The sequence below is a fragment of the Phocoena sinus genome, chromosome 2 (assembly GCF_008692025.1).
Source record: "Phocoena sinus isolate mPhoSin1 chromosome 2, mPhoSin1.pri, whole genome shotgun sequence".
Classification (NCBI taxonomy): Eukaryota; Metazoa; Chordata; class Mammalia; order Artiodactyla; family Phocoenidae; genus Phocoena; species Phocoena sinus.
This window is the reverse complement of record NC_045764.1, coordinates 102994608-103096257: the sequence shown is the minus strand read 5'-3', so window position 1 is coordinate 103096257 and position 101650 is coordinate 102994608. Positions and strand designations below refer to the sequence as shown.

General features: G+C 46.1%; 2 protein-coding genes and 1 non-coding gene across 4 annotated transcripts; 2 read left to right on the top strand and 1 right to left on the bottom strand.

Annotated features, from left to right (window-relative positions):
- The first annotated feature begins 31912 nt into the window (after nucleotides 1-31912).
- SLC7A8 (solute carrier family 7 member 8) lies at nucleotides 31913-87792 on the top strand. Of its 2 annotated transcripts, XM_032624256.1 has the most exons (11): nucleotides 31913-32811; nucleotides 51517-51721; nucleotides 52776-52927; nucleotides 73083-73208; nucleotides 74687-74840; nucleotides 75460-75583; nucleotides 77928-78031; nucleotides 81596-81692; nucleotides 83402-83551; nucleotides 85057-85234; nucleotides 85740-87792. In XM_032624256.1, the coding sequence occupies exons 1-11, from the start codon at nucleotides 32661-32663 to the stop codon at nucleotides 85883-85885; spliced, it is 1587 nt and encodes a 528-aa protein (XP_032480147.1). In that variant the 5' UTR covers nucleotides 31913-32660; the 3' UTR covers nucleotides 85886-87792. The 2 variants fall into 2 exon arrangements, with proteins under 2 accessions (XP_032480147.1, XP_032480148.1); XM_032624257.1 differs by lacking the exons at nucleotides 31913-32811; nucleotides 51517-51721; nucleotides 52776-52927; nucleotides 74687-74840 and having other exon boundaries at nucleotides 73093-73208; nucleotides 85740-86029.
- LOC116750304 lies at nucleotides 68224-68330 on the bottom strand. The gene has a single exon (XR_004349000.1). It is a non-coding gene; the product is annotated as a U6 spliceosomal RNA (small nuclear RNA).
- Nucleotides 87793-92750: 4958 nt separating the features above from the next.
- On the top strand, nucleotides 92751-94524 carry CEBPE (CCAAT enhancer binding protein epsilon). Its single transcript, XM_032623073.1, has 2 exons — nucleotides 92751-93462; nucleotides 94053-94524. Exons 1-2 carry the CDS (start codon nucleotides 92953-92955, stop codon nucleotides 94386-94388), a joined length of 846 nt encoding a protein of 281 aa, XP_032478964.1. The 5' UTR covers nucleotides 92751-92952; the 3' UTR covers nucleotides 94389-94524.
- Nucleotides 94525-101650: the final 7126 nt, after the last annotated feature.

The following is a 101650-nucleotide window of genomic DNA, read 5'->3' as shown; positions in this document are numbered from 1 at the left end:
AAGGAAAAGGAAATTCGACTGGCATCAGACTTCTTTACAGCATCATTTTATGCTAGAAACAATGAAATTGCATTTTCAAGATTCTCAAAAAGAAAATATGATCCAAGAATTTTATATCCCCTTATCCTGTGTTCAGGTGTAAAGGCTGCTGACAAAAAAATCTGAACATGAGCTTTTCCTGAGGAAGCTGCTAAGTAATGGTTCTCAAGCGTCTTGGTCTCAGAACTCCTTTATCTTTTAAAAAGTATTGAAGTATTGAATTCCCTGGCGGTCCAGCGGTTAGGACTGTGTGCTTCCATGGCCGGCACACAGGTTCCATCCCTGGTCAGGGAAATAAGATCCCCTATCCCTGGATGCTGTGTGACACAGCCAAAAAAAAAAAGTATTGAAGACATCCTTCCCTACAGAGCTTTGGTTTCTGTGGATTGTATTATATCTATCAATGTTCACCATATTAGCAATTAAGATTGAAAATTTTTTTAATATTTTTTATTCATTTGAAAACAACAATAAAAATAAACCCATTAAATGTTAACATAACCTATGGGAAATAACTATATTTTCCCAAATAAATACAATTTAGTGAGAAGAGGGGTATTGTTTTTGTTTTACAGTTTTATAATTTCTTACTATCTGACCTAATAGAAAGCAGCTGGATTCACACATCTGCAATCACTCTGTTACAGTGTACTGTTTTGGTTGAAGTGTGTGAAGATCTGGACTCACTCAAATACGTAGCTGGAAAAGGTAGTAGTATTTTAATAACCTATTTAGATACTTGTGAACATTTTTCTTTGATACTAAACCAAAATTCAAGTGGGAGTTTGTTAAAAGCTAGCTGCAACGTGGGATCTGACACCATATCAATGAATGTGTAACATTTTGCATTTAGACCAAATTGGTCATTTGGAAAATATTGGTTCACTGAGTTAAACACATTGACACATTTCATGATATAATATTAAATACTGACACACTTCATTATACAATATTTTAAAATCACTTTTATTTGTATCAACACCTATCTCACCAGAAAAGTCTTTGAGTATTGGGAACTTGTCAGGTTCCCAGTTGCAGATACAAGTTTCCCAAAATTCTAATTTTCATCTGAAAATTTGAGTTTTATCATTGTCAATAAATACTAAGTCACTTGTTTTCCTTGAAGTGACAAGCTCATTTTGTGTATTTTTGAGAAAATGTCTACCAAATACCCAAATCTGAATAAGTATAGTTTTTGTTACTTGTTCTTTCAGGTTAAAAAGGTGTCCCATTAAAAAGTGATTAGTTCAGCCCACAACTCAAACCATTACATAGTTTTCCTAAATATAATCTTAATTCTACTTAAGCATTCTGGGTCATAGAAAAAGAAGAAAACTTACAAAAACATTTATGAGATGAGCTTAGCAAAAAAAAAATGATAAAGATTGCACACATACACACAAGAAAACTACAGAACAATCTCACTTGTGAATATTGGTGCAAAAATCTTAAAAAAGATAGAAAATAGAATAGAATCCCACAACATATTTTTAAAAGTATACATTATGATTAAGTGATGTTCACTACGAAAGGATTGGGCTTCCCTGGTGGTGCAGTGGTTGAGAGTCTGCCTGCGGACGCAGGGGACACAGGTTCGTGCCCAGGTCCGGGAAGATCCCACATGCCACGGAGCGGCTAGGCCCGTGAGCCATGGCCACTGAGCCTGCGCGTCCAGAGCCTGTGCTCCACAACGGGAGAGGCCACAACAGTGAGAGGCCCGCGTACCGCAAAAAAAAAAAAAAAAAAAAAAAAAACGAAAGGATTGTTCAATATTAGGAAATCTATTAATGTAACTTATTACATTAAATAATATTTCTAAGAAGAAATATCATATGCTAATCTCCACAGTTGCCAATAAAGCATTTGTCATAATTTATATCCATTTTTGATTTAAAATTTCAATGAAGTAGGAATCAATGGATATTCCCTTAATATGATTAAAAGATGTCTGTGTATGCAAAATCCAGCATGTTTTTTATTTTTATTTACTTATTATTTATTTATTTTGGCTTTGCCAGGTCTTAGTTGTGGCACGCAGGATCTTTGTTGCATCATGTGGGATCTTTTAGTTGCGGCATGCGGACTCCTTAGTTGCAGCATGTGGACTCTTAGTTGTGGCATGCATGCAGGATCTAGTCCCCTGACTAGGGATCGAACCCGGGCCCCCTGCATTGGGAGCACAAAGTCTTACCCACTGGACCACCAGGGAAGTCCCCTGCATGTTTTTTACATGAGGGAACTTTAGAGTCATTCTTGCTAGTCAAGAATGAGACAAGACTACCACTACCACTTAACATGGTATGGGAACACTAATTTAAAAGGATAAGATAAAAACACTTCTTTTAGTAGATTATATCATTGTATGTTGAAAATCGGAGAGAATCAATCGAGAAACTACTGTAAATAATAAGAAAATCTAGTAAAGTAACAAGTTATAAACTTAAGAGAAAGAAATACAGTAACCTTTCCATATTCAAGTAATAATCAGGTAGAAGATGTAAGAGGACAGAAGACTATTTAAAATAAAAATAAAGATAAAATACTTAGGCAATAACTTAACGAAATATATATGAAGAAAACTTTAAACCATTATTGAAAGAGACAAAAGTCAACATAAATAAAATAACAAGTCAACATCATAATGTTGGATAGGAAGAGTCAACATCCCAATGATGTCAATTCTTCCTAAGTTAATTTATAAATTTAACTTGATCCAAAACAAACGAAAAACACAGGTTGCCTTTCTAGAATTAAACAAATTGATTATAAATTTCATATGGAAAATATCCAAACAAACAAGAGTATCCAGGAAAACCCTGAAAATCTTTTAGTGTCATGTGGGGTGGGAAGCTAGCCACACCCAATATTAAAACATATTATAAAGTCTCTATAATTTAAAAAGTGTGCTATTGGTGCATGGGTAAACATACAGACCAGTAAAATAGAATAGAAAGTCCAGAAATAGAAACATGTACAGTTGAAATTATTAATTTGTGATAGAGGTGAGGAATTCAGTGGGGGCGGGGTGGGATTGAGGTTTTTTTGTTTTTTGTTTTCGTTTTGGCCTCACTGCAAAGCCAGTGGGATGCGGGCTAACCAGGGATGGAACCTGAGCCCCTGGCGGTAGAAGCGCGGAGTCCTAAACACTGGACTGCCAGGGAATTCCCAGGATTGAGTTTTTTAATAAAGAGTTGAGAAAACTGGATAGCCATTTGGAAAGATATAACATTGGGTCTGTATCTCACACTGTTCACCAAGATAAATTTCAAGTGGATCGGAAATCTAAATGTAAAATGAAACATACAAGTACTGGAAGAAAACATGGATGAACACCTTTACAACTGAGGATTAGGGGAACTCTTCCTATGATCCAAAAGTCTAGAAGCAATAAAAGAAAAGACTGATAAACTTGACTACATAGAAATAAAAGAAGATCTTTTAGATGTCCAAACTCTCTCTCTCTCTCTCTCTCTCTCTCTCTCTCTCACACACACACACACACACAGAGAGAGAGAGAGAGAGAGAGAGAGAGAGAGAGAGAGAGAGAGAGAAAAGCCCACTACAGATGAAATAAAAAAACAGTGATAAATTGGGGAATAACATCCTCAACTTAAATCACAAAGGGCTAATAGCTTTACTATACAAAGAACTTCTAAAAAGAGAAAGCCAATGACAATAGAAATTTGAGCAAAAGACATAAACAGTTCACAGAAAAAAAAATTTTAATGGCCCTTGAACATATTAAAAGATATTCAACCTCACTTTTAGTGGGATAAGCAAACAGAAACTCCATCAAAGTACTACTTTCCATCTCTCAGACTGGCAGATCCAAGTATTTCATAACATATTGTGTTGGCAAGTTTAGGGAGCCACAAACACTCATATATTGCTGGTGAGAATGCCAGATAGTGTAACCACTCTGTAGTGAACATGGCCCTGTCTAGGAAAGTTACATATGTATTTATCTTTAACCCAGCAATCCCACTTCGAGGAATCTGTCTCAAAGATGCACTGGCAAAAATATGAGATCACTTATGAACAAGGTTATTCTTCGCAGTAGTATTTATAATAGCAAATGATTGATAACTGTTTATCAGTGACAAATCACAGTTGAGTATTATGCACACATAAAAAGAAATGAGAAAGACCTTCATACACTAATATGAGGCAAATTTATTGTTAAATGAAAATAAAAGGTGTAGAAGGTTACATAATGTGCAATTCTTTGTTTGAGAAAGGGGAAATATAGGGACTTCCCTGGCGGTCCAGTGGTTAAGAACCCGCGTTTCCACTGCAGGGGGCACAGGGTTGATCCCTGGTTGGGGAACTAAGATGGCGCATGCTGTGGCCAAAAAAAGGGGGGAGGGATATATTAATAAATGCATATCAAAAAGAAACACTAGAAGATAAAACAGAAATTACAAAAAAAATTTACCTATGAAGATAGGAAGGGAACATTATAGAAGTAAAAATATGAAAGGAAGACTTCCCTGAATTTAACTTGTTATATAATTTTGTCTATAGAAATATAATTATTTTACATATTCAAAAATAGAATTGAAAAGCAACTCCTAAAAATTGAGGACTGAAACAAATGAAATTAACTGTACATCAGATTAGTAGCTTTTTAAACAATTTTATTGAGATAGAATTGGCATACAATCCACTGTATATATTTAAAATGCAAATTTGGTAAGTTTTGACATATGTATAAAGCCTTGAAGCCATCACTACAATAAAGATAGTGAAGGGCTTCCCTGGTGGCGCAGTGGTTGACAGTCCGCCTGCCGATGCAGGGGACACGGGTTCGTGCCCCAGTCCGGGAAGATCCCACATGCCGCGGAGCAGCTGGGCCCGTGAGCCATGGCCGCTGAGCCTGCACGTCCGGAGCCTGTGCTCCGCAACAGGAGAGGCCACAACAATGAGAGGCCCGCATACCAAAAAAAAAGATAGTGAAGATATCCATCATCCCCAAAAGTTTCTGCATGCTCCTTTGTAAACCATCCCTCCCAACCCTCCCCACACTTCTCTCGCCCGGTAACACAGGTACTTTCTATCACTAGAGATTAGTTTGCATTTTCTGGAGTTTTATATACAAGAATCACATAGACTTTTTTTGTCGGGCTTATTTCATTCAACATAATGATTTTGAGATCCATCCATGTTCTTGCATGTATCAATAATTCCTTCATTTTTGTTGCTGAGTGGTATTTTATCATATGTATATACCACAATTTGTCCATTCATTTGTTGATGGACGTTTGAGTTGTTTCCAGTTTGGAGCTATAACAAATAAAGCTGCTATAAATGTTCCTGTACAAGTCTTTGTTTGGACATATGCCTTCTTTTCCCTTGGGGAAATACCTAGAAGCTGAATGGCTAGATCAAATAGTAGCTATGTGGGGTATATGTTTAACTTTTGAAGAAGCTGCCAAACTTTTCCAAAGTAATTGTACCGTTTTCCATTCCCACAAGCAATGTATGAGATTTCCAGGTTCTCCACATTATTGTCAGCACAGAATGTTTAGTCTTTTTATTTTGATTAATTCTAATAGGTGTGTAGTGGTTCTCGTTGTGGTTTGTTGTTGTTGTTGTTTTAATTTATTTATTTTTGGCTGTGTTGGGTCTTTGTTTCTACAAGCAGGCTTTCTCTAGTTGTGCTGAGTGGGGGCTACTCTTCATTACGGTGCGTGGGCTTCTCATTGCGGTGGCTTCTCTTGTTGAGGAGCACGGACTCTAGGCGTGTGGGTTTCAGTAGTTGTGGAGCATGGGCTCTAGTAGTTGTGGCTCTCGGGCTCTAGAGTGCAGGCTCAATAGTTGTGGCACGTGGGCTTTTTTGCTCCACAGCATATGGGATCTTCCGGGACCAGGGCTCGAACCTGTGTCCCCTGCATTGGCAGGTGGATTCTTAACCACTGTGCCACCAGGGAAGCCCCTTTCATTGTGGTTTAATTTGTATTTCCCTAATGACTAATGATGATGAACACATATTCGTGTGCTTATATATAAGCAAATGAATGTGCGTGAAGTGTCAAAATCGTTGGCCCATTTTTAACTAGGTTGGGTTTGGTTTTTTTTCTCCATATTTTGAATTTTGAGAGTTCTTCATATATTCTGAAGAAACTTCTCTATCAAATATATTCCCAGTCTTTGGCTTGTCTTTTCAGTCTTTTAATAGTGGTTATTGAAGAGCAGAGGTGTTTCTTTGTTCTGTTTTGTTTCTTTTCTTTTTTTTTTTTTGGCCGCACTGTGTATCCCTGGCAGTGAAAGCACCAAATCCTAACCACTAGACCACCAGGGAATTCCCCTTTAAGAGCAGGTTTTTAGTTTTGTTGAAGTCCCATTTATCAATTTGTCCTTTTTTTTTTTTTTTTGCATCTTTATTGGAGTATAATTGCTTTACAATGGTGTGTTAGTTTCTGCTTTATAACAAAGTGAATCAGCTATACATATACATATATCCCCATATCTCCTCCCTCTTGCGTCTCCCTCCCTCCCACCCTCCCTATGCCACCCCTCTAGGTGGTCACAAAGCACAGAGCTGATCTCCCTGTGCTATGCAGCTGCTTCCCACTAGCTATCTACCTTACGTTTGGTAGTGTATATATGTCCATGCCACTCTCTTGCTTTGCCACACCTTACCCTTCCCCCTCCCCATATCCTCAAGTTCATTCTCTAGTAGGTCTGTGTCTTTATTCCCGTCTTACCCCTAGGTTCTTCATGACATTTTTTTCCCTTAAATTCCATATATATGTGTTAGCATACGGTATTTGTCTTTCTCTTTCTGACTTACTTCAGTCTGTATGACAGACTCTAGGTCTATCCACCTCATTACAAATAGCTCAATTTCGTTTCTTTTTATGGCTGAGTAATATTCCATTGTATATATGTGCCACATCTTCTTTATCCATTCATCCGATGATGGACACTTAGGTTGTTTCCATCTCCTGGCTATTGTAAATAGAGCTGCAATGAACATTTTGGTACATGAGTCTTTTTTTTTTTTTTTTTTTGACTCTTTTTGAATTATGGTTTTCTCTGGGTATATGCCCAGTAGTGGGATTGCTGGGTCATATGGTAGTACTATTTGTAGTTTTTTAAGGAACCTCCACACTGTTCTCCACAGTGGCTGTATCAATTTACATTCCCACCAGCAGTGCAAGAGGGTTCCCTTTTCTCCACACCCTCTCCAGCATTTATTGTTTCTAGATTTTTTGATGATGGCCATTCTGACTGGTGTGAGATGATATCTCATTGTAGTTTTGAGTTGCATTTCTCTAATGATTAATTATGTTGAGCATTCTTTCATGTGTTTGTTGGCAGTCTGTATATCTCCTTTGCAGAAATGTCTAGGTCTTCTGCCCATTTTTGAATTGGGTTGTTTGGTTTTTTCTTATTGAGCTGCATGAGCTGCTTATATATTGTGGAGATTAATCCTTTGTCAGTTGCTTCATTTGCAAATATTTTCTCCCATTCTGAGGGTTGTCTTTTGGTCTTGTTTATGGTTTCCTTTGCTGTGCAAAAGCATTGACGTTTCATTAGGTCCCATTTGTTTATTTTTTTTTTATTTCCATTTCTCTAGGAGGTGGGTCAAAAAGGATCTTGCTGTGATTTATGTCATAGAGTGTTCTGCCTATGTTTTCCTCTAAGAGTTTGATAGTTTCTGGCCTTACATTTAGGTCTTTAATCCATTTTGAGCATATTTTTGTGTATGGTGTTAGGGAGTGATCTAATCTCATACTTTTACATGTAGCTGTCCAGTTTTCCCAGCACCACTTATTGAAGAGGCTGCCTTTTCTCCACTGTACATTCCTGCCTCCTTTATCAAAGATAAGATGACCATATTTGCATGGGTTTATCTCTGGGCTTTCTATCCTGTTCCATTGATCTTTCTGTTTTTGTGCCAGTACCATACTGTCTTGATTACTGTAGCTTTGTAGTATAGTCTGAAGTCAGGGAGCATGATTTCTCCAGCTCCGTTTTTCGTTCTCAAGATTGCTTTGGCTATTCGGGGTCTTTTGTGGTTCCATACAAATTGTGAAAGTTTTTGTTCTAGTTCTGTGAAAAATGCCAGTGGTAGTTTGATAGGGATTGCATTGAATCTGTAGATTGCTTTGGGTAGTAGAGTCATTTTCACAATGTTGATTCTTCCAATCCAAGAACATGGTATATCTCTCCATTTATTTGTATCATCTTTAATTTCTTTCATCAGTGTCTTATAATTTTCTGCATACAGGTCTTTTGTCTCCTTAGGTAGGTTTATTCCTAGATATTTTATTCTTTTTGTTGCAATGGTAAATGGGAGTGTTTTCTTGAGTTCACTTTCAGATTTTTCATCATTAGTGTATAGGAATGCCAGAGATTTCTGTGCATTAATTTTGTATCCTGCTACTTTACCAAATTCATTGGTTAGCTCTAGGAGTTTTCTGGTAGCATCTTTAGGATTCTCTATGTATAGTATCATGTCATCTGCAAACAGTGACAGCTTTACTTCTTGTTTTCCGATTTGGATTTCTTTTATTTCCTTTTCTTCTCTGATTGCTGTGACTAAAACTTCCAAAACTATGTTGAATAAGAGTGGTGAGAGTGGGCAACCTTGTCTTGTTCCTGATCTTAGTGGAAATGCTTTCAGTTTTTCACCATTGAGGACGATGTTGGCTGTGGGTTTGTCATATATGGCCTTTATTATGTTGAGGAAAGTTCCCTCTATGCCTACTTTCTGCAGGGTTTTTATCATAAATTGCTGTTGAATTTTGTCGAAAGCTTTCTCTGCATCTATTGAGATGATCATATGGTTTTTCTCCTTCAATTTGTAAATATGGTGTATCACGTTGATTGATTTACATATAATGAAGAATCCTTGCATTCCTGGAATAAACCCCACTTTATCATGGTGTATGATCCGTTTAATGTGCTGTTGGATTCTGTTTGCTAGTATTTTGTTGAGGATTTTTGCATCTATGTTCATCAGTGATATTGGCCTGCAGTTTTCTTTCTTTGTGACATCCTTGTCTGGTTTGGTATCAGGGTGATGGTGGCCTCGTAGAATGAGTTTGGGAGTGTTCCTCCCTCTGCTATATTTTGGAAGAGTTTGAGAAGGATAGGTGTTAGCTCTTCTGTAAATGTTTGATAGAATTCGCCTGTGAAGCCATCTGGTCCTGGGCTTTTGATTGTTGGAAGATTTTTAATCACAGTTTCAATTTCAGTGCTTGTGATTGGTCTGTTCATATTTTCTATTTCTTCCTGATTCAGTCTTGGCAAGTTGTGCATTTCTAAGAATTTGTCCATTTCTTCCAGGTTGTCCATTTTATTGGCATAGAGTTGCTTGTAGTAATCTCTCATGATCTTTTGTATATCTGCAGGGTCAGTTGTTACTTTTCCTTTTTCATTTCTAATTCTATTGATTTGAGTCTTCTCCCTCTTTTTCTTGATGAGTCTGGCTAATGGTTTATCAATTTTGTTTATCTTCTCAAAGAACCAGCTTTTAGTTTTATTGATCTTTGCTATCATTTCCTTCATTTCTTTTTCATTTGTTTCTGATCTGATTTTTATGATTTCTTTCCTTCTGCTAACTTTGGGGGGTTTTTTGTTCTTCTTTCTCTAATTGCTTTATGTGCAAGGTTAGGTTGTTTATTTGAGATGTTTACTGTTTTGTAAGGTAGGATTGTATTGCTATAAACTTCCCTCTTAGAACTGCTTTTGCTGCATCCCATAAATTTGCATCGTCGTGTCTCCATTGTCATTTGTTTCTAGGTATTTTTTTATTTCCTCTTTGATTTCTTCAGTGATCACTTCGTTATTAAGTAGTGTATTGTTTAGCCTCCATGTGTTTGTATTTTTTACAGAACTTTTCCTGTAATTGATATCTAGTCTCATAGTATTGTGGTCGGAAGAGATACTTGATACAATTTCAATTTTTTAAAATTTACCAAGGCTTGATTTGTGACCCAAGATATGATCTATCCTGGAGAATGTTCCATGAGCACTTGAGAAAAATGTGTATTCTGTTGTTTTTGGATGGAATGTCCTATAAATATCAATTAAGTCCATCTTCTTTAGTGTATCATTTAAAGCTTGTGTTTCCTTATTTATTTTCATTTTGGGTGATCTGTCCATTGGTGAAAGTGGGGTGTTAAAGTCCCCTACTATGAATGTGTTACTGTTGATTTCCCCTTTTATGGCTGTTAGTATTTGCCTTATGTATTGAGGTGCTCCTATGTTGGGTGAATATTTACAATTGTTATATCTTCTTCTTGGATCGACCCCTTGATCATTATGTAGTGTCCTTCTTTGTCTCTTCTAATAGTCTTTATTTTAAAGTCTATTTTGTCTGATATGAGAATTGCTACTCCAGCTTTCTTTTGGTTTCCATTTGCATGAAATATCTTTTTCCATCCCCTCAGTTTCAGTCTGTATGTGTCTCTAGGTCTGAAATGGGTCTCCTGTAGACAGCAAATATATGGGTCTTGTTTTTGTATCCGTTCAGCCAATCTGTGTCTTTTGGTGGGAGCATTTAGTCCATTTATATTTAAGGTAATAATCGATATGTATGTTCCTATTCTCATTTTCTTAATTGTTTTGGGTTCGTTATTGTATGTCTTTTCCTTCTCTTGTGTTTCTTGCCTAGAGTAGTTCCTTTAGCAGCTGTCGTAAAGCTGGTTTGGTGGTGCTGAACTCTCAGCTTTTGCTTGTCTGTAAAGCTTTTAATTTCTCCATCAAATCTGAATGAGATCCTTGCTGGGTAAAGTAATCTTGGTTGCAGGTTTTTCTCCTTCAACACTTTAAATATATCCTGCCAGTCCCTTCTGGCTTGCAGAGTTTCTGCTGAACGATCAGCTGTTAACCTTATGGGGATTCCCTTGTGTGTTATTTGTTGTTTTTCCCTTGCTGCTTTTAATATGTTTTCTTTGTGTTTAATCTTTGACAGTTTGATTAATATGTGTCTTGGCATATTTCTCCTTGGATTTATCCTGTATGGGACTCTCTGTGCTTCCTGGACTTGATTAACTATTTCCTATCCCATATTAGGGAAGTTTTCAGCTATAATCCCTTCAAATATTTTCTCAGTCCCTTTCTTTTTCTCTTCTTCTTCTGGAACCCCTATAATTCGAATGTTGGTGCATTTGATGTTGTCCCACAGGTCTCTGAGGCTCTCCTCAGTTCTTTTCATTCTTTTTTCTTTATTCTGCTCTGCAGTAGTTATTTCCACTACTTTATCTTCCAGGTCACTTATCCGTTCTTCTGCCTCAGTTATTCTGCTATTGATCCCATCTAGAGTATTTTTAATTTCATTTATTGTGCTGTTCATCATTGTTTGTTTCATCTTTAGTTCTTCTAGGTCCCTGTTAAATGTTTCTTGCATTTTGTCTATTTCCAAGATTTTGGATCATCTTTACTATCATTATTATGAATTCTTTTTCAGGTAGACTGCCTATTTCCTCTTCATTTGCTAGGTCTGGTGGGTTATCTTGCTCCTTCATCTGCTGTGTGTTTTTATGTCTTCTCATTTTGCTTATCTTACTGTGTTTGGGGTCTCATTTTTGCAGGCTGCAGGTTTGTAGTTCCCGTTGTTTTTGGTGCCTGTCCCCAGTGGCTAAGGTTGGTTCAGTGGGTTGTGTAGGCTTCCTGGTGGAGGGGACTAGTGCCTATGTTCTGGTGGATGAGGCTGGATCTTGACTTTCTGGTGGGCAGGTCCACGTCTGGTGGTGTGTTTTGGGGTGTCTGTGGACTTATTATGATTTTAGGCAGCCTCTCTGCTAATGGGTGGGGTTGTGTTCCTGTCTTGCTAGTTGTTTGGCATAGGATGTCCAGCACTGTAGCTTGCTGGTCGTTGAGTGAAGCTGGGTGCTGGTGTTGAGATGGAGATCTCTGGGAGATTTTCGCCATTTGATATTATGTGGAGCTGGGAGGTCTCTTGAGGACCAGTGTCCTGAAGTTGGCTCTCCCTCCTCAGAGGCACAGCACTGACTCCTGGCTGCTGCACCAAGAGTCTTTCATCCACATGGCTCAGAATAAAAGAGAGAAAAAGTAGAAAGAAAGAATTAGTAGAAGTAGAAAGAGAGAAAGAAAGAAAGAAAGAAAGAAGGGAGGGAGGGAGGGAGGGAGGAAGGAAGGAAGGAGGGAAGGAAGGAAAAAAAGAAAGGAGATAAAGTAAAATAAAATTAAGATAAAATATAATAAAGTATTAAAATAAAAAATAATTATTAAGAGAAAAAGAAAAGAAAAAAAATTTTTTAAACGGACGGATAGAACCCTAGGACAAATGGTGGAAGCAAAGCTATACAGACAAAATCGCACACAGAAGCATACACATACACACTCACAAAAAGAGGAAAAGGGGAAAAAAATCATAAATCTTGCTCTCAAAGTCCATCTCCTTAATTTGGGATGATTCGTTGTCTATTCATGTATTCCACAGATGCAGGGTACATCAAGTTGATTGTGGAGCTTTAATCCGCTGCTTCTGAGGCTGCTGGGAGAGATTTCCCTTTCTCTTCTTTGTTCTCACAGCTCCCAGGGGCTCAGCTTTGGATTTGGCCCCGCCTCTGCGTGTGGGTCGCTGGAGGGCGTCTGTTCTTCGCTCAGACAGGACGGGGTTAAAGGAGCCGCTGATTCGGGGGCTCCGGCTCACTCAGGCCGGGGGGAAGGGAGGGGCGCGGAGTGCGGGGCGAGCCTGCGGCTGCAGAGGCCGGCATGATGGTGTGACGTTGCACCAGCCTGAGGTGCGCCGTGCGTTCTCCCGGAGGAGTTGACCCTGGATCCCGGGACCCTGGCAGTGGCGGGCTGCACAGGCTCCCCGGAAGGGGTGTGTGGAGAGTGACCTGTGCTCGCACACAGGCGTCTTGGTGGTGGCAGCAGCAGCCTTAGCATCTCATGCCCATCTCTGGGGTCCGCGCTTTTAGCTGCGGCTCGCGTCCGTCTCTGGGGCTCCATTAAGCAGCGCTCTTAATCCCCTCTCCTCGCGCACCAGGAAACAAAGAGGTAAGAAAAAGTCTCTCGCCTGTTCGGCAGCTCCAGACCTTTTCCCGGACTCCTTCCCGGCTAGCCGTGGCGCACTAACCCCCTGCAGGCTGTGTTCTCGCCACCAGCCCCAGTCCTCTCCCGGCGCTCTGACCGAAGCCCGAGCCTCAACTCCCAGCCCCGCCCGCGCCGGCGGGTGAGCAGACAAGCCTCTCGGCCTGGTGAGTGCTGGTCGGCCCTGATCCTCTGTGCGGGAATCTCTCCACTTTCCCTTCCGAACCCCTGTGGCTGCGCTCTCCTCCGCGGCTTCGAAGCCTTCCCCCTCCGCCACCCGCAGTCTCAGCCCGCGAAGGGGCTCCCTAGTGTGTGGAGGCCTTTCCTCCTTCACAGCTCCCTCCCATTGGTGCAGGTCCCGTCCCTATCCTTTGTCTCTGTTTATTCTTTTTTCTTTTGCTGTACCCAGGTACGTGGGGGGTTTCTTGCCTTTTGGGAGGTCTGAGGTCTTCTGCCAGCGTTCAGTAGGTGTTCTGTAGGAGTTGTTCCACGTGTAGATGTATTTCTGGTGTGTCTGTGGGGAGGAAGGTGATCTCCGCGTCTTACTCTTCCGCCATCTTCCTTATCAATTTGTCCTTTAATGAAGCATGCTTTTGGTGTCATATCTAAGAAATCTTTGCCAAACTCAAGGTCACACGGATTTCCTCCCACATTTTCTTCTAAAATGCTAGAAATCTAGACCTACAGTTTTGTATTCACATTAGGAATATGATTCATTTTGAGTTAATTTTTCTATATGATTTGAGGTATGGATTAAAGTCCTTGTGTGTGTGTGTCTTTTGTTTTTGCTTTCTGCATATAGATATCCAATTGTTCAAGGACCATTAGTTGAAAAGATTTTTTTTCAACTAAATTGCCTGTGTCAAAAGTCAGTCGTCTATGAGAAAACAATTCCATTTACAAAAGCATCAAAAAAGAATAAAATACTTAGAAATAAATTTAACCAAGGAGATGCAGGACTTGTGCATAGAAAACTACTTAATATTGTTGATAATATTACCCAAAGTGATATACAGATTCAATGCAATCACTATCAAAATCCCAATGGTGTTTTTTGCAGAAATTGAAAAACTCATCCTAAAATTTATATGGAATTTCAAGGGATCCAGAATAGCCAAAACAATCTTGAAAAAGAAGAATAAAGTTGGAGGACTCACAATTCCCAAATTTAAAACTTACTATACAAAGTTACCATTATCAAAACAGTGCAGTGCTGGCATAAGGGTAGACATATAGCCCAATGGAGTAGAATTAAGAATCCAGAAATAAACTCTCACATCTATGGTCAATTGATATTCAACAAGGATGCCAAGACCCTTCAATGGGGGGAAGAATAATCTCTTCAACAAACTGTGCAGGGAAAACTGGATATCCACGTGAAAAAGAATAAGGTTGGAACCTTACCTTACACTATATACAAAAATTAACTAAAAATGGATGAAATATCTAAATGTAACAGCAAGAAACATAAAATTCTTAGAAGAAAATTTAGGGGCAAGTCTTAATGACCTTGAATTTGGCCATGGTTCCTAACTATGACAAAAGCACAGACAATAAAAGAAAAAGTGGACAAATAGGACTTCATTCATATTAAAAACTTTTGTGTATCAAAAGACACTATCAAGAGAGCAAAATGACAGCACACAGAATTAGAGAAAATATTTGCAAGTCATGTATCTCCTACAACTTAACAACAAAGACACAAACAACTCAGTTAAAAAATGGGCAAAGGACTTGATTAGACATTTCTTGATTAGACAGATGGCCAATAGACACATGAAAGGATGCTCAATATCATTACTCATGAAGGAAATGCAAATCAAAACCACAGTGAGTTACCATTTCACACCTATAAGGATGGCTATACTTTTTTTTAAAGAAAGCCACAGTGTTGGGGAGGATGCAGAGAAATTGGAACCCTTGTATATTGCTGGTGGGAATGTACAATGGTGCCTTTGCTGTGGAAGACAGTTTGGTGGTTCCTCAAAAAGTTAAACATAGAACTACCCTACCATATGACCTAGCAATTCCATGCCTAGGTATATACCCCAAAGTATTGAGAACATGGATTTAAACAGGCACTTGTACATCAACGTTCACAATATTGATGCAGCATTATTCATGATAGCCAAAAGAAGGAAACAACCCAATTGTCCAACAATAGATAAATGGATAAACAATGTGGTATATACATACAATGGGATATTTTTCAGCAATAAAAAAGAATGAAGTTCTGATATACACCACACCATTAATGAACCTTGGAAACAATGATAAATGAAATAAGCCAGACACAAAAGGACAAATATTGTATGATTCCATTTATGTGAAATATCTGGAATAGTCAAATTCATAGAGACAGAAAATAGATTAGAGGTTAACAGAGGCTGAGAGAAGGAGAGAATGGGAGTTGTTGCTTAATAGGTACAGAATTTCTGTTTGAGGTGATGAAAAATTATGGAACTAGAGGTGATGGTTGTACAACGTTGTGATAACATAATTTAAAAATGAATACTACTTGGTTAAGGTAGTGTTTCCCAGGTTTCCCCACCTTAATGTTTTCCTTTTCTATATTCTTTGGAAGCAAGACTGCAAGTCCTGCGCAGCCTCAAAACTAGAAAGAAGTGTTTAAGTACCACCTCTTATAAGGAAGAGTATCTCCATACATTACTTGGAATTCTTCTGTAAAGGTTTGCTTCTACTCCACCAGTTAGTTATGTATTCAGTCATTTATGTGTCTCAGTATGGACTCATGTACATTTATTTTATACTTTGGATTATAATCTAATACTACATTATTTATTTTGTTGCTCAAATTATTCCATTTGGCCATTGGGAAAATCTTTAAGGTGGACTCCTACATCCTTTTAAAATTTTAACACTTCCTTTTTGGTACTACAAGATGCTCCAGAATTATTTTGTATTTTCCTTGCCCCAGATCTAAAATTAGACATTTCTCCAAGGATCTTTGGTTGCCTTTATTGGAGAATGGTATTTTGAAACCAAAATTTGGACATAAGGTGTTCTCATCGCTATGGAGACGTCATTGTTTCTAGGCCCTCTCAGTGGACAGAGCTAGGTAATATATGTACGTATACTAACTTGTGGATACACACTTTCTCTCATTGTTTCTGTCTCTTTATCTCTACATATATTAACCTAAACATGAGTTCATGCTGATGTCTCCAAATCTATTTCCAGTACCACAGGGTTCATTCCAGTCTTCCCTTCTTGCTTCTTCCCCGTCTTCTCTTTCTGACAGTGAGAACCCTATCTCCCAACACCCATTATACATTTACTTATTTGATCAACCCCAGTATACATGTATAGCAGTTTTTAAAAAAAATTGATATCAAAGAATTATCCTTAATTTTTAGGTGTGATAATGACCTTGTAGTTATGTAAGAAAATGTCTGTATTTTTAAGAGATGCTTGTTGAGATATGTTGGATAGAATGTCTGGAATTTTCTTTAAAATATGCTGCAAGGGAATTGCCTGGCGGTCCAGTGGCTAGGATGGGCTTTCACTGCCTGAGTTCCACCCCTAGTCAGGGAACTAAGATCCTTCAAGCCACGAGCGCAGCCAAAAATAAAAAAGTGATAGGGCTTCCCTGGTAGCACAGTGGTTGAGAGTCCGCCTGCCGATGCAGGGGACACGGGTTCGTGCCCCGGTCTGGGAAGATCCCACATGCGGCGGAGCGGCTGGGCCCGTGAGCCATGGCCTCTGAGTCTGCGCGTCCGGAGCCTGTGCTCCGCAACGGGAGAGGCCACAACAGTGAGAGGCCCGCGTACTGCAAAAAATAAATAAATAAATAAGAATCCACCTGCCAACGCCGGGGACATGGGTCCCATCCCTGGTCAGGGAAGATCCCACATGCCGCGGAGCAAGTGCACCACAACTACTAAAGCCAGCACACCTAGAGCCGTGCTCCACAACAAGAGAAGCCAGTGCAATGAGAAGCCCGCACACCGCAAAGAAGAGTAGCCCCCACTCGTCGCAACCAGAGAAAGCCCGCGTGCAGCCAAAAATTAAATATATACATATATATAATTTCAGACTTACAAAAAAGTGAAAATATAGAAGAATCCCTGTTTACTTTAATCCAGATTCCCCAAATGTTAACATTTTACCACATCTATTATTTTTTCTGTTCCGTTTGAGAATCCGTTGCAGACATAAGGCCCAATTACTCCTAAATATTTCACTGTGAATTTCCCATAAACAAGGACATTGTCTCCCATAAAGTCAGTACCATTATCAAAATCAAAGAATTAACATTGATATGGTACTATTATCTAATCTAGAAACCTTATTCAAATTTCACCAATTCTTCCACAAATGTCCTTTATAGAAAGAGAAGAAATGTTTTTTTCTATCCAGGCTCACATGTTGCATTTAGTTTTGAAAAAAATGAAAACACAAGTTTATAAATTGGAAAATGAAAACCCATCACCCCTGACCCTATTCCCCAAAGAAAAACATGGTTGACAGTCTTTATGTAAATCCTTCCAGAATTTCTTTCAATGCATATACCACCACACAATACACATATGTTATACACATTTAAGCAAAAATGTGATATTATACACACAAGATCAATTTACAGTTTGTTTTCAGTTAATATTTTTATTTTTATACATCATTCTTTTTATTGTTTTTATTGGAGTATAAGTGCTTTACAATGTTGTGTTAGTTTCTTCTGTACAATGAAGTGAATCAGCTATATGTATACCTATATCGCCTCCCTCTTGGACTCTCCTCCCACCCCCATCCCACTCGTCTAGGTCATCACAGAACATGGAGCTGAGCTTCCTGTGCTTTACAGCATGTTCCCGATAGCTATCTATTTTACGCATGGTAGTATATATATGTCAATCCTAATCTCCATTTCATCCCACCCTCCCCCTCCTCCCATGTCCACACATCCATTCTCTACATCTGTGTCTCTAGTCCTACCCTGCAAATAGGTTCATCTGTACCATTTTTCTAGATTCCACATATATGCATTAATATACAATATTTGTTTTTTCTCTTTCTGGCTTACTTCACTTTGTATGACAGACTCTAGGTCCAGCCACATCTCTACAAATGACCCAGTTTCTACATCATTCTTTTTAAAGTTTGCATGCTTTGATTAGTAATAATTTAATTAATCTCATATTGATGGACATACAGTGTTTCCAATTTTTAATTATTGCTAAAACATGATGTAATAAACATCTTTATATTCATTTATCTTTAAGCACCCATGCAATTATTTCTGTAAGTAATTTTCTAGACATACAAGTGTTCATTGGGTATATATTTTATAAATATACCTTGAATCCATCATCTTTCTATTTTCATCACTCTTGCTTTGTTTCTCTTTATTCCTTATTTTGATTACTCTAATCACCTCTTAACTGTTCTCTGCCTATAGATTTGCCCAATCCATTCCATCCTACCAAGCTGCCAGATCCAATCACTGTTCTGCTTAAAACTGCCCAACACTTTCAAGACAATTTACTGAGTATGGCACTAAAGCTCTTCATGATCTGCATTTTTTTTTTTTTTTGCATCTCTCAATGTTTGATCAAGAGCACGGTGCACTTCAGTCACAATGAATTTATTTATTTATTTTATTTATTTTAATTAATTTATTTATTTATATTTTTGGCTGCGTTGGGTCTTCGTTGCCGCACGCGGGCTTTCTCTAGTTGCGGTGAGCGGGGGCTACTCTTCGTTGAGGTGTGCCGGCTTCTCATTGAGGTGGCTTCTCTTGTTGAGGAGCACGCGCTCTAGGCGCACGGGCTTCAGTAGTTGTGGCATGGTGGGCTCAGTAGTTGTGGCTCGCGGGCTGTAGAGCACAGGCTCAGTAGTTGTGGCACACAGGCTTAGTTGCTCCGTGGCATGTGGGATCTTCCCAGACCAGGGCTTGAACCCGTGTCCCCTGCATTGGTAGGTGGATTCTTAACCACTGCACCACCAGGGAAGTCCTAGTCACACTGCATTTAAATCACACTCTCCTACTGGTGTGCCTTTAGGGCAAGCTGTTTCCTTTGTTTGGCATATTCTCCAGGTTAACTTCTATTCGTCCTTCCAGACTCAGCTCAGAGATCACTTTCTCCAGATGCCTATTCTGGCCTGCCCACTGAGGGGTGTTCCCAGAGCAGCCTTTGCATGTCACTATCATGACCCTTTTCCCATTGTGTTCACTTCCGTCTTTAACCAGACTGGGTCTATATTTTTACTTTGGGCTTACCAGTCCTTCCACAGTGTCTGATATGTGGTAGATGCTCAGTAAATATTTGATAAACAATGGAATAGGAAAGGAAATTATCAGGGAGAATTTTACCTTGCTTCAAGACACACTTTAGCACACTCAAACAGGAATACATCTCAATGGGAGAAGAGAAATTTAGGAATAAAATGAAGATTAGTTGTTAGTACCACCAGGAACTATGGGAGAAGGATCTATCTGGTAATTATAATCATTCAGCCAACAAATATTTACTAAGCAAATGCCAGGGACCAAGGACTATTCTAGCCCCTGGGGATATGGCAAGGGAGAAGACAAAGTCATGGCTCTCTTGGAATCTGCATTCTCCTGGGATATTCATAGGGCAATTTTATCTAAGTTTCCACTCTATCCCAGGCACAGATCTAGGTGGGGATAGGGGTGTGGTACAAAGACATAAGAAATTTTATCTGTCTCTTCAAAAAGCCTATGGCTGAATAAGGAATCCAAATATATACAGATATAATTACACACACTACAAAACAGAATATATGATCATTTCAAAACCATTAATTAACCCAGTCAACAAATGTTATTGAGCATCTATATTATGTACCCTCTGTACATGGTAACAGATATGGCTCTTGCCTCCAAGTCACTTCCAGTATAGTAGGAGAGGAAGACATTTTCTTTAATCTCAATAATAGGTATATAACTATTAAGTACTTTAAGTACTGTCATATAAGACAAAGCACCAGTAACTATGGGAGCATACAGTCTGGGAAGGCTTCCCTGAGGAAGTAGGGAATGCTATGAGAACACAGAAAAAAAGAGAGATAAGGTCAATTTGGGCAGGTTTCCTAGAGGAACAGGCATTTGAATGAGCCTTAAAAAATGGGAAAGTTTTATCCTGCAGGTGGAGAGGAGGGGCATTCCAATCAGGGGAAAAGCATCAGTAAACACATTAGTATGGGAAAGTACAGTCTGGTCCAGTGTGGCTAAAGGGAAGAGTGAATGGGACACCAAAAGGATGATGAGGATAAGAAGTATTATGGGGAAGAAGCTAGAGAGATGGATTGATGCCTCCATCCAAGAGTTTAGACTTTATTTGTTAAGCTAGTGGTTCCCCCAACCATTAGGCAGATCCATCTTAATTAGAATCTCAGAGGGAATTTTATGGGTAAAATGAAAGTCAGCCATTGCATGGAGTTGCCACCAGAGGGTACCATAGGAGAAGGTCTACCTGAGCACTTCCCTGTGGCCAGTATATTTTTTAATTTTAAAAGCTCCTTGGGTGATTTTGATGCTCACTAAGCCAGCCTTAGGGACCACTGCTTTATACAATAGAGAACCATCAGAGGCTTTTAAGCAGGATAGAAACATGATCAACCCCGTGTTTTATGAAACATAACTCTGGGGACAGAATGAAGGGATGGAAGGTCACAGACGGGGGATTAAGTGGTAGGCTATTGCAATGGGACTGGATGAATAGTTCTGGAGTAGGGCAGCAGCTATGGGATAGTAAGACAGCTGTGAGACAATTTCAGAGGCAGAACCAACAGGACTTGGTGACCAATTGGATATGGGGTTAAAAAGGGAGAGGGAGGGAAAAAGATGAAGGCCTCAGGCCTGGGTGATTGAGATCATGATGCTATGATAACGTGATACTATGGCCATGACAAAATGAGGAACACAGGAGTTTGGTTTTGTCTGGGGAACTGAGAAGAGTTTGATTTTGAACCCAGTAACTGGCATGACCTAATGGGGCTATTACCTGGCCTCAGAACTGGGTCCTATCTTCTCACTCTAATTCCCCTTTCTAAGTATAGTAATTGTAATTTTTGGGAAGTTTTCTTCTGCTTTTTTTTTTTTTTTTAAGGAATTCCTTTATTTTTATTTATTTATTTATTTATTTATTTATTTATTTATGGCTGTGTTGGGTCTTCGCCTCTGTGTGTGGGCTTTCTCCAGCTGCAGCAAGTAGGGGCCCCTCTTCATCGCAGTGCACGGGACTCTCACTATCACGGCCTCTCCCGCTGCGGAGCACAGGCTCCAGACGCTCAGGCTCAGTAGTTGTGGCTCACGGGCCTAGTTACTCCGCGGCATGTGGGATCCTCCCAGACCAGGGCTCAAACCCGTGTCCCCTGCATTGGCAGGCAGACTCTCAACCACTGCGCCACCAGGGAAGCCCTTCTTCTGCTTCTTGCATCACCTATGTTTGTTATTGTCATGCTGGAGCTTTCCTCAAATGTCCAGTGATCCTTTGTTGGGGAGTCAAGATGATGCAGGAAAATAGGGCATGAGAGGCTGGTCAGGTCCCAGGTCTCAGGTGAGTCCCTGGAATGGGCCACCAAGTGAGGGTCCTGGCTTTGCAGAGCAAAAATTCAAGAGTGAGCCACAGTAAAGTGAAAGCAGGTTTATTTAGAGAGGAATACACTATTCCATAGGCAGAATGCTGTCCGCCTCAGAAGGCGAGAGTGGCCCTGGGCTGCAGGGGTGGTTAGTTTTTATGGGCTGGGTAATTGCCTATGCTAAGTGGGAGGAATATTCTAACTGTTTTGGAGAAGGGGAAGCAGTTTTCAGGAATTTTTGGCCTTTTGGCCACTTTTTGGCCTAAAATGGTCAGCCTCCGAACTGTCGTCATGGCACCAGTGGGTGGCTGTCATTTAGCATGCTAATATATTACAATGAGCATACAATGAGGCTCAAGGTCTATTGGAAGTTGAATTTTCCGCCATCTTGGGCCTAGTAGGTTCTAACCAGTTTTCGTCATATCCTCAAGGGCTATGTCATTCTTTTAAAGGTTGTGTCCTGCCCTCTTCCCTCCTGTCTCATAGGAAACTAAGCTGCACCTGGACTTTAGGAGGAAAGAGAAAGATCTAAAGTGTTGGCATCTAAGGTCCTTGTATTAGTCAGGGTTCCCCAAAGAAACAGAATCAGTAGGAGATATATGTGTATATATATATGGGGGTAGGGAGAGAGAGAGATTTATTTATAACAAATTGGTTTACTCAATATGGAAGCTGGGAAGTCCCATGATCTTCTGTCTGCAGGTCAGAGGCTCAGGAAAGATGCTGGTGTAAGTCAGTCTGTGTCCAAAGGCCAGAGAATCAGGGGAGTCAATGGTTTAAATCCCAATCTGAGGGGTAGAGAAGGTGAGATGAGATGTCCCAACTCCAGCAGGCAGATAGGAAGCAAAAAGGGGTGAATTCCTCTGTCCTTTGCTTTTTCTCCTATTTAGGCCCTCAACAGATTTGATGATGCTCACTCACGTGAGGAAGGGCAATTTACTTTAACGGACCCGTCAATTCAAATGCTAATCTCATCCAGAAACACTCTTACAGACACACCCAGAAATAATGCGCACTCTGGGTACCCTGTGGCTAGTCAAGTTGACACCTAGAATCAATCATCACAGTCCTTGAGGTTCTTGAAGGCAGATGGTGTTTGTCCGCCATTATATTCCCTGTATCTATAGCACAGTAAACAGTTGATCAGTATTGGCTGAATATGCAAGTGAAATTAATTGAGCACATCCCTGTATATGTAATAAAATTTCTATTAGAATTTATTTCTCTATTAATCTGATTAATTGTGTAGTATTGAAGATTTCCTAAAAGACCACATTCTCTTACTATAGATTGTACGTTCTACATCAGTGATCTCCACACTATAGCCTTTTATTTTTTTATTTTTTCTTTTGGCTGCGTTGGGTCTTCATTGCTGCACGCGGGCTTTTCTCTAGCTGTGGTGAGCGGGGGCTACTCTTTGTTGTGGTGCGCGGGTTTCTCATTGAGGTGGCTTCTCTTGTTGCGGAGCACGGACTCTAGGAGAGCAGGCTTCAGTAGTTGTGCTTCACGGGCTCTAGTTGCTCCGCAGCATGTGGGATCTTCCTGGAACAGGGCTTGCACCCGTGTCCCCTGCATTGGCAGGCAGATTCTTAACCACTGTACCGCCAGGGAAGTCCACTATAGCCTTTTAGATTTTTGTATTTTCTTCCCAACTTTGCTTCACAATTTTAGTAGTATAGGAGATGATGGTTAATTATCATGATTTGGTGAGAAAGAGGTGAGAAATTAAGCCATATATATATAGTAAAGATCTTTACTGGAGTATAATTGCTTTACAATGGTGTGTTATTTTCTGCTTTATAACAAAGTGAATTAGTTATACATACACATATGACCCCATATCTTCTCCCCTCTTGCGTCTCCCTCCCTCCCACTCTCCCTATCCCACCCCTCCAGGCGGTCACAAAGCACCGAGCTGATCTCCCAGTTAAGCTATATTTTTAAAACTTGCTCTTAAGTTTAGTTTTTGGCATTCCCACAATTAAGACATTCTTGGATGTGAAGCCTGGAAGGGAATACTCTTTATAAAATCTCCTTTGGAACTTAGAATTTAGATTTCAACGATTGGCAGTAAATGATTAACTTTTATCTTGAAAATATACCTTTACTCTCCTAACTGATTCAAAGTGCAATAACTATTAAATAAATATGTATTAATTGAATTCCTTCTATATGTCAAGTACTGCTCTGGACATTAGGGAGATGATAAAGAAATGAGCAAAGATTGTGTTGTTTTTATAGGAAAATGTAAACATATACAAAGCTAGAGAAGACAGTATAATGGACTCCTACCTACCCATCACCCAGCTTAAACAATATCAACTCACAGCCTTCTTTAATTGATAAACTACCACTCTATCACTTCCCCTTATATTATTATTATTTTATTTATTTATTTATTTATTTTTGCGGTACGCAGGCCTCTTACTGTTGTGGCCTCTCCCGTTGCGGAGCACAGGCTCCGGACGCGCAGGCCCAGCGGCCATGGCTCACAGGCCCAGCCGCTCCGCGGCACGTGGGATTTTCCCGGACCGGGGCACGAACCCGTGTCCCCTGCATCGGCAGGTGGAGTCTGAACCACTGCGCCACCAGGGAAGTCCCCCCTTATATTATTTTGAAGCAAATCCAAGCCATCAAATTATTTCATCCATAAATATATTGGCATATATATCTAAAAGGTAGGGACTTCCCTGGTGGCGCAGTGGTTAGGAATCCTCCTGCTAACGCAGGGGACACAGGTTCCATCCCTGGTCTGGGAGGATCCCACATGTCACGGAGCAACTAAGCCTGTGCTCCACAACTATCGAGCCTGCGCTCTACAGCCTGTGAGCCACAACTACTGAGCCCTCATGCCACAACTACTGGAGCCCACATGCCTAGAGCCCGTGCTCCACAACAAGACAAGCCACCTCAATGAGAAGACTGCAACGAAGAGTAGCCCCTGCTCGCCACAACTAGAGAAAGCCCATGTGCAGCAACGAAGACCCAATGCATCCAAAAATAAATAAATAAATAAATAAATAAAAGAAGACACCCTAAAAAAAAAAAAAAGATAAAGATTCTTTACTTGTAACTATAATATCATTTCCCTACTTACATTTTAACAGAGGAAACAAGGAACAAACAAGCAAACGAATAATGTTAGGTAATAATGACAAAAAAGAGGTCCAGGTGATGGAATAAAGACTGATTTTCTATTGGGTGATCAGAGAAATCCTCTGCAAGGTGACATTTGATGAGAGATAAGCCTCACACGAGGGAGCAGAGCATGTGACTGTCTAGAGGAAGAGTGTTCCTCACAGAAGCTCCAGCTAGTGTAAAGGCCTGAAGCAGAGCTCGGTGTTCACAAGAATAGGAAGGAGGCCTAGGAGTCTGGAAGGACTAAGTGGAAGGAAGATTATACAGATATGATTTTGGAGTGGTCACCAGAGGCCATGAGAAAGACGACTTCAGATTTGATTCTAATTAGGTGTGATGAGTAGCCGCTGGAGGATTTTGAGCAATGGAGAGATATGACCTGATTTACAATTTTTTAAAAATATTTATTTGGTTTCACTGGGTCTTAGCTGTGGCTCGCTGGCTCCTTAGTTGTGGCAGGTGGGCTCCTTAGTTATGGCATGCATGTGGGATCTAGTTCCCTGACCAGGGATCGAACCCAGGCCCTCTGCAATGGGAGCTCGGAGTCTCATTCACTGCGCCACCGGGGAAGTCCTTGACTTATGATTTTAAAGGATTATTCTGGTTGCTCTGTTGAGAATGATGTATAGGACGTTTTAGGACAACAGGTGTCGAAACAGGGAGCCCAGTGGAGTAGTCCAGGTGAGAGCTGGTGAGGAGGTGGTAATGAACCAGGGTAGTAGCAGTGAAGATGGTAAGAAGTGAGTCATTTCTAAATAAGTTTAAATTAACAGTTAACAGGATTGGCTGATAAACCAAATGCTGAATAAAAGATAAGAGAAAAAGGTAAGTCAAGGTTAACTCCAAGATATTTGGCCTGACCAAGGAGTGCCATTTACTAAAGTGGGGGATACTGGAGGAAGAGCAGGTTTGAAGGGGCACGCAGGCACTGGGCTTTTTAAGTTTCAGATACCTATTAAAAATCCAACAGAGACATCATGTAGACAGATAGCTAATTCTAGAATTTCTGGGAGAGATGAGGGCTGGATTTATAAATTTGGGAAATATCAGTGTGTAGATGCCACTGAAAGTCATAGGGCTGGATGAGATCACCCAGGTAGTGAGGGAGGATAGAGGAGAGGTTGGGAAGAGAAAAGGATCCAGCTGAGGAGCCTAAGAGGCCAGTGAGGTAGGGGAAAGCCAGAAGAGTGGATCCCAGGAGCCAAGGCTGCTGTGAGATCAGTAAGCCGAAGACTGAGAAACACTTGCTAGATTGGGCCCTGCGGTGGCTACTGGTGACCTTGAGGAATGACTTCATCATGGGGATAGGGACAAAAGCTTAAGACTAGTGGATTCAAGCATGAATGGAGGTGAAGAAGTGAAAACAGGGGAGCAGAGAAGTTGGGTGGCAGCTGAATAGGGAAGTAAAGTCAAGGGAGGTTCTGTTAGTTTTGTTTTTTTAAACAGAAGCTGTTACAGCATATTTGCATGTTGATAGGAATAATCCAGGAGATAATAAAAAACTGATAATGCAGGAAAGAAAGGAGTAATTGCAGGAGCAAAGTTCATGAGTAGGTAAGAAAGGACAGGGAATCTAGTGCACAAGTCAGGGAGATAGATACACAGGAGCATGGACACCACATCTGTTTCTATGGGAGGGGAGGTCGAGTATGTGGGGAAAGATGTACAGATTTAGTGGTAGGAGGATGTGGATGTTTTCTTCCGCTTAGTTCTATTTTCTCACCATGAAACAATAGGCAAGGATGTCAACTGAAATTGAGGATTTGGGGGATGGTGTTGCTTTGCAGAGAGGAGGAGATAAGTGGAAGAGGCAATGACTACAGGACTGTGGTAGGATCGCTGTGCAGGGTTGAGGGCCTGCTTGAGATCTGTGCTCTATAAGAAATGATCTTTAAGTCAAACCCTGGATGGTGTTTTTCCCCTCTTTCCACAATCCAGTCCCTCTCCAGGCACTGAGGACTACATCTTGCTACAATTAGTCGGCACATCAGTTATTATGTAATTTATGCATTTATTATGCATTAATGCACATCACCATTCATTCATTCAATTATATATATTTTTAAATTTATTTTATTTTTGGTTGCATTGGGTCTTTGTTGCTGTGCGCAGGCTCTTCTCTGGTTGCGAGGAGCGGGGGCTACTCTTCATTGTGGATCACGGGATCTAGGCACGCGGCCTTCAGTAGTTGTGGCACACAGGCTCGGTAGTTGTGGCTCGCGGGCTCGAGAGCACAGGCTCAGTAGTTGGGGGACACGGGCTTAACTGCTCCACGGCATGTGGAATCTTCCCGGACCAGGGCTTGAACCTGTGTCTCCTGCACTGGCAGGTGGATTCTTAACCACTATGCCACCAGGGAAGCCCCATTCAATTATATTGATTGAGTGCCAGGCACCACTTTAGGTACTGGGGTTACAGCAATGAACAAAACAAATCTCTGACCTCAGAGAACTTCTCTTCCACATCTTAAAAGACAGGACTTCCCCGGTGGCGCAGTGGTTAAGAATCCGCCTGCCGATGCATGGGACACAGGTTCGAGCCCTGGTCCGGGAAGATCCCACATGCCGTGGAGCAACTAAGCCCATGTGCCACAACTACTGAGCCTGTGCTCTAGAGCCCGCAAGCCACAACTACTGAGCCCGTGTGCCACAACTACTAAGCCCACGTGCCACAACTACTGAAGCCCACCCACCTAGAGCCCGTGCTCTGCAACAAGAGAAGCCACCGCAATAAGAAGCCCACACAATGCAACGAAGAGTAGCCCCTGCTCCCCGCAACTAGAGAAAGCCTGCGCGCAGCAATGAAGATCCAACGCAGCTATAAATAGATAAATAAATTTATTTAAAAAAAAAAAAGACAGGGGCTCTCATCTTTGGTAAACACAAATCTTCAGTGAAAACCAATGAGGAGATGGAAGTTTCCATATTTAAGTACTCAGAACTGAAGTCACCTAAATCCTTAAAAAGAATACCAAGTCGCCATGACAGATGGGCCCAGTGAAGGAGTGAAGGACATGCAGCCTGCCTCAGGGAATGCATCTTTACTTCCTTCCCACTGGTGCTGGGCTGGCTCCATGGAATCTGGCCAAGTGCAGCAGACATAACAGTAATCTTCTGGAATTTTTGTCTCTAGTATCAGAGCAAGAATTCATCATTATCTCCAGAAGAGCATGAACTAATGGACCATCATAACAGAACAGGGTGTGCTCCATCCAAATTCTCAGGACTACATAAACCCTACAAGATACAACTCCCTTTGAATTTAGGAATATGTCCGAAAGGCAAACAGAGCATACCCTAAAAAGGGCTTATTAACTGAGGGCATCTCCTCATTTCATCTTCCTTTTTTTCTTACCTGTTTTGGCCTTTTCTTTCTTACTTCCTTCTTCTTTGCTCACTAATTTTCATCTGCTTTCCTTTTTTTTTTTGCAGTACGCGGGCCTCTCACTGTTGTGGCCTCTCCCGTTGCGGAGCACAGGCTCCAGACGCGCAGGCTCAGCGGCCATGGCTCACAGGCCCAGCCGCTCCACGGCATGTGGGATCTTCCCGGACCGGGGCACGAACCCGTGTCCCCTGCATTGGCAGGTGGACTTTCAACCACTGCGCCACCAGGGAAGCCCTGCTTTCCATTTTTAATTAAATAAAGTCTCTTAGAACCACTAGCTCAGGAAGCCACTGTTTGACTATAGGCAGTGGTCGCCGGAATTCTAAGAAGAAAGCTGGCTTTAATTGAAATCAGGGTTTCCTTCTGACTCTGGGCAGGTAGGTGCGAGAAGAAGAGTAGAGTGGGAGCATGGACTGTGAGTTCCCTCCCGGAAGAGATTTGGGAATTCTCTTAGTGACCTCAGACCTTATAGCTCTGCTACAAAGAACAAGAATAAAGTGCTTGTCTATTGGGTCCAGAAAAAAAAACATCAAGGGAATTCCCTGGCGGTCCGGTGGTTAGGACTCAGCGCGTTCATTGCAGGGGCCTGGGTTCGAACCCTGGCTGGGGAACTAAGATCCTGCAAGCCGTGCGGCATGGCAGGAAAAAAAAAAGTCAGGAATGGAGTGAATGTGCTTTGTGCATTAACTCTACCCCTTTGCATTAACAGATACTTCTTACCTGTTGTTTCAAAAAGGGAATATTGAAACATGACAGCGTTTTTGTTCAGCTACCATACAAGCAGCATGCCCCCATGCCATATCCCTCTTTGTGCAGTAGATGTCAGCCTCACACAGCCTTTCTCTTCCTAAGTACAGATTCCTAAGAAAACGACCCTCTTACCCACCCTTTCCCTGGGTAAAATGATCAATTTCTTCCCATCTTCAGCATGAAAAACAACAGTAAACAGTGACTCAGATATTGGAAACAGAGTTGTACTAAAGTACTTGGAAACTGACCAAACCGAGGACTATGGGAAGGGGTGACAAATGGAGGGGTGGGGGGCAGATTAAGACCTGTGGATCTCACTGAAAGGGTGTTAGGTGTGGCATCAAGGCGGGTCTCTAAAAGCACAGTTATGACACCAATTCAAGAAGCGTGGACATGGCCCTGATCAAAGGTCTTCTGTTTCCCTCAGAAGAAGCTGAGGCATCAGCAAGTAGCTGTAGTGTCCTGGGAAGATCTCAGTGTAAACCATTGATATCCCACTTGTCCAAAGGTGTCTTATCTTTGTCCTCAGGTAAGACATTCTCTGAGCTTCAGCTTCCTAATCTTTAAAATAGGGAAAAATTACAGCCTGTCTCCCCAAAGTATTTAATGAGGGGAAAAAAAAATCAAGATATTGTGCAGAAAACAGTTTGTAGATAATGTACTATTTAAATGTAGACAACAGACTTAAAATTATAAAGGCAAATGTAGAATCGAGTTATGAATAAAAAAGAATTCAGTGCTAAAAATTTAATAACCTACAGTTAATTATTTCTATAGATTTTTCTCAACATATCTCGCGAAGACTTTTCTTTCTCTCCTGCGTTCAATGTCAACCATGTGGAATTTTGACACACTTAGGATTTATTCCACAAAAAGATCCAAACCTGAAGGAAGCCTTGTAATATGAATAAATGGTCCTGTTTATTTAGGGGGTGGGGTGGGGAGATTCCTTTTCCACCCTTTACATTGTACCATTAATAGACAATCATAAGCCACTTATAAACTAAGTGCTAAAGAAATAGAAATATTAAATTTCAAAAACACTTTCTTTCCAATTGGGTGTGCTTAATACCATTGCATCCCAAAGTTGTATTTGATCCCACTCTCCCTTTAGCTTCTTAGTTCATAGGTTGAGATGGCTAAAGCTTACCATATTGTGATCAGTTAGCACCAGTTTTGTCAAGAGACCTCAAATTCATCACATTCATGTTTTATCTCGCATTATATCTACACCATTTGAATTGAAACATTACTGAAGGAATTCATGTTTGAGAGCAGAAAGATTATTTGTTTTATAACTTGACATTGAAATTTGAGCAGAAGTCTTCAAACCAGATGGTTGATGCTTTCTGATATCATCAGGAAAGGCCAAAAGCAATTCAAATTTTTTTCATTTCCCATGACTCATCCCCTCCCATGGAGTTCTGTGCTATATATTCCCTGCTTTGTCTGTTCTTTTTGTTAAAAATCCTTTTTACATCACCACCCCCACTTTTTTTTTGCTGAGGCTTTCAATTTGCTGTATCTTGAACTGCAGAAGGAGAAGCTGTTGAAACCTCTTAATACTTGCTGAGTGGTCAAGGGGCAAAGTGGAAAAGATTGCTGATTGGACTTTACCCCATGTGGAAAAGCCCTTCTTACAATAGCTCAACAATTCCCATTTTAAGGAATTATTTACTTCCCTTAAAATCCAACATCTTTTGGAACATTCTGCAAAAAGTGAGGCCAATTTCTGTACTTAGTGGTCAGGTTGGGGAACTTTATTTTTTAGACCCACTTTAAAATCAAGTGCTTTTGGGCTTCCCTGGTGGCGCAGTGGTTGAGAGTCCGCCTGCCGATGCAGGGGACGTGGTTTCGTGCCCCGGTCCGGGAGGGTCCCACATGACGCGGGGTGGCTGGGCCCGTGAGCCATGGCCGCTGAGCCTGTGCGTCCGGAGCCTGTGCTCCGCAACAGGAGAGGCCACAGCAGTGCGAGGCCCCCGTACCGCAAAAAAAAAAAAAAAAAAAAATCAAGTGCTTTTGCATAATGTATGTAATACAGATTAAAATAATTTCATTTTAGACTTACAGTGTTGTCTGCTATATTGCTTCTTGCTGTTTTTTTCAGAGTACTTTGCAATTATAAATAGATGTCATTGCTCTCACATAAGGCAGTAGTTTCTGGGTAAAATTCTTCACAGAAGCCAAGATACAGTATCAGTATGGAAATAAGTCATCTCTTAACATAAACAATCTGCTTCATGATCAGAGAGGTGCTTATAGCTCCCCACCCCCTCTCCAGTCTGCCTTTCTAATAATTTATAGATGCAAAAATATTAGAAGCTGTGAAAGGCCTTATTCCACCAGATTTTGTGTCATTCTTTCCTGGGACCAGAGTGGGGGTCTTCCCCCCCACCCCCGTTTCAGATAACACTAAATAAGAGCTGCGAACGCTGAGGCTGCCACGTCTTCCGGGTAATTTTGTTTCCACGCTACTCTTCACAGCTGCTCACAATTATACTAAATGAACCTCTTTTCCATTATTCTTCATTCTTTCCATTCCCCTCTCCCACCCTGAATTTCCTCCTATTTTCAGATACTTGAAGATAATGTCCCTACAGCCTTCTCTCCTGTATCCTCAAATCTTCCAGACATAAATATTTTAATACATTCGCCAGTGTATTTCTGATGGTACTAAAGTGTCTGCACAACCGGTGCCTTATTTATAAAGCCCACATCTGCTGAAAGACCTGTAATGCTATACCAGCTCATGAAACTCTCCCGGAACGGTCGACATGGGAGGATTTTTAATACTTCCACTATCTACAAAGAGAAAGATGGAGAAAAGAGAGCCTATCGATTACAAAAGGAAATCTGTTAATCCATCTTCTCGGTGATCTTTGGCGGCTGTGTGCTGCTATTTACATTGAACAGAAAGGAGGAGACAGAGGATGGATAGGAACGGAGGAGGTGGGGGCGGAGCTAGCTCAGCACATAAAACCCCTCGCTGAAAGGGGAACACGTTCGTTTGTGCCAGAGCCACTCTCCTGTAACCACGGGAGATGGGGCAGTCTGTGCCGTGAGGACGGAGATCGGAAGAAGGAAAACAGGGACAAGAAAACAAGCGAGACCGAAGAGGACATCTGGAGAAAGCGGAAGGCAGGAGACGGGGAGGGGAAAGCAACCCACGCCAGGTGGAAACAGGACCTAGGGCAAACCGGTCGGGTCCACGTTGTTTCTGGGAGAGAAGAGAGTACCGGAGGATTGCCTTTTTTCCTGTCAGTTAATGAAAACTACTTTTATCCTCATCATAAAAGAAAAGGGTAAGGGGAGGTAAAGACAATCTATTTTCTTAGGGGAAGAGCTGAGGGAAATCCGGACTACCTCTTTGAAGCATCTGAAATAAGCCACTGCCTGGTACACATAGCTGAAAGGTCCTGGTTTCTGAAGAGCTACATCCTTTTTCAGGAGAATTCCAGCCGGAGTAGCTGGCACAGTTCTATTTTTATATTTAAATATCTATGCCTCCCCCTTGCCACCCCCAACAACACTTTCCTTGTTTGTAAGCACGAGTGACAAGAAAGTGTCGAGGCAGAGTAGGAATATTTTCATTTTTCTCTTTTATCTGCCTGGGTCTTTTTTTTTTTTTTTTAAGAGGGTAGGAGCGGTCCTTATCACATCACGGAAAAGGACGTCTCCATTTGAAAGGCTTTCTCTCTAAATATATTTACATCCATATGCATTAGAAAGAGAGATACCTTTCGGAGGTTGAAATCCTACTGAGAAACATGGAAAAAGGAGCCAGGCACCGAAACAACACTGGAAAGAACCACCCAGGTGGGAGCGAGTCGGAGGCCAGCCCCGAGACTGGTTCTGGAGGGGGCGGAGTGGCCCTGAAGAAAGAGATTGGATTGGTCAGTGCTTGTGGTATCATTGTAGGTGAGTCCAATTCCTTTCCCCACCGACCACTCCTCCCCGTCTGGAGGTCCTCTTGTAGAACCTTAACCCCTCATTCCCCCAACCCCCGTAAAGCACTATTTCTACTTCCTGCTCCCTTAGAAAAGAGTTGTCATTCACCTGTGCTGTAACCTATTCCCACTGGTCAAGTTTGAGAGGTATAGGAAGTGCTGTATGTCATACATCTCTTCCTCCAAACCCGGCTGAGAAGTTCTGTCCAGTGTTCACGGAATGGAGCAAATAGGGGCACACATCTAGCTGATGGTCATTGTTGCCTGGGAGCTTGTTGAAAATATAGGTCTCCGGGCTCCACACTTGAGGGTTCTGTTTCAGTTGACTTAAGGTAGGGCTGGGGAACCTAGATTTTTAACAGGCTTTCCTGCAGCCATCTCCTTAGCAGGCTGTGGACTGGCTTTTGAGACATACTTAGTCGCTGTTTCATTGTTTACATTATATGAGACTATGGGCCTAGGGGGTGTGTCATAATAAAAATAGCTACAAACAGCAGTATAAGAATGCTTTGCCTTTCTATAGCTTTTACACCTTATACAGCACTTTCTCTTGGCAAAGCACATGTGATAGGGCTGTTATTCCCATTTCACAGATGAGGAAATAAATTATGGAAGAAAAGAAGAGACAGATTTTGCTTTTCTGTAAATGTGTAGTTGGCAGTTTCTCTCGTTGCTTAATGGAGTCCATGTAACATCCACGTCTCTTAACATCCACGGAAGACCCTGTGAGGTTCTCAAAGGGAGATGCGAATAACTGGAATGGGGAGTCCGGCTGGGAGGCTTTGAAACTGGGGGAGCCTGAGTGTCCCCGAGAGTGCCAGTGCAGGCCACTCCAACCCCGTAACTGTACTCTACCGGGCAGGGGGTCCCAAATATGGCTCCATCTCGAGGCAACACATATTCCTCTTTCCAGAGAGGCCCTAGAGATCGATGGGCAATGGGTCATTACTGTCCTCACTCCAGAGGGTGAGAGTTTCTTCTGTTGTCTTTGGTAGAGGGCTTTACCTTTTTCCCAGAGAAAGGGGCATGGGACAGTCAGGACAGATAGGTTTCTGTGCAGACTTCCTTTTGAAGGCATGTAGTGTCCTGGTGCCCACAGCACTTGGATAACCCCATGGTCCTCATGGTAGCACAGAGGCATTTCGGCACCTGAGCAATGGTGGCACTGGAGAACACCCTTGAAATCAAATCAAATCAGTACAATATTCAGATAGTCCTCTTCACCTCTACAGCCAGCCTTCATACATCATGTTATCTCCACTCTGCTTTCAAAGTGGAATCCCACTTTATCTAATTCTCTGACTCTGGGAGGTTTTCCAGGCATCTACAGTTTTAAGAAAGGTAATGTTATTTTAAACAATTATAGTCATGATTTGAATCTCTCATTACCTTTTCTGTCTCTCCCTTATTTCAATTGCTCTAAAAAATGAGATCAGCAAAGTACTCAATATGTATAGCACATGCCAATTTAAGGTCTGTAAATAGCCCAGAGCCTGTTACCTCTTTCACCCATTTGACTGAGAGGATTAAGAATTTTCCCCCCTTTGGGAAGGTTCTGTTTTATCCACAGAGTGCACACCCACAAACACACAAGCACAGTCAGACCTCCTTCCTGCCTCAGCCTTGTTCACCCACCCCTACATATGTGCAGGTATTCAAGGGTAGAGAATACTCTCCTATATACTGAGCTTGTTTTTGTCTCTTTCTTTATCGTTTGTCTAAGACTATGAAGAAATGGGAGTGTCCAGGTATAAGAGATACAGTTTTAGTTGGGTGAATGCTACTGCTGATTTGTCCACAGCCTCATGGATAGCACTTCACAGTAAGAATAGTCCCAATGCTCCCATTGGTATTATAGCAACCAGAATAATAACTCTGGTAGTCTATGGTGAAAAGAGATCCCAAATATGTGATTTCAGAGAAATCAGGATATTTTTCCAAAGTGCAAGAGTCCTTGTACAGTTAATAGCCACGATTGTATCTCCATTTAAGCTGAGACACACATTTCCCCTTTAGGGTGATGTGGAGATGAAATCCTTTCCATTTCCCCTCCTGCGTGGCTGTTGATTTACAAATGTGCTGAGTAGCTGCCCTGTCCTCTAGAGGGGTTTCCGAGTGGATGACAGTGATTCCAATTTTTTCAAGACCAAATGCAAAAATAGAAATGGCATTTTTCACATGGAATTCAGTGATCTGGTGTGCACCGTCAACACTGTGGAAGGAAGAGAATTTGAAGGCAAAAAGAGAAAGGAAATTTCCTAAGGTCATGAGGTATGGGAAAGTAGCAACTGCCCCAAATCTATCTCATATCCAATTGACTTAGAGGGATAAGTTAAACTATGTTTCATAAAACCTCATAAAATTTCACTCACAATCATCATTGATGATTTAAAGTAGGAATAACAAAATGGCAGGTGTTACAAGAATATAAAATGAACTAATAGAAGACTCATGCCCTAGAATTATTTATAATCTGACTGGGGAGATGAGATCTATATACATTAGACAGAGAACATTGAAAATTTATGGTACGGTTGAGCTGTGTAAGGAGGACAAAGTTAGGTGAATGGTGAGAAACTCAGAGAGAAGTTCTCACCCAGAACTAGATTAAGAAGCATCTTGAAGGACATGGAGAAAGATGGAGTAGAGATGATAATTCTGGAAGATTTGGTAGGTAGATGGAAAATGACTAAACTGTGATTTCCTTGAGCAAAAAAATGTGTCGTATACGTCTCTGAATCTTTAGTGCTCAGCAGAGTCCCTGACATGAAACAGTTACTCAAATGATTGTTGAATTTAATTGAGCCTTGTACAAAACTCTGAAGACTGTAGTAATAAAAAGTATTTATCTGAAGGGCTCTTGGGAACCTGGCTTGAAAATCTTTAAGCCAGGAATAATTTCATCAACTTAGAAATGAGGTTGACCTGTTTTTAATTTTTTAACATCACCTCTGCCCTAATCTAACCAGGCTATTGCTCTCTACATACTTGGCCAAGGAAACCTGTTGGCAACAGGTGAACTTAGATTTCTCCATGAATGTGGAGTCTCCCCCAAATTAAGGAGAGTATGAAGGAGCAGCAAAATTAATTAATTGATGCTATCAAAGCTACTGTTAATAGCTGTCATTATTAAACACTTATTATGTGCCAGACACTGTCCAGTTACCAAACATACATTGTCTTATTTATCCCTCACAATAATTCCGTGTGGTAAGCACTTCCTCGCCCTTCATCCAGATAAGAAAATAGAGGCTCAGAGGGACAAGCAGCTTGTTGAAGGTCACACAGCTGAAAAGTATTGAAGACTCAAACCTAGAGCTTGTCTGAATCCTGAATCAAGCTTGTAAGCATTGTTCTCTACTCTTTTAATTTTCATGTCCTAAAAGAGGTGTTTTCATTTAGATCCTGGGCAAAGGTCCTTATTTGTTTTTATAGATGGAGCAGTTAGTGCATTCCAGGTGAGGAAGTGTCCCAGTATAAATGAGAACTGAGCAATCGGCTGGGAGTGGAAGAAGGTACCGTTCTGGTACAGCTGCAGGAACACTTGTGGGGGAGCCTGAGGTGCGCTGCTTCAGCTACTGCAGGATGTGATCAGCACAGACCACGCTCCCATTAACTCTCCCACATGCACACCTTTCCTCTCTGGACCAGCGTTCTTTGCAGCCATGGTAGAGGTGCCCACAGAGTTCCTGGCTGTTTAGGTCACTTTATGTCAGTTATGTATTTAGGTATGCACCCAGAATCTAGGTCTGGCACTAGTTCAGCTACAGAGCCTACGGAAAAGATTCATGATTTGTTAGACCTTTTTGTTTTTAGCACAATGTATGTTTATGGGGTACCTTGGTATATTTGCTGCAGAGCAATATTGGATGCAGGTCTAGCTATTAGACTGTTCTCTTTCAGCTAACAAGATGTTTAAAAAATAGTATTTATTGAGCTCTTACTAAATGCCAGTTCCTGTGCTATAAACTCTTTACATATATTACCTTATTTAATCCTGACTACAGTCCTATGGAAATACGTATTATAACTCTATTTTATTTTTTTAATTAATTAATTAATTTATTTATTTTTGGCTGCATTGAGTCTTCGTTGCTGCACGCGGGCTTTCTGTAGTTGCGGCAAGAGGGGGCTTACTCTTCGTTGCGGTGTGTGGGCTTCTCATTGCGGTGGCTTCTCTTGTTGCGGAGCACAGGCTCTAGGCGCGCAGGCTCCAGAGTGCAGGCTCAGTAGTTGTGGCGCACGGGCTTAGTTGCTCCGCAGCACGTGGGATCCTCCCGGACCAGGGCTTGAACCCGTGTCCCCTGCATTGGCAGGTGGATTCTTAACCACAGTGCCACCAGGAGAGTCTCTATAACTCTATTTTAAACATGGGGAAATTGAGTCACAGAGCTGGGAAGTAAGTTGTCTGGGATCACACAACTGACTACTGAGATGGTCTGACTCCACAACCAAAGGTCTTAGCCATTCCCCGTTTCTAATTGGTAACCAAGAGAGGCAGGAGGGAGGCTGGTGTGTATTGTGTGGTGTGGCAGTGGGACATGCAGGACCATAACCCTGACACTGGAGTCTGGAAAGACCGTGGATGTCTGATGCTGGAAAAGTTGGGGGGAAACTTCTTTTTTTTTTTTTTTACATCTTTATTGGAGTATAATTGCTTTACAATGGTGTGTTAGTTTCTGCTTTATAACAAAGTGAATCAGTTATACTTTTTTTTTTTATTTTAAGGGGGAAACTTCTTTTAAAGGCTATTTGTCAACAAAGAAGTGTGGCTATAGGTATAACCATACTGAAATGGCACTGGACTGATTTGGAAATATTTCAGGTCCAAAAGATTTTCAGACCCGTGTGTTTTTACACCACTTTAGAAAATTTTACATTTTAGTCTCTAATTTGATGTATTAGCTTTCTAATCCCCAAAATGTCAATTGGATGTTAACCAGAGGCTGGAGTGTGAAAATTGCTTCTCGAGTTTGTACTTCAATTTTTTTTTTTAAACATGGAAGGATTAGCATTTGGTTCATTCATGATGAAAACATGTTTAAAACTGTCATTGTTCTCAAAAAAAACTCTGAGACAGAAGCCAACTTGGACACTTTTCAAAACAAACACATCTTAGCGAATAGAGAAACGCTATACCCAGTGGTGTAATAATAATAATATAAGTAGCTACCATTTCCTGAGCACTACTATGCACCCAATTCGTAGTAGCTGATCAGTGCTTTATGGATATTCTCATCTAATCCCATGAAATAAGTACTGTGATAGAAAGGATGGCATTGAATGAATAAGTAACTGAACAGTGGCAGAGCCAGGATTCCCATCCAGGTCATTGAACTCTGAAGCCACTGGGCTTAATCAAAATGCTCCACAGCATGGAGCTCCCTGGAACCAGGGATCTTGTTGCTTCGTGCCAGGAACCAAGGGGCTCAAGGAGCAAGCTGGTTGAGCCTGCTACTGTCAGGGCTGCAATATGTTCTCTCAAAGAGCAGAGTTATGCAGAATAAGTGAGTAGCAGGAGACACTTAGGTTAGGGAAAGAAAATAGAAACCCAGCAGGTAAAAAAATATGTTCCAAGAAACAGAAACAAACAGCCCATTCTGTTTAGAAAAACAGCAACAACAAAAACACCCTGTACCCAGATCAGATGACCTTCTCAGAGAGGCCAGCACCATATATATCACTTTTTCTGAATGAAATCGGCTTACTGAAGTGGCATGGAGGTATGGAGCATACTGGGTGAGGCTTTCAAGTTGCCCAGCTACCAAGGTTTTCTGCTTTCCTCTGAGGGTTAATCCAGCAGCACAGCTGCCTGCAAAGAAACGCTTCAGGAATGTCTGTTGTTGCTCTTGTTGTTTGGTTGTTATTTTTTGGGGGGGGGGGGGGTGAGGGGTTATCAAAAAAGCAGGCATGAGCAAATAATCCCAAGAATATATTCTGAACCACCCCAAACAACAGAAAGTTAGGAGTCCATCCCTTCTAATTTTTAACTCCCAGCTGAGCGTACAGAGCAAGAAGGATCATGCCTTGTTCCCCTCCCAGAACTTGCCTGCAAAAGAGCCCTCCCCACCCTCACCCCCCCACCAGCTCTTCTCCCTGGACATCTGGAATGGCAAAGTGCAGACAGCTCCCTGGCTCAGGGGTAGGGACTGCTGGTCACAGGATCCGGTCGGCCCATATTTTAACATTTCGCACTCATTCAGTGTTATGTGCTAGGCCCTGTGCTAAGCACCAGTAAATTTTACTTCTAAGAAGCCAAATTATCTCTCAAGTCTATTTTAAGCTGTTTCATTTATAGAATGAATGAAGTCTGAGCTGAAAAGCTTTATCGATTGCATCTCATCCCTCATCCTTCCACACGGTCATGAGTCTTCCCATTGGTTTGCTCCCTGCTCTAAATATCTTCAGCATTACCAGTGATGTCGCTCCTGGGGAGAGGATTTCACATTATGCCTTAAGATGTTCTGGGCAACCTCACATTGTGAAGGCCGATTACCCAGAGGGTGTTCCGTTGCTGCAGAATTGTTAGTGTACTTTTCTCAGTATCTATAGATTTTCAAGGTGTCTGCTCGTACATCTGTGAGATGCGAAAATTCTTTAGCTGCCTCTTTAGAGTACAATTCTGCATAGGGTGTTGACTCAGCAGCTGGGACAGCCAGGTCAGGTTGCTTTAGGGATAAGGAGGCATTTGTTAAGTGGGCCCTGATGCTGGAAGTAGGAAGCATAGAATGAATTTTTCCATGATTTGTATTAGCATGTTGTGGAAAGGGAGGAACCATTGATGATATCACAGAACAGGAAGAGCTTTGGAGATAGTCCTGGATTTTTAAACTACTTCCCTATTTACAAGCTTGGTAACCTGGAACCAGTTAATTATCAGTAAAATAGAAATTTCTTGTGGAGTATTAAAATAAGGCTGGTAGGGCTTCCCTGCTGGGGCAGTGGTTGAGAGTCCGCCTGCCGATGCAGGGGACACGGGTTCGTGCCCCGGTCCGGGAAGATCCCACATGCCGTGGCGCAGCTGGGCCCGTGAGCCATGGCCGCTGAGCCTGCATGTCCAGAGCCTGTGCTTCGCAGTGGGAGAGGCCACAACAGTGAGAGGCCCACATACCGCAAAATAAATAAAATAAAATAAGGCTGGTATCCTATGGTATATGTTCAGTAAATATTAGTTTCGTTCTCTCCTTTAAGCTCATCGTCCACCACCCCCTCTTCCCCCAATCCCCACTCTCACCCCACCTCCACACTCATTAATTCTTGTTTAGAAACGTAGATTAGATTAGGTTGATTGGGTGATGGGAAGAACTGACCAATTCAGCCCAAGTCTGATCTGTTTATCAAGCAGCCAGTGCTTTTCCTTTTCTCTCTGTTGACTTGAGTCTACTTACTCAATCAGCTTCTTGTGCTTCCCCTGTTCCAGGAAGCTTTTTTTGAATAGCCTCCATCGGTGGCCTTTTCCATCCCTAACATCTTGTCATGAGTCACAATTGCGCTCATGCAACTTCTGCTCTCCCTGGTGGTGTCAATTCTGTGTCCACATGCATCATGTTCACTTCTCTGCACGATTCCCTAAGGGCAGGGACTGAGTCTTTCTCATTTTCACATCCCCATGTATTTATTCAGCCTAGCACAGGGTAAGTGCTTAGAAAGTATTTGTTGAAAAATAGCAGTCAGTCTAAGCCAGATCATACATTAGACACCTGTCTGCCAGCAATGTGAATATGCTTTATTATTTTGGCTGCATTTGGGATCTTAATTCCCTGACCAGGGATCAAACGTGCGCCCTCTACAGTGGAAGCGTGGACTCTTAAACAATGGACAGCCAGGGAAGTCCCTGAATATGCTTAGCAATACCGTACACTTAAAAATGGTTAAGGTGGTAAATTTAATGTTGTGTGTTGAAAAAAAATTTTTTTAGCTTAAAAATGAGTTATTCCCATAAACAATAAATTTTTGCACTTAGCAAAAAACAAACAAAACACCAAGCACCCAAATCTCATTTAAGTTCAGATTTGAAAAGGACTTTAGGAATTAACCAGATGACAACAGGCTTATCTCAACCTTGGCACTATTACCTTTTGGGCCAGATACTTTGTTGTTTTGCGGGGCTGCCCCGTGCAGCATCCCTGGCCTCTACCCACTAGATGCCAGTAGCACCGCCTCCCCAGTTGTGACAGCCAGAAATGTCTCCAAACACTACCAATTGTCCCCTGAGGGTGGGGAGATGGTGCAGAATTGCCACTGGATGAGAACCACTGATGTAGACAAAGCCTCTCACTGCTGGTGCCTGGTTTCCCAACCAGACAGGGAGATGCTGGAAGCCCGATGTGAATCCTTAATGTTCATTTTTGAGGGCTCAGCACTCTTAGCCCCTCAGGCCAGGATGCCTGTCTTTCAATGGCTAGTGGATGGTGGTTGGCTCCATCTATGTTAAAAGTCCATGTGTGAACAAGTGCTTCCCAATTACCTTTCGAAGCAAGCATGTACAGAGTGGGTGCTCAATAAATACTTCTTGAGATGTAATTACCTGTTGGCCACCTACCTGTGGCATCTAAAAACTGTACCCAGACAATGCTTCATGGTCCTGGCTCTGCAGTGCTATTTCAGAGCCAAACTTCCAAAGCAAGACCATTATTGGTGTCTTCTAGAGATTATTTCTATCCCTACTGCTATAAATCCTAGTAGCTTCCTATATTTGCTGGCATTAAACAGATTATAAAATGTTTCCACGCATGTGTGATCGCATTTCATCCCCACAACAGCCCTGTGAGGTAGGCAAGGCGGGAGCAAGTATTCCCATTTAACAGATGAAGTAGGGGCTCTCAGAAAAATTCAGGTCACACAGCTTATGAGTGGCAAAGCAAGAACTCAATGGATCCTCCGACTCTAAGTCTAGCACCCATTTCACTCTTTAGCATGGAATCCGAACCAGCAGAGTCCTAGAGCGCCTTCCACATCTCTGTTCGGCAGGAGATGGCAACACCACAGGGTGTGTGTCAGAGTCTTGACCAGCCGTCACCCTGAGGTAGCTGTTTGTACAGTCTTGATGGGAAATGGACACAGGGTGAGAGGCATGGTGAGATTCCAGGCCTACCATGAGGATCAAAGCCTGGCCTCGATATGCTGACCCTACTTCCATGCTGTTCCCCTAGTCCTGAAAATCCTGAGACCCTCCCAGCCACTTTGTGGGAGAAGCACAAAGAAGGTTCACCTTGGCTTTCTCTGGACATCATAGAAAAAGACAGAACCTCCAAGGGCCAGGAGAAGCTCTGACTAGATTCCAAGAGGAGCATGAGTCAGTAGGAAAGGCCAAAGCATTTTGGATTTGAGAGTCTCTTGGGCATTAGAAGTCTGTAATTCCATGCCCTAGGAAATTCTTTGATGGCTACAGCATTCTAGCATGGACAGGCCTGGAAGTGATTAAGGCCTTAATATGAATCACATGGGTATTTGCCCACAGGTGAAGTCAGCAGTTATTCATGGCAAATGTGGATTTTCTCAATTCCAGCAGTTTTTCTAGTGACAACTTGCCCACTGATACAACTTGGCCCCCCCCCCTTTTTTTTGTTGGGGGTAGGAGTTTATTAATTAATTTATTTTTGCTGTGTTGGGTCTTCGTTTCTGTGTGAGGGCTTTCTCTAGTTGTGGCAAGCGGGGGCCACTCTTCATCGCGGTGCGCGGGCCTCTCACTATTCGCGGCCTCTCGTTGCGGAGCACGGACTCCAGACGCACAGGCCCAGTAGTTGTGGCTCACGAGCCTAGTTGCTCCGCGGCATGTGGGAATCTTCCCAGACCAGGGCTCGAACCCGTGTCCCCTGCATTAGCAGGCAGATTCTCAACCACTGCGCCACCAGGGAAGCCCCCAAATGACCCAATTTTTTTCCTTTCTATGGCTAATATTCCATTGTATATATATACCACATCTTCTTTATCCATTCGTCTGTCAATGGGCATTCAGGTTGCTTCCATGACCTGGCTATGGTAAATAGTGCTGCAATGAACATTGGGGTGCATGTGTCTTTTTTTTTTTTGCATTTGCCTGCAATTTGGTCAAATAATATATATATTTTTAACATCTTTATTGGAGTATAATTGCTTTACAATGGTGTGTTAGTTTCTGCTTTATAAGAAAGTGAATCAGTTATACATATACATATACATATGTTCCCATATCTCTTCCCTCTTGTGTCTCCCTCCCTCTCACCCTCCCTATCCCACCCCTCTAGGTGGTCATAAACCACCGAGCTGATCTCCCTGTGCTATGCAGCTGCTTCCCACTAGCTATCTATTTTACGTTTGACAGTGCATATATGTCCATGCCTCTCTCTCACTTTGTCACAGCTTACCCTTCCCCCTCCCCATATCCTCAAATCCATTCTCTAATAGGTCTGTGTCTTTATTCCCATCTTACCCCTATGTTCTTCATGACACATGTGTCTTTTTGAAATATGGTTTTCTCTGGGTATATGCCCAGTAGTGGGATTGCTGGGTTATGGTAATTCTAATTTTAGTTTTTTAATGAACCTCCATACTGTTCTCCATAGTGGCTGTATCAATTTACATTCCCACCAACAGTGCAAGAGGGTTCCCTTTTCTCCACACCCTCATCAGCATTTGTTGTTTGTAGATTTTCTGATGATGCCCATTCTAACTGGTGTGAGGTGATACCTCATTGTAGTTTTGATTTGCATTTCTCTAATCATTAGTGATGTTGAGCAGCTTTTCATGTGCTTCTTGGCCATCTGTACGTCTTCTTTGGAGAAATGTCTATTTAGGCCTTCTGCCCATTTTTGGATTGGGTTGTTTGTTTTTTTGATATTGAGCTGCATGAGCTGTTTATATATTTTGGAGATTAATCCTTTGTCCATTGATTCGTTTGCAAATATTTTCTCCCATTCTGAGGGTTGTCTTTTTGTCTTGTTTGTAGTTTCTTTTGCTTTGCAAAAGCTTTTAAGTTTCGTTAGGTCCCATTTGTTTATTTTTGTTTTTATTTCCATTACTCTAGGAGGTGGATCAAAAAAGATCTTGCTGTGATTTATGTCAAAGAGTGTTCTTCCTATGTTTTCCTCTAAGAGTTTTGTAGTGTCTGGTCTTACATTTAGGTCTCTAATCCATTTTGAGTTTATTTTTGTGTATGGTGTTAGGGAGTGTTCTAATTTCATTCTTTTACATGTAGCTGTCCAGTTTTCCCGGCACCACTTATTGAAGAGACTGTCTTTTCTCCATTATATATCCTTGCCTCCTTTCTCATAGATTAGTTGACTGTAGGTGCGTGGGTCTATCTCTGGGCTTTCTATCCTGTTCCACTGATCTATATTTCTGTTTTTGTGCCAGTACCATATTGTCTTGATTACTGTAGCTTTGTAGTATAGTCTGAAGTCAGGGAGTCTGGTTCCTCCAGCTCTGTTTTTTTTCTCTCAAGACTGCTTTGGCTATTCGGGGTCTTTTGTGTCTCCATACAAATTTTAAGATTTTTTGTTCTAGTTCTGTAAAAAATGGGCCACTGGTAATTTGATAGGGATTGCATTGAATCTGTAGATTGCTTTGGGTAGTAAAGTCATTTTCACAATATTGATTCTTCCAATCCAAGGACATGGTATATCTCTCCATCTGTTTCTGTCATCTTTGATTTCTTTCATCAGTGTCTTATAGTTTTCTGAGTACAGGTCTTTTACCTCCTTAGGTAGGTTTATTCCTAGGTATTTTATTCTTTTTGTTGCAGTGGTGAATGGGATTGTTTCATTAATTTCTCTTTCTGATCTTTTGTTGTTAGTGTGTAGGAATGCAAGAGATTTCTGTGCATTAATTTTGTATCCTGGAACTTTACCAAATTCATTGATTAGCTCTGGTAGTTTTCTGGTGGCATCTTTAGGATTCTCTATGTATAGTATCATGTCATCTGCAAACAGTGACAGTTTTACTTCTTCTTTTCCAATTTGTATTCCTCTTTTTCTTCTCTGATTGCCATGGCTAGGACTTCCAAAACTGTGTTGAATAATACTGGCGAGAGTGGACATCCTTGTCGTGTTCCTGATGTTAGAGGAAATGCTTTCAGTTTTTCACCATTGAGAACAATGTTTGCTGTGGGTTTGTCGTATGTGGCCTTTATTATGTTGAGGTAGGTTCCCTCTATGCCCACTTTCTGGAGAGTTTTTTTCATAAATGGGTGTTGAATTTTGTCAAACATTTTTTCTGCATCTATTGAGATGATCATATGGTTTTTATCCTTCAATTTATTAATATGGTGTATCACATTGACTGATTTGCGTATATTAAAGAATCCTTGCATCCCTGGGATAAATCCCACTTGATCATGGTGTATGATCCTTTAATTTGTTGTTGGATTCTGTTTGCTAGTATTTTGTTGAGGATTTTTGCATCTATGTTCATCAGTGATATGGGTCTGTAATTTTCTTTTTTTGTACTATCTTTGTCTGGTTTTGGTATGAGGGTGATGGTGGCCTCATAGAATGAGTTTGGGAGTGTTCCTTCCTCTGCAATTTTTTTTTGTTTTTTAATTTGGCTACATTGGGTCTTCATTGCTGCGTGCACGCTTTCTCTAGTTGCGGTGAGCAGGGGCTATTCTTCGTTGTGGTGAGTGGGCTTTTTGTTGCGGTGGCTTCTCTTGTTGCAGTGCATGGGCTCTAGGCACACGGGCTTCAGTACTTGTGGCTCGCGGGCTGTAGAGCACAGGCTCAGCGGTTGTGGCACACGGGTTTAGTTGCTCCATGGCATGTGGGATCTTCCCGGACCAAGGCTCGAACCCATGTCCCCTGCATTGGCAGGCAGATTTTTAACCACTGTGCCACCAGGGAAGTCTCCTCTGCAATTTTTTGGAAGAATTTGAGAAGGATGGGTGTTAGCTCTTCTCTAAATGTTTGAGAGAATTCCCCTGTGAAGCCATCTGTTCCTGGACTTTTGTTTGCTGGAAGATTTTTAATCACAGTTTCAATTTCATTACTTGTGATTAGTCTGTTCATATTTTCTATTTCTTCCTGGTCCAGTCTTGGAAGGTTATACCTTTCTAAGAATTTGTCCATTTCTTCCAGGTTGTCCATTTTATTGGCATAGCGTTGCTTGTAGTAGTCTCTTAGGATGCTTTGTATTCCTGAAATGTCTGTTGTAACTTCTCCTTTTTCATTTCTAATTTTATTGATTTGAGTCCTCTCGCTCTTTTTCTTGATGAGTCTGGCTAAAGGTTTAGCAATTTTATTTATCTTCTCAAAGAACCAGCTTTTAGTTTTATTGATCTTTGCTATTGTTTTCTTTGTTTCATTTATTTCTTCTCTGATCTGTATGATTTCTTTCCTTCTACTAACTTTGGGCTTTGTTTGTTCTTCTATCTCTACTTCTTTTAGGTGTAAGTTTAGATTGTTTATCTGAGATTTTTCTTGTTTCTTGAGGTAGGCTTGTATTGCTATAAACTTCCCTCTTAGAACTGCTTTTGCTGCATCCCATAGGTTTTGGATCATCGTATTTTCTTGTCATTTGTCTCTAGGTATTTTTTGATTTCCTCTTTGATTTCTTCAGTGATCTCTTGGTTATTTAGTAATGTATTATTTAGCCTCCATGTGTTTGTGTTTTTTTCCCTGTAATTGATTTCTAATCTCATAGCGTTGTGGTCAGGAAAGATGCTTGATATGATTTCAGTTTTCTTAAATTTACCAAGGCTTGATTTGTGACCCAAGATGTGATCTATCCTGGAGAATGCTCCATGTGCACTTGAGAAGAAAGTATAATCTGCTGTTTTTGGATGGAATGTCCTATAAATATCAATTAAATCTATCTGGTCTATTGTGTCATTTAAAGCTTGTGTTTCCTTATTAATTTTCTGTCTGGATGATCTGTCCATTGGTGTAAGTGAGGTGTTAAAGTCCCCCACTATTGTTGTGTTACTGTCGATTTCCTCTTTTATAGCTGTTAGCATTTGCCTTATGTATTGAGGTGCTCCTATGTTGGGTACGTATATATTTATAATTGTTATATCTTCTTCTTGGATTGATCCCTTGATCATTATGTAGTGTCCTTCCTTGTCTCTTGTAGCATTCTTTATTTTAAAGTCTATTTTATCTGATATGAGTATTGCTACTCCAGCTTTCTTTTGACTTCCATTTGCATGGAATATCTTTTTCCATCCCCTCACTTTCAGTCTGTATGTGTCCCTAGGTCTGAAGTGGGTCTCTTGTACACAGCATATATATGGGTCTTATTTCTGTATCCATTTAGCAAGCCTGTGTCTTTTGGTTGGAGCATTTAATCCATTCACGTTTTAGGTAATTATCGATATGTATGTTCCAATTACCATTTTCTTAATTGTATGGGTTTGTTTCTGTAGGTCCTTTTCTTCTCTTGTGTTTCCCACTTAGAGAAGTTCCTTTAGCATTTGTTATAGAGCTGGTCTGGCAGTGCTGAATTCTCTGGCTTTTGCTTGTCTGTAAAGCTTTTGATTTCTCCATCGAATCTGAAAGAGATCCTTGCTGGGTAGAGTAATCTTGGTTGTAGGTTCTTCCCTTTCATCACTTTAAATATATTGTGCCACTCCCTTCTTTCTTATAGAGTTTCTGCTGAGAAATCAGCTGTTAACCTTATGGGAGTTCCCTTGTATGTTATTTGTCATTTTTCCCTTGTTGCTTTCAGTACTTTTTCTTTGTCTTTAATCTTTGTCAGTTTGATTACTATGTGTCTCGGCGTGTTTCTCCTTGGGTTTATCCTGCCTGGGATTCTCTGCACTTCCTGGACTTGGGTGGCTATTTCCCTTCCCATGTTAGGGAAGTTTTCGACTATAATCTCTTCAAATATTTCCTTGGGTCCTTTCTCTCTCTCTTCTCCTTCTGGGACCCCTATAATGCGAATGTTGTTGTGTTTAATATTGTCCCAGAGGTCTCTTAGGCTGTCTTCATTTCTTTTCACTCCTTTTTCTTTATTCTGTTCCACGGCAGTGAATTCCACCATTCTGTCTTCCAGGTCACTTATCCATTCTTCTGCCTCAGTTATTCTGCTATTGATTCCTTCTAGTGTATTTTTCATTTCAGTTATTGTATTGTTCATCTCTGTTTGTATGTTCTTTAATTCTTCTAGGTCTTTGTGAAACATTTCTTGCATCTTCTCTATCTTTGCCTCCATTGTTTTTCCGAGGTCCTGGATCATCTTCACTATCATTATTCTGAATTCTTTTTCTGGAAGGTTGCCTATCTCCACTTCATTTAGTTGTTTTTCTGGGGTTTTATCTTGTTCCTTCATCTGGTACAAAGTCCTCTGCCTTTTCATTTTGTCTGTCTTTCTGTGAATGTGGTTTTCCTTCCACAGGCTGCAGAATTGTAGTCTAATTTATTTATTTGTTTGTTTGTTTATTTATTTTTGGCTGTGTTGGCTCTTTGTTGCTGCACACGGGCTTTCTCTAGTTGAGGTGAGCAGGGGCTACTCTTTGTTGTGGTGCATGGGCTTCTCACTGCAGTAGCTTCTCTTATTGCGGAGCATGGGCTCTAGGTGCATGGGCTTCAGTAGTTGTGGCATGGGGGCTCAGTAGTTGTGGTACATGAGCTTAGTTGCTCCACAGCATGTGGGATCTTCCCAGACCAGGGCTCGATCCCGTGTCCCCTGCATTGGCAGGAGGGTTCTTAACCACTGCGCCACCAGGGAAGTCCCAGCATCACTTTTAAGTAAATGTAAAGTGAATATTCTTTGGGCTCCAGTACATAGCTGTGCTCTGAGTGATATTCCTCCCCCTGTAGAAATTCTAGAGGCTGCTAAGGGGGAGGAGACATCTGATTCTGGTTTTCTACGTAGTGGCTTCCTAGAATCAGGGCAAGGCATTCCTCTCCTTCCCATCCCGTAGTGCTCAGTTTTGGTTAGCATAATTCAATTTTTTTTTCCACTTTTATCTTTGTCATTTTAATTGGTCAAAATGAAGATTGTTGATGGGGAGAGCTCAAGTTTTATAAAACGAGAACTCTTGTCCCAGTGCCAGCCCTCACCATCTACTACGGCAGCTCCATGGAAGGACACGTTATCCAAGAATCAGTGGAGACAGGAAGTAGTCAGACCCTCCAAAAGGGCTGTTGGTCTTGCACCTCCCACCCTCCACCTGGGGTGATGGGGAGGGGCACACACTGTGGAAATGTCAGAACGAAAGCAGGAGAACCCGAAGTGCTCACTCATCTCCACTGCGGTGTTTTCTAAGAACCTTAGTGGAACTTTGACACTCCTCATTCCTGAGAAGATGGAATCTTTTCAGTACATCCACCGCCCTTTTCCCTGTGGCAGCAGCCATTCCTCGTTCTGAGAACTGCCTAGCTATCTCCCCACCACCCTTTCGGCACCTTAAAGACCAAAGCCAAAACCTTGTTTTTCTCCCATATTGATTGTTTTTCTAGCCCCTCGAGCTAGTTTTATAAGCTTCTATTGCTCTCTTCTTGTCTGGCTTTAAAATGCCCTACAGATGACTCTTCTGATAAATTCCTGCCAGGCAAGGAGTTTACTATTACCTTTCAGCACCATCAGCAATCCCATCTCACATTTAGTGTGGCAGGTGAAGGGTCCGTTGACAGGGTGACTGTGTCCTGAGTCCTGGGATGCTACCAGGAGGCCCTTTTAGTCCTCACTGACCCAACATCCATGCACAGCACACATGGGGACAGGTTGAGGACAGAGGAGGGCTGAAAGGTGTCCTCTCATTCCAAGCCTAGGACTTTAAATAAAAATACCAAAAAAAGGAAAAGCCTTTAAGAACTGGTGGCACCTGGGATCTCATTTTTCTCTCTCTCTTTGCCTGATGTTTAGATCACAAACTTGAACATGAGGGATTGTTTCTTTTAGCTTCACTTCTATGTGTAGCCCTGTTCTGTTGGGATAGAGTTAGCACTAGGGGAAAGAAGGCCTGTTGGAGACATAAATGTGCCTCCTCCCCATCGGAATCTAGCTGTAGCCCCAGGCCCTCCGATTTCAGTCTCACCGCTTGGCTGTTCTTAATGATCCTCCTGGGCCCTTCCCTCTCTCGTTACTCATCTCACGCAGCAATTTTTTAGTTTGAAAAGGGGCAGCATATTCTACGTCCCGAAAGAATGAAATATTACTGCTTTTAGGATGTGAATATTCTCTTCTCTTCCCCTTTGACTGAATTTTGGTTTAGAAGTGAAAGTTTCAGGACTGGATTGAGGTTGAGTTGTAGTTGAGATCCGAAAGTCAGTTTTTGAAATTCGAGCATAAAATCGTATACTCTGCATCTTACTCAGCCCAGAACTTGTTCCAAACCACTGGAGAGAGGGCATTCTTTTTTTTTGGCCGCGCCGTGCAGCATGCAGGATCTTAGTTCCCTGACCAGGGATCGAACCCGAGCCCCCTGCAGTAGAAGCTCAGAGTCCTAACCACCGGACTGCCAGGGAGGTCCCCAAACCACTAAAGAGAGATGGTGGGAGTTTGAGGTGTTCTCAGAACACTGTCAAATCCAGCTGGCCTCAGCTGGCCCCAAGCTCTGTATTTCGACCTGGATCTATTTAGTCTCTGCTTCTTCCCCCAGGCCCTCATTAGTTTGGCAGGGTGGGGCACGAAGAGGGAGCTTTCAAAACAACTATCCCTGGACTCATAAGAAGTGAACAAAGGAAAGCTTAGGAAGGAACATGTCAGGAGCTGCCTCCACACTTCTGCTCCTCCCCCGCCCGGCACACACATCCTAGTAGCCAACATTCAGTCCCTGGGGCCAGCGTCACCTCTCAGGAGCAGACCATCCCCTTGCACACAGAACAGAAGTGGATTAGTGGAAAGAGCCCTTGGATTAAGCAACAGGAGACCGACTTCTAGATCCAGTTTTACCTACCAGTAGCTGTGGAATTTGGAGAAAGCCACTTAACCCCTCTGTGTCTTAGTCGCTGTGTTTGTAAAATAGAGAGAAACGCCTGTACTTCCTCCTCCTCCTGATTCCATGAGGTGGTTGTGAGGGGCACATGGGACAATGGAGGGGAGAGACCTTTGGAAGAATATGGTGCTGAGGCTTTGCACATATTGCACCCCGACAAACCACTTCCAAACTACCAGGGCTGTTCTGATAGGGCTATTTCACGCTCCGCACCAAGGGTGGGGCCACGTGTCTGGGGTAGAGGCCAGCCTCCAGGAGTGCTGTTCATACTCGTGGGTCTTGAAGACCCCAGACACATGGTGTGACCACAATCCGTCCAAAGGCATTACCCTTCAGCTCATTTTTAAAGTTTTCTTCCTGGCAGCCGGTCTCAGAACAGCCCATTTTTTCCATCCCTTCCATTTCCAGCCAGCCTTAAGTAAGGCCTTTGTCACCACCTTGGCTGGACTACGTTCAGCCCAGTCGGTTCAATCTGCACCACCACTTAATACTGTGTGGACTTCGGCGACGCACTTGGTATCTCTGAGACTCAGTTTCCTCCTCTGTAAAATGGGAGAAATGGTATCTGACTCTATAGGCTTGTCCTGAGGATTAAATGATGCATGTAAAGTACCCGACCAAGTTCCTGATCTCTACGTGTCCAGTGTCTACTCCTCTTTCCCCTACTTCTAAGAAGAATTATTGCTAGACATACCTGCCTGGAGGGGATTAGCGCATCCCCAAGGCACTGCATCAGATCAAAGGTGAGAGCACCCCTGCAGGTGCTGGTCCTGCCAACTGTACTGACTGTACCGTCTCCCCTGGTACCCTTGGTGCCTCTTGCAGGGAACATCATTGGCTCCGGAATCTTCGTCTCACCCAAAGGTGTGCTGGAGAATGCCGGCTCTGTGGGCCTCGCTCTCATTGTGTGGATCATGACAGGCCTCATCACAGCTGTGGGAGCCCTGTGCTATGCTGAGCTCGGGGTCACCATCCCCAAATCTGGAGGTGACTACTCCTACGTCAAGGACATCTTCGGAGGACTGGCTGGGTAAGAGGATGTGCAGGGGACCGAGCGGTCCCAGAAGCCAAGGCCAGGGCTTTCCAGCATGCCGAAGAGCGCTAGAGCTTGGGATTCCTCTTTTGCCTCTAAGTCATGGTTGCCAGTTCAGCCTGTGTCCCCTTGATGCCCCTGAGAGTGGCAGAGGAACCAGGCTGTAGTTTTAATCTCTGTTTAGGGTTTTTTGTTTTCTGTTTTTCTTTTTTTTGCTGCGCCATGAAGCTTGTGGGATCTTAGTTCCCAGACCAGGGATCGAACCTGGGCCCTTGGCAGTGAAAGCATGGGGTCCTAACCACTGGACCGCCAGGGAATTCCCTTAATCTCTGTTGACCTTAGTGGGCAAGATGCTATGAGTGAGAACAAGTAGAACTAAATGACAACTCTGACTGGAGATGCGAGGGGAAAGCACATCACAAAAACAAAGCCCTTTTATCCTGACAAATGAGAGTGACCACTAAGGTACGGGGTACTTTTCACGTTACCAAGGATAACGGTATCCCTGATTCCAGACCCTGATCTTGATATCCTCAGCCCCTGCAGCCCTGTTACTGAGGAGCTCAAACCTCACCAAGGGGCCCAAGGGCGTGGAGGACAAACCCCCAGCCGATGCCTCCCCTTGGCACTTGCTTAAGTGGCCACACCTTTAGCATGCCCGGACTGTGAAGATTCCGGGGTTGCAAATTTTCTTTTCCACCAGTGGATGCTGGGGGCCAGAGTGGTAGAGAAGAGATGATGAAATGATGAAAGGAGCAGGGAGGGAGAAAGAACACCAAGACGTGTCAGTACTAGTTGAAACAGCTCATCGTTAAACCAATTTACCGTCATTGCAGAGGGCTAGGTGTCTCCTTTGAGCAGTGGCTGGGTTCCTTAGCATCCCTGAAAACAAAAAGGAACCGCACCCCTTTAGCCCACCTGCCTCTCCTAACACTGCCCAGTGACTTGCCCGGGCTTCCCTGATGGCTTCTGAATCCCTGCCCTGCCAGGCGATGGGAGCGGGGGTCTTTTTTGGTGTCTTGGCTCAAGTGCTGTCCCATTCCCCCACCAGGTTCCTGAGGCTATGGATTGCTGTGCTGGTGATCTACCCCACCAACCAGGCTGTCATCGCCCTCACCTTCTCCAACTACGTGCTGCAGCCGCTCTTCCCCACCTGCTTCCCCCCAGAGTCTGGCCTTCGCCTCCTGGCTGCCATCTGCTTATGTAAGTGCCATCTGGGCCTTGCTCTCAGGATGGCGTCTTCTAGCCTTCCTCGTGGTCTACACATCTCTGGTTCTCCTTCCTCTCCCTCTTTCTTTCCTCCCCTCCTTTTTTTTCTTCCTTGTTACTTTTCAGTTTCCAATTTGCATGCTGTGGACAAATGGATTCCACATATAATTATCTGGTGTTTAAAAAAAAAAGAAGAAGAAACTTAAGTGTTTCTTTTTTAAGAAGATGTTGGGGGCAGGAGTTTATTAATTTACTTATTCATTTTTGCTGTGTTGGGTCTTTGTTTCTGTGCGAGGGCTTTCTTTAGTTGCAGCGAGCCGGGGCCACTCTTCATCACAGTGCGCGGGCCTCTCACTGTCACGGCCTCTCCTGTTGCGGAGCACAGGCTCCAGACGCGCAGGCTCGGTAATTGTGGCTCACAGGCCCAGTTGCTCCGCAGCATGTGGGGTCTTCCCGGACCAGGGCTCAGAACCTGTGTCCCCTGCATTAGCAGGCAGATTCTCAACCACTGCGCCACCAGGGAAGCCCCGAAACTTAAGTATCGATAGCTGTTCACAGGCACAGTAATTTTCACTGGCAGGGTTCTTTACATCATATAAAGTAGTTTCACTTGTATCATCTGACCCGAGCCTCACAACAAATCCATAAGGCAAGCTGGGCCAGTCTTACAACTTTCCTAGAGCAGAAAAGGAAACGGAGCCAGGAAAGTGAATTAGCCAAGGTGATTCCTTCTCTTTCCAGTGCACACACCACGCTGGAGACTCCCTACCTCTCGTGGGAAGACTTTTCTGGCCTCTCAACCTGCCAGCTCACATCTTAAAGCTCTCTGGGAGGGCTTCCCTGGTGGCGCAGTGGTTGAGAGTCCGCCTGCCAATGCAGGGGACGTGGGTTTGTGCCCCGGTCCGGGAAGATCCCACATGCCGTGGAGCGGCTAGGCCCGTGAGCCATGGCTGCTGAGCCTGCGCGTCCGGAGCCTGTGCTCTGCAACAGGAGAGGCCACAACAGTGAGAGGCCCTCGTACCGCAAAAAAAAACAAAACAGAAAGAAACAAAAACAAAAACAAAACCTCTCTGGGAGGAGAGTGTAAAGGTGTGAGTTGGGAGAAAACAAATAGCAGCATGTCCATGGTCCCCGCCCTTGATGAGTTTTCTGTCTAACTAGGCAGAAAAGCCATATAGACAGATTCCATGGTTAGGATTCAATTGCAGTAAAAATTCTGAAAAGGGGAAGAGATCTCTGTGAGCTGGAATAGGTTAGAGAGGCTTTATGGAGAAGTTTGGCAACCTGTATTACTAGGAAGTCTCAACACTTAATCTCTGATAATCAGGGATCTCAATGGATTGGGGTATGTTGTACCTTTTAGCCAAAAACTAATTTCTAAAGTAAATATTTGGACTTTTTCAGAGGTTCCACTTCTAGAGTCAGCTCAGTCCCTGCCTTCCCACACCTTCCAACACACATCCACCTAGCTGAGGGCAGTGACCATCCTGGTCACACTCTGTCCCAGGTCTTGACACTTCCTTCTGTTCTGCTGGTGGGAAGGGGAGGGAGGGGTCACTCGCCCACCCAGGAGCTGGAGTGGGACCTGAGGGGTGTGTGCCCTCATTGGCAGTGGTGTGCAGCCCCGGGATAGACCCCATCATCTAGGCAAGTGGCACTGTGGAGCCAACATACTTGTTCGGAGCGTACTCCTTGTGCTGGTTGGGCCTGCTCGTGGATCTGGAGGCAGAGGGATGTGGGCTCCAGAACCGGGCTTCCCGAGCCTGCATCTCTGCACCACTTTCTAAGTGCAGCCAGTGCTTGGCCAGGTCACCGGCCCACCTCTCGTGAGATGAGGCTGAGATCTCGCGTGTGCTGTATGTGCCGTGGCAAGGATTGCCCAAGACAAGAGTATTCTTAGCACAGCATTGGGCACCTCGTGATCCTGTCGTGTAGTCACCGAGGGTAGTCACGAGGATAGTCACTTGGTCCTTGCTTGCTGGCTGGATCTGGAGCTGCAGGAGGTGAGAGGAGGGGGAAGGGGGCATGGGAATGCAGGAGGAGTGGCTGTTTCTACCATCAGATAGGTTAATGGGGGTAGGAAGGGGGACCACAGAGTGCAGGCCACTGCTGTTTCAGCATCTCATGCCCACAGACACAGTTTCCTTTTTCCTGCTGATGCTGCTAAAGTATCTCAGACGACAGGCCACCCTCACCCTCCAACTATAAATCAAGAACCCTGAGGCTGTTCAGTCCTCCCCTAGGAGAGAAACCAGGCCACAGGGTAGAGTTCCCCGGGCAACTAGACCCCACGGCTTCCTTTGCATTCCCCAAACCTGCCAAGCCTAGGTAGGTGACTCCTCGCGCAAAGGCCCTCTAGAGTTTTGGAAAAGATCGGATGAGAAGTGATGGTGGGAATGGCCGGATGCGGGTGGAGAGGCAGAAAGAACCTGCTGTAACTGGCTTGCCTTCTCATAGCCTGAAGGGAGTGAAGCGGGGAGGAGAGCGAGAGAGAAGGAACTGCAGATTTGGCTCCAGCTTATGCAACTGCAGCTGCCACTTTGAGTTATTCTATTATTTAGGTCAAAGCTGATTATTCACTGCTGAGTCAGCAAAATACCCCTAGCCACCAGGCAGTAAAAAAAGAAAGTCTTTTATATTTTAATTAAATGAAAAGCCTTTCTCCCTTCTCCAGAGCAAGTATGTTAGTGGGAGGAGGGAGTTAGGAAGCAGGAGAATGAGAGGGATTAGAACTTGGTTTTGGTACCTTCCTTTTGTGATTTGCTTGGGTATTTTCTCTCTCCCCCCCCTCCCCTCCCTTCCTCCCTCCCTCCCTCCCTTCCTTCCTTCCTTCCTTCCTTTCTCATTTCATAAGTAAGTGACTATATTCTGTAAGTAAGAGTCAAGTAATATATAAAGAGAGTTGACCAGGAAAGCTTCCTCTTATCTTTACCCCTCTCCCCTGCCCAGGAGCCCTTGTAACAGTGGATAGGTATGCTAATAATTGTAAGTAAAATGCATCTCTCAGCACACACATCTGGGTATTTAGACATACATTTTGACAAGTTATTTCTGCAGCTTGCACTTTTATCCTTTAGCCACATCTTGTGGCTACTACCTGAGTTTCTAGTTATAAACAAAGTGGTCCCAGTGACACAGAAGGAGTGCCAGGTGTTCTGGGGTCCCCCATTTGTATATCCTGCTCCCTAACTATGGGTTTTTCTTCTGTTTGTCCCCTCTCTTGGGGACTGGGCCACCTTTCACTCGGGCAGCTCCCGACCTCCTTCCTCTCTTTTGGGGCTGGGGTCACATCCAGCATCTGAATTAGAATCTTTTCTTCTCATTCAAGTCCCCCTCTTCCAGAATGCCTTGTACAAAAGAAGCTCCTTCTCCTTTCTTGCCCTGAGGAGAAAGGAGTACCCTGCATGCATGTCACAAGCAAAAAAAAAAAAAAAAAAAAGCTGCTTATCTTGTTTTCTATCTCTCTACTATGATTCTGAAGAGGCTAGTTTTCCAGGGCTTCAGATTTCTTCTCCTTCCTTGAGTGATTTGGAAGGTTAAGGATTTCACTGTAGGTATTGCTTTTAACCCTGAGTTGCTTTGCAGTTCCTCTTCAGGAAGTTTCCAGATGCATGATGCATGATGATTTGGTAGATACCTGTGTGTGTTGTTTTGCACATCTCTTACAAATTAATCCCTTGACATCAGAGTGTTCAGCAGTCCTTCCTAACTTCTAAATCCCTTACTCTCAGTTCATTTTCCTTTGAGGTTTCATATTCTCGAGGCCCAAACGTCTCATTCCCATGCACTAAGCATATTACCACAGGTACCTGGACAGTGTTGTCTTCTTGCGCTCCCCTGGTCCCCAAAGAGTGCTGTGCGTGTCTCATCAGCCTTGTATGTATTGTTGAGAAGGAAGAAATTTTTCTCTACCCTTCTAGGTTCTTCTGGCTGGTCTAAGAATTAAATTGACATGAGACAGATTAACAAGAAAAAATCAAACAAAAGTTTAATAACAACTAAACCTAGAAGAGACCCAGAAAAACTGAGTAACTCGCCAAAATAGTCAAAACCCTCACCTTAAATACCACCTTCAGCTAAAGACAAAAGAGAATGTTGGGACTTCGAAGGGAGGAAGGTAATTGACATGAAAATGAAAAGCAAATGTTTGGTAAAAACTGTTAGCTGAGCCTTGTGGAGACAATGGGACAGAGGGTGGACTCTAATCTTTAATCTCCCCACCACCCAGCCCACATTTTGCCGATATCTCTGGTGATAGCACTACTCCAGGAACAGGTCCTCTATCTAAATTCTTTTTAGGCAGCTGGGGGGAGGGGCAAAATTTCTTCCTGAGTCTTTTGGGCCTTGATTGTTTTCAACTTGAACTAATCTGCATGCCAGAGACATTTTGGGGAGGCACATCTTGGTCCCCTCCAGTCTCGCCTTCGAAACTTCTTCTAGAATTGTCACAGTCAAAAAGTTGAGTTGATAGATTGCTTTATATCTCCTCGAACGAGTCTCTTCGTCCAGACAATAGGTCACTTCAGTTACTCATTTCAGGAGGTGGTGATGCAGGTGGGCACTCAAAGTTAGGCCCACAGGGTATAAGCAATCAGGTATTTAATAAGAGGCATTTCTGTGGAGACAAAGAAAAATAGAGGTTAATGGTTGAAGCAAATTATAAACCCAGTGTCTGAGTCTTGAGAGTTGCCAGCTGAGATTTCTAGATGTTAGGCTCAAAGCATCTTTTATAGTTTGAAATCTCTTGTGATGTCATCTGGTGTTCAGGTAAACTTCCTGAGTGGCTTACAAAGCAATAGGCACAAAGATTGTCTAAACGTGGGTTATTGTGCTGATCTTGCTTAAGTTTATATCAGGTTGTTCAGTTACAGTTTGTAGGGCTTCAAGAAACGGACAGCTTTAGTTCTCAATAATTTCAAGTCAAAAATGAGAGAAAAATTGAAAATGTAAGCTTGGAGGGCTGTAGCCAAATATTTGAGGAAACTAGAAGAATGCAGGATCCAGTCCAGTTTACAGGTAGAAAAACAAAACCTCAAAGATGATTAACAGAATTAGAATCTAATATCCATAAGCGTGTATTACAGTTTCTATTGAAACATAATTTTTTCTCCCTCTCTAAAATCACCTTCATCTTTACCAAAGATGGCCAAATTAAGACTCATTTGTTTGTAAAATAAATTTAATTTTATTAAACTTGGCCTGATTATTTACATAAGTCCAGGCCTTTTAAAATATGCTTTGCTGGAACTGTTCATAAGGAATTGCCAGATTGAACTTTTTTTTTTTTGCGGTACGCGGGCCTCTCACTGTTGTGGCCTCTCCCGTTGCAGAGCACAGGCTCCGGACGCGCAGGCTCAGCGGCCACGGCTCATGGGCCCAGCCGCTCTGCGGCATGTGGGATCCTCCCGGACCGGGGCACGAACCCGTGTCCCCTGCATCGGCAGGCAGACTCTCAACCACTGTGCCACCAGGGAAGCCCCAGATTGAACTTTTAATTGCCCCTCGAGGCCAGGAAGCCACACTGAAGACATGACGTTAGATTCACCTGTAATACCTATGAATTCAGGTGAATTTTTCTCTCCTTGAGGTTCCCAAAATTATCTTGAGGTTCTTGTGCCTGCAAGGAAGGAACTTTCCTTACTCACCTGGTAAAGCTGCTGGGATCCCTGAAGGCAAGGTACCAGGTTGTTTTTCCAAGGGACTTTATGGCTCCATGAAGTCAACCTTAGTTCTTTAAAGCTGTCTGGTCATATCTAATTCTATGTATGTCTCTCTCAAATATGACAATCCAGTCAAAGCCCTGGTAATATAACCAATATTTCTTTTTTAAAAAAAATATTTATTTATTTATTTATTTTGGCTGTGCTGGGTCTTAGTTGCAGCACGTGGGATCTTTGTTGCGGCATGTGGACTTCTTAGTTACAGCATGGGACTCCTTAGTTGCAGCATGTGGACTCTTAGTTGTGGCATGCATGTGGGGTCTAGTACCCCAACCAGGAATCGAACGCAGGCCCCCTGTGTTGGAAGCTCGGAGTCTTACACACTGGACCACCAGGGAAGTCCCATAACCAATATTTCTAGTTGTATCATGTTATAAGGAGAACAGATTCTTACTGAACTTATACAAATAACTATATTGCCATGAAAGTAAGAATACTCACTGAGTTTCCAAATTTTAGAGACATCAGGTAGGGAGAAAAAAGATAATTGTTTCGTCTTTGTTAAGCAGTTGTAAACTGTCATACCAGTATTTTTTTGATTGGCAAACTTATGAATGCATATCATAATTTCTAAACCATACATTTCCTCATAACATAATACTTTTTTTTAATGTGGTACAAGACATGTTTTTAATACATATAAACTTCTTTAGTTTTTCTATAATAAGACAGAAGTAGGTAAACTTAGACTTCTTTAGCAGTTAATGTTTCAGTATTTTATCTTATTTGGAAGTGATCTAGACATTCAGTGAATCCCCATCATTTAACTTAGCAAAACTCCAAAGTTTTAAATTACTAAAAGATTTTGAGAAATCATTTTTAAGTGGACATACCATAAAACATAATAATTATTAAAGAGTTCCTAAAAACTGTTATCCCATTTACATTTATTTAATTTACTTGTTTCCAACAATTAATGTTTAGATTACCCATGAAAACTTCCTGAGGCATTAGACAAAGTCAACCATCATGCCAAGCTATTTTTCTTTTCTTTTTTTTTTAAATTTATTTATTTATTTATTTTTGGCTGCGTTGGGTGTTCATTGCTGTGCGCGGGCTTTCTCTAGTTGTGGCAAGCGGGGGCTACTCTTTGTTGTGGTGTGCGGGCTTCTCATTGTGGTGGCTTCCCTTGTGGAGCTCAGCTCCTAGGCATGCGGGCTTCAGTAGTTGCAGCACGTGGGCTCAGTAGTTGTGGCATGCAGGCCCTAGAGTGCATGGGCTTCAGTAGTTGTGGCATGTGGACTCAGTAGTTGTGGCACACGGGCTCTAGGGCGCACAGGCTTCAGTAGTTGTGGCTCGTGGGCTCTAGAGCACAGGCTTAGTAGTTGTGGCACACGGGCTTAGTTGCTTCACGGCATGTGGGATCTTCCCAGATGAGGGATCAAACCCGTGTCCCCTGCATTGGCAGGCGAATTCTTAACCACCACGCCACCAGAGAAGTCCCTCTGCTTAATTTTCTTTAAGCCAACTAAATGGAGCTCTTTTACAAGTTAATTTTGGCAATACCGTTTGGAGGTAGAAAATACCACACATCTATAACACATGTATATAGACATATACAAACACGCAAACAGACACAGCAACCCCATAGTCCCATTTCAAAATTTCAGCCATGAATTGGGTACAGTTATACAAAATCCACTCAATTGGGTTTCTGGCAGATGGACCAAATCAGGGTCACCTGTTTAAATAGATTTCCAAGGAAAAAAGAAACTGCAAATCCATCAGTTAATTACCATACTGAGCTCCTACACTGAGTGGAGGTGAGGCATTATTTATACAGTCTTGAAAGAGATTAAAGGCCAGTGAAAAGATGGGTGTACAAACAAATAATTACAATATAATGTGATGACAGAAGAATGTACCACACAGAGAAAGGTGCTTCAGAGTTGGGACAGGAGTGCTAGGGAAGGTTCCCAGATTGAGCTGAGTCTGGAAAGGTAAGTAGGCAGTCTCCAGGTGGGCATACAGTAGAACAGCCAGGTAGAGGGAAGAGCATAGGCAAGACTTGGAGTCAAGAAAGAAATGACTCGTTGGAGAAAAGCAAGTACTTTTGTGTGGGTGAGGCCTAGGAGAGAGACGGGAGATAAGGCAAAAGAGGTGAGTACGAGCCAGATCGTAAAGGATTCTACATATCATGCAGAGAAGAGCAGACTTCATCTAAGGAACCACCAAAGGAGTTTGTGCAGAGGAGTAATATGATTAGGTTCACATCTGAGTGAAGAAGACCGTGACACTTGAAGCAGGGAGACGAGTCAGCAGGCTTAGCATTTTTCCAGGCCAAAGAGGTGGTGGCCCAAAATAAAAACGAAGTTACAAGGTGACAAAAACAAGAAAGGATTAGAAGTAGAATCAGCCGGCCGTGTCGACTGATTGACTACTAAGAGAGAGAAATCTAGTTGATCTACAAATCAAAATTAAATAAGTTTCAAATGAAATATGTTTCTACTTAACTGTCTCCAGCATTTGTAGTGAGCAGTTAACAATGTTTTCTCTCTATTTCTGCCTTCCACGTCCTCTCCAAATCCCTGAGATGCTGAGCAGGTCTTTGGTTGGAAGTCTTCCTCAGGGTGGTTACCCCAGGATGCTGCTCAAAAGCCTGCTCTGGGGCTACCCTGGTGGCGCAGTGGTTGGGAGTCCGCCTGCCGATGCAGGGGACGCGGGTTCGTGCCCCGGTCCGGGAAGATCCCACATGCCGCGGAGGGGCTGGGCCCGTGAGCCACGGCCGCTGAGCCTGCACTCTGCAGCGGGAGAGGCCACGACAGTGAGAGGCCCGCGTACCGCCAAAAAAAAAAAAAGAAAAAAAGCCTGCTGTGGAACAGAAGGGGATTGGGACCCTGGGGAAGCCTTATATAAATGAGAATCACAGCACTTTGTTCGTTCAGCAAACATTTATCAAGGGCCATGATGTGCTCGTTACTGTTCTTGGCCCTGAGAATCGGGGCATGAGATAGCTGGAATTTTTTCGGCCTGGGCTTGAAAAGTAATGAGTAGGAACTAAAGGGGGCTCCCCCAGGTAGCACAGCATGCTGTGTCCTGTCTCCCCTGCTTTCCCTGTGTCTTCTGTTTTTCTCTTCTCCCCCCGCCCCAGCTCAGGAGCCATGTTTAGCTAATGCTGAAGAATTACTCAGCTCTTGGAAATCGCTGAGCTGGGTGTTCAGGCTTCTTGGCTGAACTAAGTACTGGATGGTGATTCAGCAGAAACTTCAGGTCCAACAACTGGCAGGGAGGGATCAGGATAAGAAGGAAGGGTAAGAGGGAGCCAGGAAGGAAAGGGAAGGGAAGGGGGTGGGGCGGCATGGGCAGGCGCTTAGCTGGAAGTGTCCAGGTCGAGCTGTATGAATCAGGACGTCCAGAGCTGCAGAGCATCTGTGCACCCCTCCTCCGCTGCTTGTTTGTCCTTGGAGGAGAGAGGCCCTTCCAAATGTTCAGCACATCTCTCCTTAGAGGGGCTTCTTAGATTTCTAAAATATTGCCAGTGCTTCAAGATGAAAAGGGCTGGAGAAGGGAAAACTTGCTGTAGTGTGGTAGGTAAGATCTGTTTCAAAGCCCCACTGTGTACCATACAGGAGCTGGAATCAGGGCTTAGTTTATAGGGAAGAGCTGCTTTGACTTTGCTGTTGCTTTGTTTTGATTTTCTTGTCTTTCACCGGTCAAGTTATTTACTCATGCAATAATACCAGCCTTTGTTGTCGGTAGGCAGAGACTTGAGACTTTATAACTCGGCTCCTGGTCCCATGTGAAAAATGTCTCCCAGGCTCTCAGAGGTCTATGAGGAGGAAAGATAGCTCAGGCTGGCCTGTGTGGGCAGAACTGGAACCTTATCCAAGTCTCAGGATTGTGTGCCTTAGAACTCAGATGGGGCTCCGGTGTTTTCTTTGCCTATCAGTGCCTTCTGGCAGCCGGCAATGGTTTCCTCCTAGATCTGGAACCGGCTGAGGTTAGGCAGGCTAAGGGAAGCAGCTTTTCCACAATTAGAAACACGTGCCCAGTTCCTTCTAAGGAGCCGGCTCCAGCCTATCACAGAGCCAAGTGCTGCCACACCCACCGAGGCAGGCGGCAGCTCACCCGCTGCTGGGTGCAGGCACCACCCTGAGGACTGGTCGGAGGGGCATCACCTCGCCCCTTTTGCTCCAGGTCCAGAGGGAGGGAGTCGGGGAACTGGCCAGAGCATGGCAGAGGGCAGAGAAGTGCATGCCCCAGCAAAAGGGGAGACTAATAAACCAGCGCTTCTGGCTGGCCCGTGACCCATGTTAAATTTATGGCTGCTGCAGAGGGCTGGGGAAAACTCCATCCCGGAAAGGTGCTTATTTTGAAGCTCTGGAGGGGAACAGGGTGTTCTGATTTCTACCAAGTGGCGTCACTAGCTTCCCTTTCAGCAGCTATCTGCTTTAATACATTCCATCTTTCTTTTTTCTGTCCTGGCCTTCTCTCTCTATTATGTTCCTCTCAAGCTCGCTCTCTCTCACTCGTAATGGTATGTATTATTCCTCCTTTTCCTTCCTCCCCCGTGTTGTCTCTCATGCTCACTCTTTTCCTCTCCTCTTCACCATCTGTCTTTATGGGCTTTGGCAAGTCTGGGCATTTTGACTGCCTGTTTTCTCTTATCTGAAAAGACAAAGAAAGCCCTGGTCCTGGAAATGCTAAAGGAAAACAAGCCTTTCCAATCTGCCTCCAGTTTACTTCTAGGAATGAGCCAGCAATACCAAGAAATCCAAATGGAGTTCCTGGAGTTGGAGGGAAATCTGATGGTGACATTGATAAGGGACCAGAGGAGGGGACACAAGGCAGAAAAGCAAGTCTGTTTGTGGGAAATAATTTTCCAAAACCCTCGGGGCGATGAACACAACGCTCCTGGATCCTGAGGGGCAGCCATCCTAGTCTTCCCCTTTATCACACTGGCATCTTACTTCCTGCTGCCCAGAAAGCAATCTGGCCAGCATCTTCAGGTGACAGACTCAGAGCCCCTAGTGGCACTGTCAGCAGTGACCATCGGCACCACTGACAGGAGCAAGGGAGAGAGAGGATGTGGGAATGAGAGAAGGGAAAGAAGGGTGATGTGCATATGATACAAGAAAGGCTGGTGTAGTGGCAGAATAAGCAACTGGGAATTGGTGGGGGGGACGGGCAGGGGGCCCAAGGGGGGCAGTCCTGTCTTTGGCACTAATAGCAGGGGTCTTACTTCACTCACATATAAGATGAGATTCTGGGTCTCTCTGACTGCCCATGAGGCTGGAAATGTGCCTCTGGGTAGTAGGGTGCAGACCTCTCCCTCTAGTACCAAGAGCTGTCTGCAAATGAGCCCCAACCAGGTCATTCTAATCAGCACTTATAACGATCAGTTCTTATAACTGATTGTTCTTATAACAATCAGTCCAGCCCCCTGGGCTTCCCTGATGGTGCTGTGGTTAAAAATCCGCCTGCCAATGCAGGGGACACGGGTTTGAGCCCTGGTGCGGGAAGATCCCACATGCTGCAGAGCAACTAAGCCCGTGCATCACAACTACTGAGCCTGCGCTCTAGAGCCCGTGAGCCACAACGTCTGAGCCTGCATGCCACAACTACTGAAGCCCGTGCTCCTAGAGCCCATGCTCCGCAACGAGAAGCCACCACAATGAGAAGCCCGCGCACTGCAACAAAGAGTAGCCCCTGCTCGCTGCAACTAGAGAAAGCCCGTGCCCAGCAACAAAGACCCAACACAACCAAAAATAAATAAATAAAAATCCAGCCCCCTATCCAAATGGCCCCTTCCTGCCTTTCACCCATCAGACCAGACCAGTGTGGTTCATGGAGCAGAAGCTGGCTTGGCAAAAAGAATGAGTTTGGTTTGGGGACCCATGTGGGAAAGTGTTCATTGGCCCTCTGATGAAGACACAAAATGACCCTTTGCCAGCCCAATTCAGCCAAAGTCTTGTGTCCAAAAGCAAGGGAGGACCTGAAGACGGTCATCCAGTGGTCACTGAGGGATAGCCTGTGCCTTGTGAGCTCTCTCGGGGGAAGGAGAAGAAGCCATGATATGTACCCTGCCCCCAACTCTGTCTAGCATCACCGATACTTGCCCTCCCTGCTTCATGGGGCTGTCCCACGATGTAAAAACCCTGATATTTACTCCCTAGGGAAGAACAATGGCTCCTGTGCACACTTGGTATTTTCTGACTAGATTTGTTCATCTATCCATCCTCTATTCAGTAAGCGTTAGCACCTACTGTGTGCCAGGCAGATACAGGGCCTCGAGATCACCCTGGCCAGCAGAGTGTCGTTAATGGCTGTGTGGACTATTGGCTGCAGAAGAATAGGGAAGTTTCATTCTTCTCTGGGCCCGAGGGGTAGAGCAGGCGCAGCAACAACAGCATTCCTTGCTTTCTGTAGGGCATTCCGTCCTGCAGAATGGGTGGTGCAACTTTCTTGTGGAGACCAAGGCACAGGGACAAGCTTGAACATCTGGGCTCCTGGTTCAGTGGCTCAGGCTTATGCTTACCAGCCCCATAGTCCCCTAATCCGCCTTTGTGCCCACACTTTCAGACAGCTTGGGTTGAAGGACCCCAGAGCAGGTACTTTGTGGATGAGTACCCTCCTGAGAAAAAGGCTGAAACAGATAAGAAATTGAAGCAAAGGGTCGGGGATAGAGGAGGAAGCAAGAAGGGAGAAGCAATGCAACAGTGCAAGATAGGTCCTGATGTGTGATACGGCGTCTCTGAGACCCTCCAAACCGCCCCCTTTACCATCCACTCTGCTTTGCTGCCAGTCGTCAGCATTATCCCGAGCAAGTCGTGGCCTCTTTTTGAGTTCTAGTTTCTTAGCATATGAACAATAAAAATAACCACTTAACATTTTATACAGCGGTACACAGGTTACAGAGCATCCTCGTGGGATTAAAATGGACCACACTTTCATTTTACAGAGAGGGAGGGGAGGTTCAAAGAGTTTTACTGGCTTGTCCAGAGAGTAAGTGACCGTGCCGGGAAGGGCATCATGGCCATTGGGTTCTTCAAGTTCTAAGTTGTCTGATTCTTAGTCCGCCCAGGCTGCCAGGTCCCTCTGAGGGAGCCATCTCTGCTTCCTTCCCTCCGATTTGCTCAACCCCACCTGCACCGTTACCACTTCACTCCGTATACAAGCTGCTCTGAGCTCTACTTGCTTGCTGTGCACTTGAAAAAGGCACCAGAAACCCATGTGGGCCTCCACCCGCCAGGTGTTGCTGGGTAGAGGTGAGGGAAAGAGTGATAAAGTCACAGCCCTGGTTCTGTGAAGGTTGTAGGGACTTAAGACCAACCCCACAATCCCCTAATCCATCCTTAAAATTTTCTGAAGGAAGATTTATTTATTTATGCTAATGACTCACTGATGTTCTGTTTCAAAATGGACTAGAGAGACTGATTTTCAATTGCCTCTTTTACCGATAGTCTTTAATGTATTAATTTAAGGTAAAATTTCCCCCCAAATGTTGTTCCTATTCTTCCCTTCCAATATTCGTAATCCTTGGAGCTCGTGTGCCTCACCTCTCCCACTCCGTGGGGTGAACTCCACCTGGGGAAGCCGCAGAGGGCTGGGCGTCATCCACGACAAGATTGCACACAGTGGGGCCACTCTTTACCCTCTGCTGGGAGGAATGAACTCAGACTCTGGACTCCTGAGTTTGTTCATCTCTTGGCTTTCCATCATGATATCTTTTTATGACCTTTGATTGTAGCCTCTGGTCTATAAAGTTAGGAGACCAACAGAACTCTGGGGGCAGAGAACAAAGGACTCATGTCTGTGAACATTGCGGCCCTCCACCTGCCTCGCAAGAGGTTTGTAACTCTTGGGCCTGTGGGTGTCCGTGCATCTGGGTTGCATACATGGGCCTGAAGTTGTATGGACTATGGAGGAGACAGGAGGAGAAGCTGGGATTAGTTGAAGGAGGGGTATGGGGAGCCTTTTGCCCTGAATTTTTCTGAGAGGAAAGGCACAGCTACAGTTACCCTAGGGCGTGCCTGTTTACTACTGTATTGAGTTACCGAGGGGAGGAAGAGGAGGCAGTGACTCTCTAGCCATAGGATCTGGGTGTGTGGAAGAGCTGGGATGCTGTCATGTGGTGCATGTGATGTGGAAATTCGCCAACCAGGTCAGCACATTGGTGACCTCACTTTCGCTGCCCGCTCTTAGAGCTCCTCCCTCCTTCCCTCCACTTGGTGTCCTGCAAGGCCTGTGACACACACTCCTTTGGGGTCCCTTTGTGTGCTCCCTGGTTGCCTTTTTTTTTTTTTTTAATAAATTTATTTTATTTATTTACTTATTTTTGGCTGCATTAGGTCTTCGTTGCTGCACGTGGGCTTTCTCTAGTTGCAGCGAGCGGGGGCTACACTTGGCTGTGGTGTGCAGACTTCTCATTGCGGTGGCTTCTCTTGTTGCGGAGCACAGGCTCTAGGCGTGCGGGCTTCAGTAGTTGTGGCACGTGGACTCAGTAGTTGTGGCACACGGGCTTAGTTGTTTCGCGGCATGTGGGATCTTCCCAGACCAGGGCTTGCACCTGTGTACCCTGCATTGGCAGGCGGATTCTCAATCACTGCACCACCAGGGAAGTCCCTGCCTGGTTGCTTTTAAAAAACTTTCCTCTTGAAGGGTATGCCCCCTGCTTTCTGGTCTTTCTGTGTGGTGTCTGGCCCTCTATTTGTTTCCTATTGCTGCTGTAACAAATTACCATAAACGTAATGGCTTAAACCTACACAAATTGGGACTTCCCTGGTGGCGCAGTGGTTAAGAATCTGCCTGCCAATGCAGGGGACACGGGTTCGATCCCTGGTCTGGGAAGATCCCACATGCCATGGAACAACTAAGCCTGTGAGCCACAACTACTGAGCCTGCGCTCTAGAGCCCATGAGCCACAACTACTGAGACTGCGTGCCGCAACTACTGAAGCCCGAGTGCCTAGAGCCCGTGCTCTGCAACAAGAGAAGCCACCACAATGAGAAGCCCGTGCACCGCCGCATCAAAGAGTAGCCCCAGCTCGCCACAACTAGAGAAAGCCCACGCTCAACAACGAAGACCCAATGCAGCCAAAAATAAATAAATAAATGGATAAATTTATTTTAAAAAAACAAAAACTACACAGATTTATAACCTTACAGTTCTGGAGGTCAGAAGTCCTAAACTCAAGGTGTCAACAAGGCTGTGTCCCTTCTGGAGGCTCTCCTTTGCTTGTATCCTTGCCTTTCCCAGCTTCTAGAGGCCCTCTATATTCTTAGGCTCATGGCCCCTGTTTCCATCTTCAAAGCCAGCAGCATAGCATCTTCAAATCTCTCCTCTCTCTCTCTCTTTTTTAATTGAAGTATAGTTCATTTACAATGTTGTGTTAGTTTCTGGTGTGTAGCAAAGTGATTCAGTTATATGGATACTTTTTCTGATTCTTTTCCATTATAGTTTGTTACAAGATATTGAACAAAAGATATTGAATACAGTTCCCTGTGCTATATAGAGTAGGACCTTATTGTTTATTTTATATATAGTAGTGTGTATATGTTAATCCCAAACTCCTAATTTATCCGTCTTCCTCCCCTTCCCGCCTGTGGTAACCATAAATTTGTTTTCTGTAAACTTATGGAACGCTTCACGAATTTGCGTGTCATCCTTGCGCAGGGGCCATGTTAATCTTCTCTGTATCATTCCAATTTTAGTATATGCGCTGCTGAAGCGAGCGCTCAAATCTTTCTCTCTTTCTGACTTCTGTTTTCCATCATCACATTTCCTTTGTAACTCTGACCTTCCTGTCTCCCTGTTATAAGGATTCTTGTGATGACACTGGGCCCACTCAGGTAATCCAGGATAACCTCCCCACCTGAAGATCCTTAATCACATTTGCGAAATTCCTTTTGTAAGGTAACATTCACAGGATTAGGATGTTGACATCTTTGGGATGGCGATTATTCTGCCTACCACAGGTCCCATGAGTTCTGGTGTCATTGTCAGAGGGAGAAGTGAAGGAGAGGCTTCATGACTCCCCAGGGATCAGAGCTGACGTGGGGTGAGGGGTGCCCTCTCTTAGAGAGCGGGAACTTACCCACCCTCTCCACCGTGGACATGTTCCAGATCAGCCACAGGATCTGCACTGTCATGGCTCTGACAAGGACTCTGCATCTCTGCCAGTTCTGCAGCCTTTCCGGGGCAGAGAGCGTTGAGCCCACCTCTCCTACTTGGCAGTTGCTAGGCCCTGGGCTCTGGGCAGGGTATGAGATTTCTGAGTTCTGAGTCCCCCCCTCCTGCCTGCCTCAATTTTTTTTGTCTCCCTCCCGTTACGTTGACAATGAGCTTTTCAAACTGGGCAGATTAAGTAACCAACCCCTGACTTCAGCATCTTCTTGAAGTCTCATCTTCTTGATGAGAAGATGAGACTTTTCACCACCACCCCCGCCAGCTTTTTTTTAAAACCAGGAAACAGAAAGAAAAAAGGGAAAAGAGAGGAGAAAACGCCCAAGAAATACACAGAAGGCTGGTATTCCATGGGGCTGTACCACCCCCATGGCCAGATTACAATGGACAAGAACCAGAGTCTTATGCCTTCTTGTTTATTTTGTCCGGCTAGCCCCAAATTATAAAATCCTCTGTATTGCTAAGGTCTTCCCCACCTACGAGAAGCATCTCTGATTTCCCTGGGCTGGACTAGGGGCTCCTCACAGATGCCTGCCAGCTTCCGTGAAGAGCTGTACTGTCACCATATTGCTTTGTGATCATGTTTTAGCTCATCCATCTCCCCTCTTACAGTGTCAGCTTCCTGAGAACAGGAAGGGACTTGTGTCTTATTTATAACTCCCCGCGCCAGAGTATCTAGCACTTGTAGGCTCTTCATAGATGGTGGTTGGATGGATGGATGGTTGGATGAAAACCCTCACATCTCAAACTGCAGTGGCCACTGATCCCCATCTACATGTGGCTTCCCTGAGGTCACTGTATCTCAAGCATGCAGAACTCTAGATCTGGCTGGGAAGAGGGTGGGGACACAGCCCTCAGCAACAGAAGGGGCGCTGGGTACAGACGGACAGAGGCAGGACGCCTGAGCAGGGCAGGGGCTTGGCAAGTGTTGCCTTCACTCACTGACCTTTCCTCTCCGGATGGAGGCTCGGGTTTCAGCCTGCTGTGAGGGACGCTATCCTGTGGTACCAGGAGACTGAAAGTACCCTCTTACCCCTCGGTCACATGCTGTGATCGCCCAACTGCTGGGCAAAGGGTCAGACGGGGCCTGCAGCCGTTGTCCAAGGAGATAAGTGTCACAGGCAGCCTGTCTCCTCCACCCTAGTCTCAGGATATCTCTTTTATGTCTGAAAGATCCCCGAAAAGGCTAAAGGTCAAAGATTAGTCAAGGGCTGGGTTCTTGTGTGTATAGGCTCAAGCAGGACAGAAGACACCCACAGTAAGTTAGTTTGACATATTGTCCCTTCCTCAAACATCTCGATCCCCCCAGGAACACTGTGGAGAAATCTTTCTGGCTGCCTGGATAAAGTCCCTTTGTGTTTTCTGTGCCAGCACACGGGAAGGCGACCACATTCCTCCTCCCCGCCCTTGCCCTCTCCTCCCCTTGGTGAGGATGGTTTTCTTCTCTGCATGATGAGATCATGATCTGGGTCCTTATTCTGTAATCCTTAACCTATCCTCGAGCCACAAGGGTGTTGTTTCCTAACCTTCCTGTCATAGATCAGTCTCCTGTATCCTTTAGTCATTATTGTTTGTATCTGTTTGAACTTCTGGGTCCCAGGGGCCTGGCCTTGTACCCAGAGGCCCTAGAGAGAAATTGAGATTACAGGCACAGTTGCTTGGAGTGATTTAGGTTGAATTGTTACCAGGCATGTGATCCTGAAATCCTTATTGAATTGAGCAAGATAAACCCAGTGTGTATTTATCAGGACATCTCGGTCCATACAGAACATTTACAAAATGTTCTCCCCGTTCAGGCATATGAAATCCTTCCTCTGACAACATGTTTTGGTTCTCCTTCTATGACACTGTCTTGGATAAAAGCTCCTCCACTAGGAGTCAAGAGTTCCTACCCTTGAAGTTATGCTTCCTGCTGCTCTTTTGACTCTGTGAAACCAACTGAGGAGTTTCCTGGGGAGATTGGTATGTGTCGTAGAATGTGTAGACTGAGATGAGATTGGAGGACTGATGAATTGTGGCATTTTCTTTTTCAAGTATTAAGTATTTGTTGAGCACCTACTATTTGCAGGCACTACTGTGATATGCCCTGGGGTTAAAAATATGAAAAAGTCACAGTCCCGCCCTCCTAGTCTACAGGAGACCGAGAAAAAGAAACAGATAATTGTAATACAAAGAAATAAGTGCCAACCTTATTAACAAGGTGGTCTGGGAGTAGAAAGGAGGGGCGAACTTTGTTCCTTGCCTACAAAACGCGGCTGATACATCTTACCTGGCAGGCACCTTGTCAGGAATAAATAAAATAATAAAGACTCACGGATCAGGTGACATTTGAGCTGGATCTTGAAAGCTGAGGAGCTTGCCAGGTAGAAACAGCTCAGGGAGGAAGGTTACAGATGGATAATAATGTCAGGTCCTTACCCTGCAGAAATGTTCTCAGAATCAAGTAAGGTTGGAAAGTACTTGAAAAGTAAAAGCACAGTTTCAGGATAAGGTAATGATATAACTTGATCAGCTGTTCAAATGAAGTTAGAGGCCTGATTAGAGGCTTGAGGAGAGAGAGTCTCGTGCTTTTACATGTATGGCTTGTACCCTTGGAGGACTAGGGGGCGTCCTGGTCACTGTTTCAGGGGAAAGGGAAGCAAGAGGATTTTAATTTTTTTCCCACATTCTCAAGTACTTCATAACCACCAGGAAGTTGGGTTCCCACAGCCCCTGGTCTCCCATAAGTTGCTTAAGGAGTGTGGCAGTAAAACTGTCCTACAGCTCAGCCTCTGAGCTCTCCGCCAGCCCTTGGAGGTTCCATGTTGTTGGCGTCTCTGTGGGAGCCCTGTGACTCCAAGCCCTCCATGCCACCAAAGAAAATACAGGGATGGTGGCAAATAAGCCCATGAAAACATGCTCAACAGCATTAGTCTCTAGGGAAATGCAAACCAAAACCTCAGTGAAATACCACTACACATCCTTTAGAATGGTCAGACTTTTTTTTTGTTTAATATTCCATTTTATATATGTATCACATCTTTTATTTATTTATTTATTTTATTTTGTCTGTACTGGGTCTTAGTGGCGGCATGTGGGCTTCTTAGTTGCAGCATGCATGCGGGATCTAGTTCCCCAACCAGGGGTTGAAACTGGGCCCCCTGCATTGGGAGCGTGGAGTCTTACCTACTGGACCACCAAGCAAGTCCCTAGAATGCTCAGACTTTTGAAGCTGACAATACCAAATGCTGGCAAGGATGCAGAGCAACAGGACTGTGCGTTGCTGGTGGGAATGCAAAATGACATAACCACTTTGGAAAACAGTCTGGCAACTTCCTAGAAAGTCAGACACGTTCACCATATGACCCAGGATCCCATTCCTGGGCATTTACTCAAAGGAAATGAAAACTCCCCTCAAAGACCTCTATGATCCACTCAAAGACTTCTATGCAAGTGTTTATAGCAGCTTTATTTATAATAGCCCCAAACTGGGAGCCACCCAAATGTCTATCAGCCGGTGAATAGAAAACTAATAATACGTTCATATAATGGAGTACTACTTGACAATAAAAAGGAACTATTAATATACATAGCAACATGAATGGATCTCAGAAGTACCATGTTAAGTGAAATAGGCCAGACACAAAAGGCTACATACTGTATGATTCCATTTATGTGACATTCTGGAAAAGGGACAGAAAGCAAATTGGTGGTTTCCAGAGGTAAGGGAAAGGGACTGACCTCAACGGAGTACAATATACAAGAGAACTTTCTGGGGTGTTGGAAATGTTCTGTATAGAGAGTGTGGTAGTGATTAAACAATACATTTGTCAAATCTCATCAAACTATACACTTAGAAAAATGAATTTTACTAAATGTAAATTATAACGTGATAAACCTAAGTAACAAAGGATTCCCCTAAACCTAAAATCAGGTTCAGGAAGATGACATCCAGGACCCTAGCAGCTGCTCAGGGTGCCTCTTGAACATACAGTATCTTGAAAACAGAGCCCACACTCATGCCCTGATGAGAGTCTTGATTTTTCCCCAAAGCCAGTGCCTGCACTTCCACGCTCACTTCTGGCTTCCAGCCCTGGGCAAGGCATGTTCTGACGAAGCTCTAATTTGTGGCACGTAATCCCCATTTGTAACCCAACCTACTATCCTGGCCAAAGTTTCTGGACACTGGGGCTGAGCTTGCGGCATTTTTGGCTTACCCGTTACAGTCTTATCATCAGGAGCAAGGAGCGTTTCTACTTCTGTGCAGAGGGGTCATGTAGCCTCCTTATGGCCCTGAGGGTATGTTTGGGGGTCTGTCATTTCAGTGCTCCTCACATGGGTCAACTGCTCCAGTGTGCGGTGGGCTACCCGGGTTCAAGACGTTTTCACAGCTGGGAAGCTCCTGGCCCTGGGCCTGATCATCGTCATGGGAGTTGTACAGATCTGCAAAGGTGGGTGTCATCAGAACTTGCCACCCCTTGTGTGTACACACACCTCACACTGTCTTTGGATGTGTGCACACCCTGAGATGTCCCAGTTCTCTCCTTGAATGACTTTTCTTCGCTTGCTTGACAAAGGGGATGAGAAACCATTTTCTCCACGGTGGCCGGGAGCTGGGCACGCCCCCCTGGTGTGCAGAGTTCAGTCCTCCCACGCTGATCTCATGGCTCCAGCACAGGTAGATAAAGATTCCAGATTTCTGGAATACTATCGCCCTTTTGTCCCAGCTCCAGGGAAGCTCTTTGTATCTTATATTTTATCTTGTCCATATCTTAAAATGGGAGACAGAGGAGCTTTTTATACGTTTCAAAATTACTCATAATCTCTACAGGAGAGAGCTCTACATTCCCGGGGCCCCTGCCAACATTCCCCATTGGATTTGGCCCTTTCCAAGCCCGAGCCTGTATTTGGTTTCCATGGGACCTGTGGCAGCACTAGACTCTGCCCAGTGTCACTAGCTCCCGGAGAAAGTCAGATGACAAACAGGGAGAACTCCCACCCACCCACAAGCTCTGGTGGCGGTGTGGGGCGCCTGGATTTTGACTCCAGGAAACATAATTAAGCTTCTGCTGTATAACGTGCCTAATTATTTTCATCCGTTGGATTAAATTTATTAGCAGGTTGCATTGTTTTCGGGAACTTAGACTCAAAGAAATCACTGGGTTGTCTTTTCGAAGATAAAGACAACCCAGTCTTCATTGGGACCTCCTAATCTGGTCCCAGTGCTTTCTCCTGATCACTCTCATCTCATTATTTCCTGTCCAAATCCTTGATTATGGATGAAGATGTAAAGTGCGGTCAGCTACTCAGTATCCCAGTACAACTTGAATTAGCAGCCTTTCTTGAGGACCCACTGTGTGCAGGAGATTGTGCTGAGGGCTGGGAAGGCCATTGAAAAGCTCCTAGCTGAAGAATCCCTGTCTTCAGGAGATCTGTGCCGTGAAAGGGGAGACCAAACACACACCTTAGGAAGAGACAAGAGGATATTGACAAAGAAAGCCGAACAGGCTTGAGCTAATAATAGCGTCACGGAAGCTTATGTTTGAGTGTTTGTTGTTCTTGGTGCTTTCTCCATGAAAATGTACCAACTTAGATATGAGGGAAGGTGATCAGGAGATTGCCAGTGACTCCCATCCTGCATCTCCGAATCCCAGCAAGCCAGTTCCAATTTACCCTGCCCTGCCCAGTAACCTCCCCTGGCCTTTCTTTCCAAGGAACTCTGCCTTTTAAAAAAGGGACATTCAGAACTGTGCTTTGAACCTGAGCCGCCATTTGGACTCATCATTACCATGTCCTGGGGGGTCCTAGACCTCTACTTCTCTGCTCCTTTCGGCCCCGCTTCTCCAATATGTGTGGCCTTCACTGGAGACCGGGGGCTGCCGAGTTCTGACGTGTCTCTCTGAGCAGCCTCCTGTCCCTGTGCCCACAGGACAGTACTTCTGGCTGGAGCCAAAGAACGCATTTGAGAATTTCCAAGAACCTGACATCGGCCTCATCGCGCTGGCTTTCCTTCAGGGCTCCTTTGCCTATGGGGGCTGGAACTTTCTAAATTACGTGACGGAGGAGCTTGTCGATCCCTACAAGTGAGTTGCAGTAGCCCAGCTCTCCCTCTCCCCCTTCAAACTCCATGGCACCTGCCACTGGAAAGAGGGAGCCACAGGTCCAGTGCCTACTTCTTCCCTCAGTCCTCTTCTGACCATGACCTGGTCTATCCTGAAGAGCCAGTTCATTTCCCAGGAACTTAGACCATTTGTCACCCATCCTACCAGGAGAAAAATGATCCAGTGACTATGCCAGAGCAGGTGAAAAGCTGAAAAAAATGGTGCTGAGATAACACCACTGCCTTAGAGAATGAAATGTGCCCTGAGAGGATTCCAGGCATGTTACTCATCTGTCTCATGACAGGCAGGTCTTTGTATCTTGAGGTGTGTGTTCGGGGAGAGGGGGGAATGCAGGGTGGAGATTCTGGTCAGGAAGAGATCAACAGGTATGGAGCATATTCCCAACCTAAGCTGTTTCATTTCCTTTCAATTATCCTGCCCATATGGAGACAAAATCCAGCCCCCAGGGAGAGGGAGCATCGCAGAAGGCTGCAAGGACAACTTCGTGCAGAAAGACAGAAGGCACTCCCTGGACCCCATGACGAGGCAGGTGGTCCCAGGTGCCAGGCCTTCCCCCCTCTCACCTCCTCTCCCTCTACAGGAATCTTCCCAGAGCCATCTTCATCTCCATCCCACTGGTCACATTTGTGTATGTCTTTGCCAATGTCGCTTATGTCACTGCAATGTCCCCCCAGGAGCTGCTGGCATCAAACGCAGTCGCTGTGGTAAGAAATCAAACTCGGGGAGGGATAAATTAGGAGTATGGGATTAACAGATATGCACTACTATATATAAAGTAGATAAACAATAAGGACCTACTGTATAGCACAGGAAACTATACTTAATATCTTTTAATAACCTATAATGGAAAAGAATCTGAAATAGAAGATATTTATATCTTTATATATATAGATTATATATAAATATATATATAGCTGAATCACTTTGCTGTACATCTGAAACACTGTAAATCAACTATACTTCAATTTTAAAAAAGGAAAGAAAGAAATCGAACTCACATGCCCTCAAACCGGGAATGATGGTATAGACTTGCGGGCTTAGCCCCCCTCACTTTCCCCTGATCCATGGCTTTGTGGGACTGGAAGTCTTCTCAGGTCCTCAGGGCAGAAGCCACGTCTTCAGGTGCCCAGGAGCAATAGGATGGCCAGGTTGTGATGGGCAGCTACAGCTGCAGAACTGAGTCATTGTCACAGACTGTATGGCCTACAAAACGGAAATATTTACTATCTGACTCTACAAAACTCCTGATCTAGGGCACTTTAAACTTTTATTTATTTATTTATTTAGGCTGCATTGGGTCTTTGCTGCTGTGCGTGGGCTTCCTCTAGTTGCGGCGAGCAGGGGCTACTCCTCGTTGTGGTGCGCGGGCTTCTCATTGCGGTGGCTTCTCTTGTTGCGGAGCACAGGCTCTAGGCACGTGGGCTTCAGTAGTTGCGGTGCATGGGCTCAGTAGTCGTGGCTCGCAGGCTTAGTTGCTCCACGGCATGTGGGATCTTCCCAGACCAGAGCTCGAACCCATGTCCCCTGCATTGGCAGGTGGATTCTTAACCACTGTGCCACCAGGGAAGTCCTTAGGGCACTTTAAACTTTAAATATGATTGTATAAAGGAGATGTGCTCCTCCTTAGAAAGACATAATCTTGCACAAGACTCGCAGTTTCTCTCTGCCTCCGTATCCTCACCTGGACAACTTGACTCCTTCCCTCATTAGGGAAAAGCATATGCAGTTTGTGCTCTTTGGGGGAAGAGATCTTACAGGTCCAAGGCATTGGGGTCCTTGATATCCGGGAAAGACTGGGAGCCATGCAGTTCCCTCATGTGGCTTCACCTGGGCCACGGCCCCACCCTGCCACTGTCATCATGTGTCTCATCTCTGAAGACCATAAAAAAAGAGGCCCTCCACTGTCCTGTGGCAGCCTGTTCACATGACCACTAACCCTCCCCAGCAGGACAGCTCTTCTAAACAACCCCTTCCTCATAATGTGCTATAAATTATATACAAATACAAATGTGCTATAAATCAAGTATGTACTTGGCTCAGAGAATGTTGGAAAAGCTGATTCCCCAACATTTTATATCCTTTTTTAAAAAATAAATAAATAAATTTATTTATTTATTTTTGGCTGCGTTGGGTCTTCGTTGCTGCGTGCGGGCTTTTCTCTAGTTGCGGCGAGCGGGGGCTACTCCTCATTGTGGTGCGCGGGCTTCTGTTGTTGCGGAGCATGGCCTCTAGGCGTGCGGGCTTCAGTAGTTGTGGCTCGCGGGTTCTAGAGCTCAAGCTCAGTAGTTGTGGCGCACGGGCTTAGTTGCTCCGCGGCATGTGGGATCTTCCTGGACCAGAGATCGAACCCGTGTCCCCTGCATTGGCAGGCGGATTCCTAATCACTGCGTCACCAGGGAAGTCCCTATATCCTTTCAATACATGAAGACTAGTCTATAGCTTCACCACCTTTTATTTCTTGGCCTATGTAGTGGTTTGTTCTTATCACTTCCCCCCCCCCACAATATCTTCTGTTTCTATGAATTAGGATTTATCTCTGTTTTACAGATGGGAAAACTTGAGGCTCAAAGATTAAGAACTTTGCTCAAGGTCTCACAGCTCCTAAATGTTGGGCTAAGATTTGAAACCCATCCTGCCTGAGTCGCTCTAGTATAATGTACGCGAGGCCTGGACTCACACAGCTGGTTTCCAGTCCTGGCCCTCCACTTCCTGCGTGTGTGATCTTAGGCAAACTGTTTAATTGCTTTGTGCCTCAATTTCATTATCCATAAAACAAGGATAGCAAATGTTAGTTGTTTATTGTTATTATCACCGCCATACACAGTCTCATTCATTAGTTAGTCAGTCCCAAACGTTACTGAATCCCCACTGTATAGTCATCACCAAGGGAAGTAGGGGTGCAGGAGGGGCTGGGGCAGGGAAGCTGTGGTCCCTCCTCTCAAAGACTTCAGCAGGGGTGGGTTTGGGTGGGAACATTCCCAGCAGTGACACGCAGGTGGGAGGCTGTGACCTCTCCTTTTATGCTCACCCCCTTGTTTTCTCTCCCAGACTTTTGGAGAGAAGCTCCTAGGGGTCATGGCCTGGATCATGCCCATTTCCGTCGCCCTGTCCACATTTGGAGGAGTCAATGGGTCCCTCTTCACCTCCTCCCGGTGAGTGCCGTCCAGGCCCTTCCTGGGCCAGAGGCCACTCTGCTGTGCATATTGCTCTGTGTATATGTGGGGGGGCTTGTCTCCGTCAGCGGGGTTCTGTATGGGCATCTGGGTGGTGACCTTGCAGGGGGTGATTGCTCACACGAGGGCGTGTGTGTGTGTCTGTGTGGACACGGAGGAACCTGTGCTGCTCGTGTGGTGACGCACGACGTGTGTGGCTTTAGCTGCGGTGGCAAGAAGCACCATCCCACCTCACGTCCAGAGGAGCAGAGGGCCGAGGAGTCCCCAGGCTGTGTGCTTGGCAACAGAACAGTGCCTTGCCTGCAGCCCCAGAGCCCCTTTCCCACTTGCCTGGAAGCAGGCTGTGCTGGCTGGAAAGGAACCCCACTCTGAAAGGGACCAGGGACGGACTCGTGCCTGGGGCCTCTGGCTGGCCTCTCATGAAAGTCCTGGGCCCAGATTGCAGATCGAATGGGCTCATCTCTGAGTGCCCTGAGGGTGCAGGCTCCTCCCTGTTAAACTGACAGGTGGCTGTAGGAGGCCCTTGTGTGGCCACCCATGAGACCGGGTAGGAGTGTGAAGTGAGATGGGTGGGGAAGAACGGAAGGAAGGCATTTGTCCAAAGCCACGTCCTCTACCCCAAACACTCAGGAAAGCCCAAAGCGTGAATGGGCCCAGGAGTCGCCAGCCCCCGCCTGCACACATCCGGACGTCTGCCCCCTTCTTAATGTCCCTTTTTGCTGTCTCCAGAATGGGCGGTTGAGGCTGGCAGATGCTGGATGATTTCCATTGATGTGGTCCAAAGGGTCCTCCCAGGGTTCTTAGAAAGCCCCCTCCTCCAAGGGCACAGTCCTACTCAAAAGATACAGCAAAAGCAGTGAGCCCCCGAATTCAGCTGCTTCCAAAGCCAACGTCACATTAGGGAGGAGTTCCTGTGAAATGACAAGGGAGTGTCATGTTTTCAGGACCCAGGGCAAGAAAGAGGGAGTGTGGGCATTCCCTGTACCCCAGGACCCTCCGACACTCACCCACGGCAACCTCGTGTGCGTGTTACACAGGAGCAGTGACCACCTGGAGGCCCCAGCCGAGGGCAAGCGGTGGAAGAGCAGTGACCCATGAGGCTCTCTGGGATCTATTGAAGGAGGGTGACTGGCTCCAGTCGCTTTAGAGTGGGGTTTGTCCCTCGGGTAGGCCGAGCAGCGGTCTGCGTGCATGTGGTCCAGCTATGTGTGCATGCGGGAGGCGGCGGCCCAGTGCGCTCGGCCTCGGATTCAGAGGCACAGCTCACCCGGCAGGCCTCCTCAACTCATCTTTCCAGTTCCTTCCATCCTTCCTTTCTTCCTCCCTCCCTTCCCCCCTCCCTCCCTCCCTCCCTCCTTTTCTTCCTTGCTCCATCCCTCCCTCTTTCCCTCCTCTCTTCCTCCCTTCCTCCCTTCCTGCCTCCTTCCCTCCTTCTCTCTCTTACTATTTTGTTTGGGGGTATGGAGAGGATGATCCTTCCCGAGGAGTAGGAGTGTGTGTGCGTGTGTGTCACGCTTAATATCATGTCTCCTCTGTGGTCGGCTAGCTGGGCAAGGATTGTCTCTTGTGAACTTGACTTGCCAATGCTGTTGGACCTGCCAGCTCCACTTGGTCCTGGCTGCATGTGGAGGAGGGATGTGAACTTGGGACCCTGGTTATGTGCATGGTGAGGCCCACAGAGCACCTGGGGCTCCGTTGGGTGCATGAGGCTGCACTGCAGAGGGGCGATGTCATGTGGCTGCATGAAACTAGTGACACAGGACGAGGTAGTTGATGATGGCAACTGGTGGTGTACATATGGGTACTTGGGACCATAATCGACTCCCATGCTTCTGAGGAGCCGCTCCACTCTCCCCCATACACAAATCACAAAGTGACAGTTCTCTTCAGACCCCCCAGTGTGCTGATTCTGTTCCTTTCTGTCCCCATCACACCATCCCCTTCCTCTCAATGCTTAGGTGCTCCTTTCCCTACAAAGTCCTAGAGAAAAGGAAAAGTGGCCTAATTTCCAATGGAAAGTGGCCTAACTTCCTAATAACAGCTTACAGTATTCTCTCTTTTTCTTAGGAGAGGAAAGAAGAAGAAGGCTGCTCTTTATGTTAAAATTTCTCTTTTTAAAAATAATTTATAAACATCAATATCCTGGTCGTGATATAGTAGTATAGTTTTGCACTATGTTACCAATGGGAGAACTGGGTGAAGGATACACAGGGTCGCTCTGCATTATTTCTTACAACTGCATGTGAATCTATGATTATCTCAAAATAAAATTTTAATTTTTTTAACTTAAAAAATAATTTTTGGGGAATTCCCTGGCAGTCCAGTGGTTAGCACTCCGTGCTTTCACTGCTGAGGGCCCAGGTTCGATCCCTGGTTGGGGAACTAAGATCCTACAAGCCGCCACGCGGTGCAGCCAAAAAACAAACAAACAAAAAAGTTTATTCTAATTATAAGTTTCCTGTCTATTTAAAAAAATTTTTAATTTATAAAATCTAAGAAAGAAAATTTAATTTACTCATAATTCTACCACCCAGAGGTAATTGGTTGATATTTTAATGTTTTTACATGCCTGTAAATAATATCTTAGTTAATAGGAATCATACTGCATGGAATCGTACAGTTTTCTATCTTGCTTTTTTCATTTAATGTTATATTGTGAGCATATTCTCACACAATCAATTTTTTTTCAAAAGCATTATGTATGCATAATATTCTATTTTATAGATATACCATAATTTATGTAATCATCTACTTTATGGCATTTAGGGTATTTCCAATCTTTTTTACCATCACAATATCTTTGTATGTACACCTTTCACTAACTCTATTCATTTCTTCAGGATTTTGGGGGAGAATAGAATAAGTAGCTTAAGGATATAAATGTTCAGGTATAATTTACATACAATAAAATACACAGATCGTAAGTGTTCAGGTTGATGAGTTTTGATGATTGTAGACAACCATGTAACTACCACTCAAAACAAGATATAGAACATTTCCACACATCCCCCAAGTTCTCACGTGTCCCTTCCTGGTCTACCACCCATTCCCCACCCCACAAAGGCAGCCACTTCCTGAGTAGGATAGGCATGTTTTTAAGGCTTTTCATGTACAGTTTAGTCCCCATGTCTCAAAGAACCTATATCCCTTGAGGAGGAAGGAGGCACGTTTTTAAAGGGATTAAAGCTTTAGGCAAAGGAGAGAGGCTACTCCTACAGCACTCCAGGTTTTGTGAGAGACCCACAGAGTGACAGCACAGCCATCAGTAACCCCAAGCCACCCAGACCACACTCAGGGTCTCCACACTCCAGAATCCATCCACTTATCCACTGACTGCCTCTGGTTTGCCTGCACCTGCCTTGTGAACGTGGGTCATTTGACTAGTGGGCTGGAAGGTGTGCACGAGAAGGCAGGTACCTGGCTGGAGGGGGGATGCTCCTGTGTGGGCAGAGGTGGGCATGGATAAGGGAGCCGGACTAGGGAGGAAGCATCCTGGGATGGTCCATGGGCCATCGCAGGCTGACCTGCTTTTCTCTCTGCCAGGCTGTTCTTTGCTGGAGCCAGGGAGGGCCACCTTCCCAGTGTGTTGGCCATGATCCACGTGAAGCGCTGCACCCCAATCCCAGCCTTGCTTTTCACAGTAAGGTTCCCTCCCTCTGCCAGCCCTACACACACCCTCCCTCTTTGTGCTGCTTTGAGCTGGGAGTTCACAGTTCCCACACACGCCCCTGTCACCCTTGTGCTCCTAGGTTTCTCTGGGCCTTAAATAATCTGGCAAATGGTTCACATGGGCCTGATTAACATCAAGAGATATAGCAAGGAAAGACCCTGGGTCCTGAAATACCTTAAGGTTCCCAGGCTGGCTCATTTCATTCTCCCATACTTTTGGGTCAGAGTGAAGTGGCTGCTTCAAGATTTTACAACCTCACAAAGAAACTTCTTTCTTGGCTCCCCCTGCACCTGTTACCCACTGGGTAGTAGCTTTGGGCCTCTGCTCCTGGCTGATCACTGCACACTCCCAGCCCTCCCCATCAACCTTCCTGCTCAAGGAGGCTCTGCCAGGCTCTTGGGAAACATCACTGAAACAAATTTGGTCTCAGGGTACACCAAATAAGAAAAATCATAAAGGAAGACTGGTAAACTGGTAAACCGAAAATGGAGAAAAGGAAACTAGGGATGGGAGGGGTAAATGGTAAATGGTGGTAAATGGAGGTGGAATTAACCCGGAGTAGAAGCATTTAGAGAGAGCAAACAGAAGGAGCAAAGACTTGTTCCTGATGAGTCTTTGGGGTTATTTTTTTTTCTTTCTGGATCCTGACTAAAATATCAAAAATGACTTTGATTCACCAGAGAAGCAGTTAGACCAGGGCAGTAGAGCTCTCAGGAGTGAAGGGCATTCGCTGTACAACATGAGGGGGAATCTCAGAATGTTCAGATACAGGAAGAAGGTCATCCTGGTTGGTTAGTGGTGAAAGGCAACTGGAGAAGACTCAATGCTCCCAGTTAGCCACAAACTTTTTTCAGTTTAAGCCAATGGTGCAGGCCTATGACTGCAGGGCAAGTACAGTAAGAATCTGGCTTTTTCATCTCTTAAAATCTTCCCGATTATTTCCACCATCAGATCTTACAGGAGAACCGAGCCTTCTGTTGGCCTGAAACAAATTAGCAGAGGGAAAGAACATGGTTCCGAGAGAGCCACTGAGATGATTTTGAAGTTAGAAAGTGAATTCTATCAAGAAAACGTCACAGGGACATTATGAAGGTTACATGAGTTAATATTTGTAGAATGCTAAAGAAAGAACCTGACACTTAAGAAGTGCTATATAACTGTTTATGATTTTTTTTTAAAAAAAAAAAAAAGAAAAGGAAGGAAGAAAAATAAATTAGATGACTCAACCAGGAAAAGAGGATGAGGGCAAGAATAAAGCCTTAATCTGCAGTTAACAACCTTCCCTAAGGGATTAAAAAAACAAAATTAGCTTGAGCTTCAACCAAGGAAGAAATATAAATGAGACCAGGGTGGCATAGGGCCGGCTGCCACCAGTGTGGCCAGTCCAGTTGTTTACAGCCAGTATCTGTTCTGATTGGTTAGTGCCCATGCTGTACCTGCTGTATCTGTGGTTAAATGTTTTGATTATCACCCATGTGGTGAGAAAGAACTTCCTGGTGTTGAAAGTGTTAACAATGACCTGGGTTTCTAGGAGAGGTTGTAAAGTCTCCATTTTGAGAGATCCGCTATAAAATGGCATCGTCTGCCTAGAGGCAGGGGAACAGCCCCGACCAGTAAACAGCTCCTCCAGTCTCCTAATGCCTTTCTGATCACCGATGAGCTTCTCCCACTCCCCCCAGTGCATCTCCACCCTGCTGATGCTTGTCACCAGCGACATGTACACGCTGATCAACTATGTGGGCTTCATCAACTACTTCTTCTACGGCGTCACAATTGCTGGACAGATAGTTCTTCGGTGGAAGAAGCCAGACATCCCCCGCCCCATCAAGGTGCGAGAACCTCCCTTTGGGGCCCCTCCCCCTCCTCCACTGGTTCTAACTAAGCTCAGATTTTTACATCACCTTGTTCTCGCTGCTGACCGCAGCTCATCATCTCCATGAGTGTGGGAGACCCTCTGGGAAGCAAAGGCCATGTGTGAATGGGGCAGCCTTTCCATTCTCCACTGGGGCAGGACCAGAGCAAACTGCAGCTGGAGGAATAGGTTAGATGAAGTGATACTTCCATCCTGTCATTCCTTTTTTTCCTATGGCTCTAAGTCTTTAGAGAGTCAGCTGATTTTCCCTCGACCTTCTAACCTGACCAGTCTCCTACTCGTCCCTCCAGGTAGCTGGGTTCACTCATGCAATCTCTCCGTCTCATCCCGGAATGAGTTTCCTTCTCCCATCTGCCTCTCCAAATTTTAACCATTTTCCGCACTCAAGGACCTCTCTTCCTTGAAGCTTCCCAGTCCACTCCAGCCTTCCGTGATCCTCCCTTTTTAAACTACTATGGCCCTGCACGTAGTAGGGTGCCTGGTGAAACTCTCGATTGTACCAGGAATACATTTGTGATAGGAACAGATGGGAGTGCTCAGAACAACATATGCCAGAGTGCTATGGGTTCTCCTGCAAATTAGAAAATTAGGGTATATCCCTGAGCTATCTGAACAATCCTATTCTGGAAACACAGACTAGATGCTTCTTTCTAGAAGATTCTGCCAGCTGAGGAGTCGAAGTCTCCCGAAATCTCTCTGCCACTTTCCTACCACTGTTAGAAAGCCTGCTAGAGAGAAGAGGAAGTAGAATAACCCATCTCCCTACCATATGCATACCCTCTAAGAGGAGAGGACAAGAGGAGAAAGGCAGATGAGTCTAGAGTCTTGAAGACTCTACAGGGGACTCCCACCTGTGGTCACAAGAGCGGGTGGAGCCCACAGAGTTTGCTTCTTCCTGAAGTAAATAAGGCCCCGGACTGCCTTATGCCACACTAGGTTTCCTGATTTCTCTCGTCTTGGCAGAAACTGCTTGAAACAAATTGGGACTGTCCCTGGTGAGAGGGAGGGACATTTGCCACATCCTGCCAGCCGGGGGAGGGGAGCCTGACTGACAGGTCCTCTCCTTCTTGCCCCTCACTCATTTCTCCTGCTCTCCTTCTCCCGAGGACCTCAGCAAGCATATATCAATATACCAGCAAGCTCATCCACCTATATGGGCTTCTCTGGCTGCTACAGGCACACAGCTGGATGATGAGGCCTTGTTTGATCCCACCTCGGAGGACAATGAGAATTGTCCCCTCCCTAGGCCCCCCCACCCCTCTTAACTGTCCCACTGCCGACGTTCGCCAGTGTCTCCTGACACAGCACTTGCCCCATCAGGGCTCGGGGTGTGGGAGCCACAGAGCTGAGTGAAACCCAGCTGTGCCCTCCAAGCGCTTCCCTGTGGGTGAAGAAGGGGGAAGGTGCCCTGATGCCGGGGGGTGTAGCATCCATGCAGGTAACAGTGCCTCTGATCCACAGGTCAGCCTGCTGTTCCCCATCGTCTACTTGCTGTTCTGGGCCTTCCTGCTGGTCTTCAGCCTGTGGTCGGAGCCCGTGGTATGTGGCACCGGCCTGGCCATCATGCTGACAGGGGTGCCTGTCTATTTCTTGGGTGTTTACTGGCAACACAAGCCCAGGTGTTTCAATAAGTTCATTGGTAAGTTGTTGAAGATTCTGAGTGGCTAGAGGGCCCCCTGGTCTGGAAGACAGTGGTCAGCAGTCTGGTTGGGGAACCCCACCAGGATCGGGAGGTGGGGCCGTAGAGCACTGGAGAAAGGGTCGGGACGGGAGAGGCCAGGTGCCTCCCCAGAGACCTCTGAGGAGAGGAGAACAGCGAATATTTCCGCACAGACCTTAGGCCTGCCAGAGTGGCCATCCTATAGCAGCTGCCCTGGGCTGCGTGGAGACCAGGGGACACCCTAGAATTGGCGGGCGGTGGGCATGGAGCCTTGAGGAGTAGGAGCGGCCAGCAAAAAGGCTGCCCAGAGACGGAGGAGGTAGGTGAGGTGACCGTCTCCTGGAGAGGGAGTCCCCTCGCGGCGCTGGTGGCTCAGCTGAGGCCAAACGCTGCGGCAGGAGAGCTGGGAAGGGCCCTGGTCTGGCTGGCCATGTTGGTTGGACACTCAGCGCTGATCTGGTTTCTATGTGGCCTCCTCCTGCAGAGTTGCTGACCCTGGTGAGCCAGAAGATGTGTATGGTTGTGTACCCCAAGGTGGAGGAGGACTCAGGGACAGAGGAGCTACAGGAAGACATGCAGGAGCAGCGGCAGCCCACTGCCCCCAAGGACAAGGATGCAGAGGAGCCCTGAGGAACACCCTCCCCTCTCAGCTGCTTCCCTCCTCCTTCATCCCCCTCTCTGCCCTCCTGCCCTGCCTGGGTCCCCCAAACACACACATACCCCTCTGCCTCTGTCATGCAGGGGCAGGACCTGGGTGTGGGTGGTGAGAAACTATAAACAAAGATACTGACATTTGTACCCAAAGATCCAGCCTCCTCTCACCCCCAAGGCCTGTGTCTAAAGCAGTGGAGCTTCCAGGGGTGCCCTACACGGCCCTCCCTCCTGGACCCACACCCTTAGTCGCTTCCTCAGGAACCTGAGTTCAGGGCTGCCTTCCCTCCCCATTCCTGAGCCCGAGGGAGGCCTCAGCTCCAACAGAAGTGGCAGCAACAGTGAGTCACTTGGGGACAGACTCGAGCAAATCTGTCACCATTAAAGGTCAGCTGAAGAGACCCAAATCCCCCTCCCTTCACCAGTGACCGAAGACATCAGAGGTGATGCTTCCCTCTGCTCCCCCTCCCCCTCCTCCCCCCTCCCCCCCAACAGCCTGGGCCTTCTGTGCAGAGTGAGGTTCCTGTCAGGACAGCATCTCCCCACTGACCTAAGGACCAATGTGCAGGAGGACTGCCCCCTCCCCTAACCCCGGCCGGGCCTGTGGAACAGATTGGGAAAGGCTCAGATTGTAGAAACCCAGCCTTGCCCCTGCCTCCTCCCCCCAACTCAGTGCCAAAGCTTCCTGAAGCCAGAAAGCTGCTTATTTCCAATGTAGCAGACATTTCTCTCCTAATGACAAAGCAGCTCCTCTCTTCCTCCCTCCCACCCCCATGGGAAGGAGCCTGCCATCCTGTTACCCCCGCAGTGACGCTCCAACACAGCCCCAGGCAGCCAGCTCTGCCGGCACCCCCATCTTGCCCTTCTCCTCCTCTCTGGACTTTGGCTCCTGGGGTGTGAAGGCTCCCCAAGCCCTTCATGCCTGAAAGTCGAGCCAAATCAGCCTTAAGTCACCTCCCATCCAAGAACTGGACCTAAAAATACCCCCTTATTTCCAGCCCTCTGGTCAGACCTGGCATGAAAAGCCTTCCAGGGAGGGAGGGCTATTTCCCATCTTCCCAGAGGTACCCATCCCATCACCTCAGAGACTGTTTGGGGAGAAAGTGTATTCTGAAGGCCATTTCCTCCCCCAACTCAGATCACCCCTCCCTCCTTTCTGCTCACACCACTGTCCTGTCTGGACAGCCTCCAGGACAGGATGAGACGACAGTGGCAGAAGGTACCCACTTTGGAGGCTCTCAGAAAAGCCCGTTCTCTATGGTTTGCAGACTTGTGGCCATCCTGTCCTGCAGGCAGGAAGCTGCCATTCCCTGTGCTCCAAAGAAGGTGCTGGTGTTTGCCCTGGGCCCTTGCAGCCTCCTAGCCACACCTGTTGTGCTAAGGACTGGGATTCTTTTATCCCAAGCAGGAGTCCCCCCCCTTCCCCCAACTCCCTATCCTGTCTGCTGAAACTGGAAAACCTGGGGAGTCCTCCTGGCCTACTTGGGTCTCCCAGCTTCCCACCCAGCCTGCTTGAGCCTGCATTGGTAAGATGCGGGTTTGGTCCGAGTTGTGGTCCCTTCAGAGTGGACTCCAGGCAGACTGGGGCTGGCCCCTGGAGGGTCAGGGGACCATCCTCTTGTTCCCTCTTCTCATTCCTCCAACCTTCAATTATTGTTTTTTTGTAAAGTGGATGCCTTACTTTTTGGATACATATTTTTGAAGCTGGCATTTATATTTCTTTTGGATTTTTAAGGTTTTGTTCTTTTTTTTTTCAGGGAGGGTTTTAGTTATAGCTGGATAATAATCTTCTGTCTTTGAGTTGGTTTAGGTTTTAGTTGTGTGTTTTGTTTTGTGAGGGTTTTTTTTTTTTCTGTTGATGTAATAAAATTTTAAATGGAAATGAAGTTGGTGGTGTTAATAATTCAATGACCTTCCAAGACAGAGTCTCCAGGCACTTCCTGTCCCTGTCAGGAGGGAGGTCTTTGGTTGCCAGGTTCCTTCCAGGATGGCATTCCTGAAAGTCCTTGCGCTCCATAGCTTCGAGCTGTCCCAGGGCCCAGTGCCAGTGCGTTTTAACAGCTCCCTCTCGTTTTGAACCGAAAACTTTCTCATTGCTTCTGTGAAGTCACGAGTGTTAAGATCCTGCCTATGTATTGTGCTGAGAGCCTGCAAACTATCTGGGAAGAAGAAACTCATCCCTACCCAGGGTGGGAACATGGGCGACAGAGAGACAGCACCAAGCTGAGTGGAGAGAGGCGAAGGCATCAGGAAGGGACAGGCTGAGCCTGTGGAGAGACCCCAGTGAGGGTGGGGGGGGGGGTTTAGGCAGTTAGGAGAGCACCCAGCTGGATGCCAGGGGCTTGATGGGAGGGACTGGGAGGTGAGGTGGAGTCCACTCAGCTGAGTGAAAGACTAGGAGGGCTGAGGGATCAGGGAAGAGGAGGAAGCAGTCAAGGTAAGGACAAGTACCTCCTGGCGCTCTGGGTTAATTGCTGGAGGAAGTTGACAGGATTAGTCCTTGCTTGGAGTCCCTCCTTTGTGGGCAGCCCTCCCGGCTGCCTGTCCTGAGACAGCATCATTCCAGAGCCAGCACTGCTGACAGACATGCAGAGGAGGCAGGGCCGGGGGGCAGGGCGGGTGAGGGGTGTGTTAAGACCTCACCCTTCACCATCTGGAACACTGTGAGGACACTGGCAGGCAAGATGCCTCCACTCCCAGTCTCAGCCTGGCCCCAACACGCCTGTTTTGCGGCTGGCGTTCTAGACTGAGGCTGGAGGCTTGCTATTCACAGGGGCACAGACACTTGGCTCTGAGACCCAGCCCAGCCACCAAACAGCTGTGTGTCCTTGGGCAAGTCAGTTAACCTATTTAACACTTTTAGAGGGATGAAAAAAGAAGACTGAATGAATCTAATCTCAAAGGGTTCCTGAATCTCCCAGCCCATGGCTGTCCCAAAAGAGTGAGAGCAAACTGGGCAGAGGCCAGTCTTGTGCAAGAGGCCCTTCTCCAAGCTTCACATCCCCCTTGGGGATTCCCTCAGTTCCCCAACACACACTTTTCCTTTCCCCAGGCTCCCAGAGGCTTCCTCATGTCACCCCATTCCAGCAAGTCCAGCCCTCCCCAACCTTTCTCAGTCCCTGGAGACACCTGTCCCTGGGGGCCCCCTCTCTTTTGTAAGGTGACACTTGCTGATCTTTTCAACCTGCTCAAAAGGGCAAATGTGGGTCTCTTCCTAGGCAACATGCATTTATTTTTAACCTGGGCCTTTAATCTGTCTTAACCCTGTCAGTCACTTTAATGTGAGGAATTTCAGACGCTCTGATCTGGGGGAGTTTGGGAGCCTTTGGAGGTCACTGAAATCACAGCTGCTTATGCATTCATTTATTAATGTAGTCGAACAATAAATATTTCTCTAACCACTGTATCCAGGATTTTGCTATATGCTGTGGGAATAGCAAACTTACTCTTGAATTTTCCAAGTCAGCACAGACTTCAATCTTGCGTCACTGTCTCCGTAAGAACACTCATATATGTCAACACACCTGTCCTTAATTTTAGTTCAGGCAATGTGGTCACCCTAGCTGAAAAAGTATCTGACCTACCTTTAAGGAGCAAATAGTCTTGGGGGAAAGAAGATAAGAATGCACATGGCACGTATGTGTGCACATCACAGATCACTGCCCACTCTGCTGGGCTGCGCGCGTCTGCAGGCAGGGCTGGACCCACCCTGCGCAGTGCCTGGGACCTACGTGCAAAAACGCCTGTCCAATTGAGGCTTCAGACAAAGCTGCAGGTAGCGTGTCACTCAGGAGACACAGATAAACCCGCAGGGGGGCAGTCAGAGGGCCGGAAGGAGACTGACTTGGCTGAGACCACTTGCTTTCCATACATTATCTTATTCAAAGTTTAATTAAACAACCGACAAAGTAGGCATTACTACTGCCATTTTACAAGTGAGATTAAGTAACTGGCCCAAGGTCACCGAGTGGTAGGTGACAGGGAGATCTGAGCCAGGTTCTATCTGACATGCTCGCTGCCTCCCTGTTGGAAGGACTTGGTGAAGGAGGTGGTGTTTGAACTGAGGCCTGTTACAAAGTCATTAAGATACTACAGGGGCTGGGCTTCCCTGGTGGCACAGTGGTTGAGAGTCCGCCTGCCGATGCAGGGGACACGGGTTCATACCCCGGTCCGGGAATATCCCACATGCCGCGGAGCGGCTAGGCTGGTGAGCCATGGCCGCTGAGCCTGTGCTCCGCAACGGGAGAGGCCACAACAGTGATAGGCCCGCGTACCGCAAAAAAAAAAAAAAAAAAAGATACTACAGAGGCTTTGTTTCAGTTAATGCACACAGGTATACAGCAGCAGCTGCAGGGAGAAAATGATCCTGCTGACCAGGGGACCGCGGGGGGGCTTCCATCCGCTCCGGAGCAACTCCGCACAACCCAAGAATCCCCCAGCCCTTGACTAGCACTGCCCTCCCTACCCCCTTCCCCTCCAGCGCCCCCTCCTTCCCTAACCAGACGTCCAGAGCGCCCCGGTTACTGAGAAACGCGGCAACGTCAGCCAGAGAAGTGAGGGGCCGAGATCACTTATCTCCTCCACGGCCGAGCTCCGAGCGTTCTCATTTCCTGCCGGCCTATCTGCACACCTCCCGGCTTCCTCCAGCCCCGGCTCGCCCGCTCCTGACGCAGTCTCCCCCTCCCCCAGGGTGCCGGACTGAGGGCAAAGAAAGCTCTCTGAGTCACACAGCTCCCCCTTTCCCTAGCCCTTCTTCCCCGGGGGGTTTTAAGAACTAGACCCCTGCCCTTTCCCCCCACGTCAGCGCCACAGCCTTGCCTGACCTTGAGTGGCCGCCTCTCAGCCTCGTTTTCCTCCTTTATAAAGCAAGGATAAGTACACCGTCTATCTTGCTTACTTTCCTATCTGATTCACAGGGAAATGGTCTGCAAGGAAAAGGGTATGTTTCAATGACTGAAAAAGCATAACACCGGAAAATGCAAGGCCTTAACTGTCATCACTAGTTCATCGTCAGGGAGTGAACAGAATTCCTCCTCACTGAGACAAAGGCCTGGCCCTGGTCCTCTCCGCCTGCCCACTCTCCCTGTAACTGCACTGCAAGACCCCCATCTCGGCCATGTTTCCTCTTCCTCCTTCCGGGCGTCTTGCCCTTGCCAGGGCTGTGGGAGGCTGCCCTCTGCTGGTTCACCTGATTCCTGACCGCAGTGGCCCCTCGAGTCCTGAATTTTGGGCCAATATTACCACCTGGTGTTTAACTGAGGCACTGCTGCCAAACTGGTGCAGCTCAGCTTTGGTACCTGTTTGCCACAGCGTCCTCTGAAGTGGAGAGAAGGCAGAAATCTCCCGGTCTGGAATCTGAGATCTGTCTCCCGGGTGCAAGCAGACTTCCTCAGGCCAGGTCAGGGCTTTCAGAGAAAATACCTCAAGCTATGCACAGAGAGTTGGGGGGGGGGGGGGTAGGAATGCTAAATAGAGGTGTAATTGCCTGATTTGCAGGCCGCCCTGTCTCTGTCTGCATACTTTATTTTAGCGTCCAATGCTGTACACAGCACCTCGGCATTTGCACCACTGAGGCCTGGCCCTTGTTGTGCCCGACTTACAAAACCTTCTGGCCTCCACAGGGCACTCATAGCTTTTGCTGGTGACAAAAGAGCCAGTGACACATTTCTATGTGTCCTTTCCTTCTCACTGTACCTATAGTCCCTTTTGCAGATGAAATGCAACAGGTAAAAGCAGGGCCACAGCGGTACCTCTGACAGGAGGGAGTGGGTAGTTCCCAGAGGAAAGAGAAAAGGGAAGGGAGAGGGGGCCCCCATCTGAAACTAAAAGCACAGAGAGCAAGCCATGGGTTTCTCCTGGAGACCCTGAAACAGAGCCCCAGGAAGAGGTGATGACAAAAGAGAAGGCTTCTCAAGCCTCACAAGAGGAAGTGGACCCAAGAGAGGTCAGAGAACGGCCATGCAGAAGGAAAAAGAGCAAACTGAGCTGCTGCGAGCGCCTGAGCCCTGCGGCACAGGAAACGGGCAGAGCCCTCAGGACCCGGCTGGGGCAGAGCGCCAGCCCTAGGCTCTGGCAGTGCAGGCCAGGCGCTGGAGCCACCGGAGGAGTGCAGCTGTCAGTTCCTGGGGCTGCCAGGGTCTGGGGCACAGGGCCCAAGCCCTGACCAGGTGCCTCAGCAGAGCCTGGGCAGTCAGGGATGGTGCCAGGCTGCTAGAGCTAGCCCGGGCTGGAAACTCGTGAGGGCTTGGGCTGTTACACAGACCCTGTGCAAAAACCTAGCAAAAAGAGCCTGCTCTGCACCATGAGACAAGCCCTAGTGTATGGCTTGGTCCCAGACATCACTACTTCCTAAACCCCTCAAACAACACCCCGTGGCTTGCACCCAGGAGAGTGGCTCGGAGAGGTGGGGCTACAAAAAGAACTGAGTGGCCCTGGGGGTAGGTGGAGACCAGCACTGTAGGGGGGAACTGTGAGGGAGGGAGGCGTGTCCAGGGAGGAGCTCAGATCAGGCTGGGGGTCAGCACTGGAAGAGGGTTTTCTCTGTTCCTTCTGACTGGGCATTCATTCTGCACAGGACTTTCTGGAAGTTGGAGGGAGGAGGATACTCAGAGTAAGGTGTTGCCCTCAAGGAGGATTCTGGAATCCCCTGGACTCGACAGGGAGGGGGAGGCATTCCCAGAAGAATCAGCTCCTGGGCACCTCAGAACCCTGGCTTGGAGCCTAACCAGAGTACCCCCAACTGCTTAAATAGGCCAGGGGCCCCATTTCTTTAAAGCCTGCATCCCTCCCTCTGCGGTGCGCCCTGCCCCTCCCTGAGTCACCCCAGGGAGAGCTGGGGGAAAAAAGGGAAGAGAAAAGAGGCATTGACTACAGAGGAAGGAAAAGGAAACAGCAGAGGAGGGAGGAGAGAAGCCACACAGGAGTGGGTGACAGCGGAGATCGGAGAGGGCAGATCTAGGGCAGGGGGAGACAGCAAGCCGAGCATCCCAAAGGGTGCCCCAAGAGCAAGGCGGCCAGGGGCGGGGAGCCGAGGGGGCGGGCCGGCCATGTCCCACGGGACATACTACGAGTGCGAGCCCCGGGCTGGCCAGCAGCCACTTGAGTTCTCAGGGGCCCGAGTGGGGCCTGGGGAGCTGGGGGACATGTGTGAGCATGAGGCGTCCATCGATCTGTCTGCCTACATCGAGTCTGGGGAGGAACAGCTCCTCTCTGACCTCTTTGCTGTGAAGCCGGCACCTGAGGCCAGAGGCCTTAAGGGCCCTGGAACCCCTGCCTTCCCCCACTACCTGCCGCCTGACCCGCGGCCCTTCGCCTACCCTCCACATACCTTCGGCCCCGACAGGAAGGCCTTGGGGCCTGGCATCTACAGCACCCCAGGGAGCTACGACCCCAGGGCTGTGGCTGTGAAGGAGGAGCCTCGGGGGCCCGAGGGCAGCCGGGGGGCCAGCCGCAGCGGCTACAACCCTCTGCAGTACCAAGTGGCGCACTGTGGGCAGACGGCCATGCACCTGCCCCCGGCCCTGTCAGCACCCAGCCAGCCCTTGCGCGTCCTCAAGGTAAGAGTGGCTCAATTCTCCTCCCCGCCACCCAGGGGCTGGAGGGAGGCCCGTGTGGATGGGGTCTGTGTGTGGTGTTGCTCTGTGAAATCGACCCACCACAAGCCCTCTGTGTTCGCCACCCAGTCGTAACCCCTCTTGGCTTCTCTGTGATTTCACTCCCCTGTCGATCCCCACTGTGTGACCGGAACCAATGTGTCCTGCAGTCCCTGTGACCAGTTGACCTGCTCTGATCTCAGCACGCCCCCTTCCCAGTTTCTCTGCTGCCCACCAGCTCCCTCCTCTCGTTTCTGTGTCACCTCCTGCTTCTAGAAGAGGAAATGCCTGCTGATGATAGAACTGGAGACTCCAGATAGATGGAAGGAAAGTGTCCTCAGAGAGTGTGGGGACATGAAAGGGAGTTTGGGTCAGAGCAGAGGACACTGTACGTCTGGCAGGGCAGTGGCTGTTCTACTGGGGGCCAGGAGCTGGCTCTGAATCCCACATTCCTCCGACGCTCCAAGTGTGCTCTGACCACTGGGATTCCTGCCCCACCTTTGCTCTACTTCCCCACAGCCCTCACTCTTGTCTCTCTGTACCTTCCCCTCCAGGCCCCTTTGGCGGCTGCCGCGCCCCCCTGCAGCCCCCTCCTCAAGGCACCCTCACCGGCCGGCGCCTCGCACAAGGGCAAGAAGGCCGTGAACAAAGACAGCCTGGAGTACCGGCTGCGGCGGGAACGGAACAACATCGCGGTGCGTAAGAGCCGCGACAAGGCCAAGAGGCGCATTCTGGAGACACAGCAGAAGGTGCTAGAGTACATGGCCGAGAATGAGCGTCTGCGCAGCCGCGTGGAGCAGCTGACCCAGGAGCTGGACACCCTTCGCAACCTCTTCCGCCAGATCCCTGAGGCCGCCAACCTCATCAAGGGTGTAGGGGGCTGCAGCTGAGCCCGCCTGGCAGACTGTGGGCACCAGCCCCCGGGGCTCAGCCTGCCCTGGGGACCCTCACCCTAGAGGCCCCACAGGCCGAGTCAGAGACAAAGACCATGGACAAATGGCAGCGGGGGTGGGGGGGGTGGCAAGACAAGGAGGAGGGCGGGCCCCGGCATAATGATTCTGTGGCTGAATAAAACTGCACTATGGCACGGTGCTGGGGCTGTACAGTGGGCGTGTGTGTGAGTGAGAGAGAGATGGGGGACTCCAAATGTACGGAATACACGAGGCTAGGCCTGCATACCTCTTGATTCCAGGCCCAAATAAACATTCGGGAAATTCAGCAGACAAGCTGCCCACAGCTCTCCCACAGTGCACCGCACAGCCAGGCCCTGTATCTCTCCCTCTGCTCTTCTCTCCCTCCACCCGGCCCACTCTATCCCCACCCCACAGGACCTGGAGCAGCCTCTGGACACTCCCCTAGCAGAGCTCTGTGGCTCACAGGGAGATCCCAGCACCTCCAGTCCCTCCTGCCTGGGCCTGCTGACCCCAGCCCTGCTCTATCTCACCTTGAGGTATAGGTCTGGGAGTTCCTGCCCCAGGAGATCGAGGGAAAATTCCAGATGGCTCTGATGTATTTATGGTCCCTTAGCTCTTGATCCGGGACTCAATCCCTTCTCCACAGTTCCCAAACTTCAGTCTGCCAGACTGACAGACCCCCATGCCTCCAGCCCACTCACTCCCACCCTTGTCCCTCGTTCCCTGGGCCTTCGGTTCCCTAAAGAATCTGAGTGCTTGGGGGACAAATTAGTTGGGAAAGGCCTTGAGACCTGTTCGTATATGAGAAAATTGGTAATAAGGATGACAACACACCTGTGCAGTGAAACCCCATGTGGAAAACAGTTTTCTTCATAGAACTCTAGCCTGAGAGCCATAAGAGGGCAGTGCTTGACAGCCTCAGTTTGAATTTCCCTCTGCTACTTTCTAGTTGTGTGACCTCGTGCCAGTTACTTCTCTCTGTGCCTCAGTTTCCTCATCTGCAAAATGGGAGCAGTAGTAATGCTGTACGTTCATAGATAAACAAGGCCTGGCATACGGTGAGCACAAATACTTGTTATCACTCCCTTTTGCTAGAACTGAAAGGACCTCAGAGATCTCATCTAAACTTCTCATTTTGCAGGTGAGGAAACTGAGGTCTCAGACAGGGAAGGGACTTACCCAGAGTCTTGCAACGGGTTAGAGGCAGAACCAAAATTAGCTCTGTAAAATCACAGATCTCAAGAGGGGCTGGAAGAGACCTCAAGAGATCATCTGGTAGGCTTTGCCCTCAGACAACAAGATAGTATGGGCCACATTTAATAGATAAAGCAGTTGAGAGCCGAGGGAATAAGAGACATTCTCCGGAAGCTCACCCAGGTGAGCTTTGCTGTCTCCACACACACACCTGTCTCTATTTCGCCCTCACACCCTCCCCTCGGAGGCATATGGAACAGTGTGGGGCCAGAGTCAGGGACACGAGACACAGGATGGGCTGGTTAGAGTCTCTCCTAGGCCACCAATGACTTATAGGCCACTGCTGAGAAAGCAGTGTTAGACACCAAGGAATAACCTTCTGAGAGGGAGAGAGACTGGGTCTGGATCCTCCCGGTCTGCTCTCTCTCCTCTCTCTCTCCCCGCACCTCCACCTCCCCAGTGTCAGAGCCTTCCCACGTTGAGGACATCCGGGTGTACCACGCCTGCCTCACCCAGGACTCAGTCTCTTTCCTGCCTTTGCCTCTGTGTCTCTCAGGCACCATCTCCCCTACATCTGTGCTCTAGATACCCCTGCCCCAGGTCTGGTTTGGGCAGACCGATCTGAACCTCACTAGATGGTTTATTCTACCTGAGTTGGGAAAAAAGAGGCACCTGTCTCTGTGGATGCCTGGGAGAATCCCACACCTTCCTTTCAGCCCAGGGGAATGTGTTGCATAAAGGGGGTTTGTACAGAGCACGGTAAGTGACTCAACCTCCGGATTTCCTCCTCGCAGCTCAAGACCACTGCCCCTGGACTTATTTTCAAGGTTCTGGGTGATGGGACCTGGGTTGCTTCAGCATCAGCCCCAAGCTTCTCTCCCACAGTTCTGAATCGTGTCTCCTCCCAGCCCACAGCACCCGGGGGCTCCTCAGGGCAAGTGTCTGGCACCAGGTCTGGAGAAGGTCCACAGCCCCAGCTGAGAGAAGAGAACACCTGGTCCCTGCCTGACGCCCAATGGCAGGCACACCTCCATCCTCTGTGGCAGATCATATCCCGGGGAAATGACAGGTAGCCGGAAGTCACACTTTTAACCCTGAGGTTTTAACCTGACCTCAACTGGTTTGGGCCAAGGTAACTTATTCAACAAGTATTTGTTGAGCATCTTTCCTGTGTCAAGCCCTTGCAAGATGCTGAGAACACTGTGGTGACCAAACCCAACTCTTGGCTGAAGGCCCCCTCCACCTGTTGTGTTCAGGCAGGGCAGGAGATTGTGGGTGGCAGGAGAAGGAAGTCAGGTGCTTAGCCCCCAACTCCTAGGGACAGGACAGGTAGTATCTGCAGCTGCCCTCACAGCCTGGGGGTGGTGATGGCTCTCTGCTACTGCTGGAGCTTACCACTTCTGCAGCTGTCCCTTAAGCCTGACCATTCACACCTCTATACATTCATGAATTACCCTCTCTGAATATGCCTCTTGGGGAAACCTACTAAACCAGCAGAAAGGGAGGTGGTTTTTTGTTTGTTTGCTTTGTTTTGTTTTATTTGTTTATTTTTGGCTGCATTGGGTCTTCATTGCTACACACGGGCTTTCTCTGGTTGCGGCGAGTGGGGGCTACTCTTCCTTGCAGTGCGCGGGCTTCTCATTGCGGTGGCTTTCTTTTTGCGGAGGACGGTCTCTAGGCACGCGGGCTTCGTAGTTGTGGTACGCGGGCTTCAGTAGCTGTGGCGCACAGGCTTAATTGCTCCGTGGCACGTGGGATCTTCCCGGATCAGGGCTCAAACCCATGTCCCCTGCATTGGCAGGTGGATTCTTAACCACTGTGCCACCAGGGAAGCCCAGAGAGGTTGTTTTAGCTGGGGTGGTCAAGGAAGGCTTCTCGGAGGAGGTGACATTGAAGTCGAAACCTTAAAAGTGTCCAGGAGGAGGCAGATGTGCCAAACTGGGGGCAAGGAGAGCAGAGGGGTGAGCAAATGCCAAGGCCTCGAGGTGTCCCGGTCCAAAAAGAGAAAGGAAACCGGGTGAGGCTGGAGAAATGGAAAGCAGGAGGAAGGGTACGCAAGAACACCGCCTCCCTGCCTCCAGGACCTTCTTCATTCCCTCTCCCGGGAGGAGGACCGTCCCTAAGGAGCAGGCTCGCCATGCCACGCCGGGCGGAGATGCCGCAGGGTCCACAGGGTCCGTGGGGCCCGGAGGCTGCAGGAAGAAGGCACCCCCAGGAAGGGCGGGTAGCCTTACCCCTGCCTGGGGAAGGTTCGAGGCCCAGGGCGGGGTCTGGAGAACTTTGGAAAACCAGCAAATCAAGGTCCAAACAGCACACACGTGCGTTCCCTTGGCTTTACAATCCACAGCTCGGGCCCACTTTTCCTTCCTGGGCAAAACAGGGGACCAGCATGAGAGTCCTGAGCTGACAGACAGGATCTCAGGCCCCAGGAAAGCAGAAGAGGAGAAGGTAGGATGTTGGAGATACCGCCAAGAGGGAGGAAGCTGCCCAAGGTGAGCCCGCCAAGGTCAGTCCACGGTGGCAGCTTGGACTTGTGAAAGCCGCTCCCCCTACTCGGTGCGCACCTCCCCACCCCACCCCCACGGGTTGCCACATGCCTGGGCCCCCAGGGCCCCCATCCCAGTGTTGCAAGATCCCGGTTGGGGCTGTGAGGGTGGAAAGGGGCCTCTTCACCTCCACTCCCTACCCTGCCCCAAGCCATGAGGGGACTATGGGATGGAGGGGGCTGTACAGGAGATGCTGAGGCAACAATAGCCAAGGCTGGCCGAGGGCCTGTGCACCTCCTCCAGGCCAGTCACTTCCTATCACCCCCAGTAGGCAGACCTTTCCTCTCAGGACTCAGCGGGGCTGCACCGCAGTGGGAAGGGTCGGACCTGCACGGGACTCCAGGCTGCCTCTATCAGCTGCTGCTATAAGCAGACCTGGCTTGGCCCCAGAAAAACATCCATGAGCAGCTCATTGAGAAGGCCCATCAGAAGTCCCCTGAGACTACCCCATGGGGAAATTATGGGTATTTTCAGAGGAAAACGGCTGCCCCTGGCCATCAATTCTGACTTCAGGGAGCAGCAGAAGCATCCTAGGACTTGGGAGAAGGAAGGCTTCCGACTAGGGAGACATCCCCCCTGCAGGGCTGTAACCTCCCCTTCTCTTTTAGAAACATGGATCTGAGCTAGGTAGAGGCAAGCCATACATAGCATGGATCCCCCCACCCCACAAGCCAAGCTTCACCCCAAACTGTCCAAAACCCTATTGCTCCCCACACCTTGCACTGTCACCCCTGCCCAGACCATCCAACCCTGCTGCAATCGGGACGGTTTGCAAAACGCCTGTAGCTCCCGCTTTGTCACCGTCTGAGGTTAGGACTGCACTCGGGAGATAAGCCCAGGCCCCATCCGCCGTCCTGAGTGAGACTGCTGGCCCTGCTGCAATCGGGACGGTTTGCAAAACCCCTGCTGGCGCCAGCTCTGTCACCATCTGAGGTTAGGGCTGCGCCCCAAGATAAAGTCTAGCCCCGCCCACCGGCCCTGCCTTCAAACCTTGCAAGCAACATGGCCAAGAGACAGAGCTCCAGGGCAGCCCACTCAGGGTCTGGAAGCCTTAACCAGACTCAGGGTGAGGACCCCTTCTTCCTGGTCCTCTCTCACCTCCTCCCCTTCATCTCCAGCCTCACCTTGGCACACTGCCCTCAGCACCATCCTTTCCCCTCACTCTCCATCTACCCTCCTCGATTCCATCTTCCGTCCTCACCCTTCCTCCTCCCTCACCTCCCTCCTGCCTTCTCATCACACTCATTTATTCATTCATTTGCTATAAAAATACTTAATAACCCCTGCTCCAGGCACCTTGCTTGTTATAGGAGCTACAGGATAAGCAAGGAGGACAGTCCCTGCCCTTGCGGGGCTTACAAATTCATGAGGGGGACAGAAAACATACCACCACAAATAAATAGATCATTCTAAATTGCAGGCCGTGCTATGGGGCAGAAGTAAAGAGTGACTGTGACAGAGATTAATAAGGGAACCTGATTTAAATGTGAGGGTCAGGAAAGGCTCTTTGAGGAAGTAACATGTAAGCAGATGTCTCAAAGGTGAGTAGGAGTCAGTCTGGCAGAAAGTGGGGCTTCCCAGCAGAGACAGCAGCTCTGCCTAGGCCCCAAGCAGGTCCTTCCCGGCCATTGACAGAGGCTGGGGTTGCGGGCGGACTAGACTGAGGGGGAGAGGTGAGGTCAGAGAGGGGCTGAGGCCAGATCTCGCTCAAAGGGATGCAGAGCATCAGAGGGAGGAAACACCTTCCAAAGGAAGAAGACATTTCCTCTCTCCTAAGGTGAAAAAGAAGAGATGCAGCAGACGTAGATACAAACAGGTCTGTAGCCCGCTGAGGCTGTTCCCATCTCATGGCTTCTATTTTTACCATGAAAGAAGAGGTGACTGCAAGTGACTGAGCAGGAAGCTCTGAGAAAGGCTTAAAGGTGTAAAATCCCAGCTTCTGAGAGTGGAATCGGGAGCTGAGATTTCTGGCTTGGAAGCCGCCAGTCGAAGTCTAAGATGACAATTTTAGGCGACAACAGTCTGTCCTCTGGAGGGACTTCCTTCAGTGGTCCTTAGCTGCTCGGGAGCTAGTATGGACAAGACAGATGTTGGGTTCATCTGGGCATGGGGCTCACCCAGGGAGGCAGGATGGATGGGACAGACAGGGAAGGGGAGGGATTTCGTGGTGAACCTGGAACTTAGGGCGGATAAGGAGAGGTGAAGAGACAGGAAGGGCCAGTGGTTCTTCAATGAGCTTGTAGAACAGCAGCAGTGAGCCGGCTTGAGCAAACAAACCATAAGGAAAGGAGATCATATCAGAGAGTGGGATGTTTGATTCAGTTATTTCATAGTTACTGCAGTTTCTGGTGATGATAAGGCCTGGGTCTGACCCTGGGGCTGGCCTGCTAAGGTGGATGAGAAGCATGTAAGAGATGAGAGGGTGAAAGAACTGGGAAGTGGCCACGCTGGATGGAGTATCCATATGGATGATGACACCACCCGGATGACTGCCTTGCTCAGCCCCATCCTCTGTCCACAACCCCTGTCTCACATCCCACATCCTCTCATTCACTCCACCCCCCCCCATTAACATCCTCTTCCCTAATCCCTAGTTTCCTACCTCCACATCCTCTTTCTAATCTCCATCCTCATCCTCTCAAACCCCAGCATCTCTTAACACCTTCATCCTCTCCTTACCCCATTCTCACTCTTCATCCTCATCTTTCTCATCCTGCTCCCCTCAGCACTTTATTTCTCCTCCACACCGGGCACTTGAAAAGCACTATTGCATGGTGGGTTAAAGCCTGTGCCCAGGAGCCTATCGACGTGGGCTCAAATCCCACGTATACTGCCTGCCCATGTTACCTCGCTTGTAAAAATGGGCTAATAATAACACCTACCTCATAAGGTTGTCAAAAGAATTACCTGAGTCTAAAGGGCTTGGAACAATGTCTGGGCTCCATACCATCATTGTTATCCTCCCCCTCTCCTTGCCTCATTGCACCCTTCTCCATCTTCTCACCTCCGTTATCCCTCTGTACCTACTTCATATTTCTTCTGAGAGGCAGAGATGAATCAGACTCAGCCCCTGCCCATGGTCTGGTAGGGAAACAAGCACAAAAAATAAATGTCAGGGACTTCCCTGGTGGCGTAGTGGTTAAGAATCCACCTCGCGGGCTTCCCTCGTGGCACAGTGGTTGAGAGTCCGCCTGCCGATGCAGAGGACATGGGTTCATGCCCCGGTCCGGGAAGATCCCACATGCCACAGAGCAGCTAGGTCTGTGAGCCATGGCCACTGAGCCTGCACGTCCGGAGCCTGTGCTCCACAACGGAAGAGGCCATAACAGTGAGAGGCCCACGTACCACAAAAAAAAAAAAAAAAGAATCCACCTCCTAATGCAGGGGACACGGGTTCGAGTCCTGGTCGAGGAAGATCCCACATGCCGCAGAGCAACTAAGCCCATGCGCCACAACTACTGAGCCTGCGCTCTAGAGCCTGTGAGCCACAACTACTGA

Coding starts and splice junctions, on each gene's coding strand:
- CEBPE (XM_032623073.1), top strand. CDS start 92,953: ATGTCCCACGGGACATACTACGAGTGCGAGCCCCGGGCTGGCCAGCAG. Junction 93,463..94,052: donor AGCCCTTGCGCGTCCTCAAG/GTAAGAGTGGCT, acceptor CTTCCCCTCCAG/GCCCCTTTGGCGGCTGCCGC.
- SLC7A8 (XM_032624256.1), top strand. CDS start 32,661: ATGGAAAAAGGAGCCAGGCACCGAAACAACACTGGAAAGAACCACCCA. Junction 52,928..73,082: donor CCTGGCTGCCATCTGCTTAT/GTAAGTGCCATC, acceptor CTGTCATTTCAG/TGCTCCTCACATGGGTCAAC. Junction 75,584..77,927: donor CATCAAACGCAGTCGCTGTG/GTAAGAAATCAA, acceptor TTTCTCTCCCAG/ACTTTTGGAGAGAAGCTCCT.